We start from the raw sequence: 124202 nt of genomic DNA on the forward strand, positions 1-124202 counted from the left end.
CAGGATATGGTTTAATATGCAAAAATAAATATCTACATGTATGTGAAAATTTTGACAAGATTTTTGGAAGTCAATCCTACTAATTTTGTGAAAATGCTACTTTATGACCACCAATATTCTGAAGGAAAGTATAAAAATTATGTTGGAAAGGATAGAACGACAAGCAGTGGTAATAAGACAAGTGCACAAAGACTAAATTTGTCTGAATTTTGATTGGCACAAACAAAATGTCATAGGCATATTGTTGTGTTAGGAAGAAACCTACAATTGCCATCAGTGCTGCAGCCATTACCAGTATTTTAATAACACTAGCAAATACAAAATGCTCTCCCTCACCCCTCTGATACATGTAATTCTGTTTGTACCTTCCTGCTGAAGAAGTGATGTTGCACTAAACGATTTACTTTTCCTTCTTATTTCAGAAAATACTGAAGCATGGAGATATAAACAAAGATGGACATATGGACTTTGCAGAGTTTGCACAATATCTTATAGAACACGAAAAAAAATTAAAATTGCAGTTTACACATTTAGATCATAATGAGGATGGACTTGTTGAAAAGGATGAAGTTTATCAAGCATTGAAGAATTTAGGTGTAAATATCACTGAGGCACAGGTTGATAGAATTATCAAAAGGTAAGAACAGTGCGGTGAATTATCCACAACTTGCATTGTGTGCAAATAATACGCATGTATGATAATTATTTTATACGCAAGTTTTTATTGAATTACCTATGAGAGTCAGAAATGTTTAGGGTTCAGAGATGCTGCTATCAGCTTTTGACTGTTGTGCAGTATTTTTGTTACGAGTGTCAACTACACTTTTTCCTGTATTTCTGGTAGTATGTTGAAACAGCTGCAGTTTTCTGCTTGCCAATATGGCGCATTTGTGATGCTATTCTTGACTGTAACTTTAAAATGGGCACAGAAACTTAACTATGCTCTATAGACTGTGATGAAAAGTTACTGGGTATTTCCATGTGCTGTAGGGAGTGGATATAAAAGGAACTGTTTTGACGTGTGACTCAAAAATGTCAAAAATTGTCCAGGGTCACAGTTCCTATACCACGTTTGGGAAAGATGTGTCTGACAATGATAACAAAAATTTGATTATTCTGAGATATTTTGCACAAAGGTGTCATTGAATTTCCTTGTTCCTCCAAATCATTTAATGTATATAATTATTGCTGTACCATTCCATAGCTGTGTGTGAGTTGAAGCATTATAGCAGACACTTTGGTTCTTTTATGTACATCTCTAGTCATCATGCACAAGGTATTTTCTGAAAATAATCTTGGTTTTCAGAACTTTGAAGATTTTTGCGCAACTTTTTTATCTCATGGTGAATTACACATTCTTTGTTAGTTATTATTACCTTCTCGTGTCTATTTATAGACAGAGAAGGTATTAGAGTTGAAAACCAGTATGCTAGCTGCTGTCAAGTACTTCCGTCTGTCAAGACTTCCGTCTGTCAAGATCCGTTGACGTCATGCCATTGTGATGGGTCATATCATAAACTGGTGGGGGTGTTCATGGCTCAGGTTGAGGTGTGGGAGAACGATTTTGAGCTATGACAAAAATCAAAAGGGACTTAGCGGCATAGCCACAGTGTCATTAAGCCTTTCTCCAAGGTTTCTTAGTTGACTACAATCTATTACAGACTACTGAGCTTACGTTAGGGGTACTCACTTTGTGTTTGCTCACTCTGTGAGCGCTAGTGTTTGGTACTGAGTTGCGTGGATATCCCCTCATGGCCTCACGTGATCTGGGCCTGTTGCATTATCTGCAGAGATGATCATATGCCTCCGAGTCTGAAAACTGTCATTGTGTAAGCCTGTCGGCATTTTCCTTGCATTTTTTCTCATTTAATTTTGCAAAATATCGGCGAGTACCTCAATATTTCAAGATAACCCTTTCTTCCCAATCGTTTCCTGGAGTTTCAGAGTCATATGAACGAAAATGAGTGAAAGTTTTAGACAGGAAAATCGGACGTCAGCCATGTTCAATGTTTACAGTACAATCAGAAGTTTACGTGGAGGAATTAACCAACAAACACTGTTCATGATGCCCGCCCTCTAGAGGCAGACCCTCCTATATGAAGTACCACATTTGATGCTTGTGGAAAGCTTGACCACACAATGGAGCATTTAAACTTTTAGAAAATGACAAACTGAATAAGAAGGTATTCAGAAAATGTCAAATACTGCGGAAAAATGCGCAAATATTCAATATAAACAGGTTAACTGACTGGTCAGCTATAAAAAACAATGAAAATGTTTATGATCAAAAGTTTTTGAGATGCGCACATTTTAACAAATACAGAAATTATTAACATCATAAATATAAGACCAAACTATTTTTCAGCGATGGGACAGGTTGGAAATGAGGGGTGAGAGACAAAGGCACTCCTATTGCTGCATGTGGATGCAGCCACACCATTTCATTTACAGCATACTTATTCACTGTGTTGTGTTCAAGTTCCATATTGTACTGACTGTCATACAAGGATAACATGAGCAAATCAAATCAAATTAGAAAAGGATCTATGCTGTTGTGTGGATTTTGCTGAACATGGCTGTTTTTAATATTTCGCCCTATATATTGGTATCCAGCAAAGGCATATTTTGATGTAAAGTCAAAATTAACACTACATTGCTGACAATATATTTTTCCGTTTCTGCATGAACTTTTCTTTTTTAAATTATAGTATATTAGTACTTCAAACAGATTAACAGTTATCGTGATGTCAACCCATAATTTACATCACAAAGACTGTAATTCTGCCAATTTTTTTTTGTTTTTCAGTCATTTTATAAATTTTGCACTGCACAAGTTGATTGAACAAATTGCAATGTTTGAATTTGTAAACTCAAAAAATAAAAATCCTTTGGTCACAGGTTAAATTATGTTTAAAAAGAAATTTACTCTTAAACACTTTTAGCATATATTCTTTACACGGTCATGTATTTCAAGGAAAATATGCCTATTAAAAACAGTAATTTCTTCACTTTCAATTTTTTTTCAATACTATGACAATTATCAGCCATGAGGTTATACAAACACAAGACCAGATAAGCGTTTTTCATCATTTTCACAGGACTCTTTGGAAAATCCATTAAAAACAGTTAAAAGTGACTTAAAATGATCACTTGGTATACATTTAATTTACAGATGCCAGGTTGTGTATTTCACATGCACTCAGGTCAGTAAGGAAGTGCGTCATTACTATTTTGGACTGTGAATTCTTGTTTCTGAATTATTTAACTTTTTCCCACATTGAACCATCTTTAGGCAGTTTATACTGTAGCTTAGAATTGATTGATGTATTTAATCATCTTTTGGGTTCTTTGGGTCCATATCCCACCTCATGCCCCTACATCATCAACTATTTACCAACAACTCCATGCCAACAACCAATTACCTGACCTGGCCACACATTAGAGAAGGTACAGCGTCATTGACGGTATTTTATTATCTGTGCCACAATTCTGTGAGATATAGATGTACCTTTACAAAGTCTATAGGGACTTGGATGATTACAGTATAAACACTCATATAGCAAAGGAAACTCCTTGTGTTTGACCTCAAACCCTTGACTCCCCTTCCCAAAATGAAAGCTTGGAAGTGGAATAAATCTGATGACAAAATTTTAATTTTAAACAACTAACGCATTTTTGAAAACCAAACTTTTGAAAACAAACTCAGAACAAGCAGTGAGTGTCTTGTATAGACATGGTTTCCATGGTATTTCTGTGGTATATACTTTTAAAGTTAAGGTAACATGTGCCTCGAAAGTGAAAGACTTAAACATTTGCTCAAACTTTCCTCATTGAAGCTTTCAACCATTCTCTTACCAAATCAAAATATAAATCAGGGGGTCACCGTGCAAAATTTGGTACTAGAGAGACAAATTACCTAAGATTTCCCTATATTTGAAATTCAAATGGCCACCATCTCTGTGTTAACTTTGTGGGGGAAAAATAAAATTTTCAATTTTTGAAAAACTAAAACGGTGAAAATTTTTCTTACACCAAGAGCTTTAAAATGAACCCCCCACAAGTGGTATATCAGAAAATAATTGTAAAAGTTGAATATCTGTCCCCGAGGCCCATTCTACCTTAATGTAAATTTTTGCATGATAAAGTATCCTGGCTAAACCCTCACCTGTATGCAGAGAGTTTTGTTTGCCATTTACATGTCAATTACCCACAGCCCCTTAGCACTGACAAGTCAATAATTATTTTCTTTGGCAGTTTACAATAGACTCATTCTCATCACTCGGTTGACACATTATAACCAGTATACTAAACTATGCAAATGGTAAAAAAAAAAAAAAAAAAAAATAGGAAAGAAAGATACAGTTATATGAGTTCAACCTGTACTACAATACGGAGAAATGTATTGTCGAAAATATTGCAGATATTTGTAGTTGTCGAAGTTATTGTAATTGTGTTTGATTTCTTTGTTTTTGTATATTCATTTGTTCAAAGGTATGTGTCTTCTATTTGATGGATGTTTCATCATATTTCTCAAGTCTACAGCCAATATAGACCTTCAACAGCTTGAACCAGAAATTTTAAAATCGGTGAAATTGTTGAATACAGCTTGAGTAAAATGCTATGATTTCAATATATATAAATTATAGTGTACAAATGCAATTACAGACATCCATACATTGGATACACTAGTTCAGCAATTCATTTGTCTAGGACATCTTGTAAAATTTAAAGATATAACAGTAATTTCAACTGAGAGTACACTGCAGAAAAGAATTTGCTTCGAGTAATAGCTTGTGCTCGTGGTCATACACCAGGTTCCTGGTGACAGGTCTGCAGTGAATATTGTATCAGTAGAGCGCCATCTAGAGGTGAATTTCTAAAACATCATTCAGCACATAGACCATCGAGAAAAACGAGGGTCTAAGTTCAGTAGCACTGTGATTTAATAATATGAGTGTCCATGATTTGATGACACGTAGAGAGATAGTAAGTTCAATGTAAATGATTGTTTAAATATATTTGCTAAGTTCAATGCGTATAAGTTATTATACAGGCTTAGCATTTGATTTGACAAGCTTTGTGTATGTGACATGTATTGTTGTCGGTGGGTGAGTGCATTTACTTTGCATTAACTTTATTGATCCAAATCTTTAAATATGTATTTAAAGGAACAGCTTGTTTGAAAGCACTTTGTTTATATATAGGATAATTTATCTTACATCAGCACCAAAGTGAAGAACAAACAATACTACTATTTGTCACAAATTATTAACAAAAAAACTATAGAAAATCACAGCTTGTATTCATAATTGTATTTTATCATTGTAATTTCTTCCTTTTTTGCTTGTTAGGACAAATAAAATGGCAATTTAAAACTTGAAAACAAATTTCATATGTCAATATATTGAATAGGATAATATTATCAATTGATTGATGTTTTCACATCTTTTTGTCTCCACATCATCACTTTATTTTCACAGTATGGACAAAGATGGATCTCTTGCAGTTGAATGGAACGAATGGAGAGAGTATTTACTTTTACACCCAGACACAGATCTTGAAGGTATCTACACATACTGGAGGCACGCGACGGTGAGTTTTTCAAAGTTTTTGGGATGACATTGTTGAGAGTGAAAGCTATGCAGTATGTCAGGCGTGTTCAACCTACAGGGGTATGTATGCTTTGCGTTTCAGAGCTTATGGACAAACAGATGAAATTTTCAGTCTGTCAATCAAAAGATTTACTGGACTTTTACAGTTACTTTTCATACATAAATATGAAGATAACCATGAAATTTAAATTCCATTAGCAGCTTATTAGGTAGCAGTGCATTGTCAAAGTATTGAAATTATTGACAGGAAACATGTCACTTGTTGCTAACAATTCCAATTACATAACTTTATAGCACATTAGGTATAGTATTATACCGTACATGTCACAGTACCTGTTTTGTCATCACAGAATCTCTCTTTTGCAAATGCCATTCAAAGATGTCACAGTCAATGCTTTAGGCCTCTTACTTCTGAATGTAATTTACAAATTACAAATCTACAAAGTGTACTTCAATTGTATTGGCAGGTGTCGTATATATTCCTGCATTACATGTCTATGAAGTGGCAAAATCTCTAGGCCATAATGCCATAACATAGTATTGGCAAAGTTTTCCATATTTTCTTCCAGTGCATAGGAAAATGAGATGAAAGTGTCGAAAGTTGGACATTTTGTTTGAATAGCTGAGTTGTATGAGCTGATACCAATTCCCCAAACAGCATGTAAAATTTAAATATCATAATTCCTTTTGATATTAAAAGCTTTTCTGTTACATGTCATGACTACTCATTGAGTCAGATTATTCCAATACAAAAAACAACCCACCCACTCATCATTCTTGCATTTGCAAACCTATTCTCTTTCCCAAGGACCAACATCAAAGTAAATGGAATGATCTGCAATCCAGTCTAGTCTGATGGATGTGCATTGATTCTGTATCATAGTACACTTGTATAGCAAGTATTTTCCAGGCCTCAGGACATAGTAAATTTGCAAATCACCAGTCTGAACAAAAATATTAGTGTTCCCAGAGGCCAGCAGACTTGTTCACTCCCTCATTACCTGGAATTAATTTAATTAATTTAGAGCTACCACATGGATACCATTTTGTATTATAAATGTCAGAAAGTGTTGGGTAATTTGTTTTTACTGCTACCAAATTTTGCTCTGTTACTCCTCGTTTTGATTTTTGATTTCGAAAGGGAATGATTTATAGTTTCCCCGGTGAAAGTTTGAGCAAAAGTTTGGAAGTCTTTCAATTTTGAGGGCATACTACCTTAAACAGTTAGTAAATGTTCTGTTGCAAGAGGGGTGTAAGGATGCCTTTTAGAAACAGTGAGAGGTGGGATATGTCAAAGGTTGAAACAAGGGTTAAATCAAGACTTTCAGCTCCAAGCTTTGGCTCCATTATCAGATGAGAATAAGATAATCCAGTTCTTAAGTAATTTACTGTCATGCCAAAATTGTTACTTTTCATTTATATTCCAAATGTAAATTTGAAAATAAAACATTTTCAAAGTTGATATCTACCTTTGCTATGGAAAGATTCAAGAAAGCAGCAAAAGTTGTTTTGGCAATATTGGGAAATTTGTTGATTGGCGGAGCTAAGAGGCAAAGCAGTATTCAAATATTTGTGTTGGTATTTTCACGATGTTAAGGTGTAGAAACAAATGACATTGTGTTTGTGATCACGTGTGTATGTGTGTGTGTGTGTGTGTGTGTGTGTGTGCGTGTGTATGTGTGTGTGTGTATCTGTCTGTCTGTCTGTCCAAATCATGATGAAAACTTGAGAATCTGCAGTACTGTGGCAGAACTTGTCCATTTTTCGAAAGGTCATTGGGTCAATAAACTCCCCCAGAAAGGTCATATAGTATTAGAACATGATTCAACCTATACCACTTTTATGCAGTCTTTGAATTGTTTTGACATTACTTGCAAGGAATTGTGTCAGATAGAATTGATATCAAGGTGATCTTATCAAAATCAGATGTAGAGATTGGCCCAGTCTGCTGTCTTTGCTGTCATCATTTAGTTGCTGTTGTTGTACCCGTTAACATCTTGACATACTGCCAGGGAAGACAGTGTTCAGATCTCATGCTGTTACCAGGACCATTGTCCAATCAGAAAGCAGCTTTGAATTCCTCTTGTTTGGCTGTGTTAAAATACAACCCCATTGGCTGATGGGAAACCAGTGAATTCAACACATTCTTTTACAGAAGTGGCAGTATGTCATTAGAAATGTGACAGCTGTAGTAGAATAGCAAGTGACAAGACACAACCAATCACTACATTCCAGCTAATTCAATTCCCTTATAATATGTTTTCTCTGAATCAACAGATAAAATGAAAAGCATCTTTCCCGATGTCCGCCATAAACCATGAAACCATAACTCAGACATATCCACATATCCATATCATGACACATACTGATGTAATGTGTGTATCAAATCAGTGCGTCGAAACATTCAATTTCAAGTCTTTCCAAATGAACTTTTAATCCTCATGAGACTTCATGTTTTATTTTAAAAAATTTTGAGAATCCACCAAAACTTCTTGGTCTCAAAATCGTGAATCAGGAGTGATGTGTAGATAGTGTAGTTGAGAGTTCATTATCTGTACAACTAATAATAACCTTGAAGTTGAACAGTTTTGACTTTTTTTAAAAAAGTCTTCACCGCATAGATTGCTGTGAATATTCCCTCTGATATAATCTAACATAACAATATGCAAATTATGATCGGAGGTGTCGGTAATACATGAACACTATATCATTGATTTAACAAAAGAATATTCTATTTTGATTTAACAAAAGAATATTGTGCATTTCTTTTCTTTTCTTTGAATTGCTTTCTTGATTTAATAAAAACGTGGGTGACATGTCAGTCTGTGGCATTCTACATTGTGGTTTGCTGTAGACCGGACTGCCCACAGTCAAGAGCCATTTCACCATCAGCTCTATCTCTCCAGCCCACAATGTAGATGCTATGATCAAACACTCACCCAGGTTTTCCCAGGATTACTCCCACGGTAAAGACAAGCTCTGTCAGGACAACTGTTCCGATACTAATGGAAATATGTTTTTACCTGCAGAATCTGAAGAAGAAGTAAGCATTGTTAATACTGTGTTCTCTGTTACAGGGTTTCCTCTGAGGAAGATTATTTTGGAATGCCTCAGAAAACATACTTCGTATTGTTCAGTTGTTTTGTGCTGTTTCCTGTTCATATACTGATGCTTCCCGGTCCATATTTTGTTTTTATTTTCTCGTGTAAAGTGTTTCAGCATTATCTGTCATTGTTGGCATGCTTAGGTGTAGTTTAAACCTTTTCACCACGATGGTTTGGCCCAAACCCATTGTTATCATTGGCGAGTGTGGACCTGTTTACAAGGAATTGGGGGTGAACAGGTTAAGGTAGAATGTGCCTCGGGGACAGATATTCCGACTCTCAATCTTGTACAATTCTTTCCTGATCTACCGCTTGTAGGGGTTCATTTTAAAGCTCTTTGTTTAAGAAAACTTTTCACCATCTTAGTTTTGCAAAAATCGAAAATTTTATTTTTTCTCATAGAGTTAACACAGGGATGGTGGCCATTTTGAATTTCAGATATTTGGTAAATCTTCAGTAATTTGTTCCTCTGGTACCACAATTTGCATGGTGACCCCCAGTTTTTACTTGTGATTTTGAAAGAGAATGGTTGAACTATTCCTTGAGGAGAGTTGAAGTAAAAAGTTTAAGTCTTTCACTTTTGAGGCCCATACTACCTTAAATTCAATCAGGCATCGGCAATTGTTATGCCAGGAGACCAGGGATCGTAAAATGTCAAAACAGTTAAACACTTGTCATTTCACCTTCTTATTAGTCAATTTCCATGTCATGATGGCATTTTCCTACCCGAAATTCAAATAATGTGTTTTGAAAATAATATATATGTTAAATGTAGCTATATTAGAATTTGCCCTGACAGAGAAATGTGAAAATCAGATGTCATGTGCTTTGTTCTAATATATCCAATCATTGTTTTAATACTGAACAGTATTTAGACATAGGAGAAGATGTGATTGTACCGGATGACTTCACGGAACAGGAGTACACATCAGGAATGTGGTGGAGGCAACTCGTTGCTGGAGGTGCTGCGGGTGCTGTGTCTAGGACGTGTACCGCTCCGTTAGATAGACTTAAAGTTCTTCTGCAGGTGAGAAACTACTCAGTTTTCATGTTATTGAGTTATGGCTGGCATTTAATCACATGTGCAGCTAAGATGTGAAATTATTTTATCTGTGGAATCTTTTATAGTGTAAATGTGACTTGAACTGGTGAATATTTCTCTGTTTTTGTTTGATATCCCCAATGTTGAGGATGAAGTGCCCATGGTTTCTGTTCTCCAGTGCCTGCAGAGTTTAGGGAATTTGATGAGAAATTTTCTCTTTCTTGTCGAAGTGCTTTTCAGGGAAATGCCACAGTTTGATTTGGATTTGGCTGTCTGAAATGGCAAGTCATCTTGGTTCTTGCTTCATCACTAGATCTGTGCAGAGTTCTATAGGCATGATGGTTGACTGTTCAATTTGTCCAAAATGGGATGCCATGACATACCATTACATACTATCTCTATTCTACTCAGAGGCCCACATTCCCAACCTGTTGTAGTATGTGATCTGACAGCTCAATATATTTTTGTGGTCACTAAGTCAATCTTAGACCCCAGGTTAAAGTTATCACATTTCTATCTCATTTTCCCATTAACACGGACTGCGCTTACTATCAGTTATGCTGATTCATCAGACATTACACAGAGCTGCTCCTGTGAACAAACCATGCCGCAGTCATCATCTAGTAGCACTGAGGGACTGAATCAAATATGGGTGAATTGACAGAATACAACTTTTGTATTTCATCTTTGTCCTACCATGAACTGTCTGTCCATGAGAAGATAAAAGTGCTTGTATGAAATCATTTTTAGCTCACAGCTGACTGTCAGAGCACATTTCACTTCCGAATCTTTCACAATGACAGGACAGGAAGTGACATTTGCCTAAACATGTCACTTTGTTTTGTTCTTCTTTCATTGTTTCTTTGTCTGTCAATGCAGCAATATTTAAATTTTAGGGATATATTCCGTTTGGGTTTTTCCTAGAGTTGTTCCAAAGCAGGAATTCTTTCCCAGAGCAAAATGAATTGTTGAATGAATGAGTGATTGAATGAATGAATGAATAAATGAATGAATAAATGTCATGATCAATTGCCAAGAAGTCACCAGACCAAAGTTATAAGAGATCTTTCAATTTCTAACACTACCAGGTATATCTACTGCCAAGTGGAAATATTTTCACACGACAAAGGAAACTTGTATTGACTTGTTTCTGGAAAATTTTCAAAGCGACAATTCTATGGAGAATAAACATGTGGACTTGTATGTGGTGTCATGAGGATAGAATAGGTTCATCATTATTTGCTGTCAGTAAACAGGTGTGTCTGTAGGTCTGACTCATGATTGGCCAAAGTCGACTCGTCAGTGAGGGTCAGGCTCCGTATGGTTGGAACGGGGAAAGGGTACTCCCTACTACCTCAGTAGGATTGAGGTTGTGTTTGGATCTGTTCAATGCTGCTGGCCTATCGGCCAAAATTTGCCAGTGTGTTAGGGAAATCAGTCACCCTTCGGAAATCCATAATAAACAGGTTGTTCATCACTTTTTTTGGTATCATTTTTTTCATTCAGTGATTACAGAAAAAATAATTGGCTTAAAAAGATTGGCAACCAACATGTATGTACCAGGTTCTTAATAAAAGCAATCTGACCCAATTAAATTTAACCCCTCTCTTTTATATGCAAATTAGTACAAAGAAAGTTGAACATAATTTATTTGCCCATAGGCAATGAATGTGATTCCAGAAAATATTACAGAAACTTAGTTATCTTATCAGGAACTGTAAACAGGCATCCAAACATCTTCTATAACCTATGAAATGTGGTGAGTGGCTCACATGCAGAATGGGTCTCAGTCTCAGGAAAACATCCAGTATTGTCAGATGCTAGTGACATTGTTTTTGCAGAATGGTTATTGGTTGCAATGATGTTCACACTATTCAGACAGCTGGGAAGAAGGAAAGTGGTTTATGAACAACTGTTACTCTGCCCTCTCTGACTGGCATCATATCATACTAACGTTGATCACTTGAGCTGTGAGAGGGTATTCTTTTAAAAAGTAGCATCACAAGAGGCCAGTGTGCAAAACGTTATCCAACGCCTGCCTCATTGACGGCAAGATAACTTGCACATTAATAACCAAATATATCTCTTCTCTGTCAGTATTGTGGGTTTTGCTTCATTGCAGGCCAAGGTGTGGTTGTAATATAGTTACGTTGTCAGCTTTCATCATGGTTCTTTCCCATGTAAATTGTATCTGATTTGCGAGTCCTGTCTACGAATACGATGATACATGTATCAGTGTGGGTGACTAGCCAAACTGTAGACATCGAATTTTCAGAGTTGTACAGATAATATACAAGAAATAATTGTTTATGAAAATATTACAGCTTTCTCTGTTGATAAAGGGACTGTAGGCTAACAATGTTCATGTCAAATTTTGTTCAGGTTCATGCCAGCAAGAAGAATGACCTAGGAATTGTAACTGGCTTTCAACGCATGCTGAAGGAAGGCGGAGTGCGGTCATTATGGAGAGGTAACGGAATCAATGTAGTGAAAATTGCACCGGAAACGGCTTTCAAATTTATGGCATATGAACAGGTGAGTAAGACATGAAACAAGCTGATAAATGTTTGAAATTCCTGTCTCTCAGTAGATTAAATTTTGCATTTAGAATACAAAGATTGTTGTTGATGAATTACATACAAGTACCAGATATAAGCCATAGAGTCCAAATATGACCTGGCAGCATTCTGCAGTCTGTATACTTCTATTGCTACATTTCAATATTAAATCATGTTTTCATATCAATGAAAAGGCCGTAGAGCTAAATTTTGAAAGTAAATAAAAACATGGGCTTTTAAAATATTTCAAGATGTCTGTGAAAGGGTCTTGGAATTGTGGAAGGTTTGCTAGTTTATTTATAGTTCATTATAGAATTTGATATCTGTACATCTCATTTGAGTCTACCTATTGAACATTTTATCTCTAGAATTGTGGAAAAAGTTGTGCTCATTCTGTACATTTGAATTGTACAAAATATGTTACAGTAAAATGACACACTATCAAAATGTTAAAATATGCCCCAGACAGCTCAATTATCAATGATGGTACACAGGAAGTTTGGCAACCCTGAAGATGACTAGTGTCTTACAATCAATCTTACAATCTTTTATGGCTTTCACTGGCTTCAAAGATTTACTGATCTCATAAAAATAACTCTGTTGTCTTTCACAATGAAGACCTTGCCCAGTCTTCTTCAGGTTTGCAGTTGCCAGGCATTCCTTTATCAACATTGTTTCCATGGTAGCTGTCTGTGTGTCTTCATCGTACAATAGTGGAAAGTATCTTCTTTAGGAAGTATAGTAACATAGTATTGAAGTCCAGTATGAAAAAGACTACAATCATAGCTTACTGCATAGATTTAAAGGTACATGTATACTGTCACCTGTTCCAATTTTGCCACAGTTACCATTGAAAGAGAAAATCTAACCAATCACAAATGGCGAGTGGCCCCTTTTTAAAAACAGCGCCCTAACATGGGTATTTTGAACACGAAGGAACGCCCCTTTGATCATATATGGGCAATATTAGATTAAAGGTGACTGTATACCTTTAAGGGGAGATAATTCATCTTTCAGACATGAAATATTTATCAAAGTATTTCTAGACAGTAAAAGATTATGTTTTCAGTACAGTACTAAGAGGCTTACTGAAAATGAGATTTTTTCAAAAAAAATTTGCACCTCATAGTTTTGATAATTTCAAAAACATAAAACTTTCCCTGTACTGATTTACACTGGAATATATTCAGTGAAACATTGTTTTTGTGTCACAAAAATGTAGAGAGAATAAAAACACCTGCCGAATAAAGTATAAATCTTTACTTTTCATTGATATTAACAGGCTTAGTTCAAATTTTGGTACAGATCCACTGTCATTCGAATTTGCCTGTTGGCGAGCGAGACACAATGATTTCATTTTATTTCGATAATTTGATTTAATCATTAGTAAGAGTACAATTCAGGTGACAAATCACTCAGCACAGAGGACTGTAATCAATACTAGTGAGTTACTTATATTTGTGTAGTGTGACATTTTCATGATGTGCTGATCATATTGAGAAAATTTCTTTTGCTGTAGCTCCAGCAGTACTACTTCCCTGTAGAATCTGTGACAAAGAGAACCCCTTTGCTTCTAAATAGTATACCAGTAGTTTTTGAAGTTTTAAATTTGAAAAACGCCAATGACACTAGACTTGCCTGTAGCACGTGTGGCTGCCATTGCTGTTTCCAAATTCTCTTTTCACAGTTTAACTTCCAAACTTGGGGAAATAATTCTCTCGTAAGGTAATGATTTTGTTTGTTCCCATGCCTGAATTTTTACCAAAATCCTCTTGTGTGAAATGAAATCATTAAAATGTTGTCAAAACAGTATGCTATGAACTTAAAGCCTCAATAGCAACATCTTTTTAAACGAATATCATTACATTTTAAGGTAGTATGTGCCTCGAAAGTGAAAGACTTTAGCTTTTGTTCAAGCTTTCCTAAATAAAACTTCCAACCATTCTCTTACCAAATCAACAATGAAAAATGGGGGTCACTGTGCAAAGTTTGGAACTAGCGAAACAAATTGCCCAACTTTTTGCGATATTTTAAATTCAAAATGGCCGCCATTCCTGTGTTAACTCAATGGGGGGAAAATTAAATATTAAATTTTTGTAAAACTAAAACAGCGAAAGTTTTTCTTTCTCCTAGAGTTTTAAAATAAGCCCCCACAAATGGTAGATCAGAAAAAAATTGTAGAAATTTGAGAGTCTGAATATCTGTCCCCGAGGCGCATTCTACCTTAAGTAAATTTCTGTAAATTACACCATGAAAGCAGTCAAGCCATGTGAGTTTGTACACTACCTGTAAGAGCTACCATGCCTTGTTATGTAACAACTTCCTGAAACATTGAAAACTTTACTATAGACTAAATTGATGAATGCAAAAAGGTCGTTTCATTGTATTTGCTGTTGTTCACGCAAAGCATGCTGTACATTAGAAGGCATAGTTTGGATTTCAATGCAAAATGGTTTATACACCAAACTATCCCTGTACATTTCTCGCACAAGTCAAATAGAATTATACAGATATCTCTGTTTGTATAATGACATTTGAAGGGAATCATAAAAATAATGTGAAAAGATTGTTACTGTTGGGGCTTTAACCCCATATTCTACCGTAATCTTTTGCCTACGCTCACCTACGCTTACCATACTCCGAAAACTGTGTGTGATATGTCTGAATGAAATGCCTTCCAGAGAGTGCCTACCATTATATTTCATTTTGTCAAAAAATTTGATCCACAATCACTGGTGTTAATACCTATTGGTATTATCAAAAGTTATGGAAACTTAGGAAGACTTAAACTTTGTATTGCCAATAACATGTTACTACAGCATGAAGATAAAAGCTGTACACATCTTGACATCCATTTTACTTGGCACATCTAGAATCTCCTGAAAGCAGATACAAGTCAGGATTACAATATGATGATAATGAACAATTAAAATAAAGAAAGTGACAGATTTATTATGACATGGAAAAATTATGTTTGAGCAGAAATGAAGCATTGTATCCATTCATGGATTTCATAAAAAAATTGTAGTTTTCTTTTAATCCGGTTAAATCCTGGGATCATGCATCGTGGCATTGCAACTGTTACCAGTTTTTGCTTTATCTTTTTGAACTTACAGTATATTTGTTTTATCTTTTTCATCGATAGATAAAAAGGTTACTCCACACACCTGGTACCGAGTTACAGATGTATGAAAGGTTTACTGCAGGATCACTAGCAGGTGCCATAGCACAGACAGCTATATACCCTATGGAGGTAGGTTTATGGTAGATTTGAGTTCATACCGGTAGATTGGTGCAATAGCACAGGCATCTATAGACTTGGTTCAAGTCGGTGAATTTAAAAAAAAATAAAAGCATTTATAATAGTCTCTCTTGTGTCTCTCCTATTTCGTACAAACCTATCCGGAATTTGGCAGCTCACGCCAGGTTTTCCCAGCGATTGAATGAGTCACGTTTGAGTCTGCGCAGTAGTGAGTTAGTTTCTGCCGGATTCACCGACTTGGACTTCTTGCAAAGCACAGGCGGTGAGACGGACTGTGTACACAGTGACGTAGAGCAAATACAAAATGATTGACAGCCCCCGCCGTTATTCTGGCCAATAAGAAGAACGCATGCTAATAAACCTCTGCAAGCATTAAAAAGTTTGTTGTCATCTCCGTGCAAAGCTAGACATCGAGTACGTTTATATCTGGGTGAATAATGGCATCAAGTTCGTACATTACCGCGTTTTAACAACTGATCGGTCGACCATCGCTAATCATGCGAGATTACCAAAGAAAGCTTGTTGAGAGTTACATTGAGGGAAAAGATGTATCCGTCTACGCACCAACCGGCAGCGGAAAATCACTGACATACGAAGTCGTCCCACAATGTTTTGATTTCCATCGCTTTGGGCACGTAAGAGAACAGGCTACAACTGTAAGGACGGTGTCTTTTTCCATCCTTGAATAACCGGCGACGATTTTCGCATTTTGCAACATGGGCCCCACAAACAACACAGATATTTTCACGTGTTTTCGGTGATACAACTGAGGTCGTGCTGACTTTTGTGGGAGAGATCGCACTCAACATTTTGTCAACAACGCCATGTGAGTTTTATGCACGTCTCGTTTGGGTCAACTGGTAACTCCTCCCAAGGTGTAAAATTTAGTGATGTCATCTTATGAATAATATATGAGTAAAGAAAACGTCATCTCATGAATAATTTATAGCAACGCAGATCGTGCAAGAAAGCCAAGTCTGTGATTCCGGGTGAAACTCCGCTGTATAGCGTTCACTCCACTCATCGCGTTCACCGTACTCATCGCGTCCACTCACGCGTGCGCTTCACATGAAAGCAGAATACAAATCATTGCGTTCACTCCACTCAAACATTCACAAATCAAAGACTTGAACCAAGTCTAAGGCATCTATTACCCACTGGAGGTAGGTTTACGGTAGTTGTGAGTTCACAGAAGTTGGTTAACAGAGTAGGTTAATGGTTGCTGTATTATTTGGTACCATATCATAGACAACAACAGTGTACATAGCCAACCTACTCTATATAACATTCTCTAACCTGTAACTTTTTTATTTTAATGATGCCTGAGTCATGCACCCCATTTAAAATAAAAAATAAAAAATTCCCAACCAACCTACCCGGATTCCTAAAGCAACCTTTACATTAAGTGATTTTTGGCCTTCACCCCAATGTCCCTGAAAACAGGTCCACAATCACCATTGATAACAATGATTTTGGGCCAAATCAGCGTGGTGAGAGGATTAAGGAAACTTTCCACTTACATAGATAAACTTCCACAGACACTCTCCTAATCGCCAGAAATGTATTTCAAAGTGATCTGATAATGTACTCCTCATGAATGTAATACTATAATTACTTCAAGTCGTGTTACCTTCAACTGACTTGAATCAAGTATGTAAATTAGATGGCAAAATGCAAGTGGGACGTTCAAAATTGACATTTCACTCTACTTACCGTACATATCATGAATTCATTACGTATCAGGTTTTGAAGACAAGGTTAGCCTTGCGCAAGACAGGCCAGTACTCTGGAATTTTGACTGCGCCAAGAAGATCCTCCGATCAGAAGGTGTTGGAAGTTTTTACAGAGGTTATATCCCAAATCTATTAGGTATTCTACCATACGCAGGAATTGATCTAGCTGTATATGAGGTAAGATTTGAACTGCTTTATGCAATACATTTGTCCAAACAATTTTTGTTTAGTACTGTAAACTAACTGACAAAACTTATGAAAGTCAGAAACAAGTTCTTGAATGCTAAGTGTTTTTTTAGATGTTAATCTGCTGTTCAGAGAGTCAATAAATCCTTGACAAAAAATATTTTAGTTTCCATTGCATATTACATGTAAGAAAGTAACTTGCATCATTTGTAAACATGTTAGATGTAATGTCCAACATCAGCAAGAGTTTGTAAATCAACACACATGCTTTGCCTGAATTAGAAGGATGTAGAACTTACCAAATTTGCATATTGTCAACTCTGCATCTGGTATCATGTGGATCACTTCCCATGTAACTCGTGATTGTGATTTGACTCGCAGACATTAAAGATGTCGTGGATTAAGAGACATCCCACGCAAAGTGACCCTGGTGTAGTTGTTTTGTTATTGTGCGGTACTACCTCCAGTACGTGTGGACAGTTAGCCAGTTATCCCCTAGCATTGGTGAGGACAAGACTCCAGGCAACAGGTAAGTAAACTATAGCAGTTGTTCAATGATGATCCGTGCCCTGTTTGCATCATGAAGTACACGCTAACAGGTAAAGCCAGTCCTAGCAACTTACTGCTGTGACAATTCAATGGCAGTGATCTCAGTAATCAACAGACATTGTTTTCAATCATTTCTACAAAGCATGTTTTGCTATCAAGTCAGTCACCTCAACAAAGTGGACCAAGGTCTTGACAGATTTGATGTCATTTCAGGGTCATTTTTTTATGTCCAATCTAAGAACACAGACAAAAATATTTCATTAAGCCACGTCTCGGTCTGGGTTTGGTATTTTTTCTTTAATCAGTGCAAATGTTGTGGTTGTGCTTGTTATGTGTATCTCTTTATTTATGGATAACTTGTCAGGTTTTGTCGGAAAATCCATCGAAACAACAGTAACACTGTGTCAGATGTGAACTACAGAATGAAATGTGTAGATCAGAGTTTTTTTAAAAGCATGCATGAAACAGATGTGTTGACATCCCTTTGCCACTTGCCCATTCTAACCTTTGAAATGTTCTGATTTTTTACCCTGAAGTTTCTGAAGCGACAATGCTTGGTCTGTTCAAGACAATTCTCAGGGAAGAAGGCGTCCAAGGTCTGTACAGAGGAATCATGCCAAACTTCATGAAGGTCGCCCCCGCAGTCAGCATCAGTTATGTCGTCTACGAACATGTGAGGAAAAGCCTTGGCGTCAATTGGGGAACAAAATGATATGGATGGATGGACTTGCATGTACATCTGTCTTCCTGGAACTGTATTACATCTCAAGAAAAATTACATCAATACTTTGAGAGGGAGGGGGGGGATGTGGCCAATTCTACTTCTACAGTGAAATGCTGCCATACTCAGAGCAGGTCATCTGAGGACAAAAGTCGCACATTCTCATCATCATTCAACAAACATTTGTGTACTATTTCCATGCTACTACAAAGATGTTACAGGAAAATATGTAAATGATGTGTTTCCTCATTCATCATGAGTACGAGTGTTTCAGAATCCCAAAGAAGTTCCTCGATTTTCACTTTGCAGTCATAATTTACACATCTACGAGGCTTTGTTTCAGACCAAGGCAACTGAGAAATATGTCATTCATGTGTCTTAATTCAGTTTTTATCACCCAAGTGAAATGATATCATAAATTTTGATATGAAATTCTCGGCACCATTTTAATTAGCATGGGTAGTGGCTGTCATTAGTTTCTCTCTATGCAAAGAAAATTAGTAAATACAAGGAGTGGATACCTGTACTTTGTGTTAGTTTTCTTAAAAAAATATTTTAAGTTATTCCTATAAGCCGTATAAATTTAATTTATTACAAGTCTCACAGTGTATATTTATCAATATGTATCTTAGCATATAGATGAGCTATCAGATTTGTCAAGTTGAATCAAACTGATAGATTGAAGGGCTTATCTCTGTTCACTGTGCACTGTTTTGCCGAGTTCAAATTTACACAAAAGCGCAGGTCAGTGTAAGCTTTATCCATATTCCAATAACAATGTCCCAGATATCATGTCATGGATTTCACCATTGTTATTTAGATTAGTGCTAAATGTTGGGTCACAGTACTCTGACAGAAATAAATAGCATTTGATTTGCATAAGGTCAATGGTCACCAAGCAGGCACTGAGAGTAATGAGATGCGTCATCACACATTTAATCAAATGGCTGCCTTTGAAGCTGGCAATTGTGTGAAAGTTCTTGCATCAAGGCATTGCTCATACATCTCTTCAATTCAAAGTAGTGTAGGTTAGAGGAACAGAATGATCTTTACAAAATATTAGTTTTGTTAAATTCTCAAGATATTAATTCACAGATTGGTGATGTTGTCACTGAGGGTAATTCATAACTACTGTACTGGTATACCCTACGACTTGAAATCACCATTTGAAATGACTGCCAACTATGATCAAGAAATACATTCCTTTCAAATGTAATGAACTATGGCAAATATACAGACATATTATTTCAATATAAAGCAAAGACTTTTTTTAATTTGAAAAAGTTATTTAACTTTTTTTACAGTATCTGGTGATGTTTCCTGCATTAAAAGTAGGCATTCTAAGTATCAAAATGGTTTTTAGATCCTTTCAGAAGAATTTTGAAATTTAGTTTTTTGTAATGAAAAATGTTACAACAGAGCTTTATCACTCTCAATATGGAAAGATTTTTTGCCAACTTCTGATATAGTCACAATGCTTTTGGACATGGTTCCTTTGTGCAAGCCGGTATTGGCACAACCTATTCTGCCATTCTATTTCTATGGGCATTGTATGCAGTTACTGCTGATAAGTTCTTGGCTATTAGTGCAAGATACGGGGCAGATTAGTATTAATTTATGCAAATTATATTAATGAGCATTGTTTGGATATTTAAATTTTATGCTAATGATTCTTTATCAGTGTGGAATTTATCTGCTCCGAATTGTGCATTATATAGTTCTGAGACAGTCTAGTTTGAATCTACCCATCACACTGCTATGCTACCATGGTAAAATGGTAAAAAATATTTCTAAATTGACAGCAGCTTAGGGGAGATGTGGCTTGTAAATCAACTCTTAGAATTCCAGGGGTGGTACAATGGTATATCAGTTCAATATACATAAGACTTTGGATCTTTTGTTTAATCAAGAGTAAAACAGTTGATCTTGTGTTAATTATCAGACTTACACTTATTTTCATGTACTTGGCACGATATGTTATAGAGGGTTAAGTTAGAAAAAATTTCCTTCAAAACTGTGTTTTCAAGGGCCTTCAAATATTCAAGTCTCGTAAAATGCAACATATTGACATGTTATACTTCAAGGTTCTTGACCAGCTTTACCTGATAAGATATGAACTTTGCTTGATAAGGGTCAATTTCACTACCCAGTGAAATGGTTACGGCCATTTCCAGTGAATGTTTTTGAACCACTCTTCATAAACCAAAACTAGTATTAAGGTTACCGTGTTATTGTATGCAGTTTTTGGAAAGGGATTTTTTTGTATTTAATGTAGCAGTCTTTCCTGTGTAAATGTCCGTGAAACATTGTTAGCAGAAAAACTAGATTTCCAAATTGACTGCAGCTTATGGGACAGGTAGCTTTGAGAAAGACTCAAATTCTCATACATATTGAACAGAGTAGTACTGTGTGTGGACTGTCATGTTGTTTTTGTGAAGGAGAATATTAGCCAATACACCCAATTTTTTACCATATAGATCCACCTCGTCTCATTGAAAACAATGTTGAATTGGGTGAAGACAGAATGCCCAGTCACTGCAAAATGAAATCTTCCCAAATGATAAAAATTAGGAACGGTGTTATGTAGGAATTCTTTTAAAAATAGGACTAAGTCATTATGCTGTTCTGAGTTCCATAATTAGTGCAAGTATTCATGTATTAATATTTGTTGGGAAATTTTGAGGAGACTTTCAGAAATTACTCCGACAGGAATGGTGAAATTGGTTCTTCTTCAACAGCTTTGCGGACTGCGTTTCCAAACAAGCAAAATACACTGTAACAAGCTAAATTTTCAATCTGTTGGCTGAGGATTCTGCAATAAAATGCCTTGCTGACTTTCAAGATTTTCATTTTCAAAGTTTTGTCAAAGACATTCAACTACCACAGTTTTTATTATGTAAGTTTGACCAAATTCCCACCACAATTATTTCAAGAGTATAAACATTAAAATTGCCATTTTTTCAAGGAGCAAGGATGTCATGACTTAAATTCCGGTCATCCAACGAGAACTATAATGAAGCTATAATTTTTTTTCTCACCATTTCATTCTGCTGTGTCAGGATTTAGGTGCTGAAAGTCTTATTCATCTCCACATTCAAGCCTTAAATGTGCCTGTCAAAACCTCTCTGAGTTTTGCAGTGGACTCAGACATGAACTTTTCTCTTTGGTGTACTTGATGTTTCTCTGATCTTAGAACTTGTTGAGGTGTAATTATTGGTAACTATCACTCTAAGAATACTTTACAAGAATCCACTTTTATCTAATTAATATTCAATGTACAACTTCATAAATTGGTAAATCATAAAATGTAGAGCCCTAATTCATATCAATACAAAAGTTTCACAGAGCTTTTAAAACCTGCATCAACTGGTCTAAATTTTTGTTTTCATCTTAAAACTTAAGAGATGAATTTGACTCTTTGATGACTTTGTATAATCAGTAAAATTCCTTATGAACATTCAGCAATACATACAAAAGTGAAAAAGTAATTTCCAATTTTAACAGAGCAAGTAAGATATCAAACTGCACAAACTCAACTTCTCTGTCATGGGCAAAGAAGCAAATGTTTGCTTGTAGAGCAACCGTAGTTTCATCCTGGGGCATAATGTTGTTAACATAGATGTTGTGAACTTTCATCACATGTAAGTTAAAAAATAGACAAAGAAATAGAGAGGCAACGGTTAGATTAAAAGTTAGAGTAGTTTGTAAAACAGTTTTCAAAAAAATAGGGAAATGATAAACTTTGACAATGCACATTTAAACAGACTAGGGCTCTGAAACACTCATTTTATAACTCTTCTAAAAAGGTATCTTTGCCTCTTATTGTGCAGTTTGGCACTATAATAGTAAAAGGGAAAATAGTAAGGAAATTTGTACAATGAAACGTGCTAATACCAGCTTTTTTACAAACTAGAAGAGTTTAGCTGAGAAATTCTGTCTATCATGCAAGTTGTATTATGTCAGAAATTTCTGACAACTGTACTTCTACTTGTGAATATGGTATCGTCATGGTTACTAGTAAAAAGACCTTCAGTGAATTTGTTATGAGATTCTCTTTAGCCAGTTCTCAAGAGGTTGCTTAATAAATGGCACAATATGGATGCTGCAAGGAGGCTTTCCAATCAGTTGTGCTGTGAATGTTAGCAACGTGGAGACACATGCCGCATTCACTTATCACAGTATTATGTCTTGAAACTGCATCATGCAAGCAGCTAAATATGAAAACTCGTTACACACAATCAACACTATGATATTGAGGATGTTGTGTAGGAACATGACATGCATGTACACAACCAAAGAAGCCTGAACAATATTTAGATGACAAAATATCCACAAGGAAAGGATAATAAAGGAATGGCTTTGCATCAAAGATGTTCAGGTGGTGTATAATAAAGCATTATCAACATTTTAGGGATATGTAACTCACGTCATAATTTCTATGAAATTTATGTACTGGATGGGCTTTATCTTTCAATAATATGATATTTTAGGGATAAAAGGGATATTAATATTATCTCTGATTATTAAGGGCAAGAGCAGAGAGTTTCAAGTTGTTTCACATCCTTTTTTTCACAAGTTATCTCTTCTTGTAAATATGTTCTCTTTCATTATAAATCTTATTTCAAGAAAATGAAGCAAAAAGCAAAAACTTTTTTTGTCAAATGTGTACATTCATTTGTGCAATGTTACTAATTTTCCACGACATTGAATAAAGGTTTTAACTCAATTCAGGTGTCAAGTTCTGTTGTTTCCAGGGGTCATGACCTTTGAACCTTGTTATTGTGCTGTGTTATTCGGTTCTGGTGACTCTGGTTTGTAGGCTTCCTTCAGATTTGTTGATATTGTAGCCAAAGACATTTTGCAAATTTTTATCAGAAAATCCCAAAATCTGCATCAGATTGCTTTGATGTTTGGTATTTTACATCACAGGGACTTACTCCATTCAAATTATGTCCAAATTGCCATAAAATATGTAATTCTGCATTTATTAAAATATTTGTCATATGTGGGTATGAAGTCATAGACTGCTCCATGTTCATACTGCTTTGCAGTTTTGGTCATAGCTTATCTGCAGGCAGATCCACCATTCAGATTGTTAATGATTTGATGGGATCAGACAGCAGCAAGTATTCACAGACACATTCTATAGAAACACAGTGATTCAACCCTTTGGATAATATTTGCTGTCCTTTCACAACCAGTGACAATTATGGTATTGAAAAATCGAGTGCAAAGTGAGCAACATGAGAATAATGCATTGTTTATAAACTTTTAGGTCGCAGTCGAGAACATGCAGCTGTATGGGAAGCCAATTTGTTCAGTGAGGGTGATTTTGACAGGATTTTGCAAGCTCAACCAAAGTCCATAAAGCCATCTCCTTACTTCTCAGTTTACAGAGTGCTCTGATATTTTTTTTCTGAAATAAACTGCATACTTTGAAAGCGCTATAAAGTTAGCAGACTTTCTCATAGCCATACGAGTATGGCGAGAGTGTCCGGCTTTGGCTACGCCGCCTCCCGCTGCATGGCCAAAGCCGGACACACTCGCCAAGTTCGAGTAGCTCGAGGTTTTGCCTGGGTGTTTGGGTCGGACGGCGACTCAAACACCCATGCAAAACCTCGAGCTACCGTACTGCAGCTAAGGCTTAACTCTCTCATGACTCCTAGGGCTAACTATCACTGTGCTGTCAACGTATTCATATTGCAATTTTCTCCCCTATTCTCAGCAGTTGCTGGGAATATGTCTGTGCATCGTCATTTAATATTCAAGAGAATTTTTCTTAGTTTTCTAATGACTTGTTGGCTGTGTCATATTTTTAATAATGATGATCATTCATGGACAATCATACAACATTTGAACTCAAGAGGGCGCAATGAAGCCAGATAGTGTACCGTACAATGCGTGACTGGAGTGTAGGGAGGATGTGATGTTGTTGGAATAAGTGTAATGACCTGCTGGAATACATCCATAACCATGTTCATGTCCTAAATCGAACGAGATTACTGCACAGTGATCGCTTTTGTCCTGTTTGCATTCTAATCCTCTGACCAGATTCTAACATAATAGTTTGAAAACTTTGCGTTCCCGATTTATATTTTGGCTGGATAAACCATAGACCGTAGAGGGGGTCTTCACCCTCCACTGTCTATGGATAAACTTACATTGCGTTGAAATACACCCATACCATGCGGTTACGATACTTTTGTCGCACTTCACATTAAAAATTAGCAGGTTTTTTTATTTCTTAATTCTCCTCTTGCGGTCATTCAAAACAAAGCAGTCAATAGTTCCTTTGTAACATTTTTCGAGATTAAATACTGTGTTGTTATACACATTTCTCTAAAGGTGCACATCTCGGACTCTACGATAGAGATGTTTTATAACTGAATCAATTGTTGCTACAGATTAGTATCAGGTAAAACTTGAAAACAAAAGTTACGATCTAATTTTAACATTTGTCAATATGCTCGCAAGTGTACATATACTCGTTAAAAATATATTCACACATTTCGATAGACTGCAACGTGCTACCGAGATATTTTCAAGGAAAATGGTCATTTTCGCAGACCGAAGTATTAGATCCCTTGATATTGATTTATTGTCCGTTCCTGTTTGTGTTTTACTGACTGACATTCTACCTCATTCATACTCACTGGTATAAATCTCTACGTTTCCGTGACACGTACAAAACAGTCAACAGAAAGTGAATTCAAGGAAACTGTACTTTTATTACACAGGTAAGAATATTAGGTCGACATCAATAACTAATTGCATACAGAAAGAATTCAAAGCGGTCATAATTGTCTTGGTAAAACGATGACGTTATGCCACTTGCGTGTCCATGGTCATTAGCATTGAAAACGCACGGAGGAGATGCTTTGCAGATGGCCTAAGACCAGGTGTCGGACATACAGACAGATTTATCAGTGTCCCCACTTGTTCCATCATCTTTCCTTGTTGAGAGAAGAGTTTCATTCTACGTTGGCTGATGGCTTTTGGCGATACCGTGGTAGATTTTCATTGGCTTCGTGGACATCATGCAGCCTGGACTCGTCCAGTTCACACTGATATGGAGTCAGGCCGGTGAACAAAGTGGCGAGAATCATGCCGACACTCCAAATATCTTCCTTGAATGACGTAACGCCATTGTCAAAGACGGCTTCTGGAGCAATATAATGGAAGGCTTCCAATTCCACGTCTTGTAGAAGCGTCTTCGATAGGAGCAGCATTTCTGAAGCCAATCAGTGTCAAGGTCAGAGTCTTCTTGTCAATCTACAAAGAAAGTAATATTGAGGATTGAGAAAAGAGAAATAAAAGATGCCGCTATTTCTCTTGTAATAATTACTTAAGATGGTTGGAAAGGCTATTTTTGCACCAATTCTTTTCTCAGAGTTAATGTCAAATTTCAAGTGTAAGAATCAAGATATTTATGTCAAATTTTCAGTTAATATTTTCTCCAAAGAATATAAAAATTGTATATTTGCAGCCATGATTTTGAAATATGACACCAGTAAATATTAAAATTTAAATTTTCATATTTTTTTTACATATTTGAATTTAATAATAATTGGATAGTATTAATATTACCAAATTAGTTATAAATATGTTGACACTATTTATTGTAAGATTTGTACGGCAGGATTTGTAAATAAAATTTGTTTTTATGATTTTACATGGGTTTATATATCAAAAAATTATTAAAAATTCTTTCAAATTTCAAAATGTGATTTTTCAAAAAGTACTTCAAATACAGAAAAATTGTGCCGTACAAATCTTATCTGTAACCTTGTTAATAGGCTGTAAAAATTCCATGTCCATATCTCATTTCAAAATTGGATTAAATTGGTATACAATTATGTAGGAAAACTGTTATTCTGTCAAAAATGTTGAAAACAAGCCATATTTGCACCCCTCTTTTGAAGTCATATAGCAGTTTTTTTGTGTTAATCTCACTTTTGACACCTCTTTGACACTCAAAGAATCTAAAAATGCATTTACAATAGCAGTCACTCACTCTGAATGCCAGCACCGCCCTGTCAAACTTTCCTGAAAAACAGCAAATAATGACTTTCCCTTTTCAAACATTTTATTCAAAGCTAGGGGACCTCTACCATAGTTAATACACTAAGGACTCCCCAACTTCTTCTTATTTGGTCAGTTTTTCAGAAGTTTTAACAGGCTATAACTCTGCAATGCCTTTGTGCCCAAATGTCTAGTTTTTTTTATTCCACAGAGAATGTTGACTACTTTTATATTTTGATAGTTTTGTTTAAGTTTATAACTGACGCTCTAGCCTTTCCAACCTCCTTAAGCTATTAAATATCCTTCCTTGACCGAAACACACACATAATTCAAAATTGGAAGATGATACGAGGACAGCCTTTTTTGATCATTAACTTTCATTAGGACTTGCAAAGTTACTTACAATAATAGTGTCGAACAGATATTCTGATGGATAATTCCAAAGCCGTGCATTCGGGATACCGCACTACAAGTTGTAGGGCAATGTACACTTTATCTCGTAAAGAAAGGTTCGCCTGAAACGCAAAAACGAGGAAAACTGACGGTTAAAGGGGAACGACAATGATCATAAACCACGAAGGGTACAACTTTTCAACATCAATTCCGCGAAGGTATTGCTACGTTAATTTAATCTTTCACGCAATATACATGCATTAATTTCTTCTTTTAAGTGAAATATGAGAGTATACTTATGAAAACATTTGTACGTGTGTCATTAATAAATATGTTCATGGGGCAGATAGGTAACTTGCCCTAGAATACAATGATGAAATCTTAGTGTATAGAAAGTTTGACCTAGTGCAGTAATGCGGTCTGTGACAGGGAACATCAAATAAAATATAACAATTTGATTTCATACTTGTTATAGAAACTTACCATTCACCACTGCATCTCAATGATTCAAAGTCTTCACCATAAACCATATCCTGAACGATGCCATAATGACCGCCATCAAGACGTGTAACTCCGTGTAAGGTAGGGAAATTTTTGTAGCCAGACAATTTCCTGGAATAAAAAAGAATTAATTTCGATTTTGTTATCATGAATTAAATGATATGAATTGTTTAGTTTTCATGTTTAGAAATCATTGTTACATTGCTCTGGTTACCTATGCATGATTCAAGGCAGAATAGTGCAGGTACCTCGTCCACATACGGGAATGTCTTTAGAAGGATGTGTTAAAATGTGGTGTGATGTGATGTGATGTGATGTGATGTGATGTGATGTGATGTGATGTGATGTGGTGTGGTGTGGTGTGGTGTGGTGTGGTGTGGGTGTGATGTGTGTGTGATGTGATGATGTGATGTGATGTGGTGTGGTGTGGTGTGGTGTGGTGTGGTGTGGTGTGGTGTGGTGTGGTGTGGTGTGGTGTGATGTGATGTGATGTTGATGTGATGTGATGTGGTGTGGTGTGATGTGATGTGATGTGATGTGATGTGATGCGATATGATGTGGTGTTGTGTGGTATACTACGTCATGGCGTAATGCGTTGCCATATAGCATATCACGGCCAACACCGCAAGGAAGCATACCATACTACACAACCAAAGTACATACAAGCTAACATTCCTTACCTCAGAATTCCTCCAGTACGATCCAGTGATACAGGATCAATGGCTACGATCGAAAATTTGTCCTCGTCTTGAATGGTACCATTAATTTCAGAGAAACACATGTCATCGATTACTTCATAATTCGTAAGGCTTTTCATATCGATCATTGGCAATCCTGTAAAGTTAAGAGTGATGAAAGAATCAGAAAAAGGATCAGAAAAGCAATCACAAACACTCCAGCCATTTTTATTGTTTGATGCAAATCAGTTTTTGGTGTTTTGATTTTTAGTTTTTTTAGAGATATCAAAATTTTCCTTGCGCTTCCAATCCAATCAAAATAATTTGGCAAATCGACTATTACGTTAGCAAGCTAGATCATATAAGTTTTCATAAACTCACCGTAGAGGGACGGGAATTCTGGGTCACTGAAGACATCTCCTGTGAACACAATTGATTTAGCTCTATCCGCTCTCTTCTTCAAGCGTAAGTGAGAGTTCAGAACAGTCTTCAGGGTAGGAACTGTTTTAAAAGAAAGAAAATGTTTTCAGACTTTAGTTCAAGGGGTTCTCATTGACGTTGGAATCTACCGATATATTCACTGGTATTCCAGTTTAGCTAAAGGCGAGACATTTAGGTTTTTCATCCGACTGTGGCAAAAGTTAACTAGCTCACACCTGCCTATTTCCTTCAAAGTGTTTGTATAAATTGCTAGCCGAAGGACGCTAACCTTATTTAGATGGACAGTGGAAAACCGGGAAAGCGTCAGTATTAAACATAAAATACTACGATAATTATTTTTTCTTTGTTTGTTTGTTATTGTTTTTGAGTATGTTAATTACTTACTTTAATCTAGTTCGAAGTACGTTTTCACTTACGTTTCTTGGATCTCTTTGAAGAATTCAAGGAGCTTGTACTCGTTTTACCACTAAGTTGAGTTTTGTCACGGCCCTCTTCACAGTTTGTATCAGTGCCAGTGACATTCACGAACTCAGTATCAGACTGGAAGAAAAAAAATCATCGTTTTAACCATCGATAAATCCAAACAGTATATTTGACTTCAAAGAACGGTCTTATTTTATGCGTGTGGTGTCTCGCATTTAAAATATTAGCGACTATTAGCGCTTTCAATTCAGAAGATAACTTTTGATGATTGATGATAAGATTGATGTTTTGATGTAAAAGGTTGACCGTCTCCTGTAATACTGTAAAAGGTTTACAAGACGACAAAGTATAAAAGCAGAATTACCTTTAGTCTTTCACATGGTTCATCACTTGTTTTTGCTGTCATAGATGAACACAAGAGTGTTCGTAAAAGATTTCCGACGACCCGCCTACAGCTGCCTAGTCGTCTTTCGCCCTTAGAAACCATTGCTATCGAAATGAGTTTACAAAGCTGTCGATTTCTTCTAAAAAAATCTCTGCAAAGCAGCGAGAGAGAGAGAGCACACAGAAGTACACAGTCACTGAGAAGACGTGTCCACTGCAAATGCCGTGTTCTGTGTTGACTACGGAGAATAGAACGTTGCCGAGCGACATGATTAGTCGAACTTCTGTGCAGTATTCTCACGCAGTTTGCCGAACGCTGATTTGCCACAAGTTTTCTGCGCAGAATAACGTGGAATCTCGCGAGATTTCCGCTCTCTGCTCGTAGGTATTTTGACAAGAAGGGGAAAGTTTACAGTACACATTATACCAGGGTGCGGAAGCCATCAATATCATTTGATCATCAGCTTTAGAATCATGTGAAAGTTTAGCCAACAACTCCATACACATACTCAGTGTCACATGTAAGAGTACAACAACAGAGAATTTGAAAAGATTCTCCAAAAACCACGTATCTGATGCCTTTGGTATTTGGTATACAGGTTCATAAGGTTGATCAAAATGTTGATATTATTTATGCAATAGTGTACCTCTTCCTACCAATAATGGGCGAAAGCACACTTTGCACCAATCTGATTTAAATCAGATGAGGAGTACGGCGACGTCTATATGTAGGCGGTATTCTCTTGCTCTCGCCTAATGAGAGGCGACAGCAAGAGAATATCACGAAAGTATAGACGTCGCCGTACTCTACATCTGATTTTAATCAAATTGACTTTGCATGACATATGTATGAGGCCAAGCCGAGTACATTGTGGAGTGCAAAGTTTCCTTGAGTCTATTATCGGCCGGGAGGGGCTATATTATTTTATAGTTTTGGCAATGCAAGTGAATTTGTAGATCCAGAAAAAATCTGTGGTCACAGTGCTGGAGAGTCGGATACGATATCACTGATAATTTGGGGGATGACGTCACAAAACTCGCTGTTATTGAATCAGATAAAGCTGTAATCTGATAATATAATAACTATTGAATATTAATAGACCTATCATCCGTCTCCTGTTTATGTTTCATCTTTTTACTGACTGACATTCTACCTCATTCATACTCACTGTTAAATATTGTCACATTTTCGTTACACGCACAAACAACAAGCGGAAAGTGAATTCAAGGAAACTGTGCTTTTATTACGTGGATAAGATCATTAAATTCACGGCAAAAATTTAATTCAAAGACAGTTGAAAATCATCATAATTTACTCTGTAAAACGATAAGGTTATGCGTCCTTCATGTCCATGGTCATCAACATTGCATAAGCATAGAGGAGATTCTTTGCAGATGGTCTGAGACCAGGTGTCGGACATACAGACAGATTTATCAGTGTCCCCACTTGTTCCATCATCTTTCCTTGTTGAGAGTAGAGTTTCATTTCAACGTTGGCCGATGGCTTTTGGCGATACCGTGGCAGATTTTCGTTGGCTTCATGGACATCATGTAACCTGGACTCGTCTAGTTCAGACTGATATGGAGTCAGGCCGGTAAACAAAGTGGCAAGAACCATGCCGACACTCCAAATGTCCTCTTTTAATGACGGAATGCCATTGTCAAATACGGCTTCAGGTGAAATGTATGGAAGACTTCCAATCCCACGTCTTGTAGAAGCGTCTTCGATAGGAGCAGAATTTCTGAAGCCAATGAGCGTCAAGGTCAGAGTGTTCTTATCAATCTGCAAAGAATGTAATATTGAGGATTGAGAAAAAAATGATGCTGCTATTCCTCTTGTATTGATTCCTGAAGATAAATAGCCTAGACTGAAACACACACATAATTCAAAATTGGAAGATGATACGGAGACAGCGTTATTGATTATTAACTTTCATTAGGACCTGCAATTTTACTTACAATGATAGTATCGGAACAGATATTCTGATGGATAATTCCAAGGTCGTGCATTCGGGATACCGCACTGTAAAGTTGCAAGGCAATGTAGACTTTATCTCGGAAAGAAAGGTTCGCCTGAAACGCAAAAAACGACAATAAATGTCAGTAAAAAGGAACGACAATGATCATAAACCACGAAGGGTACGACAGTTAAACATCAGTGCCGCGAAGTTTTTTTATCTTTTACAACACGTACACGTGTTGATTTCTTTTAATTGTAATATGAAAGTATATTTATGAAAACATAGGTACGTGTCCCATTGATAATACGTCCATGGGGCAGATAGGTGACTTAAGCTAGAATTCAAGGATGAAATCTTAGTGTATAGAAACTTTAACCTGGTGCAGTAATGCGGCCTGTGATTCGAGGAGTAAGTGAACTGTATATATTGACCATACAAGCCTTGACATTTGAAAAACATAGCTAGAGAACATTAAATAAAATATCATAATTTTATTTCATACATATCACGCAAACTTACCAATTCACCACTGCATCTCAATGACTCAAAGTCTTCGCCATAAACAGTATCCTGCACGAGGCCATAATGACCGCCATCAAGACGTGTAACTCCGCGTAAGGCAGGGAAACTTTTGTAGCCAGATAATTTCCTGGAATAAAAAGTAAATTAATGTCGATTTTTTTATCATATATTAAACGATATAAAGTGTTTAGTTTTCATGTTTAGAAATAATTGTTTCATGGCTCTGGTTGCAGGTACCTCGTTCACATACGGGGATGTCTTAAACGGATGTGTTATAAATGTGATGTGATGTGCTGTGCTGTGCTTCTCTGTGCTATAATGTGAGTGGATGTGATGTGGTGCGATATGGCTTTGTTTTGTGTGGAGTGGTTTGGTGTGGTATACTACGGGGCGGCCGGATGGCGTAATGAGTTGATGTATATAGTGCATTCCGGCCGACACTGCACCGAAGCATACCATACTACACCGCCAATATACGTACGAGCTAACAGTCCTCACCTCAGAATTCCACCAGTACGATCCAGAGATTCAGGGTCCATCACTAGGATTGCCAACTTGTCCTCGTCTTGAATGGTACCATCAATTTCAGAGAAACCCATGTCATCGATCACTTCATAATTCGTAAGGCTTTTCACGTCTATCATTGGCAGTCCTGTAAAGTTAGAAATAATGAAAGAATCAGAAAAGGGATCAGAAAACAATCACAAACACCCCATCCATTTTTTTATTTAATTTGATGCAAGTAAGTTTTTGGTGTTTTGGTTTTCAGTTTCTCCCTTCCAATTCAACCAAAATAATTTGGCAAATAGCAGTTTGAAAACGATCATAACATTAGCAAGCTAGATCATAAGGTTTTCATAAACTTACCGTAGAGGGACGGGAATTCTGGGTCACTGAAAACATCTCCGGTGAACACAATTGATTTAGCTCTATCCGCTCTCTTCTTCAATCGTAAGTGAGAGTTCAGAACAGTCTTCAGGGTAGGAACTGTTTTCAAAGAAATAAAATATTTTCAGATTTTAGTTCAAAGGGTCCTCATTGACGTTAAAATCTACCTATATATTCACTGGTCTTCCAGTTTAGTAAAAGAAGAGATATTTAGTTATATCTCTCATCCGAATTGGCCAAAGTTGACTTGCTCACACCTGTCCATTTCGTTCAAAGTATTTATATACATTTCTAGCTGAAGGATGATAAACATATTTAGATGGACCATGGAAGATCGGGAAAGCGTCTATATTGTGCATAAAATACTACGATAACTATAACGGTTGTATGTGTGAACGCTATACTCACTTACAATTGGCCTGTTTTGTTTGTTTGTTTGTTATCGTTTTTGAGTATGTTAAGTACACTCAATTAATCTAGTTTGAAGTACGTTTTCACTCACGTTTCTTTGATCTCTTTGAAGAATTGAAGGAGCTTGTACTCGTTTTACCGCTAAGTTGAGTTTTGTCACGGCCCTCTTCACAGTTTGTATCAATGCCAGTGACATTCACAAACTCAATATCAGACTGGAAGAAAAACGCATAGTACAAAAACTTACGCTTTGCAATTTTAAGTTGACAATGAATGAATGAATGAATGAATGAATGAATGAATGAATGAATGAATGAATGAATGATAATGATTTATAATTAAAAAGTGTTTAACCATCGATAAATTCAAAACAATATATTCAACTTGAACGAACGGTCTTATTTTATGCGTGTGGTGTCTCACATTGAAACAATATTGGCGATTATTAGCGCTTTCAATTCAGAAGATAAATGTTTACGATTGATGATAAAGATTGATGTTTTGATGTAAAAGGGTGACCTGTCTCCTGTAATACTGCAAAAGTTTTACAAGACGACAAAGTATAAAAGCAGAATTACCTTTTGTCTTTCACATGGTTCATCACTTGTTTTTGCTGTCATAGATGAACACAAGAGTGTTCGTAAAAGATTTCCGACGACCCGCCTACAGCTGCCTAGTCGTCTTTCGCCCTTAGAAACCATTGCTATCGAAATGAGTTTACAAAGCTGTCGATTTCTTATAAAAATCTCTGCAAAGCAGCGAGAGAGAGAGAGCACACAGAAGTACACAGTCACTGAGAAGACGTGTCCACTGCAAATGCCGTGTTCTGTGTTGACTACGGAGAATAGAACGTTGCCGAGCGACATGATTAGTCGAACTTCTGTGCAGTATTCTCACGCAGTTTGCCGAACGCTGATTTGCCACAAGTTTTCTGCGCAGAATAACGTGGAATCTCGCGAGATTTCCGCTCTCTGCTCGTAGGTATTTCCTATTTCCCCATAAATTGCTTGTCAAGGCATTGTTATTAAATTTAAATCTGGAGAAAACAGAGCGGGTTTTCCTTAACTCATGTAATAGCATCATCTTCTAAAAACTGGAGGAACCGAAGTTATCCCATACTGGCTGTCAGAAATTCTCGCGAACTTATTAAATAATTGAATGTCGATGCCAAACCAAGTTCATCTAGTCTGCAAAACTGGATATCAACATCTGCGAAAGGGAATTACACAATTAGCTAATCTATATATTGATATAAAAATTGTTCACCCCTTGTCAAATTTCGACTCGATTGCTACTGTAAGCCTTATAGTCATCCGTTATAAAATACTCTTATATATGTTGATAAACTTCGACATGTGCAAAATTTTATTCTCCAAAAACTGAATATTCCCTTTGTAAGACAGTTCTCCTCAAATAAAGAGGACCATTTGATATGTTGGTAAGAACTACAAGGGATAAAAAGCATCGTTTCTGGTCATGTCGTCTTTTTAGAAATGGGCTCACAACGCGCATTGATTTTCAAATTTAATTCTTTCAGTCCCGGTTAGTCATTCTACTTTTTAAACCTTAAGCTAAATGTTCATTTTCATGTGTTGTATTCAATGTTATAACTGGAATGATGTGGGAAGACGTTTGTTAAAAGTTAACCATTTTATTACTTTAAATCGCCCTTTGTTCCATCATTGGTTTCTTTCACAGGAACACAAACAAAAGCGTCGACGCTGATGCTTGCGCTCACCAGAAATAGCTTTTTTTGGCCAAAGCGGTTTGACAATTTTTAAAAAGATATTGCTGTCAGCTGAATATAGGAAAATATTGTTTTTAAACGTCTCGTTGACAACAAACTGACAATGTTTGAAGAAAAATGATCAAATGAGCATTTAGGAAACTTTCCTCTGCCACCCCCAAAGAAATACTTTCTACCATGGTTTCAAATTTTCCGATTACCCACTATTATATTCAAATAAGGTATCCTCTATTAAACACTTGAACTTTTAGGCATAAGTTTTTATTAAATTGCAACAATGAGTTGAAATTACTACTTGGACAGGTCACCATCATGGTGTTTTATGATTTGTTCATCAGGAGATCTCTGCACCTTTCCAAGAATGGGACCAATCTACTGTATTGTATACTAACTATGTAGTATTCAGTACTGTCGAAACCAGTATTTGTGTGATTCCATGCATGCCGGTTTAAACCCGTCAGTGCGTGCTTACTCCTGATCTCTTCCGCAAATTTCAATCAAAGCCTTGTTTTTAGACGTAGAGAAGAAGGCTACCCCTAACCTTTAATTGTAGTGCTACACTCATCATGGATATGTATCTCCACTTTCAAGGAATAGTTTGCCAGACCGAAATGTTAGATTCGTTATGCAATAGTGTACCTCTTCCTACCAAACATGGACAAAAGCACACTTTGCACCAATCTGATTAAAATGAGATGTAGAGTACGGACTTCTACGTCTATACGTAGGCGGTATTCTCTTGCTCTCGCCTAATGAGAGGCGACAGCAAGAGAATACCGCGTAAGTATAGACGTCGCCGTACTCTTGAGTCTATTATTGGCCGGGAGGGGTCCATTATTGCTATCATCTTATAGTTTTGGCAATGCAAGTGAATTTGTAGATCCAGAAAAAATCTGTGGTCACAGTGCTGGAGAGTCGGATACGATATCACTGATAATTTGGGGGGAAGACGTCACAAAACTCGCTGTTATTGAATCAGATAAAGCTGTAATCTGATAATATAATAACTATTGAATATTAATAGACCTATCATCCGTCCCCTGTTTATGTTTCATCTTTTTCCTGACTGACTTTCTACCTCATTCATACTCACTGTTAAATATTGTCACATTTTCGTGACACGCACAAAACAATAAGCGGAAAGTGAATTCAAGGAAACTGTACTTTTATTACATGGATAAGATCATTAGGTTCACGGCAAAAATTTAATTCAAAGACAATAAAAACAATCATCAAACGATAAGGTTATGTGTCTTTCATGTCCATGGTCATCAACATCGCATAAGCATAGAGGAGATTCTTTGCAGATGGTCTGAGACCAGGTGTCGGACATACAGACAGATTTATCAGTGTCCCCACTTGTTCCGTCATCTTTCCTTGTTGAGAGTAGAGTTTCATTTCTACGTTGGCTGATGGCTTTTGGCGATACCGTGGTAGATTTTCGTTTGCTTCATAGACATCATGCAGCCTGGACTCGTCCAGTTCAGACTGATATGGAGTCAGGCCGGTAAACAAAGTGGCGAGAATCATGCCGACACTCCAAATATCTTCCTTGAATGACGTAATGCCATTGTCAAAGACGGCTTCGGGAGCAATGTATGGAAGACTTCCAATCCCACGTCTTGTAGAAGCGTCTTCGATAGGAGCAGAATTTCTGAAGCCAATGAGCGTCAAGGTCAGAGTGTTCTTGTCAATCTGCAAAGAATGTAACATTAAGGATTGAGAAAAGAGAAATAAAAGATGCTGCTATTCCTCTTGTAATGATTCTGAAGATAATTATCCTTTCTTGACTGAAACACACACATAATTCAAAATTGGAAGATGATACGGAGACAGCGTTATTGATTATTAACTTTCATTAGGACCTGCAATTTTACTTACAATGATAGTATCGGAACAGATATTCTGATGGATAATTCCAAGGTCGTGCATTCGGGATACCGCACTGTAAAGTTGCAAGGCAATGTAGACTTTATCTCGGAAAGAAAGGTTCGCCTGAAACGCAAAAAACGACAAAAAATGACGGTTGAAGAGGAACGACAATGATCATAAACCACGAAGGTACGACTTTTAAACATCGATTCCGCGAAGGTATTGCTACGTTCATTTCATCTTTTACGTCATATACATGCGTTGATTTGTTCTTTTTAAGTGAGATATGAGAGTACATTTATGAAAATATTTGTACGTGTGTAACGCGGCCTGTGATTGGATGAGTAAGTGAACTGTATATATTAACCATACACGCCTTGACATTTGAAAAACATAGCTAGGGAAAATCATAAAATATCGCAATTTTATCTCATACATATTATGAAACTTACCAATTCACCACTGCATCTCAATGACTCAAAGTCTTCGCCATAAACCATATCCTGCACGATGCCATAACGACCGCCATCGAGACGTGTAACTCCGTGTAAGGCAGGGAAACTTTTGTAGCCAGACAATTTCCTGGAATAAAAAAGAAATTAATTTCGATTTTTTATCATGAATTAAATGATACTTTAGTTTTCACGTTTAGAAATCATTGTTACATTTTGCTCTGGTTACCTATGCACGATTCAAGGTAGTGCAGGTACCTCGTTCACATACGGGAATGTCTTAGCAGGATGTGTTATAAATGTGATGTGATGTGATGTGATGTGATGTGATGTGATGTGATGTGATGTCATTTGATATGCTTCTCTGTGCTATAATGTGAGTGGATGTGATGTGATGCGATGTTACCTATGGTGTTCAGTGGTATGCTACAGAATGGCGTACATTACGGCCTACACCGCACGGAAGCATACCATACTACACCGCCAAAATACAAACATTCCTTACCTCAGAATTCCTCCAGTACGATCCAGTGATACAGGATCCATCACTAGGATTGCAAATTTGTGCTCGTCTTGGATGCTACCATCAGGATTAGAGAAACCCATGTCATCGATCACTTCATAATCCATGAGGGTTTTCACGTCTATCATTGGCAATCCTATAAAGTTAGGAATAATGAAAGAAGCAGAAAAAGGATCAGAAAAGCAATCACAAACACACCATCCATTGTTATTTATTTGATACGAGTGACTTTTTGGTGTTTGGTTTTTAATTTTTTAGAGCGACCAAAGTTTTCCCTGCGCTTCCAATTCAATCAAAATAATTTGGCAAATCGACTATTACGTTAGCAAGCTAGATCATATAAGTTTTCATAAACTCACCGTGGAGGGATGGGAATTCCGGATCACAGAAGACATCTCCGGTGAACACAATTGATTTAGTTCTATCAACTCTCTTCTTCAATCGTAAGTGAGAGTTCAGAACAGTCTTCAAGGTAGGAACTGTTTTAAACGAAATAAAATATTTTCAGACTTTAGTTCAAGGGCTTCTCGTCGGAATCTACCGATATATATTTACTTGTATTCCAGTCACGCTGAAGAAGAGATAATTACTCTCCCATGTGAATGTTTGCCAAAAGTTGACTTGCTCACCCCTGCCCGTTTCTTTCAAAGTGTTTGCTTATATTGCTATGTTGATAAACCTATTTAGACGGACCGTGGAAGACAGGAAAGGCGTCTATAGGCCCTATTGAGCTGGAAATACTGCGATATCAGTAACAACTGTGTGTATACTCCTTTATAATTAAATTTTGGCCTGTTTCTTTCTTTTGTTTTTTGTTTTGTGCATGTTTCTCAATTTAATCTAGTTTGAAGTACGTTTTCACTTACGTTTCTTGGATCTCTTTGAAGAATTGAAGGAACTTGTACTCGTTTTACCGCTAAGTTGAGTTTTGTCACGGCCCTCTTCACAGTTTGTATCAGTGCCAGTGACATTCACGAACTCAGTATCAGACTGGAAGAAAAATGCATAGTACAAAAAACTTACGCTTTGCAATTAACTCAAAAGTATTTAACCATCGATAAATCCAAAGCAGTGTATTAAACATCAACGAACGGCCACATTTTATGAGTGCGATGCCTCGCATTGAAACAACATTCCTGATTATTTTCAGTAAGTACTGTGCAATTACGATTGATCTTTTGCATATTTGATGTATTAGGGTGACCCGTCTCATGTAATTCTGTAAAAGGTTTATAAGACGGCAAAGTATAAAAGCAGAATTACCTTTCGTCTTTCACATGGTTCATCACTTGTTTTAACAGTCATAGATGAACACAAGAGTGTTCGTAAAAGATTTCCGACGACCCGTCGACAGTTGCCTAGTCGTTTGCCCGTAGAAACCATCGCTTTTGAAATCGGTTTACAAAGTTGTCGATTACTTGTAAAAAATCTCTGCAAAGCAGCGAGAGAGTGAGCACACAGAAGTACACAGTCACTGAGAAGACGTGTCCACTGCAAATGCCGTGTTCTGTGTTGACTACGGAAAATAGAACGTTGCCGAGCGACTGTATGATTAGTCGAACTTCTGTCAAGTATTCTCACGCAGTCCACCGAACGCTGATTTGCCACAAGTTTACGGCGTAGAATAACGTGAAATCTCGCGAGATTTCCGCTCACTCTACTCGTAGACATTTCCTATATGCTTCCCTATTACCAAAATTGCTTGTCAAGACGTTTGAAGACCAAATTAATGTTAGATTTAAACCTATAGAGAAAACAAAGCTGGTTTTCTTTGGCTCAAGTAGTAGCATCAGTAGACTTAGCACGTCATCTCTTAAAATCGAGGAAACCGAAGTATTCCCATCCATGGCTGTCAGAAATTCTCGAGAACTTTATCAGATCATTAAATGTCGATGGAAAAGTTCATCTTGTCTGCAAAGCTGGATATTAACATCCCAGAAATGAAATTTCGCAATTAGCTAATAGACATTTTCTATACGAAAATTGTTCACCTTTTGTCACATTTCGACTTTTTACTACTGTATATGATCTGTTATATGAAATACCTCTCATATATGTTGATAGACTTCCTTCAACGTGTGCTAAATGTAATACTCCAAAGATCTGAATATTCCAACCTAGACTGGAACAGTAATATCGATCGCATTTGCGTAAAGTCTAACGGATTATTTGATATGGTAAAGTGTACTTACGGTTATAAATATGACACAAAAACTGTAAGAACTCTTTATTGTTCTCTTATTCATAGCCACCTGGAGTATGGGAGTGTTGTATTGACGGCACATTCTGAACGAAATCTAGTTATAATAGAAACAATCTAGAAAGCAGCGACTAGATACATGCTTCATTATCCTACTGGTGTTGATTATAAACAGAGATTAGTTTCTGTCAAGCTTTTACCATTGTCATTTCGCAGAGAGGTGCTTGACCTTATGTTCTTTCATAAATGTATTTCTGGGCTATATTCTATAAACATACACAAGCTTGTTTAGTTTTCATCTTCTAACATCAACACCCGTCTCAGTGTTGATTCAACTAAATTACGATTAAATCGTTCTAATACTCTTTCTAATCATCACCTCTTTTTAATCGCATTGCCAATTTATTGAATAATTTACTACGGCAAAGAAGACCATTAATTCAAAATTTCCATTTAACCACGCAATAAAAATTAGCATTGGAACAAATTTCATAGTTCATTTGATCCTCAAAACACTTCACCATGGACGATCCATCGTTTTTGTAGTAAACGTAGACATATGTTAATTTGTTTGTTTGTTTTTAATGTTTTTTCATTTTTTTGTTGTATATTTTACGTCAGCTTTTCCCTTTGCTCGTTGTGTAGTGTGTTATGGAAAACTTGCTTTGTATAGGTGTTTTGCGCCTGTTTTGGTCACCTAACCCTATGAGGACCCTTTTTTAAGTTAAGGTTAGATAAATCTTAATAAATAAATAAATAAATAAATAAATAAATAAATAAATAAATAAATAAATAAATAAATAAATAAATTCCCTTTATAAGACAGTGCTCCTAAAATAAAGTGAACCATTTTATAGGTGGTTAGGAGCCAACAAGGAATAAAAAGCGGTTTGGGAATTTTTAAAATATATTGTTGTCAGCCGAACATGGGAAAATATTGTTCTTTATAAGGGCTCGTTGACAATTACGGAAAGAGTGACATCACTACGTCCCCAAGCATCTCTATTGCAAATATCAACACTGCAGAATCATTGCCATTATTACAGAAGCAAAGACTAGATACTGCCACCACCGAGACACATTCGGAAAGAACGACGACGATCGATCGTGCTCATCTCTAACTCGACGACAGAGTTGAAAGATGTTTTGATTATTAGTTGTTGCTGGAGGTTAGTATCAGGGTGAACTCGAAAACAACGGTTACTATCTAATTTTACCATTCTCAACACGCTCGCAAGAGTGCTTGTCAACACGGACATGTCCTCCAATTTTAAGGGTCATTTTTCCAGATTGAAGTATAAGATCCGTTGAGATTATTGTTGAATATTGATAGGTCCATTGTCCGTTTCTGCTGATGTTTCATCTTTTTACTGACCGATGTTCTACTCCTTTCATACTCATCGTTACTTACTTACACAATTTCCGTGACACACACCAAACAATCAGCGGAGAGTTGATTCAAGAGAAATGCGTGTTTATTACACGGATAAAAATAATTCGAAAAAACTTATAAATGATCATAATTTACTCAGAAAAAACGATGAAGTTATGCTGCCTTCATGTCCATGGTCATAAACATTGCAAACGCACAGAGGAGATTCTTTGCAGATGGTCTGAGACCAGGTGTCGGACATACAGACAGATTTATCAGTGTCCCCACTTGTTCCATCATCTTTCCTTGTTGAGAGAAGAATTTCATTTCAACGTTGGCCGATGGCTTTTGTCGATACCGTGGTAGATTTTCATTGGCTTCGTGGACATCATGCAGCCTGGACTCGTCCAGTTCAGACTGATATGGAGTCAGGCCGGTGAACAAAGTGGCAAGAACCATGCCGACACTCCAAATATCTTCTTTTAATGACGTAATGCCTTTGTCAAAGACGGCTTCGGGAGCAATGTATGGAAGGCTTCCAATTCCACGTCTTGTTGAAGCGTCTTCGATAGGAGCGGCATTTCTGAAGCCAATCAGTGTCAAGGTCAGAGTGTTCTTGTCAATCTGCAAAGAAGGTCATTCATTACTGTAGGTTAATCTCGACAATTGATGAAAGATAAATAAAACACGCTGCTATTCCGCTTGTAATAATTCCTAAAACCAAACACCCTCCCTTTACTTAAACACTCGTCATTCAAATTGGAAGATGATATGAAGACAGTGTTATTGATTATAGATATAAAGATAGATGGAAATTTCATTAGGACTGAAAAATGAGAGAGAGAGAGAGAGAGACCTGATAAGTAAGTGCACTAATTAAAGTTACTTACAATGATAGTGTCGGAACAGATATTCTGATGGATAATTCCAAGGCTGTGCATTCGGGATATCGCACTGCAAAGTTGCAGGGCAATGTAAACTTTATCCCGGAAAGACAATTTCTCCTAGAATAAAAACAGTCGAAGAGGAACGGCAATGATCAGTAAACCCGAAGAGTTAGACGCTCAAGTCAGTGTCGTGAAGGTGTTGCTATTCGGTAATTTCACTTTTTTTTCACCATGAGCAAGTTCTATTACTGTACATGCACCCCTTTTCTGTGGTTTTCGAGTGCAATATGAAAGGATAGGCTTACCTATGAAAACATTTGAACTTATGTCATTAATAAATACATTTATAGATTTTATTAAAATGCTGTAATTTGGCCCTTGATTCGAGGTGTAAGTTTATTGAATTAACCGTACACGCCTTGACATTTGAAAACATGGCTAGGGGACGTCAACAAAAATATGACAATTGTACTTCATACATATTACAGAAATTAACGTACCAATTCTCCACTGCTTCTCATCGACTCGAAGTCTTCACCATAAACCATGTCCTGCACGATGCCATAATGACCGCTCCTGAGACGTGTAACACCGATTACGGTAGGACAACCTTTATAGCCAGACAATTTCCTGTAGCAAAAACGAAATCATGTCGATTTTCATTCACAAAATAAATTATAATAAATGTTGTGAAGTGTTTAATTTTCATGTTTTGAATTTAAGGCATTCAAGACAAAAAGGTGCAAGTACACGTATCTCGTTCAAAATCCAGTATGTCTTGAAAAGATGTAACGTGGTGTGTTATATGTCACTATGTGCTGTGCTTTGACGTGATATTATGTGATGTGGTGTGATGTTATTAAAATGACGTAATTTTGTGTGAAGTTATTTTTGTGCTATAGTATCGTAGCGGTATCGCAACCCATCGCAAGTACGCATCGAAGTATACCTCACGACGACATCGTTTGAGTTCATACAATGTAATATTCCTCACCTAAGAATTCCACCAGTACGGTTAAGTGATACAGGATCCATCGCTAGGATCGCAAATTTGTCCTCGCCTGGAATGGTACCATCAGGATTAGAGAAACCCATGTCATCGATCACTTCATAATTCGTAATTGTTTCCATGTCTATCATTGGCAATCCTGTAATTTAAAAAAATAATAAAAGATTCAGAAAAACAATCACAAACTCTCCATCCATTTTAATTAATGATTGATACAAGTCATGAAAGAATCAGTTAACTTTTATTGAGGATGATGAATTCGACGGGCGAGAAATGTACCCCACCAGGGGAGAGTGATAAATGGGTTAATCTCAATTAAAAGCGCTTGGTAGAGAAAGTCACTATAAATCAACTTGATCAAACTTTGTTTTCAGTTTTCTTGATCGAGTTAGTTTTTCCTGAGCTTCCAATTCTACAAAAAGCATTTGAAAAAATAACAGTTTCAAAACAATGATTACGCAATCCAGCTGACTCATTTAATTTTTCGTAAATTACCTTGGAGGGATGGGAATTCAGGGTCACTGAAGACTTCTTCGGAGAACACAGTTGATTCAGCACTATCCAATCCGATCTTCAAGCGTAAGTAAGAGTTGAGAACAGTCTTCAGATCAGGACCTTTTTTTCAGTTGAAATGAGAAATAAAATGTTTTCAGAGTTTAATTCAAGACCATCTCATGAATATTATTCTCTACTAAGATATTCACTGGTTTGCTGGACGTGCTGAAGAAGAGAAATTTACTAAGGTGACTTGCTCGCCCCTACCCATTTCTTTTAAGGTGTTGGTATATGTTGCTCTGTTGATCAACTTACTTAGATGGACCGAAGGAGACAGGGAAGCGTCCATACTGAGCAGAAAATACTGTCATGATATATTCTCCGCGAAAATGATAACGGTTTTGTGAACGTTATACTCGTTTACGATTGACTTGTTTTGTTTGTTTGTTTGGGGTTGTTTTTTGTTTTGCTTGTGGGTATGTGACTAAAGTGGTCTAAGCTACGTGTACGTTTGTACTCACGTTTAGTGGGTCTCTTTGAAGAATTCAAAGAGCTTGTATTCCTTTTATCGCAAGGTGTTCTCAAATGTTGAGTTCTGCCGCGGCCCTCTCCAAAGTTTGTGTCTGTGCCAACGGCATTCACGACCACAGTATCAGACTGGAAGACAAACGTACAAAAATCCTTAGGCTTTGCAATTTTAAGTTCATAATGAATGATAATGATTTGGAGTGATAAATATAAAACAGTATGTTCAGCGTACACGAAGGTCTTATTTTATGCGAATGGTAACGCTCTCGCAAAAATATTCCTGTTTATTGGCGATTTCAGTAAGTAAGATAAATTTTACAATTCATCTGTTGGTGTTTAGGGGTTACTCCATTAATACTGTATAATGTTTACAAGACGACGAAGTGGAAAAGCAGACTTACCTTTCGTCTTTCACATGGTTCATCACTTGTTTTAACAGTCATAGATGAACACAAGAGTGTTCGTAAAAGATTTCCGACGACTCGCCTGCAGTTACCCAGTCGTTTGCCCGTAGAAACCATGGCTATCGGAATCGATTTCGATGTGCAAAGCTGTCGATTACTTATAAAAAATCTCTGCAAAGCAGCGAGAGAGTGAGCACACAGAAGTACACAGTCACTGAGAAGACGTGTCCACTGCAAATGTTGTGTTCTGTGTTGACTACGGCGAATAGAACGTTGCTTGAAGAGCGACTGAAAATGATTGGTCGAAAGTCTGCAAAGAATTCTAACGCAGTTCGCCGAACGCTGGTTTGCCACAAGTTTACGGTGCATAATGGCGAAGAGTCTCGCGAGATTTCCACCCACACTACTCGTAGGCATTTCCTGTACGTTTCTCCGCTACCAAGTCGATCACTTTTCGAGATATTTTAAGCCCACGTTGAGGATAAAAAATAAATCTCGAGAGAACAGAGTTGGTTTTCCTTCGGCTCAGGTAATAGCATCGCATATTTGGTACACCAGCTCTGAAATTAAAATTGGAGGGACCTAAATTACTCCAGCCATTGGCTGTTAGAAATCTTAGTTCAGTGTTAAATATCAATGGAAAATCAAGTCCTATTCAGCAAACTGTTCAGTACCACCGATAAATATCAATTAAATTACAAAAGTAATTAATCTGTAGACGTAGGTTATAGACATCGTCATACTGAACTGTGTTGTATCAAATACTTCTCATATAAGTAGGTTAACTTCGATGAGCGTAAAATATGTCAGTTAGACTCGCCAAATGGGCAACAGAGTTTGTTCACTGCTCCATTGCCGTCAAAATTTTACTTGTTTCGAATATATCAAGGTTCATGCATCAAATTAAAACCCCTCCCTGTTACTTTGAAGGCTCTGTGGTATGAACCGCCACGTGAACTTCAATCAATGAACTTCAAAAAGGATATTCAGGTAAGTTATACGCAAAGCGGGCATTTGCCACTACAGCTCTAGAGTCATCGAAATGACTTGTCAAAGCTGCGTAATCTTTAAAATGTACACCTAAGAGGTAAACTGTTTACCTTTTTAAATAATGTTATTATAAGTAAATGTTTTTTCACATCTTTTTTGTTCTTTTAATGTTTCCTCACGGAAGCGTATATTTTAAATGTCAGATTACTTTTTTATAGCAAAGTTGATATGTCTCCGTCGGCTCAAGTTGGTTATAGCAGGTCATCATATGTTGCAATTTAACAGAGAAGTGAATATTTTAAGGCCCCCTAAAACAAACATACTGTTTAGTATGATTTTTACTGGCCAAACCAGCTGTAATAGGCCATGCCAAGTAGGGCAAGGTGTGTATTATTTTCCCTTTAACGATATTTTAGACTTTTCTCACATAGAAGAAAAACTTGTTAGGCCTACTTTCTAACTTAGTCCCATATTTAAGAGTGGGAGCTGATTGTTGCTATTAGAGGATTAATAAAAAATCGGGATGGTGCGAGAAAATGTTTGCGGTGTAAAAAATACGGAGGCTACAAAAACTAGTAGCCGTACGAGTATGGCGAGAGTGTCAGGCTTTGGCTACGCCGCCGCCTTGCATACTGGTAGGGCTACAAAAACTCGTTGAGCTAGGCAAAACTATGCAACAGAACAAGGGCAGGAGAGGACCAACTTTGTCCATAGGGTAGTCAGTAGTCATTAATGATGATAAAGAAATATGAAAAATATTATTAATAGTAGTATCATAACAACAACAGTAATTTTCAACATTTCAACAATTACAACAACAATAATTTTCATATTTTTCATATTTCTTCAATGAATTTCATATTTTCCATACTTCTTTATAATACTACTAATAATAATGTTTTTCATATTTCTTTAATATCATTAATAACTACTGAATACCCCATGCTTTGTCCATGTGTTGGTGATTTTACGCCTCAGCGGTCGCTGAATGATCGCAACGGTTTCAACCCGGACGATCGATTGAGGGCGTCTGGAGAAGAGCGTTGTGGAATCGTGGAAACAAATATACGTGCAGATTTCATCACATATGCTCTCAACACATTGAACACCTCCACCTCAAGAAATAACTCTGATATTGCACGTCTACGCGCAATAGTTGGACACTTTATGAATATACTCTGACACCAGCTATTCTGTAAAAGTTTTGAAGATTCAAAATGGCTGAAGCAGACTGGGATACCGTGACATATTTACGAAAGAAAGCACCCACTGCCAGTCAGGCTAAATCTAAACAGGTAAGACTTGCTCACAATATTGTTCGAGCAACGCTGGGGAAACAGCATGGTCGAAGTCGCGTGATCAAGAAACATTGTAAGTGTCGTATTTCCCCCGTTGAAACAGCCTTCTGTGAATTATTGCTCCTACGTAAGAAATACGTCTGTCTTTGCAGTTTTGACGTCCCTTTTAAGGTCAGGTCACTCTCTGTCGACTCAACACTCCAGAGGGGTCCAGACACTTCGCACCAAAACCAGTTCGCCCCACACAACTTCGTCCCAAAACCATTTCGTACCAAAACCACCTCGTCCCAAGTACTACTTCGCCCAACCCACTTCGCCCCAAGTACCACATCGTACTAAAAGTCTAAAACCACTTCGCCCAAAGTATAGCACCATCAACTCGTCCTGAAACAACGATCACGACGTATCACAAGGTTGTTTTTACCTACAACTTGGAAGCATTAATGTGTTAGGACATTTTGGCTACCACGAACCATTTATTGTTACATGAAACCATGAACGATAGAATAAGAAAATAGAAACACGCAAATACTACAACTCAGGGGCCTTGCGCGGAATTGCACGATGTCGCGAAATGCGTACACTTTCAAGATTTCAGTCCAGGATGACAGAAAGGTGGTTATTTCAGCTTTACCAGTTTAGCGATAAGTTTCGGGCAAAGTGGTTTGGGGGACATGACTTTTGGGGCGAAGTGGTTTTGGTACGAGGTTGTTTTGGTGCGAAGTGGTTTTGGTGCGAAATCGTATGGGACGAGATGGTATGGTGCGAAGTGGTTTTGGTGCGAAGTGTCTGGGAACCCTCCAGAGACCCCCTTTAGCTCCACGACGTAGTACAATGAACTCGTGGTATATTCACTTGTATGTCTTATTATTGACACGCTGCTCGTAGATCGCCGATCCATATTATAACCTTGGACGTATAAATATGAGCTTGCGAGGTGAGCGTTTCTGCGTGTGTGCACAGAGTCAGCTTTCGCCTGTGTGTGTGAACATTATCGTAGAGATACATAAAATGCATAACCCAGCATTACATAAGTAGGGCAGCATTGCAGCGGAACGGCAGCATGATTGTAACATGGCGAAGATTATTCTAGAATCATTGGCTAGCCTCCAAGTTTATGCTTTTCTACTGATAAGAGAATTACTTGTAAGACACAATAATGATTTGGTTTAGGTACGGATTGATCTTGTGCGTCATGCTCATCATAGGTTATAATATTTGTTGACGGGTTGTTAGGTTGTTCTATTGTTAAGGATGGAGTCCACCCGAACTTGGGTCAGAGGTCAAGATGCATATGATGATGCACATGTTACTGTAATTTTACGGGATTGGGTTCCATGTCAACTTTAACCCTTTTCCTGCCAGACAGTAATAACTGTATCACTTCCCCATCAGCCAAGTCAGTAAAAAGCGGTATTGAGCCAAAACATGACGTATTTTCACCCACTTGGCTTGGTATGTTATAGCATCTTTTGTCCAAAAAAAAATCAACTTTACAGTATTATGTTTTCAACAGCCTTCAAATGTACAGTATTATGTTAAAATACATCATATGGAATACGTTGTATTTCATTAATTTTAACCATCTTGACCTGGTGGTGAAATATGGACTTGGCAGGAAAAGGGTTAATGACTTCACTGCAAACTCTGCAGCCAGTATGGGAAACTTGAGTTGTGATCACCAATTTTTGATATATTTAATTACTTCAAATTGATGAAGATGACTGGTTCTCTTTTTACCTCCATGTTTACATGTACATTCAACAGACCTTTGATAAGCATTACTAGACTGTATTGCCAAGATGATATTGGAAAAATGAAGTATGGTGGACGCACATCTTATACCAACTCTGAGGACCTGTAGCTGTGTACTGTGACCCTAATTCTAATAACTCAGAGGTTACCAGTGATTTATATGAAATCCCATTTGTGTCCACTGAGTTTTGAGAGTAGATGTCCTAAAATTAATTATTGTTTCTCAAAAGCTATGCAAGAGTCCCCTCTAATTTTTATTCCATGAAAAATAATTTTCTATAGATTCAGAAGACAATACCTTTGCATGTTAATCAGTCACTGGTTTAGCTTACATATCAGGGTTCGTACGCTCCTGGAAAGTCCTGGAAAGTCCTGGAATTTAAAACCACTCCTGGAAAGTCCTGGAAACTCCTGGAAAATCAAAATTTACTCCTGGAAACTCCTGGAAAATCGCTAGTTACGATCGCACACGGTCGAGAACGGCCAGATCGTAAAGGCGAATGTCAAACAGTATAATTGTCGAACGTCAAATCGTAAAATGCGAAAAGTTGTTTTGCGACAGGTGGGGAGCCCTCCTGAGACAAAATTTGGAAAGCGTAGTAATGTTTCTTATAATGTCGTAAAGGGGTACTCTTGCACTAGCGTGGGCGAGACCATGTTGTGTATTCTATTATCCATGGTTTTGCACGCATGTACCGTGACATCGAAGTAGGCATGAGTTGCTTGTGGAGGGACCGTGTTGAAATTTTAAGTTTGTTCGGGTCATCAGTCACAGTAATGCCTCCTGGAAAGTGTTTATTCAGCGATCATTGGTTGAAACAGCCCGAGTACAAAGGATGGCTGGAGCGGGCACAAGATAAAGTCGCGGCAAGATGCAAACTTTGTGAAAAGACTTTCGTTGTATCGAAAAGCCTAGCCCTGCGTATGATGCTCTGTGTTCCCATGGCTTGCCGTTCGGTACCTTCATGCGAGATATCGCCGGCCTTTAGGCCCTTGACCGTGTACGTGTATCGCCAGCAAACTAATGGTTTTGGACGTCATGCGAACAGTTCTTTTACAGTCTGTGAGCGTTTGAGTTATTCGGGTAGGCATACGGTAGATTTGAATCGAGTTGATTTCAGCCGAAAGTAGTTAGAAAAAAAGTTTTTTGTGTGCGGTCCAAATTGGTACCGCATGTCTATGGCTTAGCAGGGCTGTAGTGGGAGGCTTCATAACGTCGGGAACACACAGCATTGTACGCGGGGCTATGAAAAGCCATGCTAAAGGAGCAAAACATCGAGCTCTGGTAGGAAAAAACAGGAGCAAGTAAATCACAAATTGATGATTCTTTGCCCGATCTTCATCAAATGTAAAGTCATCGACTAATTCTAAGCCTTCCCCGAGTTTATCTTTCCTGACACCACACTCACAACTGTCTCAGTCGTCAGTGATGTTATTCAAGATGTCGTCACCATCAAAACCTGTCAACTCGTCATTGACTGCATCTGGAAAATGGCATTTTTCAACCACAAATACTCCTGGAAAATGGCAAAAAAACTCCTGGAAAGTCCTGGAATTTTGATTTACTTGAAGTGTATGAACCCTGCATATGTATGTGTACATAGAAATGGAGGTGTAATGAAGTGTGGAAAGACATTTGGAAATTGTTGAACTTTTGTGTAGTATTGTGTTGTGAATCAACATTTCAAAAACAGCAAAACATTCAGAACACACACTCTGGTTGTAAGTTAATGCATGGTTACTCTACCCGTGGTTAACGGTACTACATTACTTAGTACATGATGTATAAGATTGTCGGAAGCAATTTGCCTGATCAAAATTTCAGTCTCTTCCTTCTATCTTGCTTCTGTTCTGTGGAGGGACCATGGTCAAGTACATGTTCATTTACATGTGTACATGTATATGGGTGAGTTTACCAGCTGTAATATGTCCCTGTGCAGTGTACCACAGAGAGTGCATTCACCTATGCAAGTACTTTTGTCAGACTTTTGTATTGAAATTATAAATGAAACCATTCCACATTTTACTTTACAGGCTATCAATGCTGCTCAGAGGAGGGGAGAGGATATTGACACTACCAAAAAATGTAACTATTATTTTGAATATGATTATTTTCTTGATGCTTCACATTCACTTCACTCAAATTCAAAATGGTCGTTGGCTTTGAAATACTGTATGTTGCAAAGTGTAAGAGAAGGATCATTGCTGCCAAAGGTGACTTTAAACACAAGACAGAAAACATGGTTTCACATTTTTGCAGTCATACTGTGCATCAAGCTTTATCGCAGTATTATCAAGATAACACAGGCTACATCTCTGTAAATTATCAAATTATCTCTATTGATAGAACGCTGTTTTCACAGTACATATATGGTGTGTAAATATCCCAAGATCATGTACTTTATCATAGAGTATGCATACATGTGTATGAGTCACTATGAGATATGGAAATTACAGCAAATCGCAGTGAGCAAATCTGGTTGGCAGAGGTCTGCTCCAACAATAGTTTAACTTTGACCCACACTTGTGAATTAATTTTCCCATTCTTTGATATAACAGATGAATTAATGTTAGAACGCACCTCGGGGACAGACATTCGGACTCTCAAACTTTACAATTCTCTTCTGATATACGACATGTGGGGATTCATTTTAAAGCTCTTGGTGAAAGGAAACTTTTCACCGGCTTAGTTTTTTGAAATTCAAAAAAAAATTATTTTTCTCCATTGAGTTAACACAGGGATGGTGGCCATTTTGAATTTCTAATATCGGTAAATCTTGGGTTATTTGTTTCTCTAGTACCCAAAATTTGCGTGGTGACCCACTGTTTTTATTCTTGATTTTGAAAGAGAATGATTGAAAGATTCCTTGAGGAAAGTTTGAGCAAAAGTTTAAGTCTTTCACTTTCGAGGTGCATACTACCTTAAAATTCCTTGATGTATATGATCAGTGTACATCAAACCTGAAGAACAGTCAGTGGTGTCCTCATCATGGTAGAAATAATTTCTTGTCTGAGGGTGCTCCTTTCATGGTGACTTAATTAATACATACCCCCTAAGATAATGTTAAATTTAATTCAGTTTTCTATAAATTATAATGTTGATTGGACGTGCCTTCAGATTTGGAAAGGACTCCTTTTCCCTGATCATTTGACTTCTTAAAGGACACAACTCCATTGCCCTCACAGTGGTTTTCTATGAGAAAAGCTATCTGTTTTTAATTTTGAATGCTTCTCACTCTACAAGTTTACAATTACATCAGAAATGGAAAGCCACAAAATAATTTACTGAGAATGAAGTTTCTTACAGATGTGAATAATCATAATTTAATCTTTATCTTTCAGTCAGTGCAGCATCCAACAAACAACACTCAGCTGCCAAGGACACTGCAAAATTAGACCGAGAGACTGAAGAACTGCACCGTAAGTGAAAAAAATATATAAAAACAAATTATATCAGTGCAACCTTTGACCTACTCTGGTTTGATGCAGGGCAGCCATCTTATCATCTATTGCTTATCTATTTATTACTCAGATCAACAGGCAAACCCAATTACAAATCTTGAAAATTAATAAAGTACAATATATTTAGAAGTTATAAACGGCAAGCGAGGGTATTTGGTTGCGAATATAAGACGCCTTGGGTGAAAATTAGGATAGTGGCAGGAAATAATCACTGACTGAAGCAATTATTTCACTCAAATATGCTAATTTTCACCTCAGAGGTCTCAACACAAACATAAAAGGAACTTTGCAGAACACACGCACGTGCACAGTTGATTCCATACAATACGGTAACGTAATCATCGATATCGCGATTACATATCGAACTTGAGGAATTTTACTTGAGAAAAAACGGTGAATAGAACTTTAAAAATGATGTTGTTGTTACATCGCCGTCGCTGCTTATACAAACGTTTCATTTGTGGGTTCATCGAGCTGCACCAGAATAAAATATAACAATCAAAATCAATCTCAAGCCGTAGACTTTTTTGACATAACTGCACGTTGAGCTCTCAAACTTGAGTTCGAAATTTGCGCAAGCCCAAAAATGTGTACACAGCGCAGGTCTTCTTGTTCAGAATATAAACCCAAGCTCCAGCCAATCAGATTGCCGGATTCCAGCTAAGCATGTTATAATACATAGTAAGCAATGGTCTGTCAATCGCAATCTAATGTTTTGTAAAACTATAAAACTAACCTTGTTATTAGGGCTTCGTCGTTCATAGTGAGCTGTACATGAGTTTTAAATCCACCTTCTGAAATTCTGTAAGTTCTGTGAAACAGGCAAATGATTAGCTTACAGAACAAATTGACAAGTGTTTTAATTTTCATCCAAGTGTACCGATATTTTCTACAAATTCATGACATTTTATGTTTGTTAATATATAGCTTTCTGTGAAGCCCGTCCTATGAATATGTAATTTCTGTTGGAATATGTTTATCATGTGTGTAACTTGTTGAAGTTTTTGTACATATATTCATAACATTTTTCCAGTGTACTGTACATGGAGCTGTAAAACTTAGTGTAGTAATTATGTTGAAATACAAGTACATTTCTGTAAGTTGAATTTTATGTGTAGTGTATGTGCACAAAGCTAAATTTTTATACAAATATTTTGCTATAGCTGATTATATACACTGTTGTTAAATTTGCATTGATGTTTTTACAACAGTTAGTTACTGTTATAGACGCCATCATTTATGTCACTAACACCTGTTCCTTCATAATCAAATCACACTTGTAATCATATAACATATTACCCTCTGCATCTTCAAACAAGTGTAAACTTTTCACCCCGTTTTCCTGTAAACTGATCCAGTCCCACTATCAGAAATAAATCGCTTGGGCCAAAGTTGAAACCACGGTCATGAAAGGGTTACAGTAAATAAATACTACATGAAGGAAAAATTACCATTTTATCATTGGGAAGAAATTTGCCTTTTCAGTGCATCAGCAAGACTTTAGAGTTGTGTCAAGTACAGTGCATTGCATCTCACTTTGCTGTACTGGCCGACAGTTGGGTCAAAGTTAATAAAATGTGGTTTGGTGTTCAGCTTTGATAGTGATACATGTCTCTGTGTGTTATGCCTTTCAGATGAGAGGGTCAGCTTGGATGTTGGACGTTTGATCATGAAAGGAAGACAGGACAAGGAGATGACCCAGAAGGAACTTGCTACGGTAAGTTTTTTTGAAGTTGACTACAATGTGCATCCATAATGAGAGGATATAAAGCAACACCATTTCTTGCAGCAGACAAGCAGTTTGCATTGTATTTTCTTGGCCAGAGAAATTTGCAAATACTGCTCAATTCCAAAGGTGCATATGTATTCATGAAATGACTGGCTGGCTATTGTCAAGATTCTGTTGCACTTTGTACATGTACACTGTGTAAGTGGCATCATCAAGGAACAAACATTTGGAAATTTTGTTGAATGGTTTAATTAGCTTACATGACATTTCCTTCTGTGATTTGTTTTAGAAGAGAGTAAATGAAATATGTACCTTTTCATGTAGAAAATACTACATTTGAAGTACTGCATTTAAAATTTGAACATCTGGAAAATCTGTGTGTATGAGATCATGCATCATTTTGCATCTGAGTCAAAGGAATAGAATTGCTGAAAGTTGCAGGTCACATATGCTATTCTTACTGTTTTGTTCAGTGTCATACAAGAACCCAAATTATTTTTGCCTTTTCCTTGATCAATAATTTATTCATTCCTTCGTCCCAAGTGGGACATAAGGCGATGACGAGTTGCCTCCACCTTTCTCTATCCTTGGCTGCATGTTGTGCCTCGCCCCAGGTCAGACCCATCTCCTTCAGCTCAGCCATCACTGTGCGGCGCCAGGTGGTTTTAGACTGACCCTGCCTCCTCTTCCCAGGTGGAGTCCATCGTAAGGCAGTCTTTGGCACGAGATCTTTCCTCATTCTGAGGACGTGACCAAGCCATCTGAGCCGGCGGCGTTGGATCTCGATCACCAGGCTCTCAGTCTTTGTCCTCTTGTAGAGTTCTTTGTTCGAGATCTTGTTTGGCCAGAAGATGCGGCAGATCCGTCGCAGGCACCCATTGTGGAAGGCATTGATCTTGTTCATATCGCTTTTTGTGACTTGCCAGCACTCTGCCCCATACAGTAGGACTGGCTTGACCATGGTGTTGTAAAGTCTAACCTTCAGCCTGATGCTGTACTGGTTGGATCTTAAAACTAGTTGGAGTGCTGCAAAAGCGCCCCGGACCTTCCCAAGTCTTGCCTTGATGTCTTTCTGTGCTGCGTTGTCTTTGGCGACAAGGCTACTTCCTTGATAAAGGCAATATTAAATACATACATGCTACAGGAAAATTCATTTGCCGTAGTAAAAGTCCCAATCTTCATATGAAGTGAGATGTGCTAAGCACACAAGCACTTCTTTATTTCAAAGAAAGATGAAACATCTAGTACAAAATATCCATAATGCAGTGTAAAATTTGTTTTTGTCACTTCTTGTTAAGTTTTGTTAGTGTAGAAATCATTGTAGCTTAGTGATTCATAGTATGGCTAATTTGGTGGAATGGAAGGTTGGGATGGGAATAGTGTGAATTTACTTTGATAACATTGTACGTACCGTACATAAGCATTGAAATCATGCATCTGTACCAAAGTTGAAAATCATATCATGTCACATGAGACCAATTTTCTATAGATGTTTGAATGGTCCTCAATCCTCAGTATTTTCTAAAATATACAGATGGCTTTTACTGATATATTTGCTGTAATGCTAATGTATCTTTATTTATTGAGTTTGCCAATCTTTGATTTTGTGAATCCCATAATGAATTATACACAGCTTGTGCTGTCCTTCTTTATCATCAAATCTAGTGTCTCTAACATTTTCTCTCCTCACAGATCAAATAATACCTTGATGTATTCATAACTTATCCATTTGTTATTGTAACACAGAAAATTAACGAAAAACCGCAGGTGATTCAAGACTATGAGAGCGGACGTGCCATCCCAAACAACCAGGTTCTTGGCAAAATTGAGAGAGCTTTAGGTAAGTCATAATTACCTACCGATACTTTTCCCTTATTAGTTGTCAGTTAGTGTGGTTTATCGTGGTAGAATGTGCCCTGGGGACAGTCATTCACACTTTCAAACTGTTATGATACTGTTTTGGTTCACCATTTGGGGGGGGGGGGGGGGGGGGGCTTATTTTACATCTTGTGGAGTAACAAAGTTGTCACTGGCTTATTTTTGTGAAAATTGAACTTTAATTTTTGTCCACAGAGTTAACACAGGCATGGTGGCCATTTTGAATTTAAAATATCCGTAAATACATGTTTTGGGAAATTTGTTTCTTTAGTACCAATTTTTGCATGGTGACCTTGATTTTCATTCTTGATTTCAAAGGAAAATGATGTCAGCTTTCCTTACAACAAGTTTGAGTTAAGTCTTTCTGATGTGTTGCATTTGTTTGATTGCAGGCATCAAGCTTCGTGGCAAAGAAAAGGGTCTTCCTTTGCAAGCTGGCCCCAAAAAGAAGAAATGAATCGACCCAGCCAGCATGACCTTTGACCTTACAATGCTGGCGTACTATCAGTCACAAGCAATTGCATGTGGAAAATCTCCTGTCCCAAATTCTTCAGAAAATTATAATTTACAAATTTGCTTTCACCAGAAAGTTAGCTAACATAGGTATAATTAAGCAGCAAAGATGGAGCGAATTACAAAACTTTCTGTATATTTTTTCCTGTTATATTTTCGTTGTTTAGGTATTTTATTTGGGAATTCATTTTGTTCAATAAAATATTGGCCAGCAGCTCGATTAAAAGTTAACATGAGGAACGTTGGTTTCCTCCAATTTCACAGTATTTTGATGCATGATGAATTTTGCTTTAGCGTATTCAGTGAATCAAGACAAAACAGTAGTATTAGAGTAAACGTTATGAATATGGCAATGTTTTTTAATAAAATAAAAATTATGATATCTCAAACAAACTTTTGCATTTCGTGCGTGATGTTGTGTGTACTTCACAGAGCTATGTTTGATGTGTGAGGTTTTATGCTGCAGTCTACTGTACTGTATGCATTAGTAATACATGTTATGATTGATCAACAAATCTTGGGAATCAATCAGAATGTCAATATGGAAATTGTTTTCACATGTTAAGATTTGACCATTTCAGGGAAAAGAAGGGGATTTTTGCATTCATATGGCAAGGATGATATCTCTTTCCATATTTTAGACAGACCTGAAGAATATTTTTATCTGAAATCAACATGGTCTCAACTTTTTTGGCATTTTTCCTGAGATTTTCTCAGTTTTGACCACCCCTACCAAGATATAATAATTGACCCTTAATTTGTTTTTAGTAGTGGACATATTCCTTGGGAAATTGCAGTACTTAATCATCTTATGGCTTGGCAGAGATTGGGTCTTCGTTTATATTTATGACTGTTTATAAAACCTGGACCAAATGTCTGTTGGTATGCTTACAGTGTAACGCTTTGTAAGTGCTTTTGAGTAGTGCCACCTTTTGCTCATTACTTGACACTGTATGGTTAATGTTCATTCCTCAAGCAGCTCATAATGATTATTGAGTAAAGGCTGTGTACTTGTATGTTACTGAATTTGATCAGAGGTATTTCTCAGAACTAAAAACCAATTGCCCTGTAGCTACTATAGACATGGATGGTATGGAAGGTATACATAGCATACCTGTAATACAAGATGGTGAGTTGGAGAGGTCCTTTGACAATATTCTTATGGCAGAAGAACTGTTTCAGTATACCGGTAGCTTGAACTTACAGATCCCCTATATATATAGACATGCAACAATAGCCATGTAGGTCTATAGGTCTATAGATTCTTGCCAATGTCTTTTTCACAAGATGCAGTCTTATAAAAAAAACTTGAAGTGTTCACTACAAAACGGTACCAAATATGATTCCAATATATTCAAGGTCTCCAATACTGTGTTTCCACACGTACATATCTTGTGTTGGTATTGGCACAGATATCAATCACTAGTCTGACCCCAATCACTGAAAAACAAGACCTTCAAGACGATAAAAGCAGCACACAAGTAGAACAATGAGTATCCGGCAATATGCAAATGAGTGCAAGAGATTTAAGTATTTTTACCATTTTTGCACTCATTTCCATATTGCTAGTTTTGAGGTTACTTGAAGGGGTATATTTCTTGATTTCATCCCTCAGACCAATTTGCTTCCTGCTCAGTCTCATCACAAATATGTCTCTTTAACATAGACATCAACCGAGATCACATGGAACTGCTCATGCCTCTTTATTCTCTGTTTTGTGTCAACAGAAACATTAATTGAAATTGAATACAAGTCTGGACTAGAATTTATTTGTCATCAATGACCATGATTACGGTCTTCACACACACATGCATACAGAGCATTTTGCTGAACTGAATATTTGTTTTTTAGCATGCTGTGGGGAGTAGAACAAGAATCTGCAGCTGATACACATAGCAAATGTACTGAAAATTTGGCAATAATGTTAATGTTAATGTTCAATTTTCCTGACAGATGAAGGAAGTAATCCTGTTTCAAAACCTTTTTTATGTAGTTGCTGTTTTTCTGTTTTACACAATGTTTTCCTGTAAGTTTAAGTGCCCTCCTTCCCTGGAAGACAAGCACACACACACCAAAAAGATCTGTCCATTGCAAATCCCTAATCAGCGTTCGTATTTCCTTCATGAAATACTTGCTAAAAAGTTGTCCGTAATATGTCAGGTTTTCTTTTCTGGATCAAATTTCACAACAAATTGATACTAAATAGACTTATGTTCATGTTTTTCCAAACTATCTTATAACATATCCAAGGTTGATATAGGTCATTTCAGGTCGCACACTAAAAATCTGGCTTCAAAATATCAATATATATCATAGGTTTTCCCAGTTTGAACAATAGAATTTACCTAAGGTCATCCCTTGGGACTTTCATACCGAATTGCAAAGCTATCAGACAAGAGGTTTTTGATATTTTTGAACAAAAATTTGCAAAAATTATCCCGACAATACAAAATTGCGTATTTACTCACTACATCAAAACGTGTTATTATAACAAAATGTCTTCACAAATACAGTAAATTGACTCAAAGTGGCAAAAAAAACAGGCCATAATCTTTGTATCATAATGGTAGAGGATTCAGATGAAAGGCATATCAGATCATGTCTACTTTCAGCATGTAGTGTTTTTTAACACATACCTTTCCTGGCTGTGTTTAGGAAAATACTGTTAAAGGGCCATTATTTGTAACTTTTGACCATTTTTTACCTCGGAAAATTCCATGTTGGAGGCTCATATTTGTTGCAAAATTTTGTTTTACGAAGAAACAAACATGATTAGTGGTGTTATAGCCACATAAAACTGCTAATTGTTGTTCAAACGCCCTTCCGAGCTCGTTTGTTGACGTCTGGCATGCTCAGCGTGCAGGGGAGAAGGCAGATATGGTGACGCCGCGATCACGCGAGATGTACAAGTTCACGTTTATTGCGGGATCAAAACAACATTGCGTCGTGGATTGCCAGACATCTGGCTACGCAACGTGCTCGGACGATGGACTACGACGTAAATACCGGGCATACGTAATGAATATTTATTTTGAAATTGCTGTAAATGGCTCGCGCAGGTGCAGAAGAATGCCTACGTTGCAATCCGCGTGTCAACAGAGTTTGTATTTCTGTCCGGACAAAATTGAAATTTTCGTTGTAAAATCACATGTTATTTAGTTGTAGCGCACGTAATGTTTCCGAATAATACGCGATTCTCTGTTATTTGACAGGCTATTCAACATGAGCCAGTGATCATTTCAATCAAAACTAACGGAAAAATCGCCAGAAGATACAGCTAATGGAACTTTAAGCTAAGATGTCATGGAATACTTTATGGTAGCTGCCTGTCTTTTATCAACCTCAAAGTCACTGACATTGTAAGCAATTTCAATTAAACCTTTCAGTATTTTGAAGCTTGAATGAACAGGAGGTAATTTTTGCTGTCAATGCACAAAATAAAAATTTCTCCACTTGTTAAACTATAGCCACTAAGATTATAGTTTTTCTTTTCATATGCTACATGTACATTGTCATACTGTACATGTAATACAATGACAACAAGAATTTTGTATGGTTTGTCCCAGTCTGTAGTTAAACATTGCAGTATACTTATATAATATTGACACATACTGAACCACATTGAAAACAAAGTTTTTCTCCATCCACATGATATTTATTTAAATTGTTAAAAATATTCCTGCAGCATGCACTCAAAAATACCGCAATTATACGGTGTCGCTCACATTTGATCAGAATTGGTACATACCAGTATGGGTACCAAAGATCAACAACTAGTGTTGTTTCTATCTGTTCAGTGCAGGAAAATTCTATGTTGATGTTATGACAATGATTTCTGCACAGTACAACCAGAAAAACAAGAAATATTTAAACCAGAAAAACAAGAATGACAAAAGTAAATAAGGTCTGAAACTTTAGGTACTGGAGGTCAACTTTACCAACATGCATAGCAGAGAATGTTTCAACACAGCTAGTCCCCTCTTAGTTTGAGCAGGTCTGTTAATATGTAACAGTTCATAAACAATTACAGGAAATGACTCAAGGTCAGTGGAGTACCATAGCCTGTTTCAGTCATTGGCATGCCACCGCTCCTGCACATATGCAGGATTTCCCCTTGTTCTTACCTCATTTGCATATTTTTGACACTGACATGTTCATTTGAACAACGTCACGTCTCAACCCCTGCATCTACCTGTACACCAAATACTGAGATGGTAGCTTTGGCGGTATGGGAGCCTTTGTGTGTGACGGACATACATCTACACATACATACATACAGACGCCACTGACTCACCATATAAGCTTTTTTTGGTATTTATTTACATACCAAATATGAGCTAAAAATCAAACAGCAAACACTTCATGAATGAGAAACAACACAAAAACAAAACTGTGTGCAAATATTCTTCAGTTTATTTCAAACAAACTGGGGACAAATAATACACAGGCATTCCTACACTGTCATACCAAGACAAAGAAAAGAGAGTTCCTGCATTGATGTAACAAACGGCACTTTGTACAATGCTACGGCTAAATTATCAAGTGTATACTGTAGTGAGGACCATTTGTTTGTGTATTGTATCACTAGGTTGCACAACATTGACGGTGAGGTACTCCTCAAGCAATTGAAATCGCAAAATGGTCAGTTCAGCAAAGCCCTATGTACATTTTAAAATGTATGCTTCATGAAACTGAGATACAATATGACCAAAAGGATTGTGTTATTAAACAGAGGGACATGAAAGGTGTACACAAAATGTTTTTCAATTTGTCCTTAATCTCGCCTGAGAGGAAATCTGTTGGTCTGGACACCATCTTTGTCTATAACATTGATGATAATTTCATCACCTGTATAGATATCTCTTTCGGCTGCTGAAATAAAAACATCTTTCACTAAATTGACTGCTTTGTCTCTTGACAGTGGAAGATGTTCAACATTCTGTTGGTTCTTGTAGCCAATCTACAGAGAGAAAAATACATAAACGACTGATTAAAACTTTCTACTTCAAATTTTGTGATTCTTTACGTGATATTCATAAGTAAGAATAGCTCAAACAATCAACAACACAAAAGTATTTGGTCAAGTCCATTGATAGGTAAAACATTATTACAAACCTGATTATCTAGAAGTGGTTGTAACATAGCACTGGCAGAGCCTGCAGCACGGAAGCTCTCTCTTTCATATGAACCCACTGGATCATAGCTGAATACACAGCCTTTACCTGTTAGAGATAATATAATATAGACTGTTCACAGGCAATTTAAAACACAATTTAACAAATGCTTTCTAAGTCTAACCATACATGATCTGATTGGTTTCAACTGACGTTATTCAACAACACATAATGGCTGATTCAGTGATCAGATAGTATGATTAGTGAGACAAGAAATGATATCCACAGGTATTAGAGCCTTTGTCACAGTTTGAATGGATGGAAGCCTGCTTGATAAAGCCATCTTTCACAAGAAAACTGTGTTCAAAGATGCTGTCTTTGTCTTTGCCATAAATTGGATAATAGCCATGTGACAAATTTTCCAATGAAGATAAAGTCAAGCAACGCAAGTACAACACCGATATGCAAGAAATTATGTAACTGTTTATATGGATCAACTTTACTAGGTGGACATCTAACGACATTTGAAAGAACTTTGAAAAACTTGTCGAACTTGTAACACTTGCAGAACTTCTTACCTTCTGAATCTAAACCAGCTAAGATATTGTAGACATAATAAGGAAAGAAACGTCTGTAGTAAAGGATTGTTGATAACATGGCGGCTATAGCAGAACAGCTCATTTCTTTTTGATGTTCATTCTTAAACATCTAAAACAAAAAACATCATTCTTTAGTCTCTATAGTTGGCTATAAGAGATTAAGTATATGTAGAATGTTTCACAAAGTTTTTTGTATTCTCCATTTTTTTCAAAACTCTGCCAATCTAATACTGGTGTGGATACATTGCGAGGCCTATGGAGTATTAAATGAGATTTTCAGAGTTTGTTTTTGTGAACATATAAAATTTCATTTTGCCCATAGAGTTATATCACAGGTACAGTAGCCATTGTGAATCTGGAATATCAATAGGTGCATTATTTCTGTTATCTCAAATTTGCGCTGTAACCCTAATTTTCCTTCTTGATTATAAGAGAGAAGAGCTGAAAGTTCCTTGAGGAAGGTTTCAGTTAACTTCAAATCATTCTGTTGCAAATTACATGATTGACTTCTCACAAGATACATTATATATATTATTATTTGTTCTCAGAACAATGGTACGATCAGGGATCTTCCTAAACAACATTCTTGTATTTTGAGTTTTGTATTATGCTTTTCAGAATGAGTTTTCAAACACACCACCATACATTTAACAAACAGTTTTTGCACAAATCCTGAAATTCCCGAATTTGAGTGGAAACATTTTAGATTTGCAGTGCTGATCAGCATGTTGATCCTTACCTTTAGTCTTGCTTCAATTACTTTTGTTAGCGTAAGTACATCACCATGAAACCCCGTACATCCTAAGACTGCATTGTTAGTCCTGTAATACACAATACATTGTCAGCATCATATTCATTATTTGCAAATAGTAGAGTTTTGCTGTTCAGTACACAATCTTTTTATTTGAGGTACAAAAGACAGTATTATCTTAAGTAAGTTTTCTCTACATGATAGCAATACTCTGTATCTATAATTCAGATTGCAGCTTGCCAGACGAGTGGCCAATTTTATGAACCATAGCACATATCTGATATTCTTGTTTCTTTAAGAATATGAATTTTATATGTATGAATGCTGAAAGTCATTAGATTGACTTGTTTTACAAAACTTCTCACATAAAATCTTACTGACCATTTATAAGTAACCTGATGATGTTGTTTACTAATTAGGCAATCCAGTGTTGAACGTTCTCTTTTATGATGTTTGACGTATTACTTGATGTGTTCATTTGGTGCAGACACCGTAAATTGTCAGAAATTCAGATAGCTTATCATCAGTCAGTGTGCAAACTAGTACAGCTGCTGTATTTGAAAGCAACATAGAATTGACATGGTGGATACTTACAAGCTGTATGTTTTGGGATTGTCCCTGGTATGTATTTGAAATCCTTCACTAAGTCTTGTATCTGATGCTATGACTGCAAAATCTTCGCCGGCTATTGCCATGACAGTGCTGTGTTGAAGATACAAAAGTTGTACCCTATGTTACAACAAAGTGCATGGAATCTTGTATATATTGGATGTACTGTTACTTGAATGTTTCACAGGTAAGCTGGCTGTATTCTTAGCAGGTATTCTATTCTGACTGCAGCTCTTTGCTTTGATTGTGAATGCTTGGAGGTAAAGGGAATCCACCGTGAAAAATGTGACGACAGTGAAAGACTCTAGAGTATGAATGCAAACTTGCTGAACAATCTAAGTAGCATTTGTCATTGATTGAGACTGAATGACTGTCTTTACTAGTTTACAGAACTTAGGCAGGCGTAACAGTGATATTAAGACAAACGCAATATTCTGCAGACTCGAGATCAACAGGAACTTGGAGTGGAGTGGGGATGGATCTGTCTCTTACAGTAGTATGTGCTGTTCTACAATTACAAAGGTGAGCTTGTTGTGGTCGGTAACTGGTCGTTTCGGCACCAAGTCGTTTCGGCCTTGTAATTTCCGGCCCAAAGTCGTTTCGGCACCGCAACCCAAGACGTTTCGGCATCCCTGTTTCGATTTGTTTTCAAACTTTTTAGTAATTGACTGACCGGTCATATTCGTAAGCGTCACCTTTGCGTTCTGACAAGTACTTTTCTGTGCATTTGTGTGACATTTGCCGTGCTGTTTTGGCACCGCTTTCAAACATTTGCCATGTCGGCGGCTATTGCTATCGATAAACTTGTGTCACAGATTTGAAAATGATATGAAGTTTTTATCTTACGGTCTTTTACTATGTTCTCACAAAGTGAAGCATGATGTACATGAATGTTATTTGACACTACTTTTTTAGTGCTTGGATGTGCAACATTACGCTCCAGCACTAGTTCCCTCAGATAGCCCTGAGCAGTGCCGAAACGTCTTGGGTCGCGGTGCCGAAACGACTTGGGGCCTGAAAGCGGGAGGCCGAAACGTCTTGGGCCGAAACGACTTGGTGCCGAAACGTCTAGAAACCGTTGTGGTCTACTCCCTGTGTATGTTCACAGCGAGACTGCCATTTGCAAAGTCATGCATGCTCTGCAACAGTAGCAGCCGACCCGACCATTGGCACTTACCCTCCGTTGAAGGCGTATGGACTGAAGTATCTTTGTTTCGGTCCGGCAGCATTTTGACTACGCGCAAAAGGTGGTACTTGAACGCTCATTTTTGGTAAAAGCTTATTCTCTGCCTACTTAGATATGATGACAGTGTTATGTTTTCTTCCTCGCCTTGGCTTCACCCCTCGCACTAACCAATATGGCGGTCTAATTCCCAGCATGCACCATAATGCAGCCTTGCAAGGAATAAAATATTTTGAGAGACAAAAATACTGGTCGAAGATTTATAAATAGAAAGAAAAACCAAATTAATTGTAGTCTTAAATATTCTAAAAGAAAATTTTGCTCGATATCAATGTCATACGTAATGGTCGTCCATCTGAAATTTCAATATTACGACTACGCTTGAAAGAGGATGGGAAATCCCTTGGTCGATGCTCCCAGCATGCTCAACGTAGTTGTGACTTGTGCAGCCTAGGCCAAGATGGTGAGTATTGCATTGAAAACGATGAAGTTCAGTCTAATAGACACTTTTCAGTTTATGAAAGGTACCCCGGAGCCTGCAGATATCGTTTAACATATATGCCTACATTAACGTTTTTCGTTTTTTTTCATTACAGCTCTTCTACTCATTTTTTAAGTCATTAGTCGGAAAGGACGTAGTGGTGGAACTCAAGAATGATTTGAGGTACGTACGTGTTGAATCACTAGTTTCTCTATAGCCTTATGTCTGTATTAGTGCTAATCAGAATATTTAAACTGTGTTTCATATTAAATACTCTGCTAATCTTAACTGTTATTCTCAGTAGGTAAGCTGTCTCACATTTAGCCCGTTTAATATGTACATTTCGGCAACGCGCGAAGTGTTTTCGAAATGACTTCAGTGCGCCAACTCAGCCGGTACAGTGATTGACTATTGTTTTTTTTCATCAACAGAAATTAAATATAGTGAGAGAAATCTTCAAAATACAGGCGTAGATGCGCCAAACTAAGCAGCATGTAGCTCCATGGCCAAACTAAGCAGCATGTAAATGGTGTGTATTTTAAAAGTGAATATAACACATTGAATGTTTTATTCCAGTATTCATGGAACACTTCACTCTGTGGATCAATTTCTGAACATCAAACTAACAGATATCAGTGTAACAGATCCTGAAAAATATCCACACATGGTAAGTTACAACATGATTAATGGTTGGAAACTTTAGTTCCAAAACTGTTAGAAAATTATTATAGACTAACGACAGAGTTCCCAACAACTTAAAAGACAGGAAAAATTATAACTGACCGCCTACATTACATTTCCCTTTGTCAGTGAATGTATGGTTCAAGTTCATAGGTTTCAAGCGTCAATACAAAGTACTGTGCTTCATTTAGCAAATAAGAAGTATAGAGAAAGTAAGATTGACTTATCATGTATTTCTGAAAACTACCAGAAGGTTAGTTCCTTGTGTAACAGCAGAACAGCAGCCATCGACCATTACCAACCCAGGAAAAGCTTGTATTATACGTATGAACTTAGATACATGTGTGGCAAATAATTCTTGGTTCCTCTAGAATAACAGACTTAAAAGTCCTAATTTCATCCCAACAGTTATCAGTGAAGAACTGTTTTATACGTGGTTCAGTGGTTCGATATGTGCAGTTACCAGCAGATGAAGTGGATTCACAGTTACTCCAAGATGCTGCAAGGAAGGAAGCTGTTCAAAATAAAGGAAACTAATGGATATTCTGCTTTCAATTTCTTTGACATTCCCTTGAAAATTGAAAAAAGTGAAAGACCTCTGCCTTCAGGATGCACTGACTGTGAAGTGTTGGACCTATTCAGTGTACAACATACAGAAAGAGAACAGGACAAAATGAATGTGTTTAAATATTGACTTATTCAGATGTGAACACTGCCAAGCTAGAGGACTTGATTGGATTTCATGTGTGTTGTGTGGCAGAGATTGAAAGAGCAAGACATCAGTGGTGAGCAAATCCATTTCGTGATCAGGGTCTTGCAACACACACGGAATGTTTTGTACTGGCCGAAGCCAAAACAAAGGTGGCCCTGGATCTCTAACCACTGGATTTGCTTACCAATGCCCAACTACTGTTTATATATGTATCTTTGTTTTAATTTGTATAACTTTTACCAGTTCAAGAAGTTCCTACTTACACACAGATTATGTCAGTTCGTAACTCAGTGAAAGATAGAATGGAAAAATTCCAATGGAGACAAAACTTTCAGACACCTCCCTTCTTTTCCTGGAACCTAAAATTGCCCCTTAGTTCATTGAATACACATGAACTGAAGTATTTTGATAAACTATGCCTGAGAATACTTCACCATTATAAATACAAAGCTGCTTATAGTACTTTAACACAAGAAAGAAGTTAGTATATAGAGCTGTTGGAACTTTCTTTGATTTGAATGTTTTATTTCATTATAACTACCATGAAGAGAAAATCTTTTCCAGGGTACATACAGACTATGTGTGTCATATGCTTCTCATGAATGATTGCAAAAACAAAGTTTTTGGTTGACGTTTTATTTGAAGCAGGGAAATCTGGGGAATCATGTGAACCATATTTTGACAGAATCCTTACTTGGTAGCGATCCAATTGGACTGAAATTTCAGTGCAAGTGTTGCTGCATGGTATTATGCTACATTTTGCATATGTAAATTTTGTCAGTTTTCTTGTTTTTGGTCATAAACATTTTCTTCAGAACCCATCATCTTAATAGGCTTTTAAATTTTGTGTAGTAGGTTCTCATGGATTAAATGTTCACAAAATTTTCAACATTTTAATGTTTTGGGCCACTGGGATCACAAGTTTTATCTTTAGTTTTGTTATCAGAATGCAAGATTGCATTAGGTAAAGGAAAGACGTACATGTATGTACATGTACCATATATAAAGATGTACTTGTAAGCAAACGGTACTCAGAACTCTTTTATTTGTTTCCCCCAGAATATTTCATATGTAGTTTATACTCGTGTTTGTAATAAAGAAAGATCTCATAATGTGTCAGGACTGGTCTTTCAATACAAATAAGTGTCAGTAAACAAACTAGCAGGGTGTAGTTACATATTATGTGCACATCTAATGGCAGTGTAGCAGTAATATAAGGTTATTCACAAAATACCGGGATTTATGTCCGAGTACATCGTGCAGCGGAGGTATTGTCCGAGACGCGACAATACCGTAGCATACGATGTAAGAGGACATAAATCCTGGTATTTTGTGAATAACCTTATTATTATACACCTTGTTATTCCAACTTTACCTGAAAAAGTCGAAATTTAGGCGTTTTTTTGGAAGCTTCTGGCGCACTGCACTAAGCGATCACGAGCAGACTGGGAACGCGTTCAGCGCGTCTGCTAAGGGCACAGAACGAAATTTCAACCCGCCCTGCGCAGTGCGCGTGGTAGAAATTTTACGTCAGCGATATAATGTCACTCACATTCATCGGTTTTGGACTGATCATGATTTACTTTCAAGTACTGAATGTTAAGAAGTATATATTATTGTAAAAAATTGTCATGTAGGTCATTTCCCCCCCACACTCATCATGACCTGAGTTCAATTAGTCTAGAACATTCTCAAGGTCACTGCCCTTAATGACCTCACAACCTTGAATTCAATTAGTCATGTTTGGAAAATTCTAGAAAGTTAATTAGTTGTGTAAGAGAGAGAATTTTAGAACAGTAATTAGCATGTCAATAAAAGTTCTAGATTGTTCTTATATGCCCTTATGTAAGCACATGTGTATAAAAGGGACGTGTACAGCTTCCAGTCAGACTTTTGGGATCGTGTCTCTTGTGTGTTACTAAACTCCAGCAGTAGTCATTCTCAAGACTTTTCAAGCCCTTCACTGCCAACGCTGGATTTATACTGTGGACTTTGTGCAGCTTCAAGCCAGCAAGCCAAAGGACTGTTCATTCATCCGACTGACTGTTACAACTCTAAGACTGGAGCTTTGCCGTCCCAGCTGAGATAAGTAGTCTGTACACTTTTAAAGCTTGTACTCTATCCCTGACTTAGCAATTAGTTTTATTTTCGTAATAAATTTTGTTTAAACGTTAACTGCTGAGTTCACCCTTTTGTTCGTTTTCTCTGCACGTAACAAAATGTAAAATATTCTCTTCTTTTTCCTCGTGTTGATGTAATGGTGTTTTGAGGTCAAAGGTCAAGTAGCGTCCAATAACACCTAAAGTTATTGTACTCTGCATCAAAGTTATTGGACTCCGCGTCTTCTGATACTGAAACTTACTGTACGACGAAACTCCATTGGTTACAGACGTAGGTGTATAATAATCTATAACAACATGTGTCTCTTATTATTGTATGTTTCACATGATTTTGCTGCATGGTTTTTGGAAAACATTTGGAATTTGTGAAAATTTAACATAAACTCAGTGGTTCTACTTTGGAAAAAAAGGCTGCAATGTCATTGTATTGTACAGACTCAGTACGTCCAATAGATTAAGCTATGGCAGTCGATTAAACAAACCCATGTGTACAAGCGCGTATGGAAATACACATATTTCTATGCGGGTTTGGACTGCACATGGGTTTATTTGTGCCGCGGTCCATTTAAATTCCAGGTTTAACCTATTCTTTGCATGATGACTACTCTTCAAATGCATGCCACACTTGCTTTAAAGTATTGGATTATCTGTGATACAGTCATTGTGAAGTTTGAATGTTTTTTCAGGCATTCTGTAAAAGGTGGAGTGACACTGATATTTCCTTTGTGTTGGGAAAGCATAGCGAGTACTTTTGGTGTTGGTGCAATCTCTTCAAATTACTCTGGTATCAAAGACATTTGCCACTTTGCCATGACACTTTCCATGCACATTTGCCTAAATTCATTGAAAATATCTAGAAAATCCCCCCAAGTGTTGTTGACCAATCCAAAAACATACGCAATGTCTGGGTATCACGTGACAAAAACACTTCGCATACTGATTGACTATGATTATGTGTTACCATACCAAAACATCTTTTCAGCCTTGAACAAAGAATAGGATCCGGTAGTATTGCTGCGTCTCATTCTTGCATAATTTGGAAAATAGTGCAGTGACATGTTTCCTCCTCCACTCCCCATCATGTTTTGTGATATTTACTTTGGTCTTGACATGATTGTGGATTTTGATTTTCAAGGTCTAAGCCATGAGAAAACAAGACAATAAGCTGTTATTGTGTCTTCATGGATACAACTGGTGTCCAACTTTGCCTCAAAACATAGCAGCTGTCAACAACATCTATTGACAATACACTGATCATTACATTGTTATTTGCTTCGTGATTACAATGTAATTATTTTTCCAGGATATGGAAGTAACACCTATGAACAAGATCAGGGGGCAGAAAATTTGTGTAAACTGAGCAAAGATCTTCTGTAGTGAAGAAATTCGATACGAAGGATGATCTCTGAAGATGCAAATCTGACAGAGTTCTTGGATATGTCAATACGTGAAAGTTCAAAATAGAACAAGTCTGAATGAAGAAAGGTAGTGGGAACTACTTAAAATTTCCCATGTACTGTCTGCTATTACAAAATGTATGGCTGGCGGTGCAGTGTATGAGGAAAAGCTGGATATAACAGGCCTTTCAAACCCCAGTATTCATGCTAAATTTTGCATTTGCTTTGGTGAGATGCAGGTTACGAGGTGTGTCAAACACAGCTCACAGGGTTCTCCACAAGGTGTTTTGAAGGGTGGGCCACCCATAGTTTTGAACATTCTTTTCATATGTTGATAACAATACAAAAGAATGTACTCTCACAACAAAAGAATATGCAAATTATAGTGTTATGTAAATTGGCCCCCCAAGTTGCGGAGGGCACTGACTCATATACTTATTCCAAACAATGAGGGGAAGACTTCAGTGAATACATAATATATTTTAATATTAATAACCATCACAACAATTCCGTAACACAGGAAATGATGCAATTTGATGATGACAATCACAATGAAACAGCCGCTGTAACATTAGCACTGAAAACTAAGAACAATCCTTCTGTTAAATACATAAAGATTGAATTTCAGTAAAGCACAAACAATCTGGTAATAGTACTTTGTTCATTTTAAACTTTCAAACACATGATATCTATTCAAGATAATCAGAACTACAACCGTAACATGTAGGGATAAATACACAAATGTGTCCCTCGCTCTGACTGGCTTTCTCAGCCTACATTGGTTAATACACTGCAATCAAACCAATGAAACTGCATGTTCTAAAGCTACAGTCAAAAGTTCAAATATGTTCTTCCCTAGCAACAAGCACGAATACATAATTCTAATATAGAATTTGTGCAACATAGAACATACAAAATATCTGATATACTTCAAATACGCCCATAATGTGTCATCTTATTTTAACTTGTGATTTCTAGATAACAAGCAAACGATGCTATCCACTTCCATATATTTTTAAAAAATTTGAATTCATGAAACTAGTAATGAACTTGTGTTCCCATAAATGATAACTTATGGCCATAAATTAAAATTCAGCCTCAGTATATTTAATTTGGTATTTTAATGCAGTATTCTGAACTAAAAATTTTCAAAAAAGTGAATTTGCGTGCAAAATCAAGCAAAGCAGAATTCCATAGCAAAGACACAGCAAATTCTTGTTCATAACTTGTGTACATTCATGATATGTGTGAAAAATAAATGGTCTAAAAAGAGATGTTACAAAGAAGCAAAAATTTAAAATTTTCTGAACAGATATGATTGAACAACACAGATTCTGTACACATAGCACATGTGGGTTCAGAGTATTTCAATTGGTCACTTTTTTATAGACAGAGATTTATTGTAGTGCTATTGAATTTAACAGAAGTAAAAAAAAAAGGTAAAAATGTATCAGTACGATAAGCTGCAGCTTTTGATGGATTTTTTTGGAGCATAAGGTTGGTCTGTATATAATACAGTTTCTTGTTTCACTTTACCAAATATGTCAAAAATTCATGGGCCGGTAATTGAACTCTTGATCATTTTTCCACTATCTTTGTTTTGTATGTTGATTGAAAGTTCTTGTTCTTCCTCCGAAACTTGTTGAAACATTCACTATTCAGCTTGCCAACACAGTGTCTCTACATGTATAATGCAGAGTTTATGTTTACAATTGAACTTTAGTCTGGACCAGAACTACTGGTCATCAATAACAATGCAGTTTTATTCATGTACAGGCTTAGTCGACAAGCTCAACTTTACCATATATATCTGAACAAGAACTAGGAAAACTAATTGACATCAAATTAAAAACAAAAAGTGTGAAAATTATCAAAAGTTACAGCTACTGCCCTTTGACTTGTCAACAATCTGCATGTGTGGTGTTCACAAAATAACTGTTGACGTCTGAATTTTAGTAAGCAATACAATTGATTTATCAACAATGGCATCTGCAGGTTATGCACAATACTCAATGTTTGCAAGGCCAAAGACTTCTGCATTTCAACACACTTTCAATGGAGAACAAAAAGTCAAAAATTACATCTATTGCCCATTTTAGTGTTCTATTGAAATACTCAGCCTACGTGTGATGCAATATTTCTAGTTTGTGTACACTTTACTTGTACCTGCTGAGACCAAAATTCTTGCGATATGGGATTCAAGTAGCCATTTATGCTTCTGATGCAATCACATCCAGTAACAAGTTACATGGACTTGTAAATTTTCTGTGTAAATTTGGAACAATTCATCATTGGAGCAATACAGTCTTCACACACAAACCTAAACTTTGCTGTCATTTATTTGTTATTTTGGACACTTAAAAGTTACATATCCTGGTTGTAACTGGACAATTTCACAACTCAGTATTACCACCGTGATTTACTGCAGAATTTGAATCCATATTTAGACATACTGACACAGTCTATTGAAACTTTTAGCATGTTATCATGAGGCGAAGTCTTGTTAAGGATCATTAAAGGTTACTCAGACACTGAGAGATATATCATTTATGTTTATATGAGTAGTGCTATAAACTTGGCACAGCAACTTTTTTCATACATTCCTGCAGCCTGGCACAAAATGATTCATTACTATAACCAAATGATCAGTGATGGTAAATATAGGTTACCAAATTCCTTTCAGGTAGCAATTTGAATGGACGTGTTAATTTCATGTTTCCAAAATGACAGCCAGTTAGGCTGAGAACTATTTTCTTGATTATATTTTTTAGCCCAAAAGCGACAACTTGTGTCGCTGAATATGAGACAGCGGACACATAAAAGCCATTTCTTATGATGTATACATCTTCCAAAAGACCCTTCTTTGATAGACGTTTTCCTGACAAACAGGATGTCATGAGCACAACCTGCAAATTTTCAATCACTTTGGAATGACTGAAATACGCTGTTCACTGATGTTATCATCTGGTAGTGAACTTGAGTGGTAATGATGATGATGGAGATAACTGGAATTGGTGAAATTTTATACCACAATGAAATTATACACACACACTCAACCTGGCTTTGAACTACAAAACTTGTTAATAAAGCACTATAAGGAAATATGTGAATCCATAGTACATTGCTGAGGTCAGCAACACATCACTTGGTGGATATCAAGCAGCACCACACCAACTATGCATCATATATCAAGCAATACACCAACATGGAAGAAGTCAAATATTTTACATAAACCTGAAAATAATTGCAATGTTTGTATAAATGCTATTCTTTTCTCTGTGAATGAAAGACTGAAAAATGACGTTGCACTAAAAAGGCCCAAAATGGCAAAACCATATCGTCTTCTTTCGTCAGTAAGATTGGCCTAATAGGTTGCAGAAAAAATGTTCCAATAAATTTACAATGGTGAAATCAGGGTGAAGGTTTCCACCATATACTGTAAAATTGTTGACTTATAATGATTAATACATGGAACAGTAGAATCCTGTGTACAATTACAGCGGCATAGCTCAAAGGAAAACTCATATTTGTTACCCTGTAAGACAGCTAGTAAACTGCAAAAAGCAAGCACACATATATTTTGCCACAATATAGCTTTTTCTTACACATCAATTTTAACACTGAGTTTAGCGTGTACTCTGAGTATGTCTCATAGATGGGACTGTTGTTAGTAATGTAATTATTGCCATAAACAGCTACCTGCATAGACAAACTACACCACGAAATTATACATCTTTCAGCTAGCTGTGTAGCACAATTTTCACATAACAAAGTTATGTTTACAGTAAATCTATACATCAAGAGATCATTTGGACAACACTTCACTGCTAACATTTGAAAGGAGACATTAAATTTTGATACTCAGGCTCTCATTTCTCCTACAAGTCTACAAACTATTACAAAACACTGTGACATCTTTTATCTTTCCAAAAATATACTTGCTTTACGCAAAATATCATCGTATCTTTAGGGTACATGTATGACAGGCAAAGCTTGATGAAGAGAACTTGGATTTGTGAGTTCATTATCAATAGTCAAGCTTATAGGGTAAGACAATTAACGATACAGTGCTTTCTCTCTCCACCTCCACCCCACCCCTCCACCCCCATTTCAAAAGAGGCTCTACAGAGGCAAAGAATCATAATTACATGTTGTGACTTCAGACACATGCATTTAAAATACAGAGAGTCAGCCATATTGGAGACATGGCCAACTCCTTAAAGGGTAGTTATTTTTGAAACACTTAGGCAAAGATTATACCAAGAGATGAGCATTCTGATGAATCCATGTTCTGGATGACTCAATGCATTCCTTTATTTCAATTTTCAATATTGGCCTGGCAACAGGGCGTACAAAACTTCTTCAGCCCTATTCAATCTTTTTTGCCATTACAAATCACATGCCAAGGCTCGTTTGAAAGAAGAATAAATCTGTGTAAATACCAACAATCACCATAAATATTGAAATGAATTTTTGGCATCCCTCTCTCATACGGCAATACATCACATAAAGCTTTAATAGCACTGGCCTTTCAATTTTTTGGCCACTTAACTTTAAACCAACCTGTTATCAGTTCATTGAAAAAAAAAACAAATTAAAAAACAATTTGTACAAATGTTAACAATCCTAAATTTCTAAAATGAATTTTCGGCATATCTCTCTGATATGGCAAAACAGCACATACAACATCAATAGCACTGGCCACTCTATATCATGTTTTTGGCCACTTTACATCACTTTTAATATATTCATTTCGAAAGAAAAATCAATATCATAGACAAGTCAAAAATCATCCTTAATTCACTGAAGTATGAGATACTATAGTGCTAATATAAGACAAGCTACAGCAGCTTGGTAGAGGTCTCTGGTTTCAGTTATAAGGTTGGGGCATACCTGGATGCCTTTCATCTCATATGACATACTTCCTGTATGTGAGTATTTTCAATAGCAATTGGCCCAGTATATTATTTACACTGCCATGTACTTTCATGACAAATACACTAATATGCCTGATTCCATCCATTTGGTGCTGTATAAGTGAACGTTTGCATTGTTAATGTTGACTATTCGGAAATGAGGCTATCAATTTCCATGGTAACGTTTACTTGGTAGCAGCAATTACCCTGTTGTAGACACTCTTTGCAATTTTAATAAGATACAATATTTAGATACAAGCCAAGTGCTGTAGCTTCTACATATGGAGTGATCTTATTTTGTAACAAACAGGGTTTTACATCTAACAGTTGCTGTTGCTCAATGAGGCTTGCAGTGTTCAAACTCAGTTCAATTGAAAGTTGAACGTATTGGCTTCTATGACATGCATACTGTTCTACTCTACACTTGTAAAATCCATGTGTGATAGTGGTTTGCTCTGAGGTTTATGTGGTTATTGTATGTGGAACCATAGACATAATATGTGGAACCATAGACTTTGTATGTGGAACCATAGACATTGAATGTGTGACACCATAGACATAGTATGTGGAACCATAATTGTATGTGGAACCATAGACACTGTATGTGGAACCATAGACACTGTATGTGGAACCATAGACACTGTATGTAGAACCATAGACACTGTATGTTGAACCACAGACATTGTATGTGGAACCACAGATGACGTGACAAAAAAATCTCTATTTTCTGTTGAACTTATTTCAGTGATAGTGGTATCAAGACAGCTACACCCTGGACATGTACCCCCTTTACAACCCTCATCCACCAGTTGTGAGGGTAAACATCCCGGGGATAACTCTTCCAGAACCGTAATACCGGTAGATCATAAAGAGGGGATGTATCGTAGTTTTGAGATATTTGCCTAACAAAGGACATATCTTTGCAAATATCCCCTTTCATGCATATGAGAACACTTATGGCAACTGTATGGTTGGATTTACATCAAAGCCTACAAATGTGAGAATAAACCATCAAGACTATGGATGGTACTAGAAATGCAACTCACACACATTATCAGATATTGCACATGCAATCATGTCTTCTACTGAAACAAACATCTTTTCATGAAATACAATAGACATATTTTTAAATGCTACAAAAACTAAAAGATCATTTTGTCAGACTTCTACAGCATACCCATTTACAGTACTGACTTTCTCAACTTTATCTTTTCTATGTTTACAAATATTAATTTTCATTTTGATTTCATATGCAGGCTTCAACATGTTTGTTGACATAAATCACTCTCTATTGACAGTTTCACATTTCATACCTGTAGTTCATCTGAAGACAATGCAATGTTATACAAAAATGTAACTTTGAGTAGTGGTTACTATCAGTACTTGCCTGGCCGCTAGGTTAGCTATGCCCTGCTAAGACCTGAAAAAGTTTCTCATTAAAGGTATACTGTCACCTGTTCCAATTTTGCCACAGTTACCATGGAAAGAGAAAATCTAACCAATCACAGATTTTAAGCGGGTGGCCGCTTTTTAAAAACAGCGCCCTCACATGGGCATTTTGAATACCAAGGAACATCCCATTGACCATATATGGGCATATTTAGATTACAGGTGACTGTATACCTTTAAGGTTGTATGTGCCTCGACCGGGGGCAGATATTCAGACTCAAATTTTTTCACTACTTTTCTCATCTACCACTTCGACGGGCTCATTTTTTAAACTCTCAAAGTAAGACAAATTTTCACTGTCTTTGTTTTTAAAAAATAAAAAATTCTACTTTTCCCCGTAGAGTTAACACAGGGGTTGCTGCCATGTTGAATTTTAAATATTGGTAAACGTAAAGTAATGTGTTTCTCTAATACTGAACTTGCACGGTGACCCCTAATTTTTATTCTTGCTTTGGCAAGAGAAGAGTTAAAAGTTTCATTGAGGAAAGTTTGAGCCAAAGTTTCATGTCTTTCACTTTCGCAGCACATACTACCTTAAATTCATGTTCATTTCAGGTAATATACGTGACTGTTACCATAGAGACAGATATGCTTGATACTTTCAATGTTTTCAGCAAATCTATAACGCTTACTTATTTTAACTCAGATAAAACTGATTCTAAATAGCATGGCAAAGTGCAGAAATATTCAAAAGAAGCTTCTGTAAATGATATGAAACAAGAAGAATTTTTGTATTTCACAGAAATTTTATCAAAATTATCCATTAAGAGGCCGTCCTATGATCAATACTACAAGTCACATGAAAGAAATAAATGATTTTTTGCTGGCTTTTGATTTTTGTTTTGAAATGATCTCTTTAGATACAGAGAGAAGGGAAAAAACAGAGCAAATCTTGCCTAGGCTAACTGTTAGCAGAATTTGTTGAAGACTCCTTACACAACTATTGGAACTAAAAAACATCTTGGTGCCTCAAACAATGATGAAATATCAAAAAAACATTCCAATCAGTAATATTTGATAACACAGCTATGGGTATGCTTACATTAGAGGTGTACATTATTATAATTTCTATACTCTGAGTATACCTCTAACCATCTGTAAATGTGAAATTCATGCCCTCAACCTTACTCTCTGTATAAATATCCAAAATATGAATAACAACTAACAGGGTTGTAAAAAAATTTTTGAAGGGGGATGGATAAATCAATCTATAGTTTTGATAAACTCAATAGCAGCACAGAACTGCATCCACCAATACTGTTCTTCACCGCTGAGACGTTTATCGTAAAAACTGTTGACATACTGTATTGTGGAAAGTAAGCTAGGTGGGTTGGCTTTGATAAGTACGTAGACCAGGACAGGAACGAAATCGTCGGCGCCGGGTACTGAGTTCTCGTTGGCCATACTCAGTAGGTTCATGATGGTAGAGCAACATCGCATCACACATTGGAGCTTATCCTTGGGTGTCTGTGAAGAAAGTAAAACTGGTATCATAAACATGGCCTCTCTTTTACATCAGTATCTTTGCACATATATTCTCTTTTTACCAAGTTTATGATTTCAATATCTGTCTTCTGCCACATGTTAGGATGGCTATTTCCATGAAATTTAACACCCCAATATTTCCAACCATCACTTACAGTTAGGGATAGGGTTTAGGTAGGTGTCAAGTAAATGCTTACGGGATAACTGTCCCAGAACCTTTATGCTTAGGAAATCTCCAAAATGATTTCATATTCAATTTCGAAACAATGAAAATAAGTGACTGTAATGTTGATTTGTCAACAATTATTGAGTATTGATATGCATTAAATAGGAGAAATATCAAATCAAAACTTGACGGTTGTAGCATCACTACAAATCAATCAAGACTTGGGGAAACTAAGTTGCTGCAGAGATGAGATGTCAAACACTGAAACTGAAAAATATCACCATTGGTGTTACACCGACTTACCTTGTAAGCATTGATGGTAAGTATTTCAGCCTGTGCAGATGGCCAGGGGGACTCTTTTCTGTATTTCTCTGGTATTAATAATGCCTTGTGGCTGGCTGTCACAGATTTGGACAATTTCTTGATGTAATCATGGAGTACTCTACATTCGGGATAGAATTAAAACATTGATTAGAGTGTCTTAACAATTATAGCATTATTCTGATCAAAAGCAATAAAATCTAATAACATAAGTATTACATTTTTCTTAGCAACAATTTGCCCCCAAGCCTGCTTCATCCAAGAACAATGCATCTGCACAAAATTCCAAGAATATGTCATTGACAAGAACTAAAACACGTAATGTAAAACACATCAAAGAAACATAAGCTAACAAATACGTTTGCATATGAAATTGAAACAGAAATTTGTACAATGTATACACTTACTGATCTCTCATACTGTCTCCATCACCATTTGGATACAATGCTAGTTTATAAATTGAACTCATTATTGCCCTCTCTGTGGCTACCTGGGCATCTTCTTTCTGCTCTTCACTGGCAGCTGTACATACAAGGGGAAAAAATATGATGACCTTGACTTTGACCATTCATGCCAAAATATTTCATAATTACAATACTTATATAATGTGAATTTTTATTTTTCTTTGTTCATGGCTTTTTGTATACCACAAGGACTTCATCTCCATAAACACATTAAATGTGAAACATACTGCAAGACTTGGCAAATCAGAATGCTCAGAGCATGCGCAAAACAATGGCGGTGTAATTTTTTTTAACATTCATGGAAAAGACTCCGTATCCGTTGCTGACTGAGGTCTGAGATATTGGTTAGAGGCCTGTTACGGATATCACAGCATAGGAGAACATTTCTGTATATTCTTACACCCTGGGCAAAAAAAAAATACGGAGCTGCTTTATAAAAACACTGATTAATCAGGTTTTCTATGTACCCACCTTGCCATATTGGATCCTGTGATATCCATGTATACAGGTAATGTAAGAATTCTTCAACATGGTCAGTCTATGTAATGAAATATTTGCAAGTCTCATCGATAGCATACACCTCCAGTCTTACGGCATATTTAAGGTAGTTCATGCCTTGAAATTCAAAGATTTAAACTTTTGCCCAGACTTTTCTAAAGGAAACTTAGACCCTCCCCTTTTGATATCTAGAATAAAATCAGGGGCCAGTTTGAAAACTTTGGCACTAGGCAAACAAATTACCAAATATTCCCTGCCACTTGAAGCTCAAAATGGCATGCCATGTGTACGGGGAAAACAATAAAATTTTGATTTTCAAAAATTTGCCGGTGAAAACTTGTTTCATTTTATGAGCTTCAAAGTGAGGCCCAATAAGTAGTAGACCAAAACAGTACTGCAAAAGGTTGAGTCTGAATATCTGTCCCTGAGGCGCATTTCACCTTAACCTTGAATGAGACTTAGATTTCCTGAACACTTTCAGTGCATCACTGATTATCCTCTATTTTCATTATTCATCATCATTTGTCATACTGCTCTCACGATAATTTTTTGTTTACTGTTTTACAAAATGTCTTTTCCAAATAGGTCTCTGAAGATGAAGGTCTACCATCTACCATCATATCATCCACTTCACAATCTAAATTACTTGTCTTCAGTCACTTGAAACGTGACACTTTACATAGAGTCAACTTGCCTGACTTTGTATCAGTTTTAAGATTGTAAGTATTATTGTATAATACATACGTACTACATGTTTTTGTCATAACATTTAATAAATATTAAACATCAAAATTTTTTCATATCTTTTATTTGAAAAGTTTTGTCCAGAAACATGCCTTTAACTTTTTCAAAGTTGAGTTTCTGCAATTTTTCAGTGTTTAATATGCCTTCAATTGATTCAACACAATTTTATGTACTTCAAAGGAAGAAGTCAATCACTTACCTTTTCATCGGAAACAGTGAGTTCTTTGAAATCGTCAACAAACTTTTGTACCGCAGTTTCCTGCCTTTCTAAGAAGTGACGGACGCACTGCGCTGTGAAATACTTATTGCACACAGTTTTATCTCTGCAAAGGAAATAAAGACAATCTCATGAAATAAGTGGAAAAGAATACTGAAGATTACAAGAACTGGTAATATGAATTCTATGAGTTATTACATGTCTGACCCCATTCTTGACCCTGTGAAATGTATGTATATGTAAATAATTTATGTACCTCCTCACTTACATGTATATGTACTGTGGAAAAATCTTGACACTTTTTAATGATACATCTCACCAGTGAGTTAAAGCATTTGTTTTCCTACTGATGTTAAAAGGGAATGCTTTGTTAAAGAAAGAGTTTTTCAGAGTGATCAAAAACATTTTATCTCATATAGGTGAGAAACTACAAAACTATGTGTCACAGAACTTGTACATCATGAAAAATACAAGGAAATTGTGTATGCATGAACATATGAAGGACATGCTAGTGTGATGTTCTAAAAGTCACTCTTGATTTGCCATCATGGGGCTGTACATAACAAATGGTATCTAGTCTTGTGTGTCTTGTCTGTCAAATCTAGAGAAGATCCCATTACCTTTCCACTCTCTCTAGTAGTCTCTCTAAGTGGGCTTTGGTGGCTAGCAATCCTTTCCTACTTCGAACTAAATATGAAATATAAGGTGATCTATTGAGGTAGTCTTGCTGCAATGAATGCAGTAACTTCTTGCTCCTATATGACACAAAAACAATCAAAATGAGAAATTTATTCTCATATATCTGAAAAAACCAACATAAATGGTAAATGGTATTCAACAGGGAGAAAGCAAAATGACACTTTTGCACAAGTGTTGACAGAGGACAGTGTACTGGTGGATCCCAGCTTCTGTAGATGTAAATTACACTTTTGTTGGATTCAAAGATGGTGTAACTTGACGTGATATTCTATTGAGATCTATTGACACATAATTTCATGCTGTTCTTGGAATTTTCTGAATAGTCTATCAGCAAATTTGAAATTCTGTCAACAACCCTTTATGAAATTGATAAATATCTGAGTAAACATAAGGTACACAAATTGTCACTCATATTTAAACTCATCAGTAATTTCACAATATACCATTTTATCATTCTGTACCATAGCGCATGTTGGCTATATTACAAACTGACATGCAGGACTTATCAAGACATACTAATTCCGAGGGAGGTAAAACCAACAGTTCCTGAGGGCACCTTTGCAGGGACTCTGGAACTAATACAGTCAAACCTGTCTTACTAGTCACTCTTACATAGTGGTCACCTCTCTATAGTGGTCACATTGTGGCAGTCCCGTAACATTTTACATGTCAAAGGCCCTCTACAAGACAGCCACCTCTTTTATGTGGTCAGTGGCCGCATGTAATTCCTCCAATTTGGTACAAAAGCTGTGTTTAATGGTCAGTATATCTGACTCTGAATGATCTGATGCTGAGAATGGAAAGCTAGAATTTAGTCTATTTTGATCTATCTTTATATCTGCATTACAATTCTTTCAGAAATGAAATACATTCATCGTGATTTTTAAGAGATTATGACACTGAACTCATCATAGTTGCTCTTATCTTTTCCTAATTCACCACTCAGCATATTACCTACACTGAAAGTATTAAATGTCACACCCACACTACATAGAAAGGCCACCTCCATATAGTGGTCACTTTTTCGTGGTCCCTTTTGTGACAACTGAACACAGGTTTGAATGTCATAACATAGGAGATAGGCAATAATTCCAGCTTGGGGAATACTATGGTGTATATTACACCAAACATGGCAAACTTACCCATCTGCATCAAACTGTCTGACACATCTAAGTGTTTCATGAAGCTGAGCTATCAATGACTTATCTTGCAAATTAATAGCCTCAGCCAGCTGTACTTTGAGAAAAGCTACAAGTTCATTATCATTGTTCTCTTTGCTACCGCTGACTGGGTTTCCAACCAGATTGATCCGCTGCGAGGCGGCCGTTGAGAAATTGGTCAGCCACGGTAGCGTGTGGAAGTCTGCTGAACACAGGACAATTCTAAGTTTTCGTTTGGCGTCAGTGAATGGATAGGTTGATTCAATGTTATCACCCGTGATGATAGCGCCATCAGTGTGATCACCATGCTCGCCGTTCTGTTCATGTTCCTCTGACGATAAATTCACCAACGCTCCATCATTTCCTGACGATGACATGTCTAACTTGTGTCGATATTTGTTTAGAATCTCTTCAGGTCCTGCGACTGCATGAACAAAGAGACAAACAGTTATGTTAAGAAAAATGCAGTCAGATCCTCAACAGAAAGTCTCTGTAATATTTTCGTATTGTTACAGTTACTCAGTGAGTAATATTTCTGCCTGAGCTGTCTGCCTAAACCATGAGCTATGTGAGAGGTCTGAAATCGGCAGTATGCGCCCCCAAACTGCGCTAGCGCATTTCAATTTGCGCTATCAATCTGCGCTCCCATTCTGCGCTATCAAACTGCGCTCCCATTTTGCGCTATCGATCTGCGCCCCTGTTTTGCGCTCTCTATTTCTCCAAACCATATGTGCTGTGAAAACGACCCAACTAGCACAAGAACGTACTACGTCGATTATGATTTTACTATTTCCATCATTTGATATGACATCGGATCGAGACATGGTGCTACAGGCGCATTTAGGGAGCTGCATTTAGGACCCTGTTAGTGAGTCCTGTATCACCGATGGCTGCCAGACCTACGTGGAGATAGAGTTGACCTTTCAAAATTCTGCCTTCTCGACATACACCTACGTACTTTTTTGACTTTCCAAACATGTAAACTACATGTATGAGTGTGATAGAAACGACACAACCACTTAACTTAACCACGTATCCGCGGTTTGAAACAGTCCCGACATTTACGTCCCTCGGACTGGCACTGTCGCTCTACAAACTCTCGCCCCGTCCGGCTCATTCATTGACTCGGATGTGATACATTGTGGATGAAAAAATTCAATATATTGTAGAATCAGTAGACAGTCCCCTGTAAATCAAATAGGTGTGTACATACAGGTTCAGTAAGGTTGTACGTTCACTCGGCCGCTAGTTGACAGGTTCACAATCGATGTGATTGTGAGTGCACTGAACAGCTAGGACGTACGTGTTGTCATGCTGAACTGTGGCCCACGGTTAGTGGTTTTCAATGTTAAAACTCGTTGAAGTGCAAATATGTGCATAAAACTAGCCATTAAAGGTTGACCGGTCGATGAAAATACGAAAACTTTCCATGCAATATGCATTATTCACACCGACACGGCTTCATCAACTGTCCCCGTACTCAAGGAAGATGACACGCGTATTTTATTCAACATATTCGGTCATCTATTCGGTAATGACGTAGCGCATGATCTCGTTCAAATGTTTTACTAGCCAAGCCTTTTTGAATGAGCTTACTGTTCTGACTGAGAATTTAAAATAAGTTCGAACTAAATTTAACTTATTCCAACTTAAAGTCGACCATACATCGGTAGATCCTGCACGTACGCTTGGCTGACGGATATAGATCGGAGCGCGGAGGGGGGGGGGGGGGTGGCCCTATATACCGGAAGGAAGGAAGTAAACCAGTTCAAGTGACCTGAAAATGTACTTCCAGACGCTTACAAAACGCTTGCGACGCTTGATCTCGGCCACGATTTTCGTTGCTCGATAATCCGGTCCTACATTCTCTCCAAAACAAAACGAAAACTGCCAGGACTTTCTTTTGGGGAAAAGTGTTGGGTCACATCGTACCGGGAAATTCCTGAAATATTACTAAAATGGCAAACTATCAGCTAAAATCGGTACAAGAACACATATAAATAAAGTTTGAAAAAATAACACGAGTCAATCGCTCCCGTCGTAACAAAGGGCGACAGGTTTGCAGCGCGGTGCAAAAGCTATTAATTATAAGAAAATACAACAAACATTTTATGTTGTCAAGAGTTAGATGTCTTCGTTTCATCTTGAGGTAGGAAAACTACAACCGACGTCCCGTTTGCACAGATGTCGGCGCTGATATGAACTTGACAATCATTTTTCACAAAGAACACGCATAAATTGCCGCGCGAGACAGGAAGTATAGACAACGTGAGTCAGGAACAAGTGAATGTCCAACGCCATCGCGCGACGACAGCACACAGGTCTCGATCGGATAGACTTTTTTACACAAGTTTCGACATCTTCATCTTGACTGTGAACTCTGGTAACCAGATTGTAACTGTTGAGACAACAGTATACAGTTAATAAACGTTCGAAAATTGGATTTAAACCAGATTTAGCAAAGATGTGGTTGCGGTTTTAAATTGCCGTCTCCGGTATAGAAATAAATACATGCATGCACCACGGTGTTTGGGTCAAGTAGGGGTAACTTTATTACTACTAGTCAAAAGTCTATATTCCACAGAGTGCCGTGACCACCCCCAAAAATGCTAGCAAGTGGCGAGATTACAGAGTTGTGGCTGCCGGGGTGGCCACTGGCACTACCACTATGTTTCTAATGTTTCTAATAACTATATTGCTGAAAACGTCACGGTGATCTTCCATTCCGACGTCTTGTGCCCCACTTGCAAAAAACTTTGAAAACGGTTGTTCACTCGAATTTAGGCTATCGCTGGGCAGATCGTCCATGTAGCCGACACGAACACGAAGTGTCTGTTAGCGGCTACCAAAAACTATGAAAAATAGTAAAGAATGAGCTACAAAATCACTATCAGTTTCGCTGGGAACATATTCGATGGCTTGTTACACAACTGTTACCAGATTACAGGTAACACTGTTTACCACACGATGGATCTTTATTAATAAAGTAACCTATAGAGATAGCTGATTGATATATCGTAAATGAGACAGGTGCCTCTACGGCGGTAAAACTAATAGTTCATCCCTATTGTAAATCTGGTCCGGGCCCCCGAGAGTTGAAATGTCCGACTTCTGCAATTGCAATTTCGTTTGAAGTTCGTTTACATGTATGTTAACGCAAATAAGGTGAAAAATATCAATGTTTGCCAGTATCTTGTTATACGGGACGAGATCGTGCTGCTCTTGTACTGCATGAGCTTTGATCGAAGTGCGTTGGCCGTCTTTTGATTTTGAATGTCGAAAATTGCATATGTAACCTCTCCTAAAGCCTTGTGAACTGCGATTTGTTTGCATTTTTTCACGATTTTGCTTTCTAACAAAAACAAGTCATCGTTGATGACACAGTCCCCACTTGTTAATGGGTACTTTGATTACAGGTCCTCAGAGAGGATAGAGTCCTCTTCATTAGGTCTGTGATAAAAATACTTTTGAATAAATTCGCTTGATACATGTCTGAGCTGTAGTTCAGGACATGAAAGAATCGTAATAAAATGGCCACATGGCGGCCTTATTGGATCGTATCACAGAACAAATCTATGTGCATATGTATGACAGACATCCAGCTCTATGGCTTTGCTCAGAATTAGATATATGCATAATTAATGAGGTACAGTATGAAGCATCATAAGGTCTCCCATCATACCATATGAAGGGTGTACCACTTGTGGTTCCTGAGTTACGGACAAATATGTATATTGAGGTCAAAGGTCATCGAGGTCATGTGACATTTTGTCAAAATAATTGTATTGCTAAGTTTTTCCTATATGCCAAAAATCAGACCTGTAGCTCTATTTGCTTGCTCAAAATTAGATATGTGCATAATTAATGAGGTACAATATGTGGCGTCATAAGCTGTTCCATCATACCATACATGAAGGGTGTAGCACTTGTGGTTACTGAGTTATGGACAAATATGTATATTTGAGGTCAAAGGTCACCAAGGTCACGTGACATTTTGTCAAAAAAATTTTATTGCTAAGTTATCCCTATATACCAAAAATCAGACCTCTAGCTCTATTGGCTTGCTCAAAATTAGATATGTGCATAATTAATGAGGTACAATATGTGGCATCATAAGCTGTGCCATCATACCATATATGAAGGGTGTACCACTTGTGGTTCCTGAGTTATGGACAAATATGTATATTTGAGGTCAAAGGTCATCGAGGTCATGTGACATTTTGTCAAAAAAATTGTATTGCTAAGTTATCCATATATACCAAAAATCAGACCTCTAGCTCTATTGGCTCGCTCAAAATTAGATATGCACATAATTAATGAGGTACAATATGTGGTGTCATAGGGTGTCCCATCATACCATATATGAAAGGTTTAGGACTTGTGGTTACTGAGTTATGGACAAATATGTATATTCGAGGTCAAAGGTCACCAAGGTCAAGTGACATTTTGTCAAAGTGTCTGAGATATCTGCGTGAACGGATGGACTCATGGATGGACTCACGGACGGACATGACCCAATCCTTATACATGGGAGTCTATGGACTGCCTTATGGAGTCTATGGACTGCCTATACATGGAAGTCTATGGACTGCCTTATACATGGGAGTCTATGGACTGCCTTATACATGGGAGTCTATGGACTGCCTTATACATGGAAGTCTATGGACTGCCTTATACATGGGAGTCTATGGAGGTGAAAACTAACAAGTCCTCTAACATAGCCAAATTTGATCGCATTGTGAAACAAATCGATGTGCATCTGTATGAGGTAGGGTACTATCCTTGTACCAAGTTTGAACGAAATCGCTCCAGGCGTCTCTGAGATATCTGCGTGAACGGACGGACGCACAGACGGACGCACACACGCACGCACGCACGCACGGACGCACACACGGACATGACCAAACCTATAAGTCCCCCCGGACGGTGTCCGTGGGGACTAATAAGTTCACGTAAAATGTACTGATAGATGCGTAGGGAAGTTTTATTACTTACAAAATTTGAACTGTATGTACAAGTTTGAACAATTAAATAATGAACGGTTGCCGCTCTCATAAAATTGCCACTGCATGGACGTGCATCTATGTGTTATAACCTTCCAAGAAACAAACATGATGTAATTTACTGATATGAGTAACACTGGATTCCCTTGTAGTTGATTTCCTTGATGTTCTGGTTGTAAGCTTTATTCTCTCCCTTACATGGCTAGTTTTTGAAAATGTCGGGAAATCAAAGATGATGTAAAAAACTGCTCAATTCACTTGCTCATTCCGACACAAACAACACTACAGTGTACTAGTTTATCAACATATCATGTAGTGAGTAGAATTCAAAGAATATCCAAATGTCGAACCATTAAAATGAACACAATATGAGAAGATTCCTTTCACAAAAAGATCAACTTCAAGTGATACTTTTGAAGATTTGAAACCGAGTACGTATACCCTACTTCACACTTTACGTCATTGACAAGTCACCCACCGCGTCGGCAGGCTTGACGTCATGGACGTAGACTTGTCAATCATCACGGAAGTCGCGAACATGTATGATCTGTCGGGTTCAAACGTTTCTGTGAACATGAACAGAAATTCTCAGTATCGACAAAGAAATCGTCAAAAAAGAAGTTGAAAATCGTGATGCTAACGTAAACATAATTTTTATCCACTTGTGCCATTCCATGTTGCAGGGTTGCGTCGCCAGCCTTGCCACTCACTCTGCTGTGCATTGTTGGACTCGGGGAAATAGTCGCCGTCGCTACTACCTCCATGGTCTAACCATGGGGATACTAACATAATTTGAGTCAGAACTTGACTTTGAGCTTTAAACTTCTTGATCACTTCCCGACCTCCTTATACGAGAAAGAAAATCATCTAATTTTTACTACTTCACATATCTTTTGTGTCGGATCCACTGTCCACAGAATGTATGTATGTCGTGATTGTACCGGAAATAAATTTGATCTTACGTTACTCATAACCAGTCGTCCTGACAATCCTGACATACGTCGAAGTTTTAAAAAATACATTACGGAAATACTGGAAAGTTTTCTAATATTATGAAAAATAGTGTTGCAAAGTGTTGGAAATGGCATGATGGTGGGAGGCAACCGACAGCTATAAAGTTACAAGTAAATACAAATATATTTCGACACAAAGTGCCACGGATTTATATCGCGTTAGTTTCGTAAATGTCGCAGCTACAAAACTAAACTTCCAACATTCCATAGATAGCGCAGAATGGGGGCGCAGATCGATAGCGCAGAATAGGAGCGCAGATTGATAGCGCAAATTGAAATGCGCTAGCGCAGTTTAAGGGCGCAGACTGCCGATTTCAGACCTCTCACATACCTGGAGCTAAACCATTCAATGTCACTGAATTTATACCCATACATTGTGCATTGAAAGAGCTTTTCCTAGGAGGCTGTATAAAATGTCACTGTTGTTACAGTAAAGATATCAGCAGTATGCACAGAACCACCGTCCCTCCATGGTGGGTGGAGGGACGGTGACAGAACATAGCAGTATTACTGTATTTCACTTGACATACTTCCAGATATCCTGATTACTATATCCCTGGCATAGGAGGTCATCACACTATTCTGTCTCGATAGGAAAAATCACTCTGTAATCTGTTTATCATATAATTGTCCACTTCCGGTCTATCATAAGCGTAATTAAACATAGTATGACTCTGCCTTGATTTAACATCTTTGACGTGGTAGTTTTGATCATGATTAATCTTGAACCATCAGAGTGAATGAAAAGCCAAAGAGTGTGTGTGTTGAAGTGATCATGTGACAATATATTACATTACCTTCTACATTCTGGCCACTGATAGCCATGTTCTTGTACTTTGAAAGGATTTCTTCACCTCCTGAACCAGGCATGGAAAACGCTTGTTGTGGTTTGATAGTATCTGAGTCAGCTTGAGGACAAAAGTATACAAAATATTCAAAGTAAAATACAAAAATACAATTTTTGGTATTGCAGAATCACAGCATAATACTAACATTTGATATTCTGTTTACCCTATCATAAGCAGATTTGTATATCCCTACTGTTTTCAATGGGATGAGTTAATCAAAAGACAGGGTGAAAGGGTTCAAATGACCTACTGCACAGAGGACGAGTTCATGATGCCGTTGTCATGGTAAGTAGGGGTACATTATTGAGGTAGGATGCACACCAGGAGAAAGATTTTCAGACAAACATTTTTACAACACTTTGCTACCATGCTGCATGGGCAGACTGATTTTGGAGCTTGAAGAGTAAATGAAGTTTTCACTGTTTTGCTTTTGTGAAAATCGAAAATGTGATATTTGCTCGGACGATAACATTTGGATAACGGCCATTTTGAATTTCAAATTTCAACAGATTTTGGGTAATTTTATTTCTGGTACCAAAATTTGCATCACAATCCCCGAATTTCATTCTTGATACTGAAAGAAAATTTGAAAAGAGGTTGAAGAGAGTTTGAAAGATCCTTGAGTTAAGTTTGAGTGAAACTTTAAATCTTTCAGTTTCAAGGCTCGTACTACCTTAAGTAGACAATAATCAGATGAAAAAAGGAACCAATTCATATGCCTTTATGAGAGAACTTAAGCTGTGGAATTTTTTTTCGTTTACTCCAAATCCGATGCAAAGAGATACACAATCACCATTTAATTATATCATAAGTTAGGGCCATGCTAAATGCATGGTGGTGAAGGGGTTAGAAAGTCTCCATAGACAGAAAAACTCTCAGCTTACCATGTTGCTGTTGATGGTTTTGTTGAGCTTCGTGGTGAAATAATGAATGGGGAATCATCGAAGAGTGTTCTCTGTCTTTGTCTGGCGTTTTACTACCTTTACCTTTCCTGGTAGGCACTGAAAAATGAAGTGCATAAAGGAACAGAATCAGAGATATTGCATAAAAAGCCTTACCAATTTCTCTCTGAAAGCATTATGTACACTACTGGTGAAAGCATTTGACACCCTCCACCCATCCGATTCTCCTTTGAGTTCTTGACAGTTCTATGCAAAACATTTGAAAGTTTTTGTTTCTTTTACAATTTTGAGATACACTTTGCCACCAACAATACATACAGAGTGTATCCTGCTGAACCTACATGTATACAATATTATTTTTATACTGTCAGACTTTTCGGCAAAACCCAAACTTGCTTCAGTGAACATGGTTCATAATTTGTACACCATTGTTGATTTCACTATTAAGTTACATATTGACATTGCACATCTTAACTAACTTGTTGACCGTTTGATAAGTAAATTGTCTACCTTTGAAGGGTAACTTTTTCTTCCACCATGACTTGTTAGTTTTATCAGGAGTTTCAATGCCCTCGATCTGTGGAACAAACAAAACACCAGCATTACAAATAAGAAAAACACAAAAATTGCAAAAGGTGAAAAAAAAATTGACTACAGTTTAACAAAGTCCACTACCCATCAAGTCACTGTAGCAACAGCAATGTATGTATTTGTATAGTATATTGCAATCCACTACAGCCATACAGCCATAAGCAGACTTAAATCCTCTGTAAATCGTATCTTCTACATCCACTTTTGCTTGACTTCCCCAATGACTCTGCATTCTGTGATGTTTATCCTCTGGACTTACTTTTTCTTGACTTCCAAGTGACTCCACAGAATTCTCAAAACTGATAGATTTCTGGACATCTGGTTCTGGAATTCTGTTCACTCCATAACCACTGGAGTTACTGGATGTACTTGCAGAGCTGCTGGCCCTACTCTTTGTCACATCGCTACTTCCGGATTCTATTGCACTTGGAACACCATCTGGAATCAGCATTCCAGGGCCGTAGGTGGCCTTTCCAGCTTGACCGGGATGATTCCCTGCAGCTGCATGGGTAGAGTAATGAACAGAGTCCTGGTTTACCAGCCTGGCACTTTCTCTATCAAAGGGATTATTTCGGCGTTTTGGTGGTACAGGGGGCGCTGTTTCCATCTGGAACGCTGGGTTAGTATGCCCATTGTTTTGTGTTGGGGACATTGGACTTTCTTCTGGATTTGCTGTTGCATTTTCCGGAGTACTTGGCGATACAGAGTTGGTTCCGACACTGATTCCACTGTCTCGATGGCTCTGACTTGCCGTGAGAGTGCTTGAGGAACTTGCAACCGGAGCAAATGGATCAAATGTATCTATCACATTATCCTGGTTTTCCTTCTTACTACTCCCTGTGTTCATAAAGCTTTGTGCCAAGTCATTGAGGGGTCGCCTCTCCCCATGAGACGATGCCTTGTTGCCTCCATAGTGCAATGGTTCTCCTTGTAACACGCCCATCCCACCAACCGCACCAAGGTTTTCTAGTTCATCTGAGGTACCTAACATCTCAAGTTTCTTGGTGCTGTTGTCGATTGCATCAAAGAATTGATCTTCCTGTAAAGAATAACGAAATAATGTACCTTAGAATGCATTCATTGCTGTTAATGATGTTATGCTACAGATAATTACAATTTCAGCAAGGCAATTGACTTGTAATCTCAAATTTCACTTGTGAAAATGAGACTAACAATTTATATTCCTTCCACATGTATGTACAAGAAATCTGAACCATCGCAGCCATTTTTAAAATGCTAGAAATTTTCTTGATCATGTAATATCTATCAAATGTGAAATTTTCCCACATCATTCAGAAATTTCATATTTCATTAGCACCTGCTACTAGCGCAGTACGCCAAATGATTATTGTAAACTTAAGTGGCTAACAATGTTTTCATGATACTTTTGTTTACAACCAAAATTTAGAACAATTAAGTGCATTCTCAGGCAACAGAAGACCTATGTATCCTCTGTAGAGTACCATGAAGTGAAAAGGTAAAATTGTTCCATACTTGTTCTTGCTTTCCCTCCTGGCTGTCTTCCAAGATATCTCCTTCTACAACATTTTCATAATTCCCATCATCCAATTCTTGCAGTCTTTCTTCTTGCCGCTCGGTGTCACTCTGGAGTACATCCACACTCCACGTCTCGCTGGCCGTCTCCGATACCTCTCCTGGATGGCGTACGTCTAATAAACTATGGGCCCCTGGATAGTCTGGAGGTTCCGACTGCACCTCTGCTATTTCTTGTAATCTCTCAATGGGGTTTGGCTCTGGTGGGGGCTCTGATTGGTCACTGGCTAGAACATCTGTACTCCAGGTTTCACTCCAAGTCTCTGCACAGAATAATACATTTAACAATATTCAGTGATCATGATCAATGCCTAGACTAGTAGCGGCTAAATCTGTGATCATCTAATGTTGATTATGTGTAGCTGATACTGGCAAAAAATTCTGATTATGTGAATATGAAAATCAACCATACTAATGATGATTAAATGATGGTTTACAATTTAGTTGAGATGGTTCTATAATGAACCATAGCGGTCTTGCAATAGCTATCTACGACCACCGACCAATTTGACAGACCTTGTCACCATAATTCAAAACCAACCCTTGTAAAACTTTGTGAAACCAACATGCATGTGTTTAAATAAAACAATTAAGGTTCTGGAAATGACAAGTAGCCTGTAAGTAGCAACTTCTGATTCATTTAAATACGCTCCTAGAAGAATTACACAACTTTTGTTTAAACAAATTTGAAATAAATGGTAGTATATATAAAACTTTAAGGCAAACTACATGTATGAGATGTAAGGTGACAACTAATAAACAGGACTGACATTATGAATAGTTCAAATCACATCAATAAGGTACGTACAAGAGTGAAAGTGTAATCACAATTTACTTTTGTCCGAAACGTTCTCTCCACAGATTTTATTTTTGCTCAGAGTAAAAACAGAACTTCCAAACTGACAACGACAGCTACAAATGATACATAAGGATACATAATGATGAAATGTGCTGTTTACGCAAGCATATGTACTATGTATTAGTACACCTCCATTCACAAAAAGGATTGACTACATGTATGTCATCTTACAGAACATCATGTTCAATATACATGTATGATAATGCTGTCAGAGTACACATGTACATGGGTAGCATACACCTAACCCATAATTATCTTTGTACTGAATGTACATTTAGAATAAAATACCTACCGACTGCATCCATTTGTGACTTATCCTTATCCATGATGGTACGGATTTCAAATTTACCAAATCTGTCAGAGATGTCATGCGGCTCACTTTCCAGCATTTCCAGAGCTCTAGCTGCATCACTGCTGCTGGCTGTGGACCTGGGTGTATTCCTACCGCTGGCACAGCTTGCATTCTCAATTCCGCTGGTATTACTGATGTTTTCCAGATCCATGGAATACACGGAATTGGATGCCCCGATAGACATGGATTCCAGGTTGTCACTGACCAGGGATGCATCAGCTGAGAATCGTAGCTGTTTTTCTGGGATGTCTGCATGCAGCGATGGACTCACTCGGTGTTCAGTTTCTTCTGGTTTGGATTTAGTCTTGGCTTCAGCAGATGCTACAACCTGGGTCATTTACAAGGAAGATATAAAATGGTCACATTGGACAAATAGAATCATTCAATTTAATTCATTTAATTTAATTTAATTCATTTAATTCAAAACTGCAAAATATGTGCGTTTTTAATCTCTAAAATGCAAGAGGTTTGACAACAGATGGCTTTAATACTATAGCAAGGGCTTGAAAACCATCTGACAATAAGTAAATGTTGACTGTTTTTCACAGCACATTAACCCTATACCTGCCAGACAGTATCACTTCCCCATCTGCCAAGTCAGTAAAAAGCAGTATTGAGCCAAAACCATATGTATTTTCACCCACTTGGCTTGGTACATGTATGTTATAGCAGCTTTAGTCTGAAAAAATCATGTTTACAGTATCTCTGTCTTCAGGGACCTTCAAATCTTCAAGTCTTTGTTGGAATGCACCATAAGAAACATTTTTTGCTTAACTAGTTTTAACCAACTTGACCTGGTAAAATATGAACTTGGCAGGTAAAGGGTTAAAGGATTATCTAAAATTATTGCCTGTATTAGAGGACAATGTTGTTTTTTACTAGCATTTCTTTGCAAATGCCATTCCAAAAGTGTTTACAGGTACCTTACACGTGACCAATGCAACTACACACAACATCTTAACATTAATATCGAGTGAAAAATACTTTTCTCAAAGACGTCTGCCCAACACAGAGAAACGGAAAGACATGCAAGTCTGATAGCAACATCATCTCATCAATGTGAGATTCATGTATACCTGTAAATACATGTACCTTGGTTTCAGAAAGCATAGCAGGATAATTCATTGAGTACATACCTTGGTTTCAGAAAGCATAGCAGGATAATTCATTGAGTACATACCTTGGTTTCAGAAAGCATACCAGGATAATTCATTGAGTACATACCTTGGTTTCAGAAAGCATACCAGGGCACTCATTAACAATGTTACCAAGCTGTAAGACTAACACATCATCTGGTTTGTACTCCGCGCTTTGATCTCGCTGTTGGTTATTGGCATCTGCTTGTATATCTGGATCTGGTGCAATTGGGCTCTTCACTGTTTTCCTTCCTAATATATCCAACAGATGACAAATCATAAATTTATAACTTTACTCAAATTCAGAACGTTGATTCTCTCTCCTCTTTTGATTTAGGTACATGATGTGTGTGTGGAAATTAAAAACTTTTTAACTACCCTGTAAACTTTGTACACATTTTATGTACACACTGTATTAAAAGTTGTACAGGATAAAAAATAGATTAAATGACAAGCAAGATCATAAAAAGCAAAGTAAATGTAGGCTAGCAACTATCAGGATGTATATTAACTTGTCCTATGAAAGCAAATGGTTGTCTGCTCAACACAGTGAAATGCACTGTAATGTAGTAGTACACTAACAAACGTTTAGTGGTCTGGTATAAAATTAATTTTCTATGCCAGTGTGACACAAGGCTAATCAGCAGTGTGCTATCTGATCAAACAAATGCATGAATTCACAAGGACATGATATAACAAACAGCATATTGAGCAGTTCATCCTTCAACAAGTATGAGTCAGTCTTTGTGCCTGACAAAAATAAAAGAGATTCTGGTCTGTGTTGACTGATATTGTCATGTATACATGTACGCCTGTGGGAAGGAACAGATGTACCGTACACTGTTATCTCCGATATGTCGTGAGTTGCACGGAACCATGCAATTTCAACGACTAATTTGTACGTACCAGGGTATAACAAGATTTTACCTTTTCCATGGCTTTTCTTAGCTGATCCTAGTGTGGGTGTTGATGGAGAAGGCAATGGAAAACTGGATGTGTTACTCTGTGGGGTACTCGGTGTATTGAGAGTCACTGTTGGTGATGGTGTGGCCGGCACTGATGATAACATTGTCTCTAACTCTTTGCCTTCAGCTTGGTCTGGACATGAGGCTTGGACACTTCGTAAATATGCAACCTGTCCAAATGAAGGAATGTGTATCTTAAGGGAAGGTTTTCCAAGATATACAAACACAGACAGTCATGTGTAGGGTAGACTGTATATGAGATTAATTTAGACATTCTGTTTTTGTGAACAAAATGTGGCATGATGAGTATTGGTAATGTTCAAGTAATTTGGAAATTCCTGTAATGTTTATGAAGGAAAATTTAAAAGTCCCTTTGTCTTACTTTTCTTTCAATACTGTGAGTAGCAGAAATTGTGCACATCAAAATCGAATTCAAGTATGCAGTGAATCCTGAGAAAAGTGATTTGTAGCTATTACAAACAGGGTCTACCAGGTATGTACTGAGGTTTATTTCTATATGATCAGATGGTCTAACAATATAGAACAGAGATGTGAACTTCATGTATACTGCTGTGTATTTCCCGTATCATGCTAAAACAGAAGCTATGACTCCATTGAAAAATGTAAATGCAACAACTGAGAAAAAAATCAGCAGTCCTGCACACACAAACATACACATACACACACACACACACACACACACACACACACACACACACACACACACACACACACACACACACACACACACACACACACACACACATTGGCTTACATTCAAAAATGAGAACTCACCAAAGCATATAATTCATTCTGAGTGATGAGAGCCGAGCTGCGTGTGATGCCTTCTAATTGGTGATTGACAGGTGGGATGTCTTCTGTCGTCACACTGTTTATCATTGAATCCAGGAATGAAGACATACAATCCTATAAAGATAAAAAAATGATAAAACATGAAATTAAGTCTTCATTTACCAGTCTATACTTTAGAGCAAAGTGACTGAAAAAATATTGTTTACATTTTTAAAATTTACATAACTTGTTTGATCGATCAATTTTCCCGGTGCATTTACATGTACTAGCCAATCCCCATCCCTTGACAAACTCAGATTAAAAAGTTTACAATAAAGTTACACGTATTAATAAGAGTAATTCTGCTATGTTACCAGGAAGTCAGACCTGAAAGGGTTTAACATCTACTACAAATATTGACAGGGTTCTGTATCATAACAATAATTTAAAAATTTACGTTTACTTTAAGCATTCAATTTTCAAAACCGAAACACTACTGCTTCAGTTTCCGTGATTAAAATAGAAACTTACTTCCTGGTCTTATTGTAATCACCTTTCTGTGATTCTTCTTTCACTAATACGGATACACACAGCGGCATAATAATATGACACTGCACACACAGGCTGTGTACATTTAAACGTCAACAAATAAACATATAAACTGTCCTCCTCTTTCATAGGGATTAAACGCTTATTCATGACAATATCAGATATACTGTAGATCACCATGATATTTTACACCTAAAATAATCATTCTATTAAATGGTGGATTCATATCACCCATGCTATTTTACAACTGAAATAATCATTTTGATGGATTCATATTATACGTTGATCTGTATCTCATAATGGATATGCTGTTACAAGAAGGAAATGATGATCACTGTTGCTCTGGCATGCATCATCAGTGTGTTGGGTTTTCCTTTATGGTGTTGTCCGGTTCTTTCACATCTCGTTGTGTTGGTATTTGAATTCTAGCTAGTAACATCGGTATGTCAGTAATGCAACGCTGTCTCTGTGACAGAACTGTACACATCAGATGTCAAACTGTTTGCAGGGGTTATGACATTTGCATGAACGTGTACATGTATGCCTAGTTTCTTTCTGCTTCATTTTCAAAGACTACGCAACTGATGTTTCCTGTACAAGTAGCTCTGAACAGGGAATAACAGTATCTTCCATACTTTTTGTTGCTTTCTCTCCACTTTGCATAACTTAACGGTCATTTTTCACTTGAAGCAAGTCTGACAGACTATCAACAAAGTTGTGAACTCAAAAATAGACAACACTTGTATAAAAAAGCAATTGATTTTTCAATCGATTCATTATATCATGTTCTACACGACAAAGATATCATTAACTGCATAGATACATGCAGGTATTTCTCAATAACTGTCAGCAGAATAAACCACCAAGATATGAGGATTAAACGAGCAATACTGAGTGCTATGGCACCACAAGCAGTAATAACTGCAGTGAGTAGTACTGGCAAAAACACAAATATGAATAATACATGGTGCAATTTTGTAGGAGTCTTCTATATTATTGCTCAGCTTTCACTTTCTGTCATTTCACGTTGCTGTTAGACATAATGAATTATAAGCTTTTAAATTGGACAAAAGGAAGGTACATATATGTATGCTTCATTGCAGCTAATTTACCTCTGTTTAGCATCATGTTCAAATGGAATGCCTTTATAATATCTATATCAAGACTCACATTCTCCAATTCCACTACACCAATGAAACATTTATTGCATGTGCACTGACTACATGAGAATGGTATCTTTTAGTGAGATTTGTTCAATTTTTATGTTTGGAAAATAACGGTGACACTAACATTAAAGGCCAATCAACATTCTAATAAAGACATGTACAAAGACAGATGATGTATTAAATGCAAAGAGGTTGAAGAGTATTAATTGTTTGCAAGTAAAATCACTGGTAAACCTAAAAATTCAAGAACAGCGATATCAATCTCATAGTCATAAACTCATCAATCAACTGTAGTATATAATTTGGCAATTTGTTCACTTGTTGTGATCATAAAATCCCTGCATAAAGCAATGATTTTTGTGATGGGACGCTGTTCCAATATTTCAAATCAATTTATAATGTTGTTTAATTTGGTTTCAAGTCCTTATGCCTATTATGTATGAAGGGTACATGTATCATGACCATGTATTACACACTGTTGTGAGAGTCTATACAATTTTTGTGCCATCAATCACAATCCAGTTATCTAGCAATTGACAGTGACACACAGCTAAGAGTAAATATACATGTACAAACTATAGTATACTGACACTGCTCTACAAATAACATCTCATCCAACTTGTATCATAGTAACTCAATAACTATTCACATGTGCAACTCACTGATAGTGAGCTATTGATGTCAAATGAAAGTTAATCAATGTTAAACTATTATATAATGTATGTTGTGATTGTGCGAATACATATTCATGTAAGTTATTAATGTTTATGTCGAACTTGTATATCACATTATTCTTTAATACTAATATTGAATTTATAAGATTGTCATTGAACACTATAACATAGGCTTTGATACACCATCTTGCATAAAATATTTGCCTTATTAAACAGACTTGCTTCCCATGTGTCCATCTATCTATGATATTCATCTGTTGATGTATTTCCTTTCTGACACATGCCTATAGATTAAAACAAGCTTTCCTGACTATTCTGTGCCCAATGATTAGCTCAAAACAATGAGTTCACAAGCATTTTTTCTGTTAAGCTGTAAAATCATTAATTCGCTATTTTGATGTTTTGAAACATTTAACTAGGATTTAAGTTCACTGTTTTTGCCAGAAAGATTCTATTGTTATTTTACATTTTCACTGGGATTTAATTTGGTGAATTTTATGTTTCAGCAAAAATAGCGAAATTGAATTCCAGTGAATAATTAATGCTTTTAAAGTACATGTCTACTTTTCCAGTCATTAAAACAAGTACTGATATCATTCATAAAATCACAGGGAACTTTTTGTGATGTAGTAATTTGGCACTGTAATGTACAATGTACATATGTACATATGAAATTTAATAGTTCATTTGATGAGGAGAGTTACATTACACTGTACAGTATCACTGTGGTGTTCCTTGTATGTATGATTCCACATCAAAGCACATAATATGGTGTTCTATGACATATGATTTTCAGTCTAAGATAAATTGAATGTTTGGCTGGCACAGTGTCGTTGACTTGGTAATTGAATTGCCATTAAAATTACTCTGTGTGAACAGCCCTGACGTTTTGAAACCAAGAAAACCATTATTGGGGATCATGTTTCTTATTGGACAATGCGAGATAGTTTAAAAATAAATAATATTTGGCAATTGTATTTTCGCATTCAGGCGTCATCAATTGTTTGACAGCAGTTCAGCATTTGCCCTTTTCCTCATCTGTCGTCAAGTTCATCATTCACCCTTCCTCATTCCAGTGTTCGTAAAATTTACCTTGAGGGTAAACTGTATCTTGCGATATAATGTCACAGACAATTAAACAGTATTATGTATGCGCCAGTGGTTTCATGAAAAGACATTTATGGCAGGTAGATACTACACATGTACAAGTGAGCGACCACAGACTGTACAATGTATTCCTTCCGGGTATAACTTTAAAAGGTAATTTTCCCATACTGTTGTGAGTAATAGCAGCGATTTATCAAATTAGATCTGCAAGGTCAGTAGTAAGCCGACTAGGGAACTTCATTTCACTGATAAAATGCTTTGTGATAGTTTGACCCAATATTGTGAAACGCATGTAAGAATTTATTTGACCAGACGAGTTCAGTGAACGGGGAAATGTTGTATTCTTATCATTCCTTTGTGTACAATAGGGCAAATTCTGACCTATAATTTGAATTTCAAATGTGTGATAATTGCAGAAATGAAGTGGATATGGTCCTTCCTCTGCATCTAATGTGTTTCTAATTTAGTGGTTTTTCTGTACATATAGTATAATAGCAATAGTGAGTTAAATTACACTGTCATTAGCACTATCAAAACAGCATGAATTTCAAAAATATTTACTACATGTATGCAGTATCCAGCTGTTGTTCCATACAAGGCTACTCACATCCCTGCCACAGCATTGCACACACTTTACATAATATCCGATATCCTAACAAAGACATTTGTCCATGAGGCGGGTCTAGTATAGCCAATAAAATATCACAACTGGGGTAGCAAAAAATCTATCAAGGTCACTTTTTTAACATGTTCATCCAGCTGTTATCATAATGGCAAGATACGATTATCAGTTGTCAAGCCATTATCTTTTACAACAATATATCATTCCTTTCAGTCTGGACACAATTGACACAAATTTGATTGAACATGTGATATGAACCATGTCAAAAGTTCATATTAAAATACAATGGTAATATCCATACTAGGTCACAGAATACACCATAAGAAGTAATAGGCAGTAAAACCACTGCCTACTTTCTGAAAAGTGCAATTTAATATTTTACTGACTTTCATGCTTTCTGTAGCACACTGCATTTATTGAAATATTGTCAAATATTTTTCTGTTACGCCTCTGCAGATGAAAATAAAAATTATCCACCCTTCACAGATGATGATAATTGAAATTACTGCGTTTATAAAATAAATACATGGAAATAAAAGTACAATGCTTACACGAATATTTTTAACCTGTTCACCCCCGATTCCCTGTATAGAGGTCCACACTTACCACTGATAACAATTGGTTTGGACCAAACCATGGTGGTGAAAGGGTTAAAGCAAACAGTCTTACCGAGCATGTCCTGCACCACAGTAAAGCTTTAAAGGTACAAATATCACTACTACCTTGTCAAGAGGCTCCTTGAAGTTTTTACCAGCACTGAGCAAGGAATATAGTTTTAAACATTATAATATTAGATTTTAGCGAAAGGACAAAAATATGTCCGTCTTACAGTACATGAATTTCATTTCTTTGTGTAATGAATGCACTGTTACTTTCTAATCTATCGGGAAAACTTTACAAGTGGGCCTTGATTTTCATTTATATTGATGTAAACATCAATCATTCAGAACAGTATGCACCGATTTACAGCTGTACTGTATATATCATAATTCAGAGAGACTTTCATGAAATCATGGAAGTGTACTGCCTGTTGAATATTTGATTGTCAGCATGAAATATCACTGTGTCAGAGAAATGCATTTATTTTGAACAATACCACTGAACCACTCACTTATGGCTGTCCATAATACGGTATATGAATAGGGGCCGTTCACAGTTTACGTCACTGTTCTCTCATTAATATGCAAAAATAAATATTTGTCCGCATTTTTAGATTACACTTTTGAAATTACGCATGCAAGAACGACGAAAATACATCTCAGTGGGCGACTGCTAGTGTAACGATGAATACTAAAAAACATTCACGACTCAGATTACAAGCTGCAAAAACAGCCACGCATGCAACATTGATAAAATTTGTCCGCATTTCAAGCTGCGTGTCCGATGTCGCGCGCGTACAGCTATATTTAGTAACAAACCTGTAACCGTGAACAGCGCTATTCCTAACTTGACATCTGCTTATCTACAGGTATGTGTCATAGATAATTCACTATGATAAAACAGAAATTCAACTAAAATGACAACAAACACTACCTAATACTTGAAATGGAACAGGGAATAACAGATTATTGTAGCTATAATATTACTAAATTTTACATAAAAGTGGTAGTTTCACATCTACAAAGGGAAAATATAACTAAATTATAATATTACTAAATTTCACATAAAAGTGGTGGTTTCACATCTACAAAGGGAAAAAATGTTGAAAAATTTATGCCTGATTTTATTTTCAAAATCTAGTTTTCTAGAGGATCTAATGTAGTAATATTTGTTGATTTTAAACTGATTTTAAAAGTTTGACACATTTTAAGCTCTTATTTGTTGAAAAAATAAGTAATACATGTATATTGTATATATAATATATGCACTGTTCATGTTTCCTCAAGGCTACTTATATATGTCTTACTAACAAACTTTGTATCAATCCCAGTAAGTCAAAATCAATGATTATCACATCTTCTCAGAAGAGACGGCACATTAACAATGAAAACTTCAACCTCACTTTGGCTGGTAAAACTATTGACCGCGTCTCATCAGAGAGGTTGCTAGGGTCACTATTTCTAATAATCTGGACTGGTGTGAACACATTTCAACCATTGAAAGCAAAATCAATTCCAATTTGTTTCTTTTGGCACGCATCAAAAAATTTCTTCCTCTCCACTCACGCAAGCTATTTTTTATTGTTTCATCTCACCACACATCAATTACTGTTCTAATGTTTGGAGCTTTACTTCCAGTAGCAATATCTATGCATTGGAGCGTCTACAGAGACGTGCAATGAGACTTATTCTTGACATTGTTCCGCCTCTTTCCACTTTTCAAATGTATACTCAGCTTCATTGGCTGCCTATTAACTTGAAACTCCGTTGTAACCGTATGGCCCAAATTTACAGAGCAACTCACAATCTAACCCCCGACTACATAACCAGTTTGTTCAATAATTACATCCCTTCTAGATCACTTCGTTCTTCCAATCAGAATCTCCTTAAAGTTCCCAAGGCACGTACACTTCTCTATCAGAAACCTTGCCAGTTGCGGGTTGTGGATGAATATAACAATCTCCCCAAATCAATAAGGGACTCTGAGTCACTGGCTAGTTTTAAGAAATCTTGTAACAACTTTTTGTATAATACTTACTTGTCTGATGCCCTTTCGTAGTTTTTTATATCTATTTGTTCTTGTGTGTTTTTGTGTTTTCATGTTTGTGCTGTAAAGTGTTTTATGACTTTTTTTTGTCTATTCGACCTCCACGAAAAGAGGTGTTTCACCTATGGAGTTATCGAGTTTAAATAAAGATTAATAATAATAATAATAATAATAATAATAATAATACTGTACGGATAGCACAGGTCTTGTACCAAGATTAAATATGAGTATGTACAACTATACATAATGTAACTTGTACAGCTGAACATCGTAGGCTTACATGCATCTCCATATAGAAAACATAGACAAAACATGTCTTGTCAATTCTGTAAACACTTGTGTGATACCAGCTTTATTTCTATTTTAATCTGGTACTTTTTTCAAGTGTTGTTAACCATTACACAAGGTAGAATCATAAATATTCATGTTTACCGAGGCAGTGCAGAACCATACATGTACTGAAGTCTCTTGAAGCTTGCAATGCAGCACTGACCCAAACTTCAATTCTATTCAGAACTGTAGGTGTTGGGCATGCACTAGTATCACCTGGGCCAAAGACCGTGTAGGGTCAAGTCAGAGACACAAGCACACGTTGCAGGTTATAATGTACTGGTATGTAATAATTATATGTCTAGTACCGGTATGTCCATAGAAATTGCTATGCACCTGTTTTTCCTTCATAAAAATAAGTCACTGCAAAGTGTTTTGTTAAGAGTTTACACGTAATATTGTGTATCCGCCCAAATCTTTTTTTAACAGAACTCGTAAAAATTACAATACATGTATGTCCAGTGATACTAGTATTATAAAGCATTTCCCTTGTATCTGAAGTTACAATCACTTCAACAGTGTATCTAGTACAGTGTATGCTTCTAATAGTACTGGTGCACCGATTTATTTTTAACATTACAAGTCCTGCATAATTATCTTTCATGAGTTTTGTCAAATTAAATTAAGTCAAAAGGTAAAACCTATATTATTAGTAACACTAAGCACTGTCAGATTATAATTATAATTGGAAAAATACCATTGATAAAATCAAATATTTTTGGTATAAGAGTGCTATGAAAGTGAAATATCAGGTACTGTACATAACAGTTTAACTCAATGTGATAAAGTCCCATAGGTAATTGCCATTGCCCAAATTCAACTGATATATGTACTGGTCCACATTCAAAACCTTAGATGAGTTTACTTACCTTTGAGAATCTTGAACAGATATCACTTCCCCTACCATCACCAGCTGTGTACATTTTCATGGCCAGCGCCTGCAAAATCTGTGCTACCTGCATGAGATTAAACCTGGCAACATCACTGATCAGAATGTCAGAAGTTATTCCGTAGGGTTCCGGATTGACAATGGCCGGACAGACGAACAGAAGCAGAAGCATGTCCACGCACATGGCTCTCACTTCTTCCGCTTTGCTCTTTCCTGCCTGTGTGACAATCTTGTAGATCTGTTTCACAATCCAGTCCAAGCTCTGAGGGAAGCAATACATGTTATCCTTCAGACTTTGAATGAATCTGTTGCAGTGGTTCACAAGTTGGTCCACGTTCACTTCGAGCTGATGGAGGAGCTTGTCCTGGAACTCCGGGGTGTTGGCCTTGCCGAACCTCTTTTCTTGTTCTTGGGGTGTGAAGTGATCGGTCACCTTGTGCGGATTGGTCTCCAGGAAGTTCTCATCGTCCATAAGCAGGACCATCACAGCTTCATGGAGAGCAGCCGTGAGGTAGAGACGGCCGGAGTACAGTCCCTCGGTGAACTGCTTGAAAACTTTGGTGAAGACACAGGAGCCTTTCCTCAACAAGCGTCTAGGATCATCGCTACCTGCCAATTGGCTTTCAATCAATGCCTGAAGCAGTAGGAGCACGTATCTCTCGTCTTCCTGCATGATGCAGTTCCCGTACACAGCAGACATAATTATCTTGACAATGTCTTTACTGCCATCCAGGTGAAGCCTCTCACCTTGAGTGAGACAGTACGCTACAAGTCTGGGATTCTCCCGAAGCTTCTTCACAAACTCACCAAACGCTGAATCCTGATAACCCAGCTGCTTGTAAGCGTCTTCGAAGTTCACCTGTTCCAGAGCGTTTGCCCGGTAACAGCAAGCTGCCGGGGACGGCTCCCACGCACCGAAGATCAGCTGGTCTAAATTTTGCCTCTGTTGTCTGGCAATCCATGAGACATGATACAGCCTCTCTGCAGTGGATGTCACCTCTTCATTTAGACGACGTAACTGCTCCTTTTCGGAGGACACGAACAGCTTCTCCTCTTTCAGATGTTTGGCTAGCTCAACCAGTGTAGCAGTAGCAGCCATGATGATGACGAAAGCGTATTCTATTCAATTTAGATACAGCTGAGGAAGGAAATTTCAACAGGAAAGATCTGATTACGAGGTTAAAAATAACATAGAACAATATGCATGTACATATATGAAAATATCTATAGTTCAAAGATCACAAGAGTCAGTGACTAACGAAGACAATACTTTCTCTAAATGAGAATATTTACTTCAGAAGATCAACGTAAAGTCCAGTGATGCTTTTGTTGCTTACATGAAGTTATAATCTATCTGAGATTCTTGAATCTGGACAGAAATTCCAATTTTAACAGGCAGCGTTACTTTTTCAAAACCTGTGAGCTCAGATGGACCCAGAAACAGAAGAAGAAAGATTGAGATACAGAAAGTAGGAAGAGTCAATTCAAGTATACTGATACTTCCTAGCTAAGCTCATTGGTAGATGATAGTAGTGTTTGTCTTGCTATTGACAAGGGGAAGGGAAGTATGCAATACTGTTACGTTCTCTTCTAATCATGAGCCATTTTTATCTGCACAAGTTGACATTTCAAAAATTGAAATGTGTTATATGTAAAGGTAAAAGAGTAGCTGCAATGACAGCAAGCCCTGAGCTTTTGGAGTTCATTTGTATTGTACATGTATGATGACCTCTAATGGTGACCTCAATCACAAGGTCTCTGTCATTACTGAGTTTAATAAGGCACACTTTACATATATCTTCAGTAGAAGAGTAATCTATCATCATCCTCAGAGCAAATACTGGTTGTGGGGAAATATTTCTACTAATGAATTCGCGGTTGGTGAATGGGAGCTATAAAGTTCATAAAATAGTCAAAAGTTGTGGCTTCATTTCTTCTCACAAAAAACCCATCTCTGTGATTTTGACCTGTTTTAAAGTTGACTCTTTTGAAGATGTGTCTTTCACAAAGATAGATGGTCAAAACTGTTCTGCAATGCCAAAACAGAATAAGGCTGTCGGAGCTTAAACAACTGGCTATAAAATTAAACTTAAAAATCATTTTCCTGTCTCTCTCTCAAGATATAATTTTCACCTTTCTAATGGATGGCCTTTGCTGTAAGATTTGCCTTTTCCAACAATCTGACCCCCCAAAAAAGAGTAAGATAAAGAGCAGCAACGATGAGGTAGTATAATTAATTATTGAAGTAGCTTTTGAACTTTTGGGCTCAGAGATTTGATTAGCACAGATTCATTATTTAGAAATGCAAATAGAATCTCTGGGAGGAATTGAAAATGAAACTCTATAGTAGGATTGTGGAATCAACAGAATGTTTTTTCATCAAGGGTTCCAAATAACACAAAACTTAGTAACATCTGTCAATATTCTATAGCAGCATATGTCACTGTGGCAACTAAATCTAGCAAGAAGTTACCGAGGAATGATGCGTGCACAGTCTCATTACAGTTTAGAATTTCACCATTACAAGCCTTCTACTGACTCATAATAGTAGGACGAACACATGACACCACCGAGAATCAATTTTGCATTCATAGTGGGTTGTCAGTGAGCGGATACATTTAGAGCATTGTTCAATATACACGATGTATGAACACAGAGAATGTAAATATACGAATCTCATCCTGAATCGATATGTCATAAAAATACGGCATGGCACGGCCAAAGCTTATAAATGAAACGTAACTTCCAGATACCAACGAAGAAATGCAATTCTGAATCATGTGGCCGGCATTTCACCAGAGACTTGACATGCTTGAGTTCGACAGTCAGGCTCTGTGTTCGCATGCACGGAGAAGTCACTACAGCCGATGGAAAATTATGAGAAAACGGGACTGGGGAAAAGAGTTGCATGTATGGATGAGTTAACCAGCAACTGAGATACAAGCACCGACGCTGCCAAATACCGCTAATGCTCTACAGTTGAAATATTTCAGAATTGTTTCACCGCCAAACATGCTGCCAGTGCCAATTCCAGACCAACATAAACCGTGTTAGGAATAAAATCTGCAACTTTTAAGGCGTTGGATGTGTAAAAACAAATGCAAACAAGACCCACGGATATAATTTGGTCATTTTAACTCACCGACACTTGAATGAGCAACAGAAACTGCGTTGGCAACCTACAGTGAAGAGAGTACGGAGCAAAGAAGAGATACTCCCCTCGTCACAACATCCGCCATGTTGAAATGATTACAGTCCCATAAGCCTGTGCGAAATTTAGGTCAATAGGTCAAAGGGAACGCAAGGACACTTTCGTTCAATACATTTCTACAGCATTAGCGTCGCACTTGATAACTTTTCAAAGAAGTTCGCATGTCGATCAGGACTATTTCTAAAATTTTTGAAAATAAAGAAATAACATTCTCATGAGATGGAACTTTTGGTAAAATTTTCACCCTCCTGCTATGAAGGCTTTTAAATGTAATTCCCCGCGTTTACCCCACAGTAAGCATCTCTCACTTCAAACTTTTAGGAAGTTTTATACAGAAAAATTTTTTCGAAAACTTAGCATAGAACATAAACCGAACAATATGAGTATCTTCCAACTCACAAGCTTTTTTCTGCCCGTTTTTTTTTTTTTTGTTTGTTTGTTTTTTTTTTTGTGGAGGGACCGTGATTCAACTTGAAAAGTATTCACGCATCGCTGTATTTCCGTATTTTCTCTCCGTAAAATTGACAATTCAGTTGTTTGTCAGCGTCAATACAATCACAGGCAGTACTTTCTCTACTGCCCATAACGAAAGAACTTCCGAAAATGAACTTGAAAATAGGTATAGATTGATTACAAAGTAGTTGACGAAATGAAACAGCTTGGAAATAATCCAGGAAATAATATGTTACCGATATTTTGAGACCTTATCACTTACTTGAGGGCGCGCTCGTTACACTTGCTGGTCTCCGAAACACCAAGTACTGGAATGGTCCTTCAAGTTGGTTTCTCATATAGAGGACACTAGAATGTAAAGAAGTGCCCTGGAAATTCCCGCATACAAATATTTGGGAGAAATAGAAAGTATCGATAGTTTTATTAGTAAAGCAGGCTTGTTTTAATTATCTCTAAACTCAGTACTTGTCGTGACTATAAGCTTATTGCTGCCTCCGGTGCCTCCGATGAAGCGATATCATACAAATGTCACTTCCAAAGAAATACAAACAATCACACGGACATACAAACAAAAAAGACCTAATCAAGAGGTATATATTGATTCACAATTAATTAATATATATTTACTACACTCGTTATAAAATTTAAACAAGGGATTATGCAATAATCATACAAGTACAATGTCGCCATCGCAATTCTTTGTTCGTTGAAAACAAAATAGAGATTCTAGAAAATGTCTGCTCGGCTAGAGTTTTGAGTTGTATAAATTGGCGTCTTCTTTCGTATGCTTCCCTAAATTGTCAGCAGTATACGATAAGTCTCTTTGAATGTTGTCGTCTGGCTCTGCTATTTCCTCAATGTCCAACGCTAGCTGTCGGCCTCCTCGAAGGCGAATATTGTTGATGGATGTCCCAGGATTCAGGTTTTTTTTGGTCTTGAGGGCGAAAGATAACAGGCGCCCTGATAGAGATTCTGTCCCGTCTGCTCTTGTAAATGAATCTTTTTCACCAATTCACTGAAGCATGGGAGAAATCATTTTCCAAATCACTACCTTGAAATATTAAAAATTAAGAAAGTATAAGATTGATTATATTAATAAAGATGTTGTTATTGTTGCTACCGAGCTATTGTTAGAGGAAGGTAAAACATTGCTGTTCCTTCGAGAATTTTCTGAGTTTTCTTGCACAATGATGTCATTTGTAATTCGAAATATGCCAGGATTCTCGGCATCTCAGTCTCAGCACTACGGCTTTGCCTTGGGATTAATGTCCGTATTACACTATCATAGCAAGAGACATGACTCTGAACTTACTTCTTCGGAATAGTCTTCGGAAGAGTCTACCACAAGCCATTCGAAACCTGTTGAGTCTGTTCCTGATGACGTCAATAAGACGTGGAGGAGGATGTTGGTAATCTTCGCGCAAAAAATCTTCAAAGATACCACTGTAGTTGGCAATAGCGTCGACCGCTCTTTGAAGTTCGGCCGCCCTTTGCTCTTCGAAGGTTTGGTTCTGAAAGTTGGTTTGGCGAGTGATGTCATTAAGTACTACTCCTGAATCGTCGTTGCAAGCCTGGTTCTCTTCGTGGTCATCTGATTTCACTGTTGCCGAAGAGGAGTTGGGTGTGTAGGAATTTCCTCAAGTGATGGGATGGATGAATTAGAACGGGACAAGTTGATACTTAGAGGTTCTGCGGAGTCTGCTGCCATGGAGACGGAATCTTCCTCCGCATTATGCTGTGTCTCATCACCGTCAGCAGTGGCAGTGTCTTTCTTGGACTTTTCCATTTCTGCCAGTGTATATTTGCTGTGTCTGTGTGGCTGGTGCACCAGACGAAACGGAAATTCTTTGGATTTGTGCATCTGTGAAAAGCGGGGAACTATCCAGTCGTAGGACACGATGGACTGGCTGGTGGAGACAGTGTCCGGGTCGGTCATGTATGGTACGTAGTTTAGTGACCAAGTACTGGAATCGGATGATGTAACTGATCGTTGTAATTTGTCATTCGGTGCGTTTGCAGCTTCGAATTCATCGTCGGACTCTGGGAAATCATCTCGGAGGCGTTGTAATAATTCAAGTTCATTGACGGCGTCCCTTTCTTTGTCGGCATTGTCTTCAAGGAACCACATGAAGGGAACTGCGCATATCTTCGGGGATGTCCCGACCAAACTTGGCGGCATCCTTTCGCATATCCCACGACATGTAAATGGCATGTACGAGGTACGGTACTCGTACAGGTCTGTGCAACAGATATCGATATTCTATAAAAACAAAAGAGGAATGAATCTTTGTCAATTTCATCTCGGAGTTTAAAATTAATAAAGTACAAGCAAGAATGCTTTGCGGTATTGGCCCTTGCTCTATGTCTAATGACATTCTAAATTTCTTTCATAGTATATACATATCACGGAATGAATGCTTTAGCCGCATTTCTTTACACGATAAAAGTGAAGGAAAGCGGTATGCGCCACAATGTATGTGGTTTTTTTTTTTTTATCCAGGAGAAGCGCACTATGATGGGGCTTGATGCAGGTCAACATTTAAACAATATATTGACTAAATCTCTCGGCCATGCAAGATTCGTAGAGTTATAACAGACATAGTTAGAAATCTAATACGTAGACATCTAAAAGAACAAACACGAAAAACATTTCTTGTACTTCAAATCCGTTTAGGTAATTCTTGTCAGATTGGCAAGTTAATGGATTTTTTGTCTTTAGAATGTGCGTCATATTTCATTGATACAAAATAACGGAAAACTTACCCTGCTATCATCTTCGGCCAGGAGATGAAACCCTAACCACGGGGCATCCTCCAGTCGATCAAAAGTGGTTAAACTGAACTCTTCAACCTTTTTCCTCATGAACTTCTGTCAAGTTAGATTATATACAAAGAATGATAATCCAGAAAGTAAACATCGTACTATGTCGCTAAACGTGAAAACATTGGGATATCCTGCACGGAAATATAATGGGTATATTTGCTAATGTTTCATTTTAGATGACGATCCGTTTATTCGGCAGCGAAGACACTAATACGCCTAAGTAAGGATATAAAAGAGGTCTCGTTTTGATATATTGCACAAATTTTTATGGTTATTTCTGTCACAGTCATGGATAATGTTAATAACAGTAGCGAAAGATATGTTCTATGGTATGGGACGAGAAATCAGTTCTTACCTTCTTCGATAACTTCATTCTGCATGGGTAAATTATTTCAACATTTCTTTTTCGCCATCGTTGGAAACTGCCATGTCCTGTTTTTATCTTAACTTTACCACTGTAAAGCACATCTCCTGACTGCAAGAAAATCAGGGAAAGTTTTAGTTTTCCTCATACTCCTCCAAAATAGGAAATTATCTTTTAGTTGTTATGGTTGTATGGATGAAGAAAACATATCAAGAGTTTATGTTATATGAAATGATTTGGATCGTGCATTTTTTATAAATACCGTAACTCGGTAAAAATCAAACTCATGAGGGGATCTCTTAAAATATCGGGTGTGAAAGTTTTGTACTTTCAAATACAAAGTCGTGGTGCACTTTTCAACTCCAGATTCACAAAAAGTAAAGTTTCTTTGGGCGCTGTCGTAAACATTAGAATGGTCCTCGTTCCTTGAGTAAATGTCGGTGAAGTACACGCACAGAGTCGTTTACCTGTTCCCGGAAATAAAAGAGTGATACGGATCGTGAATTACATGACACAGTCAGGTATCCACCTGTTGTATAATAAACGATGAAACCCCGAGGCAGATAAAATCGAATATACCACAGCAATGATAATTATAAGGAAGAAAGAAAGTTTCCCGAGGCATACCTGGTAAAGGATGGCAAACTTGCCAGATTTCTCATCTACTGAGGCACTGTCCGTCATCTTGACTTACGATAAGGATACAAGTAGTTTAAACCATAAATTGAAATCGGGAAAGATTTCTTGTTGAAAACAAGGACAACGTCTTTGACGGCAAGAGGAGCGTTCGTGTAAAATACGAGTATTGCAATGGTAAAAGTCGGCACAAAGTTGTGTTGAGAACTTTAGAACTTCGATTGTTTTCGCGTATCGTCACAATGGTAGTGACGTAGCGCGTTCGGAAAATCCCATTGGACGAAAGTTCTATTAGCGTGAGTTTCTGAAACGTTCATTGGGTGACAGTTCGGGAGTGTATATCGTGGCTCAAACCATTGATGGCAGTGTTCTGCTGCATGTAATTCGGAAGCAAGTATCCTAAAGAAAGGGTGTGAACGGTAAATATCGGGGGACTTTGTTTACAGTTTTCGTGTTTATTATGTTCACACGAAAAACCGTAGAGGATTCATATAGCGGAACAATTTATTCGTAGAATGTGAGATATACGTCAACAAAGCATAGCATTGGGAGACGAACGTAGCTACCCCACACGATTTTCGAAGAACTGCATATCAAGGAGACAAACTTACGGACAAGGTTGCACTTATACACAGAATGCGCTGTTCGCAATTTCAGTCTTGTTATTAAATATAGCCGCACACACGCGACATCGGACACTGAGTTTGAAATGCGGACCAACTTTATCATTGCATGAGTGGCTATTGCTGCAGCTTGTCGTCTGAGCCATAAATTGGGGTACTTTTATTATAAGATATATTTACTTTTGCATATTGATAAAAGAAAATGACGTAAATTGCATACAAGGGTTTTACAACATGAAAATAAAGAGATCCATTGATGTGAAATGTATTTTGTATGTGATTTGGTCCAATAAATCCTATTGAAATCCCTACTAGTTGTCAACATGTCTTCTGTACCTGTGTATGAGCAGATTTGTTTTCGTAGGAGGTTGCAAAATGCGAGTTAAGACATCTTGATTGCGACAGAAAGAAAATCGAACTTAATGAAAGAAAGGCAACTTTTATTGAAGGCAACAAATGAGTGTGCGTTGGTCTACTTGTCATGAAACAACATCTACATTCTTACGAAGTGTCCCATTGATGTGGCATTTGGTGCATTTATACATTGCAAGATGCCAGGAACATTAATATTCTGCATTTGATAAAGAATGATTAGCATAAAATTTTAATACTGACACCACGCAAATCAATATGCTTTGCATAATTGAATACTGATCCACCCTGGATCTTGCAATAAGAAGTAAATTAAACACAATAAGTGTCATGTGAGGATAAGTAAGTGTGTTATAAGTTTTGTGTGGGTGTTTATTTTCGGTCACTGGCCTACCTTTCAAAAGTATGAATGATATAAACGTAAAGTTCATTTCTTGAGGCAAAAGATGACCCATAAAATAATAATATGATAACAGTATAATCAGTGCAACAAATATAAAAAGGGTCTGAAATGACGTCGACAGCTCTGACAGTTGATGTTCATTGAAAAGCACGAAATATAGTTTGAGAGAGATTTATCAACCATTATCGGTGAAGCTCTTTAATTTTATAGATAAACATCGTGCTTTGAATTCGAACGAGGGCTAGTTTTTCTCTGTTCTGTATTTGTATTCAGTGAAAAGTATGATATCAGTGCATACTTCAGTCACAAGAAGTTTAACGTAGAATGTCATGTAATGTACAGTGTCGTGACTGGTAGGGTGTATTTCCCCGTCGCTTGGATAGTCGATCGAAGGCCCGGGTTCAAAGTATGAGGCCAAAGGCCGGACCTCGGTACTAGTGCTTGACGCTAATACCGAGGTTCGGCCTTCGGTATCACTCTTCTATCCCAGGCCTTCGATCGACTATACAAACAACGCTGAAAGCACCTGTGCTGAGGATTCTCCAGAATAGTCTACCACAAGCCATTCGGTGTCTGTTCAGTCTCTCAACCATTCAATTGTCATATGGCGATGGTAGTAGATCATACTGAGGGTTAGTCTCTTGCGAAATGAACAATGTGGCGACAATTCTGGACGCAGGATCCACAGTTCATATCAAAGATCTTTACTCAAATTACATTGTTACCTCTCACCTTTAAACTCAAGTTAAACATTGATTTTACATTTAGACTAAGAGAAAGCTCGACCAATTAGTGTTAATGCCCTTTTTAACGAATACCGCCCTTCAATAATTTTTGCGATCAGCTAGTCAGCACTTTTTAGAAATTCGAAGAGCTAAAACTGAATTTTTTAAGAGGTCATTTCAGGTAACAGGAGTCAATTACTTTAAGGGTTTCCCTTTGTGTTTGAGAAAAATTGAAAGGGTTTATAGTTTTGTTGATGTTTTAATTATTTATGAAGTCAGTGATTGGAGGAATCGTCTTAATGTTATATCTTGTACATTGTAATGTGCAGAGTGTAATTGTTCTTGATACATGTTATGTGTCTCGACCATCATGAAAAGAAGCTTTCAAAACCTTCTGATATCGAGATTAACAAATTAAGATCAATAATAATAAAAACGATAATTGGGGAAACCTTTTCCCGAATATCTTTGTATCCCTGACACTTTAACATATTTCAATAACCCGTCTGAATAATTCTGAGATTTTGTCGAGGTAATGAGCGCATTTTACGATAGGCGATAGACTGTTTGAGAATCATTTTACATGTACTTATGTTTAGTGCTGTCTTCATATCGTACAATAGCACGAAGAAAGCAGTATTGCCGTGACAATCCAAATTGATGGAAGTCGGCTTTGTCAAGGAGACTTACTTTATTTCATTAACCTTTGTACTTTTCTTTTTATTTTACAATTCTGTTGTTCATTATTTAGAAAAAAAAAGAACATCAACGTGTTTCATAATTTGTTTTTGGCAAGCCTTTGGCGACTACCCGATGAGTTTAGTGTGTTGGTTGACATAAAGTTGAATAGTGAATACTTTCTTTACTCACAACAGTGCACTCAATGTATTTTTAAATTTTGTGATGTTCATGGCAAAAGGAATTAAAGATGTGTTTGTTTTCTTTTTTGTTTTTGTTTTAATTTGACTTGAAATATTCAAGTTGTTGTTTTGGAAATACATATACGAAAATTCATTCAATCGTCTCTTTATTTGACCAGCTCGACTCATCGATTTCACACAATATTTGCAAAGTTGTAGGCTTGAAATGTCTTCGGTTTTACTTCAAAGCGAGCAAAGAATTCACACTGAATCCAGGTGAAATTATCAGTATTTTGTGTGAGCAGATTATCGAGTCGTAATGGAGCAATAGGATTTAATAAATTTTGAAGTTGACGCTGTCGGTCTGAATCCTACATCTTTACCGACCATTGATCTGTACGTTGAAATATCGCTATTTAGCCTATTACAAAACCTGAACAATCATTTATTGGTCCGTCCAACTTTAAATCCCTCTTAATTTTTTTTAGAGGCATTAACTTATGTGACTGTAATGTATCTAGACGACATCACATGTAAAATCGAAATGATATTGATCTCAGAATACTGTACGCACTTAGAACATCGGACTACATTCCTGCCTGCGCCGCCTCCGACGGCACTACATCACACAAATGTCACTTCCAAAGAAAACAAACATACAAACAATCAAACCATTATACAAACAAAAAAGACCGAATCAAGAGGTATATATTGATTCACAATTCATTGATATATATTTACTACAATTGTTATAAAAGTTAAACTAGGGATTATGCAATAATCATACAAGCACAATACCATCGCATTCTTTGTACTTTTGAAAATTAAGTAGGAGATAGAAAATATCTGCTCGGCTAGAGTTGTGAGTTGGATAAATTGGCGTCTTCTTTCGTATGCTTCCCTAAACTCTCAACAGAGATCTCTTTTGATGTTGTCGTCTTGCTCAATGTCCAACGCTAGCTGCTGACCTCTCGGCTGCTCTTTACTCTCTGAAGGTTTGGTTCTGGAAGTTGGTTTGGCGAATGATGTCATTAAGTACTACTCCTGAATCGTCGTTGCAAGCCTGGTTCTCTTCGTTGTCATCTGATTTCACTGTTGCCGAAGAGGAGTTGGGTGTTGGAATTTCCTCAAGTGATGCGATGGATGAATTAGAACGGAGCAAGTGGATACTTTGAGGCTCTACTGAGTCTGCTGCCATGGAGACGGAATCTTCCTCCGCATTATGCTGTATCTCATCATCGTCATCAGCCGGAGTGGCAATGTCTTTCCTGGACTTTTCCATTTCTGCCAGTGTATATTTGCTGTGTCTGTGTGGCTGGTGCACCAGATGAAACGGAAAATCTTTGGATTTGTGCATCTGTGAAAAGCGGGGAACTATCCAGTCGTAGGACACAATGGACTGACTGGTGGAGACAGTGTCCGGGTCGGTCATGTAGGGTACGTAGTTTAGTGACCAAGTACTGGAATTGGATGATGTAACTGATCGTTGTAATTTGTCATTCGGTGCGTTTGCAGCTTCGAATTCATCGTCGGACTCTGGGAAATCCTCTCGGAGGCGTTGTAATAATTCAAGTTCATTGACGGCGTCCCTTTCTTTGTCGGCATTGTCTTCATGGGCTGCATGAAGGGAACTGCGCATATCTTCGGGGATGTCCCGACCAAACTTGCCGGCATCCTTTCGCATATCCCACGACATGTAAATGGCATGTACGAGGTAGAGATACTCGTACAGGTCTGTGCAACAGATATCGATGTTCTAGAAAAACAAAAGAGGAATGAATCTTTGTTTATTTCATCTCGGAGTTTAAAATTAATAAAGTACAAACAAGAATGATTTCCGGTATGGTCCTTTCTTTATATAGACGTCTAATGACATTCGAAATTTCTTTCATAGTTTATACATATCACGGAATGAAGGCTTTAGCCGCATTTCTTTACACGATAAAAGTGAAGGAAAGCGGTATGCGCTACCTTGTATGTGTTTTTGATTTTTATCCAGGAGAAGCGCACCTTGATGGGGCGTGACACAGGTCAAATATAGACAATATGTTGATTAAATCTAGCGGCATGCAAGATTCGTAGAGTTATAAATGGCATAGTTAGAATCTAATATGTAAACATCTAAAACCTACTCGAAAAACATTTCTGGTGCTTCACATCTGTTAAGGTAATTCTTGTCAGATTGGCAAGTTAATGTTTGTTTTTGTCTCTAGAATTTGTGTCATATTTCATTGAGACAAAAGAACGGAAAACTTACCCTGCTATCATCTTCGGCCAGGAGACGAAACCCTAACCACGGGGCATCCTCCAGTCGATCAAAAGTGATTAAACTGAACTCTTCAACCTTTTTGCTCATGAACTTCTGTCAAGTGAGATGATAAACAAAGAATGATAATCCAGGAAGTAAACGACTAATGTATTATGTCGCTAAACGTAAAACATTGGGATATCCTGTACGGATATATAATAGGTATATTTGCTAATGTTTCATTTTACATGACGATCCGTGTATTCGGCAGGGAAGACACTAATACGCCTAAGTAAGGATATAAAAGTGGTCTCGTTTTGATATATTGCACAAATTTTTATGGTTATTTCTGTCACAGTCATGGATAATGTTAATAACAGTAGCGAAAGATATGTTCTATGGTATGGGACGAGAAATCAGTTCTTACCTTCTTCGATAACTTCATTCTGCATGGGTAAATTATTTCAACATTTCTTTTTCGCCATCGTTTGAAACTGCCACGTCCTGTTTTTATCTTAACTTTACCACTGTAAAGCACATCTCCTGACTGCAAAAATCAGGGAAAGTTTTAGTTTTCCTCATACTCCTCCAAAATAGGAAATTATCTTTTAGTTGTTATGGTTGTATGGATGAAGAAAACATATCAAGAGTTTATGTTATATGAAATGATTTGGATCGTGCATTTTTTTATAAATACCGTAACTCGGTAAAAATCAAACTCATGAAGGGGATCTCTTAAATTATCGGGTGTGAAGTTTTGTACTTTCAAATACAAAGTCGTGGTGCACTTTTCAACTCCAGATTCACAAAAAGTAAAGTTTCTTTGGGCGCTGTCGTAAACATTAGGATGGTCCTCGTTCCTTGAGTAAATATCGGTGAAGTACACGCACAGAGTCGTTTACCGGTTCCCGGAAAGAAAGAGTGATACGGAACGTGAATGACACAGTCAGGTATCCACCTGTTGTATAATAAACGATGAAACCCCGAGGCAGATAAAATCGAATATACCACAGTAATGATAATTATAAGGAAGAAAGAAAGTTTCCCGAGGCATACCTGGTAAAGGATGGCAAACTTGCCAGATTTCTCATCCACAGAGGCACTGTTCGTCATTTTGACTTATGATGAGTAAGCAAGTAGTTTAAACCGTAAATTGAAATCGGGAAAGATTTCTTGTTGAAAACAATGACGTCTTTGATGACCGCAAGAGGAGCGTTCGTTGAAAATATAAGTATTGCAATGATAAAAGTCGGCACAAGTTGTGTTGAGAACTTTAGAACTTCGATTGTTTTCGCGTATCGTCACAAAAGTAGTGACGTAGCGCGTTCGCAGAATCTGATTGGACGAAAGTTCTATTAGCGTGAGTTTCTGAAACGTTCATTGGGTGACAGTTCGGGAGTGTATATCGTGGCACAAACCATTGATGGCAGTGTTCTGCTGCATGTGATTCGAAAGCAAGTATGCCTATTCTAAAGAAAGGGAGTGAACGGTACATATCGGGGGACTTTGTTTACAGTTTTCGTGTCTATTATGTTCACATGAAAAACCATAGAGGATTCATATCGTAACAATTGAAATTTGTTCGTAGAATGTGAGGTATACGTCAACACAGCATAGCATTTGGAGATGAAGCGAGGTATCCCACACGATTTTCGAAGAACTGCATATCAAGGAGACCAAACTTACGGACATTGAAAGGGTTTCACTTATACACGGAACGCGCTGTTCGCAATTATTGTCTTGTTACTAAATATGGCCGCTGACACGCGACATCGTACACTGACTTTGAAATTCGGACCAAGTTTATCGTTGCATAAGTGGCTATTGTTGCAGCTTGTCGCCTGAGTCATAAATTGGAGTACTTTTATTATTCGATATATTCATTACTTTTGCATATTGATAAAAGAAAATGACGTAATTGGCATACAAGGGTATTACAACATGAAAATAAAGAGATCCATTAATGCGAAATGTACTTTTTATGTGATCTGTTCCAATAAATCCTATTGAAATCCCTATACTAGTTGTCAACATGTCTTCTCTACCTGTGTATTGACAAACTATGTACGAGCAGACTTTTTTCGTTTAAGAGGTTGCAAAATGCGAAAGACATCTTGATTGCGACAGAAAGAAAATCGAACTTTATGAAAGAAAGGTAACTTATTGAAGACAACAAACGAGTGTGCATTGGTCTACTTGTCATGAAACTACACCTACATTCTTACGAGGTGTCCCATTTATGTGGCATTTGGTGCATTTATACATTGCAAGATGCCAGGTACACGAATATTCTGCATTTGATAAAGAATGATTAGCATAAAATTTTAATACTGACACAACGCAAATTAATATGCTTTGCATAATTGAATTCTGATCCACCCTGGATCTTGCAATAAGAAGTAAATTGTACACAATAAGTGTCATGTGAGGATAAGTAAGTTTGTTATAAATTTTGTGTGGGTGTTTATTTTCTGTCACTGGCCTACCTTTTAAAATTATGAATGGATATAAATGTAAAGTTCATTTCTTGTGGCAAAAGATGACCCATAAAATAATAATATGATAACAGTATAATCAGTGCAACAAATATAAAAAGGGTCTGAAATGACGTCGACAGCTCTGACAGTTGCGGTTCATTGAAAAGCACGAATTATAGTTTGGGAGAGATTTATCAACAATTATCGGTGAAGCTTTTTAATTTGGATATACATCGTATTTTGAATTCGAACGAGGGCTAGTTTTTCTCTGTTCTGTAATGGTATTCAGTGAAATGTATGATGTCAGTGCATTCTTCAGTCACAAGAAGTTTAAATGTGGAATGTCATGTAATATGCAGGGGCGTGACTTGTATGGTGTATTTCCCCGTTGCTTGGATAGTCGATCGAAGGCCCGGGTTCAAAGGTGAGGCAGAAGGCCGGACCTCAGTACTAGTAGTACTTTACGCAAATACCGAGGTTCGGCCTTCGGTATCACACTTCTATCCCAGGCCTTGGATCGACTATACAATCAACGCTGAAAGCATCTGTGCTGAGGAGTCTCCAGAGTAGTCTACCACAAGCCACTGGGAGTCTGTTCAGTCTCTCAACAATTAAACTGTCATGTGGCGATGGTTGTACATCATACTGAGGGTTAGTTCCTTGCGAAATGAACAATGCAGCGATAATTCTGGGCGCAGGATGACCCTACCAATGAAAGATCCTTACTCAAAATTACATTGTTACCTCTCACCTTTAAACCAAAGTTAAACAGTTTGATTTTTGCATTTAAGACTACAAGAAAGCTTGCACCAGACAATTTTAATGCCCCCTTTTTATCGAATACCTCCCTTCACGAAGTTTGAGATAAGCTAATCAGCACTTTTCAGAACTTGGAAGAGCTAAAACTGAATTCTTTAAGAGGTCATTTCAGGTAACAGGAGTCAATTACTTTAAGAGTTTACCTTTGTATTCGAGAAAAATTGAAAATGTTGATAGTTTTATTGATAGGCTTGTTTTAATTATTTATCAACTCAGTAATTGGAGGAATCGTCTTAATGTTATATCTTGTACATTGTAATATGCAGAGTGTAATTGTCCATGATACATGTCATAAATTATGATCAATAATAATATAAACGATAATTTGGGAAACCTTTTCTCGAATATCTTTGTATCCCTGACACTTTGACATATTTTAATAACTCGTCTGAATAATTCTGAGAATTTGTCGAAGTAATGAGCGCACTTTAGGATAGGCAAAGGCCTGTTTGAAAATAATTTTACATGTACATATGTTGGGTGCTGTCTTCATATCGTACAATAGCACGAAGAAAGCAGTATTGCCATGACAATCCAAATCGGAGCAAATCGGCTTTGTCAAGGAGTCTTACTTTATTTAATTAATCTTTGTGCCTTTCTTTGTATTTTACATTTGTGTTATTCATTATTCAAAATAAAAAAAAAGTAACGTATTTCATAATTTGTTCTTGACAAGCCTTTGGAGACTACCCGATGAGGTTAGTGCCTCGGTCAAAACGATTCTGCACTCACAACATTGTACTCAATATATTATTAAATTTTGTGTTGTTTATGGGGGAAATGAATTGAAGATGTGTTTGTGTTTGTGTTTGTTTTTGGTTTTGTTTTACTTTGTTTCTTTAAACATTCAAGTTGTTGTTTTAGGAAATATATATACGAAAATCCATTCAATCGTCTGTTTATTTGACCAGACATACCCATCGATTTTACAAAATATTTGCAAAGATTTAGACTTGATATCTTTTCCTTATTACTTGAAAGTGAACAAAGAATCCACACTGAATCGAGGTGAAATTGTCAGTATTTTGTGTGAGCAGATTATAGAGGTGAGTCGTAGAGGAGCAATAGGACGATTTAATTAATTTTGAAGTTGACGCTGTCGGTGTGACTCCTACATCTTTCCCGACCATCGATATGTATGTTGAAACATCGCTATTTAGCATTATACAAAACCTAGCAACAATCATTTATTGGGTCCTTCCAACTTTCCATTCCTCTCAATTTTTCAAGGGGCATTAACTTATGTGACTGTTATGTATCTAGACGACATCACATGTAAAATCGAAATGATTTTGATCTCAGAATACTGTACGGAATTAGAACATCGGACTAAATTCCTGCCTCCGGTGGCTCCGATGGCACTACATCATACAAATGTCACTTCCAAAGAAAACAAACGCACAAACAATCAAACAAACATACAAACAAAAAGACCAAATCAAGAGGTATGAATTGATTCACAATTAATTAAATTATATTTACTACACTCGTTATAGAATATAAAACAAGGGATTATTCAATAATCATTCAAGTAAAATGTCGCCATCGCAATTCTTCGTTCGTTGAAAATTAGAGACTAGAAAATATCTGCTCTGCTAGAGTTTTGAGTTGGATAAATTGGCGTCTTCTTTCGTATGCTTTCCTAAACTCTCAGCAGTAAAAAGATCTCTTTTAATGTTGTCGTTTGGCTTTGCAATTCACTCAATGTCCAACGCTAGCTGCTGACCTCTCGAAGGCAAATATAGTTGATGGATGTTCCAGTAATCAGGTTTTCTGATCGACAGGACGAAGTATAATAGGCGCCCTGAAATAGATTCTGTCCCGTCTGCTCTTGTAAATGAATCTTCTTCCCCATTGAAGTATCGGAGAAATCATTCTCCCAATCACTGCCCTGAAATATCAAACAATAAAGAAAGTATACGATTGATTATATTGAAAAAGATGATGTTATGGTTGCTAACGAACTACTGTTTGAGGAAGGTAAAGCATTATTGTTCCTTTGAGAATTTTCTGAGTTTTCTTGCACAATGGTGTCATTTTTAATCCGAAATATGCCAGGATTTTCTGAATCTCAGTCTCAGCACTACGGCTTTGCCTTAGGATTAATGTCCATTTACACTATCATAGCCAGAGACATGACTCTGAACTTACTTCTACGGAATAGTCTTCGGAAGAGTCTACCACAAGCCATTCGAAACCTGTTGAATCTGTTCCTGATAACGTCAATAAGACGTGGAGGAGGATGTTGGTAATCTTCGCGCGAAAATTCTTCAAAGATACCACTGTAGTTGGCAATAGCGTCGACCGCTTTTTGAAGTTCGGCCGCCCTTTGCTCTTCGGAGGTTTGGTTCTGGAAGTTGGTTTGGCGAGTGATGTCATTAAGTACTACTCCTGAATCGTCGTTGCAAGCCTGGTTCTCTTCGTGGTCATCTGATTTCACTGTTGCCGAAGAGGAGTTGGGTGTTGGAATTTCCTCAAGTGATGGGATGGATGAATTAGAACGGGACAAGTTAATACTTAGAGGTTCTGCGGAGTCTGCTGCCATGGAGACTGAATCTTCCTCCGCATTATGCTGTGTGTCATCACCGTCAGCAGTGGCAGTGTCTTTCCTTGGACTTTTCCATTTCTGCCAGTGTATATTTGCTGTGTCTGTGTGGCTGGTGCACCAGACGAAACGGAAATTCTTTGGATTTGTGCATCTGTGAAAAGCGGGGAACTATCCAGTCGTAGGACACAATGGACTGGCTGGTGGAGACAGTGTCCGGGTCGGTCATGTAGGGTACGTAGTTTAGTGACCAAGTACTGGAATTGGATGATGTAACTGATCGTTGTAATTTGTCATTCGGTGCGTTTGCAGCTTCGAATTCATCGTCGGACTCTGGGAAATCCTCTCGGAGACGTTGTAATAATTCAAGTTCATTGACGGCGTCCCTTTCTTTATCGGTATTGTCTTCACCAACGACATGAAGGGAACTGCGCATATCATCGGGGATGCCCCGACCAAACTTGCCGGCATCCTTTCGCATATCCCACGACATGTAAATGGCATGTACGAGGTAGAGATACTCGTACAGGTCTGTGCAACAGATATCGATGTTCTAAAAAAACAAAAGAGGAATGAATCTTTGTTAATTTCATCTCGGAGATTAAATTAATAAAGTACAAACAAGAATGATTTTCGGTATGGTCCTTTCTTTATATAGACGTCTAATGACATTCGAAATTTCTTTCATAGTTTATGCATATCACGGAATGAAGGCTTTAGCCGCATTTCTTTACACGATAAAAGTGAAGGAAAGCGGTATGCGCCACCATGTATGTTTTTTTTAATTTTTATCCAGGAGAAGCGCACTTTGATGGGGCGTGACACAGGTCAACTTTTAGACAATATGTTGATTAAATCTAGCGTCTATGCAAGATTCGTATAGTTATAACAGACATATTAGAAATCTAATATGTAGACGTCTAAAACAACAAACACGAAAAACATTTCTGGTACTTCCAATCTATTTAGTTAATTCTTGTCTGATTGGCAAGTTAATGGTTTTTTTGGTCTCAAGAATTTGCGTCATATTTCATTGAGACAAAAGAACGGGAAACTTACCCCGCTATCATCTTCGGCCAGGAGACGAAACCCTAACCAAGGGGCATCCTCCAGTCGATCAAAAGTGGTTAAACTGAATTCTTCAACCTTTTTGCTCATGAACTTCTGTCAAATTAGATGATAAACAAAGAATGGTAATCCAGGGAGTAAACGACTAATGTACTATATCGCTAAACTTTAAACATAGGGATATCCAGCACGGAAATATAGGTATATTTGCTAATGTTTCATTTCAGAGGACAAACCGTGTATTCGGCAGCGAAGACACTAATACGCCGTAGTATGGATATGAAAGAAACCCCTTTTGACAATATTG

The 124202-nt window shown here is 37.2% G+C and overlaps 5 protein-coding genes across 5 annotated transcripts in view; 3 read left to right on the forward strand and 2 right to left on the reverse strand.

Moving 5' to 3' along the window:
• The window catches only part of LOC139114599 (calcium-binding mitochondrial carrier protein SCaMC-2-like), a 46522-nt gene extending 23029 nt beyond the window's left edge, over positions 1 to 23493 (forward strand). The window contains 9 exon segments of the mRNA XM_070676411.1: positions 423 to 637; positions 5481 to 5592; positions 9585 to 9743; positions 12141 to 12293; positions 15462 to 15569; positions 17322 to 17370; positions 17373 to 17488; positions 17879 to 18026; positions 18583 to 23493. Of these exon segments, the coding sequence (XP_070532512.1) occupies positions 423 to 637; positions 5481 to 5592; positions 9585 to 9743; positions 12141 to 12293; positions 15462 to 15569; positions 17322 to 17370; positions 17373 to 17488; positions 17879 to 18026; positions 18583 to 18758 (1236 nt within the window). The 3' untranslated portion in view covers positions 18759 to 23493.
• A 23437-nt stretch (positions 23494 to 46930) lies between these two features.
• LOC139114600 (endothelial differentiation-related factor 1-like) lies at positions 46931 to 56897 on the forward strand. The gene is made up of 6 exons (XM_070676412.1): positions 46931 to 47164; positions 50957 to 51008; positions 52265 to 52342; positions 54019 to 54101; positions 55860 to 55953; positions 56384 to 56897. The coding sequence occupies exons 1-6, from the start codon at positions 47087 to 47089 to the stop codon at positions 56446 to 56448; spliced, it is 450 nt and encodes a 149-aa protein (XP_070532513.1). The 5' UTR covers positions 46931 to 47086; the 3' UTR covers positions 56449 to 56897.
• Positions 56898 to 60895: 3998 nt separating this feature from the next.
• LOC139114601 (proteasome subunit beta type-1-like) lies at positions 60896 to 64955 on the reverse strand. The gene is made up of 6 exons (XM_070676413.1): positions 64755 to 64955; positions 63563 to 63670; positions 62957 to 63038; positions 62197 to 62326; positions 61620 to 61726; positions 60896 to 61464 (listed from the first exon to the last, which is right to left on the reverse strand). Exons 1-6 carry the CDS (start codon positions 64841 to 64843, stop codon positions 61279 to 61281), a joined length of 702 nt encoding a protein of 233 aa, XP_070532514.1. The 5' UTR covers positions 64844 to 64955; the 3' UTR covers positions 60896 to 61278.
• Positions 64956 to 65108: 153 nt separating this feature from the next.
• Positions 65109 to 67746, forward strand: LOC139114602 (U6 snRNA-associated Sm-like protein LSm2). Its single transcript, XM_070676415.1, has 4 exons — positions 65109 to 65223; positions 65357 to 65424; positions 65818 to 65908; positions 66331 to 67746. Exons 1-4 carry the CDS (start codon positions 65221 to 65223, stop codon positions 66457 to 66459), a joined length of 291 nt encoding a protein of 96 aa, XP_070532516.1. The 5' UTR covers positions 65109 to 65220; the 3' UTR covers positions 66460 to 67746.
• Positions 67747 to 74319: 6573 nt separating this feature from the next.
• On the reverse strand, positions 74320 to 107526 carry LOC139114612 (GTPase-activating protein and VPS9 domain-containing protein 1-like). The gene is made up of 18 exons (XM_070676431.1): positions 107411 to 107526; positions 104249 to 105406; positions 96289 to 96420; positions 95456 to 95663; positions 94617 to 94780; positions 93333 to 93720; positions 92122 to 92444; positions 90887 to 91666; positions 90547 to 90613; positions 90019 to 90135; positions 89084 to 89194; positions 82253 to 82694; positions 81032 to 81166; positions 80394 to 80517; positions 79424 to 79490; positions 78896 to 79010; positions 78471 to 78609; positions 74320 to 77983 (listed from the first exon to the last, which is right to left on the reverse strand). Exons 2-18 carry the CDS (start codon positions 105365 to 105367, stop codon positions 77720 to 77722), a joined length of 4695 nt encoding a protein of 1564 aa, XP_070532532.1. The 5' UTR covers positions 105368 to 105406; positions 107411 to 107526; the 3' UTR covers positions 74320 to 77719.
• Positions 107527 to 124202: the final 16676 nt, after the last annotated feature.

The sequence above is a fragment of the Ptychodera flava genome, chromosome 16 (genome assembly GCF_041260155.1).
Source record: "Ptychodera flava strain L36383 chromosome 16, AS_Pfla_20210202, whole genome shotgun sequence".
Lineage (NCBI taxonomy): Eukaryota > Metazoa > Hemichordata > Enteropneusta > Ptychoderidae > Ptychodera > Ptychodera flava.

Excerpts from the sequence above, each read along its gene's own strand:
- LOC139114600 (XM_070676412.1), top strand. The coding sequence starts at position 47,087 with ATGGCTGAAGCAGACTGGGATACCGTGACATATTTACGAAAGAAAGCA. Across the intron at positions 51,009-52,264 it reads TATTGACACTACCAAAAAAT|TCAGTGCAGCATCCAACAAA; the intron begins GTAACTATTATT and ends TTTATCTTTCAG. Across the intron at positions 52,343-54,018 it reads AGAGACTGAAGAACTGCACC|ATGAGAGGGTCAGCTTGGAT; the intron begins GTAAGTGAAAAA and ends TATGCCTTTCAG.
- LOC139114601 (XM_070676413.1), bottom strand. The coding sequence starts at position 64,843 with ATGAGCGTTCAAGTACCACCTTTTGCGCGTAGTCAAAATGCTGCCGGA. Across the intron at positions 63,039-63,562 it reads AATCCCAAAACATACAGCTT|GACTAACAATGCAGTCTTAG; the intron begins GTAAGTATCCAC and ends TGTGTATTACAG. Across the intron at positions 61,465-61,619 it reads AACCACTTCTAGATAATCAG|ATTGGCTACAAGAACCAACA; the intron begins GTTTGTAATAAT and ends TTCTCTCTGTAG.
- LOC139114602 (XM_070676415.1), top strand. Across the intron at positions 65,425-65,817 it reads GAACTCAAGAATGATTTGAG|TATTCATGGAACACTTCACT; the intron begins GTACGTACGTGT and ends GTTTTATTCCAG. Across the intron at positions 65,909-66,330 it reads CTGAAAAATATCCACACATG|TTATCAGTGAAGAACTGTTT; the intron begins GTAAGTTACAAC and ends TCATCCCAACAG.
- LOC139114612 (XM_070676431.1), bottom strand. The coding sequence starts at position 105,367 with ATGGCTGCTACTGCTACACTGGTTGAGCTAGCCAAACATCTGAAAGAG. Across the intron at positions 96,421-104,248 it reads TCTGTTCAAGATTCTCAAAG|GATTGTATGTCTTCATTCCT; the intron begins GTAAGTAAACTC and ends TTATCTTTATAG. Across the intron at positions 94,781-95,455 it reads TAAGAAAAGCCATGGAAAAG|GAAGGAAAACAGTGAAGAGC; the intron begins GTAAAATCTTGT and ends TGGATATATTAG.